The sequence below is a fragment of the Ochotona curzoniae genome, unplaced genomic scaffold (genome assembly GCF_017591425.1).
Source record: "Ochotona curzoniae isolate NIBS_2020 unplaced genomic scaffold, NIBS_Ocur_1.0 contig_3819, whole genome shotgun sequence".
In the NCBI taxonomy this organism is placed as follows: Eukaryota; Metazoa; Chordata; class Mammalia; order Lagomorpha; family Ochotonidae; genus Ochotona; species Ochotona curzoniae.
The window spans coordinates 20,196,958-20,341,136 of record NW_024466004.1 but is presented as its reverse complement, the minus strand read 5'-3'; the positions used below and the strand labels follow the sequence as shown (position 1 = coordinate 20,341,136).

The window sequence follows — 144,179 nt, the reverse complement described above, 5'->3', positions numbered from 1 at the left end:
AAAAATTAAGTGATGTGGAGTAAGTTAATGCTTCTAAATTTAAGGTAAAACCAGTAATTTCATATATCTAACTATACCCATTGCACTTTAAGTATATTTTAAAATACCAATAATTCAATTATCTCTGACAAAAATAACTGCTTGCACTAGCATCTTCCTCTTCATTCTCATTCCTCCTGCCTTAAATTTGATTTCATCTAGCACTTAGTTTTGTTTGTGACTGCATTCCAAATATTTGTGTACATTAAGCAACAACAAGAATCCAAAAACCTCAACTCCTCCACTAAAGTTATCTCTGAGAATTAAAATTGCCATCCTAACATTGATGGTTTTAATTTGTTTGGATACAGCCTTACATAGAGTTTTTCCTAAATTTATTTTCTCTTTATTGAAATTGGGATGTCAGGGAAGAATGCTTGACAGAAAATTCACAAAGATCAAGATGGTGGAATAGGGAAGATACACGTTTATACACATGTAGAAACATTAGCGAGGGTAAAGCAGAGAGCGCAGATTCCAGGAAACAGGACAGGACAGACCAATAACAGAGAGGTACCTGGAGACTAATGGACATAAGAAAGCAGCAGACACCACAGTGTGGTGCTGCAGTGACCAGGACTGGATACTCCAGTTGCAGTCAGTGAGTGGAGACCTAAAATCCACCAGTGGCCAGAACTCTACCAGCAACCAGGTGGGGAGTTGACCAGGAACTCAGGAGGTGAACACAAAGATAGTTTCTTTTGGTTCAAAGGTGAACCCATCCCGCTGGTTTCTTTGATTTGACCAGGAACAGAGACAGAGCAGCAGATCCTGAACAGGCGGTATTGGAACAGGGAGGATTTCACAGCCTAAAACCCCAATAGAGCAGAATCCGGTGTCATGTTGTATAGGAAGGCAATGGCTATGGGACAGGACCGCACATACACTAAACTGGGAGTGAACTCATTTCAAGCTCAGGGAATTGCAACAGCATGACATCACTCAGGTTCCACCCTGAATAGGTCCAGGTAGCCTCAGATCTAATGGCCAGCAGATCAAGAATTCTAGTAGTGGCACATCAGTTGCCATTTTGTACAGTGTGGTAAAGGATTTGAGACTGCAGGGACAAAAGTGAGCTGCACATATGTTGAGCTGTGAGTAAACTCACTGAACTCAGTGCATTGCACTGATCCCACATCAAAAATACTGAGTTTGGTATCTTAAGACTCGAAATAGGTCTGTGAGGCCCTCAGACCTAAAGGTCAGCAGGTTCCAGCAAGATCAGCACTGCCAGCAATTTAGCTATTTACGACACCTGGTGTCTCCCTTATCCTGGGAACTGCACAAACAGGAAGTGGAAGAAATGTTGTATAGACAATGGTGCAACAACACTGGATCATAGGATGTAAAAGTGCTGAGCCAGGAGCTGGGGCTACAGAAACCATGATGGAAGTCTAACATGAGAGTCCAGATATGAAATTTGCTAGAGTGAGAGGCACAAGTGACTGCAAATAAAGAACCATGTACCAACCACAATAAGTAAAATAGAATTGTAGACCTGTGTGTTGACACAGCTTAGAAACCTGCCTCAAGAAGAAGACTCTGCTAATCAGAAGTACAATGACCAACAGCAAAAGAAGAGACAAAGGCACAATGAATATTACTGAAGACTCCCATGCAAAGGAGCAGAAGTCTTTGCCAAACTCAGAGTTCACTGAGGAAGACATCGAAAAAATGGGGGACACAGAATTCAAAACATGTGTTATAAAGCTTTGTATCAACAATGAGAAGCACTTGAAGGAATTTAAGGAATATGCCATACAGCAAATATTAACACTGAATCAAAATCAAGATGAATTATTGGAAATTAAGGACGCAATAGAGCAATGAAAAATTCAATGGTGAAGTCTCAATAATAGAACAAAGGCAGCAGAAGAAAGGATCTCAGAATTGGAAGATATTTCTTGTCACAAGGGGAAACAGTCAAAAAGCTGGAAACAGAGCTGGGTCAAGCCAAAAAAAAAATGTATTTGAGAACTGAAAGACATTATTAATGGGTTAAATATAAGAGTTATAGAAATTCCAAAAGGTGCAGAAACAGAAACAGGGGTTAAAAATGTATTTAATGAAATAAAAGAAAATTTCCCTAATCTGGAGAAAGAATTGGGAAACAGAATACAGGAGGGGCACAGAACTCCCAACATGGCTGACTAAAAGCAGTCTTCACTATGACACATGATAATCAAGCTCTCTTCAGCCAAACATAAAGAAAAGATCCTTATATGTGATTGTGAAAATAATCAATTGACATATAGTGGAATGTCAATTAAATTCACAGCCAATCTCACAGGAAACTTGACAGGCCAGAAGAGAATGGAGCAACATATTCCAGATTCTAAAAGCAAAAAATTGTCGTCCAGGAAAACATACCCATCAAAGCTTTCATTTGTGTTTAAAAATAAAACTCTTCCACAGTGAAGAAAAGTTTAAACAATATGCCTCTTCCAAACCTGCCTTACAAATGATACTTAAAGATGTTCTCATAACAGTAGAGGAATAGCCCCCACCAAAACCAAAGGCAAATGTGAAAAACATCCCAGAAAGAATAACAGAAGACTAAATCAATGAACAACCTATTTCTAAATGACAGAAACAAATTACCACCTATTAATATTAACTCTGAATTGACAGCTTAAACTCAATCAAATGTTAGATTAGTAGCCTGGATTAACACACAAAACCCACCTATTTTTCACCTACAGGAGATATACCTTACCAACAAAGATCAACAGAAACTATCTCATGGATTTTGATGTTTGTGCTTTTAGTTTTATTTCTTCGAAACCGATTTTTTTCATTACATCATTCAATGACTCAGATCATACAGTAGCATCATTATCTTCAAGAAGGTTCTTGATTTCTTCCCTTTTCATTTCTTCAGCAATGCGTTAGGTCATTCAGTAACATGTTATTTAACTTCCTAGTGTTGTTAATTTGCTTTTTTTTCTTCCTGTTGATTTTGTTTTCTGGCTTTTCATTTAAGGGTTGTATAGTACATGTCTAATGGAAGCTATCATATCCAGTGGCATGTTGTTCAACTTTATGGCATTGTAAAATTGTTTTTTTTTTCTTTCTGTTGCTGGTTTTGTTTTGTGGCTTTTCACTTGTGGGGATTTATACTGACTGCAGTGGAGACTGACATGTCCATATGTGAGGATATGGCGCAGTATGCATCTCTGCTTCCGGATCCAGAATGGATTCCCAGTGAAACTGCTGGATATGTCTTGACAATGAGAAGCTGGACTTTGCCAGCAATGATGGATTTATGACTGTTTGAGGAACTATGCTGTTCTAATGATATGGGAGAAGTTAGTATGGGGGAGGAGGGACTGGGGAAAGAGAGGAGAAATCCTAGGGCCTATGAAATTGCATCACAAAATGGTAATATGGTAATAAAAAAGGAAAGAAAAAAGAAAATTCAGGAAGCTGGGTTATTCTAGGCCATGGACTGCCTGACTGAGAGGACTTCGCCAGACTTTTGATTCCTTTAGGTCTTTGTTGGATCAGTAACAAAGCCTTTCTGCAGAGATATTAGAATTAAACAATTGGGGTCAGACACAATGGCCTGGTGGCTAAAGTCCTAGCCTTCAACATGCCGGGAGCCCAGATGGGTGCCAGCACTAATCTCGGCAGCCCTGCTTCCCATTCAGCTCCCTGGTTGTGCCCTTGGAAAGCAGTCCAGACAGCCAAAGCCTTGGGACCCTGTATCCGTGTAGGAGACCCAGAAGACCTCCGGGCTCCTGGCTGTGATTTGGCTCAGCTCCGGCCATTATGGTCACTTGGGGAGTGAATCATCAGATGGAATATCTTCCTTTCTGTCTCTCCTCTTTTACATATATGTCTGACTTTGCAATAAATAATACTTTTTAAAAAGTAAATGAATATAAGGTAGTAGCTGACACGCTACATGATCACTATATGTGAGCAGGTTGTTCATATTTGGTCATAGCCAATCGCATGGATCTATCTTGACAAATAAAATTAACTGAATCACCTATTCAACTACAAGTGGAAAGATCAATTTATAAAAGTGGTTCAGAAAAAAAATAAATATTTATACCTAGTCTTCCATCCTACAAACATTTTGTTACAACATTCTTTCTGTAGAGTGATAACCTTTCATTTTTCCAGCTATTTACACCCCCCAATAATCTCTTCCTCAACCCCAAATTCATAATCATTGGGCTCAAGCATAACTACCACATAGTCCCCTTTAAAATAGAGAAGAAGAATCTTAAATACCTAGGAATAAAGCTAACTAAATATGTGGAAAATCTTTATGACAAAAACTATAAAACACTAAAAAATGAAATAGAATAAGACCTTGAAAAATGGAGAAACTTACCATTTTCCTGGATTGGCAGGATCATCATCATCAAAACTACCATATTACCAAAAATACGCAGATTCAACACAACCCCAATCAAAACCCCAACAACGTTCTTCTCAGAAATAGAAAAGATGATACAAAAGTTCATCTGGAATCACAAAAGACCACAAATAGATAAAGCTACTCTGAAAAACAGAAATCAAGCTGGAGGAATTACAGTTCTAGTCCTCAAGACATACTACAGAGCAGTGGTTATCAAAACAGCCTGGTATTGGTACAGAAACAGAGAAGAAGATCAATGAAACAGAACAGAAACACCAGAACGGAGCCCACACATATATATTCAACTAATATTTGACCAAAAAACCTGAGAACAATCCATGCAAATCTCCTGGTTTATTCAACAAATGCTGTTGGAACAACTGGATAGCAGCTTACAGAATTAAGAAGCAAGACCCACTCCTGTCACATTATATGAAAATCAGCTCTAAGGTGATCAAGTACTTAAAAATCTACACCCAGAAACCATCAAACTACTAAAGGCAAACACAGGAAACACACTCCAAGATATAGGATCAGGGAAAGATTTCTTAGAAAAGATACCAAAAGCAAAGGCAACAAAAGCCAAAATGAACACATAGGACTATATCAAACAAAAGCTTCTGTGCAGCAAAGAAAACAAAAGTAAAGAAGTAACAGACAGAATGGGAGAAAATTTTGCATACTAAACAAGTGATAGGGGACTTATTATATCCAGGATTTACAAAGAGCTTCAGAAACCCAGGGAGAGAAAAAAAAAAAAAAAAATTATACTATTTTCAACTAGGTGGTCCCAACTTGAGACCATTATGCTCAGTGAAATGAGTCAATCACGAAAGAACAAATACCATTTGTTCTCTTATATGAGAAAGCCAGCATGGAAAGAATAACCTCAATAATCCAATCAATGCTGTTTGGTTTTCTTTTTTTTTTTTGGCTGCATTCCATGTGTTTCAATGTGTTTTATCTCAGTTTTATTTATTCCAAAGACTTTCTTTTCTCTTGTCGAATTCCTTGCTGGCTCATGGATTACACGATAACATCTTTTTTCCCAAGAGACTTTTGTGTTTCCTTTTTGTCACCCATGTGTTGGTTACTCAGTGGCATGAATTTTCATGGTGCTATAATTTGATTTTGTCATTGTTGTTGTTGCGGTTGTTCTCATACCAGTTGTTGACCTTGTTTCATGGCTTCTCAATTATGAGAATGTATAATAATTGAGCACTGGGATCCACCATATCCAGATGTGGGGGTACATTGTAACATTCATCCCTGCTTCCAGATGAAAAATGGATTCCCAATGAAACTGTTGGACATGTGCAGACAATGTGATGCTAGACTGTCGGACATTGTATGTACTAACAATGTCGGGGTACATTTAAATAAAAGAATGACAGAATTGTGATACCCTATGAAGGACTACACCATTGTTGTAAAATGAGGAACATCTGTCGGGTGGTAGGAGTTTGAGGGGGAATCCCAGCCTATGCGGAATTGTACCCCATAATTCAAAAATTCAAAATAAGAACATATAAAATAACAAAAAAGAGTAACTACCACAATAAAGTTGCCAGTTACATGTCTCAATCTTTCAGATGCATTCAAAAATGGGAGGCTCTCATGTTTTCAAATAAACACTAAGCTTGGACTCTTGTGGAACATTCACAATGAAATGTTAATCAATACTCATATGATGTCCTTCTAAAAGTATCAGAACCACCTTTAGAAGGAGACTGCAGCAGCCTCTGTCACTAGCGATAGAGCCTGCGTGAGGATCTTATGGTCCACAAGATTTTGAATCTAGCATGAAGTTGATGAAAGCAAAGTACCCAGCATAAATCTGGGAACCAAGATCACATCACTGACTCCTCACTACCACTGAAAAAGTCCCAGGCAAATAACAGGGAAAACACGTGCCATCTTTCAGCAAGTACAGGCTGCCATGGGTCTCTCAACTGTGATCATCAACGAAACCATATGACACTGGAATAGGCAGAGGCTTCTTTCAATAGACTCTAGAAACATTAAGAACCAAGGCAATGAGAGAGTAAAAGAAAGACAAATGGGATTAAGAAATACTATGCTGCAAAGGAAATGCTATACAAAGTGAAGAGGCAAGCGATAGAAGGCTGAACATATTTGCAAACCACACAACTGATAAAGGATTAAAATCACAAGTCTACAAAAAACTCAAGAAACTCAACAATCAAACAACCCCATTAAATAATGGGCATCCCATGTGGTTGCCAGTTTGTGTCACAAGTTTTTTTTTACTTCTGATCCAGTTCCTTGCTGAAGGCCTGAATAAAGCAGCAGAAGATGGCCCAAGTATTTGGCTTCCAGCAAGTCATATAGGAGACCTGGCTGAAGACCCAGGTTCCTAACTTTGTCCTGGCCCAGCAATCAGTGCTGCGGCCAACTGGGGGAGCAAACAAGGTCTGTCTCTCACAGACCTTGAAGTGAAGATCTGTCTCTCACTCTAACTCTGCTTTTCCAACAATATATTTTTTTTAAAGATTTATTTTTATTATTTTTTTTATTGGAAAGGCGGGTACACAGAGAGGAGAGACAGAGAGGAAGATCTTCCGTCCCATGATTCACTCCCCAAGTGAGCACAACGGGCCGATACTAAGCCGATCCGAAGCCAGGAGCCTCTTCCGGGTCTCCCACGCGGGTGCAGGGTCCCAAAGCTTTGGGCTGTCCTCGACTGCTTTCCCAGGCCACAGGCAGGGAGCTGGAAGGGAAGCGGGGCTGCTGGGATTAGAACCGGCATCCATATGGGATCCCGGGCGTGCAAGGCGAGGACCTTTAACCACTTGCGCCACCACGCCGGGCCCACAACAATATATTTTTTAAAAAGTTTGGGACCCAATTTAATAAATTGCTACAGTTAGGTCAATTTTGAAGTATTCCGATGTTTCAGAGATATTTCATGAGCATAATACCATATACTGAAGTGCACAAACTACATGGCATCAATATATTTTTGAGTCCAAAAGCCAAGATGTTTTATTATAATTTAATGAGTTGAACAGGATCTGAACTTTTTTTATTTAAGTTGCCTCATGTGTAGCTGAATTTTCAACAATTATGTGGATACACTGTTTGGCACAGTGCCTTAATGTAATGCTCAAAAAATTAACAGGAAATATTCTCTCTCATATAAACCACTCTTGAAGCATCTGAAGCCACTGCTTTATTTTCCCTTCCACAACAATGCTAAAGGTAGATGCAATTTTGCATATTTTACATTTGAGTAAACTATGGCATACAAACCGTAAATCAATGTCACACAGAGAACAATCCTGAGTTGATAGTGAAATAATTCAGAAGCCAATGTTTATTCTACCCAATTACGTTCTTCTCCGCTCCACACACACGCAAAAAAAAAAAAATCTGCCATAAACCTTATGCTCTTCTTCAAACTCAGTCTGGTAACAAGAGTTTTTATTTGATGTTTCTACAGTCAATGATAAAAATAAAAACTAATACACAATTTTGAGTCTCTAGGAAAAGTATCCTCATTACAGTAAAAAGAATAAGAGTTTGTGTATATAGTAAGGATTTGTCAAGCATTTTTTCTATAGCAAATCTTGAAAAATAACAGAAAATAATTTTTTGGCATATGACCATGAAGGGATACGTACTGATATATTCATGAGTATAATATAGATTAATACATACAGTAATATCGCCAGATACTTGATCTTATTTCATTAGTTTTCTTCTTTGTAATTGAAGTTATAATTTTCTTCTTAAACATTACAAAATTGTAATTAAAATTAGAGCCAAATAATTATATAAACAATTTAACAAATCCCTATATTATTGGTTAGAAAAAAATATACACAGAGTGCTAACATACTGTACTACTGCTACTTACAGTCTTATTTATTTGAAAGGCATAGATGAAGACAAAGAGACAGAGAAAGATCCAGAGAAAACTTCCATCCACTGCATCATTCCCAAAATCAAAGCATGTGCCAGTTATACCAGGCCAAAGCTAAAAGCCTAGAACTCTATCCTGGTCTGTTCTAAGACATGGATGACAGGGATCAACTACTTGAGCCATGAACTGGTTCCTCTGGAATGCTTAATAGCTGGAATCTTGGAATGGTGGTGAGCCAGGATCCATAAACACAAGTTCTAATAAGGGATGCAGCCATTCAAAGCAGTATCTTCACCTCTATATCAAATGCCTGCCTGAGGTTGCTGCATTTGATAAAAATTTACAGTACCGGATTTACTAGCAAAAAATGAAGGTCGCAAAGGAGAAATAATGTACAATGAAATCTTCCATTCTAAATACTTCTCAGACATAGTTATCCTACACATTTTTGCTTAGGAACATGGTCTTATCTCTGTGAGGGCACTTCTTTAGCCATTTCTTTGTAACTAATGCCACCTGTGCCTCCTTCCACAACACTATGATGTTTTCTTCAAAAAGCATGTGGCAACATTTGTCACTATATTTAGTACATCAACATAGCCATTAGTTCCAGCAAGCACTAAGCCATCAATAAGAGGTTAATAAATAAATGAATGGAACAATGGGACTGAATGGAAATTGAAAGATACAGTAGCACATATTTTATCACTAAAGACTTGATTTCAAATACTGTACATTTTGATGATTGCTTCAATCTGTACTCACTATACTTTGAAATAGGTATTGCATTTAAATATTTTAAATATTTTCATAAAGGATACAAAATGCAGTTTCCAAATAGATATTGATAGACATTCACATTTAATTTTTTTCTATCAGTGAACTGTGAAGCCATTCTTCAATCTAAAGACTAATTAGTCAACTTTTTCAGAGACATCTTTAAGAAATTAATAGTTATTCTTAAGATAAGAATGACTAATTTTGTGGTGAGTTTTCAAAAATGCCTACAGAGTCCAGCACAATGGCTCAATTGGCTACTCCTCTCCTTGCCAGTGTCAGGAGCCACAATTTAAAAAGCATATATACAGGAGTGAATAATATCTCAGTGCTTGTTTATCCACAAAGAAGCAGAAAAAAAGGCTACATTCTAAAGTTAGTGGCCCTGGGAACTAGGAAGTAGTGAAGGAATCCTTGTGACACACAGAGACCTGGGACATTAGTACAAAGAGTGAAGTGAAATGTAATGTGCAGCCATTATGAAAGATAGAATGTGGGTTAATCTAAAACCTAAAAACCATGGTCTTATGGCTGGGTATAGCAGGTTAAACCACCACTTACAAAATTAGCTACTGATACTTTATTGTGAGTAGGAGTCCTGGCTAAACTGCTTCAGACCCAGTTTCTTGCTAATGTGCCTAGGAAAGCAGTGAACACCGTGAAAATAACTGTTCAGTTATTTGCACCCCGGGCACACATGTGGTAGATGAGCATAGAGTTCCTGGCTCCTGGTTTTCACCTGGCCCAGTCATGGCCAGTATGGCTGTTTGAAAACAAAACAGAAGACAGAATATTTCTGTTCCACCTTTACTTCCTCTCAGTCTCCTTCATTTTCTGCCGCTGCACCTTACTCTGTATTTTCAATAAATAAATTTCTTTTAAACAAAGCAAAACATGGCTTTAAAAACATACCAAACATTTACCTAACTACTCTTCCCAGTTTTGGGTATATTCACAAAGAAAGTGATATGAGCAAATCGAAAAGGCATCTGCACTCCTGTGTTCATTGCACTATTCAGAGTAGTCACGGAGTAGGACAAGTCTGTGTTCAGCAATGGAAAGGTCTATCAAGAACATGTAATATATATTGGTATACACATGGTATACTTCTCAACTAAAAAGAATAAAACCCAGTCAATAGTAACAAATGAACGGAACTGGAAGATACTCTGATAGGACGCTGCCAAGTAATAGTGAGCACCCAATAGCATTGGGCAGGTTTGCTGGCTTAATGGAAGGTTTTGCATGGAAATGGGCTCTGCATGTGTCCTGCCCCACCTGCCTCTGGTGTGCTACTCCAGTTAACTGACAGCATGGATACTTTGGGCTCTGGTCATTCCCTTCTTGCCTCCTGCCACTGAAGTTAATGCTTTGTACTTTCCAAGAAAACTTTATACTGTGTGTCTCTCAAGCTGAGTGGAGGACTAGAGTTTAAAAATCCCTCACTTTGGCCTCCAAGGACAGAGGCTCCTGGATTGTAGCCAGAGTTGCTGTCACAGCATACCATAAGGACTCCTTAAAACCCTACATTTGTGTTCACCATGATCTCTCTCACTCTCCAAAATACAACTGAAATAAGTGAGGCACAGAATGAAAAATCCCTCTTGTCTCCCTGATACAGAGGCTTGCAAAAGTGAATCCAAATGTGCAATAGTGATTACTGGAGACTGAGAAGGGTGCGGAGAGAATAAAATAAGGTAAAATAATGGTGATTAAAACAAGAAGCAAAAAGCACCAGAATAATGCAGTAACTTTATACTTTACAATAACCAACTATACATTTAATTAAGAGCCACAAGTCCGAACATATTGAAAGGATACTAAAAAGCTAATTACTCTAGTGTGATCACTACATGTTGTTTAATGTCTTGAAATAACACTGTAGGCTGAAAATATATTCAAATATTTTGTGTTAATTAAAGCTTTAAAATGCACATATGAAATTTAAAAAACAAAATTGTAAAAATGTAAATAAACATACTAGTTTCCAATCACTGCTAGAGCCGAATGCTTTTAGAGTCACCAGTTTTCTATTGGATTTTAAGGGCTATTGATAGTTTGGGATATTGTAGGTGGAGACCTAACTAAAAGCCAATTCATTCATTAACTTTTTCCTGGTTCAAATGACCAAGCACCCAGGCTTACTTCAAACCAGTGACAAGCCAATTTTGACATATACGTGAATATCACAAAATTTAAAAATGGTATCTTTGAAGGCCATTGTGTATAGTTTGATTCAGGACTTTGGAATAGAAGGTTACAATTTGACAATGTGAAAGCTGTATATATTGCAAACAACCGTGAAAAAAAAGAATTCATGAACAATGTAAATAGTTGCATGAAAGTGGCAGGTAGATGAAATTATACATTATGGTGGTTTACTTCAAAATACCCTTAATATTTCTATAAGAACTTATACCTTAAAATTATGGTTTAAGAAGAAACTATAGAGTTTAACCTGTTGCAAAAAAATTCCGGCATCATACATCTTAAACGCTACTACTACATTAATAATTACAATGACACTGAATCATTACTTAAGAAATTATCAAATTAATCAGAAGTAACCATAGTTTAATTCTCATTTTACTCTGTTTATATTTTATATTTAAAGAAATATCACTATTTCAGTAATATCTGAAGCCTAACCATGTACAGTTCAGATATTTTTGCATTAATAAATATGTCTCAATCTATATGGACTGACAAATTTATTTATACTCTTTGCTGTTAAAATCAGCATAGAATAGCTTGTACACATGTACAAATATTTTAGAATTTTTTTCACAAATGTTAATTCTACAAAGTGATTATACATCTTAAATATAACTCCAGTTCTTATATTGTCATTCAAAGCCTCATAAATACTTCATATCCTTTCTAATATCTATTGAAATTATCTTTCAGATTTATCCATATGACTGACAAATTTATTTTAAATTGCTTTTCCACTCTCTATGATTATTTACAAATTACATTGTTGGTTACGTGAGTCAGCTATGAATTCTTTACAGAATTCAGATATTATAGAACCACTTAATCTATAATATGTAAATGTTACATTTATTGCACATGTCACATATGATTGTATTTTGCATATTTTATACAAAATATATAATATGAATATTTATATAAAAAATACAAATATACACTTACAAGTGTAGACATGAGTATTATTTTATAATAGAGATATATATAAAGTAAAATAAATATAAGTATATATATTTATATAATCTTAAATATTGATATTTCAGTCATAATTTATGTTCTGAAAACAAGCAGAAGGATGCTAAAATATAAATGATTATATACTTATATATAAAGTACCGGGGGAAAATGACATAGGAAATGGAATTAGGAAGAATGTATTATTTTATTTTCTTGCCTTTGAAAGGCAGAGATACAGAAAGAAACACACACACACAGAGATCTCCAGCGACAAGTTCAAGCCCCCACTGCCCGCAATAGCAAGGACTAGGTCAGGCTGAAGCCAGGGACTTGCAGCTCCACCCATACCCTCATGGGTAGCAGGGATGAAACTGCTAAAGCAATTACCTGCTATCTGCCACAATGTGGGACAACAGCAAACCAGAATCAAATGTTCATTAGGAATTTAAACTCGGACACTTCAAAATGACAGAACTACCCTAAATGACATCCTTAACCATTGCACCAGATGCTGAGCATTTTAATGGACAATGCTCTGGTAATTTGATACTTTTTGAAATGTGATACATTTTTATTTATAAAATATCATCATTCTCAATTCAGTCATTTTTAAATCAAATTTATACTGTTCATTTACAGAATATTTGTATGAGGTTAGTGTTGTCCTATTACCGACTATAATTTCCAAGAAGGCTTTTCTCAACACAAAATCATTCTGAAACAGATATTCTGATATTTCTAAGTGTTTTTGGTTTTTTAGAAGTTTGATTTAGTTCTTTCATCTATCTTAAGTTTACCGAGAGACTATGGATGTCCTATTTTGTTGTTCCATCATTTACTGACTACCATGTCATTTTTACTCTAAATTGAATATATATGTTTTAGGAGACAAAACGAAGCAGGAAAAATAGGTAAATATCATATATATACTGGTTTGCTTCTCCCATTGCCTGCATCACCAATGGACAAGCCAGACCAAAGCCAGGAGCCTGCAACTCAATACAAGAATCCCAGAGAGTGGCAGGGATGTAACTACCTGAACAATGACTTGTTTCCTCCAAGGGTATATATCAGAAAGATGCTTGAATTGCAAACACAGCCTGGACTCAAAACCAGAAACTATAATATCAGAGGTAGACACCCAAATGACATCTTAAAATCTCACGCCTAATATAAATAACTTTAGACAAAAATGTTCATGTATCACAATTTCCTGAATTTTCTCTTCATTAGTAGCTCTAGATATCTAGGTTATTAATGTAAACTTGCTTCAATTACTACAGCTACGTTCTATTGCAGAGATCAAAGCTGACTGAATTGGGGATAACCTCACTAGCTTGGGCTACTCTCGGATATGACGACAATGAAGTACTACATTTCTAGATGTCTTGCTGGCAGAAATCTTAGAAGAAATAAAGCAAAACAGTGGAACGATGGCTCTTGACAAGACAGACATCATGTTAGGATCAGATAGCAGGCCTGAAGACAGAGGTGGGGACAGGTATTGTGGGGTCTGATTCTGCATACACACTGGAGCCAGGGTAAAAGAAGGGTCCTGGTTGATTCTTGTTGAGGGAAGAACACACCTCTTTCTACCATTCACCTGCAGAGCACCCAGGCTGATGGGGAGAAGCTACCATTTTGAAGGTGGCTCAGACCTGGCAGCAATGATTTTTAGAGTGAGATAAATAAAGATTTCAAGAGCTGCGACCTTTGTTAGACACTGGGTTTCTTTTGAGTGTGAGATTAGGTGGCTTCATCAAAAGAATGATGTTGCATTTCCACTGGGTTTGAGTCAAATCTGGCATTCTCTAGCAGTAGGCAATGCGTGCATCTGGAACAATGAGGTGTAGACACACACCCTTCCTACCACAAGCCTTACCACACCCCCAGCCTGCAAATGATAATTAAGGATGTGCTATATACAGGAATAGAGACTGATAATCTCCATAATGAAGAAAGCAGAGATAGAAAATTTCCTTAGTAAATACATGAAGGAAATTGGAAGCAAATAATATTATCCGACCAAATCATTAGAGGAAGGGCCTAGCGCAGTAGCCTAGTGGCTCCTTGCCTAGCATGCACTGGGATCCCATATGTGTGCCAGTTCTAATCCCAGCAGCCGCGCATTCCATACAGCTCGCTGCTTGTGGCCTGGGAAAGCAGAAGCAGATGGCCTAAAGCCTTGGGATCCTGCACCTGTGTATGAGACCCAGAAAAAGTTCCTGGCTCCTGGCTTCAGACTGACTCACTCTCCCAAGCAGCTGCAATGGCCAGAACTGAATCATCACACATAAAATCTTCCTGTCTCTTCTCCTCTCTGTATATCTGGCTTTCCAATAAAAATAAATAAATCTTTATTATAGAAAATTCCTAGAGGAAAACATCAAGAAAACCCTCAAGTCATAGGCATAGGCAAACTTCTTGGAAAAAATACCAGAAGCACAGGTGCAAAAATAAACAAATGGGATTTCTTCAAGTTCAAAAGCTATATAGGAAATCAACAAAATGAAGAGGCAGCCAACAGAATGGGAAAACATGAAAATTATGCAACTGATGGTAGATTCATACCCAGGATCTATAAAAAGTTCAAGTTCAACAATAGAAAGCAAAAAGTCTAATTAACAAGTGGGCGAAGGATACGAAAAAGCATCTTTCAAAGGATAACATTTAAATGATGGGCAGACATTGAAGTACTCAGGACCACTGGCCATCAGGAAAATGCAAATAAAAACTATACTAAATTTTCACCCCACTCCAGTTACATAATTATTTCCCCAAAATCAAATTATAAATGCTTATCAAATTGGGGGAATAGGTATCCTAACCCACTGTTGTGGGAATGTAAATTAATATAATCAATATGGAAGGCAACAAGTAGATTCCTCAAAAACATTAAAATTTAACTACTGCATACACAACAAATCACTGCTGGAAATTTGCACAAATCAAAGAAAATGCATATAAGAAAGTTATTTGTATCATTTGTTTCAGCTAAACATGTAGTATGATATGGATTCAACTCAAATGTCCATTAGCTGATGCCTTGGTGAAGAAAATTTGTATACATGCTATGTAATACTTCCAATAAAGCTCTGCCTAGAAAGAAAATATAAATGATTTTTTTTTTACATTTTAAAACATTTTATTTTGTTTTATGATGTTGTTCCATAGGCTCTTGGGTTGCCCGTGCCCTTCTCCAAGGTCCCTCCCCACTCCCCCTCTGCTCCCTCTCCCCATTGATTTCCCCTCTAGTTTCACAATGGATGTCCTTCATTCTGTTTTTGAACTGTTTCCTGATAATGTAAGCATGGACATTATCAGAGAGTCCATCTTACTGTGAGGATGTATTCATTCTTACACTGGGATTCCATCTTTGGTCTGTATGCATACAGACATACAGCACATTTTCTCCATATCTGAATTTGCCAGTCCCTGCTACACTTCCATTAGATATCCTCTAAAATATAGAACCAGTGAGCACAGTCCACAACAGGATAAAAATAATAAATTTCCATCAACACAAAGTTAACAAACATGCTACAAAAATAAAAATGCCTCACAAGAGTGCTGAAAATGGGAAACAAATACCTTTTTGTAGGAATAGATGCTAGTGTATGAAAGTTCTAATATCTATGGTATAAATTTTCCTTCATAATACAAAGAAGGTATTCTTGCTTGAAACACCACCTCTACATGACAGAATACAGTTGTTATACCCAAGTGGTAATATCAAGACATTTTCACTTGTCTGGTAATGCTTGAATTTTATTTTTCAAATGTTTCTAAAACATATACTCAATACAAAGAAAACCTACTGTATCATAGTATTTAATAGTCACTATCCTTTTTCATCACCAAAACATACTTCTCAAGATTCCATTTCCTCAGGATAAATAATAAAAGGATAGCTAATCTAGGAATATTAAAAATGGGCTTCCTCAGACAATATTTGTTTTTTATGGCTATGATTTTGTTTATCAGCAGACGTATTTGGATACATTATACCTTGACCACACTCAGCATGAAAAACTCATCATTCTACAATAGTGTCTCAAATACTTGAATGCATGGCAATTTGAAAGTGTATGTTAAGGTTGTCTCTTCCCTCGCACTGTGGTTGGCACTGACGGTAATACTCATAGGCTATGTGGGATGAAATATTTCTAATTTTTTGTGGGTAAAGAACTCCAGGCACGATGCAATTTATAAGAATATTTTCCAACATCTATAAACGTTAACATTTGGCAAACCTGATCCATTATCAAATATCAGATGCAAAGAAGGCAATGACCAAGCAATGACCAAAATATCATCCATTTCTAGGGTTAGGCATCTTTGTTCTCCTGTATCCCATTGCTCATTTTAAAATTCTATCTAAATCTTAAAAAAAAATTCTAATTGTAAAAAATCTATAGTTAAAGGTTGCATTTTTAAATACATTTGAGTGATATAGCTAGTTAATAGTGTTTTCAGACACAGTATCCTGAGAAATGCGTGCATCAAGAAAAATTACAGATAAAATTGTACAGAGCTTAGCTGGTAAACTATATACTGTGAACTATTCAACTTTACAAAGATATTCAGGTATTTTACAATGACTTTTGCTGTCTTTTAGAATACTGATTTAATGCTAGAATTATGTGAATCAGCTAGTTGAAACATGACATTATAAACACAAAAAACCACGAATAGCTAGAACCATCCTAAAGAACAAGAAGTTAGCAGGGGAAATCACAATCCCAGACCTCTGGACATACTATAGAGCTGTAGTTATCAAAACAGCCTGATACTGGCACAAAGATAGAGAGGAAGATCAATGGAACAGAATAGAAACACCAAAAGGGAACCCACACAAATACAGCCAATTAATCTTTGACAAAAAGACCAAGGACAGTCAAAACAAATGGGAAGGCCTCTTCAGTAAATGTTGTTGGGACAACTGGTTGATTGCCTGCAGAAACAAATGGATAGACCCGCACCTATCACCATACACTAAGATCCAATCTACATGGATAAAAGACCTAAACCTACATCCAGAAACCTTCAAACTCTTGCAAGAAAATGTTGGAAATACCCTGCAAGACCTAGGAGTAGGTCCTGACTTTCTAAGAAGGACACCAAAAGCAATAGCAGTTGAGAACAGAATAAACAAATGGGATCTCATCAAACTAAGAAGCTTCTGTACAGCAAGGGAAACAATCAACGAAGTAAAAAAGCAACCCATAGAATGGGAGAAGATCTTCGTGCACTATGTAGGAGATAGAGGGCTAATCTCCAGGATATACAAAAAACTCCAAACAACCAAAAAACCAAAACAAGCCACTCAAGAAATGGGCACAGGAAATGGGCAAACATTTCACAAAGGAACAAGCCCAAATGGCAAACAAACATATGAAAAAATGCTCCAGTTCCCTGGCAATAAGGGAAATCCAAATTAAGACATCAATGAAGTACCACCTAACACCAGTAAGATTGGCCCACATAAACAAGAACACCAATGACACTTGTTGGCGAGGATGCGGGGAAAAGGGAACCCTACTCCACTGCTGGTGGAGCTGCAAATTGGTACAGCCTTTATGGAAATCAGTCTGGAGAACACTTAAACAACTCAAAATCTGCATACCATATGACCCAGCAATAGCACTCCTAGGAATATATCCAAAACACCTGTTTTACGACAAACCAACATGCATCCCTATGTTCATAGCAGCACAATCAGTAATTGCAAAAACATGGAAGCAACCGAAATGTCCATCAGCAGAAGATTGGATAAGAAAGCTTTGGTTCATCTACTCGATGGAATACTACTCAGCTATTAAAAAAAAACAAAATGCAGTTCTTTGTGGCTAAATGGGCCCAACTGGAAACTATAATGCTAAGGGAAATGAGCGAATCCCAAAAAGTTAGATACCACGTTTGCCTTGATTTAACCTGTAATTTTTGTTTGTTTGTTTGTTTTTGAACCTGTCATTGATACTGTCTCAACCGATCTGATTTGAAGAATTGAACTTGCATTATTTTTAACATATTGTTTACCCAATACTATGTCAATTAATTCCATAACGTTGTATATTGATGCTGATGTTTTGTTGGGGCTTTTACCTGTCTGGAACTTTACCCTATTAGCTCTATCTTCAGACCAGAGAAGGTCTCCCCAAGAGGCCACTGAACTTATCTGGATAATAAGATGCTGGACTTTATGCTAGGTATATGCTTGCAATGAAGGAATCTCAACTGAACTTGAACTGTGGTTATGCAGCAAGGTGGAGGAATCCACCATGGGGGGAGGGTTGTGATAGGGGTGGGGGGAATCCCAGTGCCTATAAACCTGTTTCACATAATAAAAAAAGAGATAAAATAAATAAATAAACAGATATATGTAAAATCTCAATCTACATTTTAAAATACTCCATATGTGTATCAGTGTGGGTTTTCTCAATTTGAAACACTGTGATCCAGATATTACATCTTAAGGCAACTCAATAATAATCACAGTCGCCATAGTGGTTGTTAAAGAAATTTAAATTTTTTCTAAATTTATACAACTCCTAAAGAAAATGATGGTATAAAATGTGAGAGAATACCAGATACACAGCAGAAGCTGTGACAAATGTTTCCGATATTGTTGCTTCTAGCGTTACTGACACAATCGCATATTAGCATATTGATTTTAATTTACAGCACATGCAAAACAGTAATTATAAGAATCATAATTGAGATGATGTATTAGATCTCTAGAAAATGAAAATTTTAATGAGCAGAAATTGAACCAAGTAGCCTCCAACTCATCTTCCGCAGTTTACTTGATAACAGAGTACAGAGCTCTTTTTACCCATTGCGTCCAGTTCAGAATATGTACTTCACAAACATCTGTAGATCAAAGGAACTACAAGTTGATAACAAAAGATTAAGCAGTCTATTGTCTGCAATAGAACTTATTAAGTAGAGATCTGAATACACAAATGAGAAATATTTCGGAGCAAGTGTCAGAGCGCAGAAGGTTAAATTTCTGCCTGAAGCACCAGCACCCATATGGGCACTAGTCCATGATAGTGCTGCTTTACTTCCAATCCACCTACCTGCTTCTGGCCTGGGAAAATTGTGGATTATGGCCCACGTATTTGGGTTTTTTGTATTCATATGGGAGACACAGAAGGTGGTCTTGGCTCCTGGCTTCAGATCCACTCAACTCTGACCATCTGAGGGAGTGAACTAACAGATGGGATAATTATACTCTTCCTCTCAAACTCTGCCTTTCAAATGAAAAAGAAATAATTTCTTAAAAAGTGAGAAAGATTTCCATACTAGCTTTTCCAAACACTTATAACTAGACAGTAGCAGCAATCTCTACAAGCAAGAGGTTAGTTATACAAAATGATGTGTTCCTTTGAGACAAAGGGCAGTTGTGTCAAAGCTAAAAGTCAGATAAAATACAGGGAAAGTACAGTATAAAGATATGTAGTATAACCAATGGCACTTTGAGAATTAACCAATGCATTATTCTGATACCATAACCTACTAGTAGTCATTGTGCCTCAATAGTCATTAATTATTAGCACTGTATTAGAATGGAAATAGTCAAAGAAGGTGAAGGCATCCATGTCAATTTTAGTCATTTTGAAACTACATAAAAATGAAAATGAAAGGGAATAAAATGAATTTATGAAATTTTTCAAATACAAGAAAAATAAGGCTCAATATAGGACCAGCCAATATGCATGGAAAATAATCCCTTGGATGGGTGCTCCTGTTGGTCTGAGGATATGCACTCATAGCTGGCTCTGTCACCAGAATATTAGCTGCAGAAAACAGAAAAAGTCCCGTTTCTTCATTGTCTTCCCAGCACCAGCAAACTGTCATTGAGCATACAGTCAGTAATACGATGGTGGAATTACACTTAGTCCTTTCACAGCCCAGCATTCTGATTTGGCAGCTCCATGAGCAGTATTTACTAAGTCTAGCTAATGGAAGGCCTGATGTGTGCTTCAAAAAGCCAGCTGTGGCTCTTCCTTATTAGGAGGCTTGCTGTCAAGAGAGTCGTAAGCAACACAGAATGTGCAAGGGTGAGGGGGGGGGTGCTATCAGTTTCCCCAACACCATGAAACCATCAAATGCTGAGAAAACAGAATAAAAACAGCAAGGAGAAAGTGAGGTGAGCAGGTGTGCAGCTAAATTAGGCAGGAGGCATCTGCATGCACACAGAAACTTGAACAGGTTTTTTTTAAATGTATTATTAGTGAAGACTTAAGAAGTGCAAACGCCCTACTCATACAATATTAACCTCATATGGGAATTTGACAGAACAGAAAAAAGGAAGCAGCTAGCTTCAGACACGTCAGGAAACTTGGTCTTCAATGCTGTCTTCATGACCTCCTCTTCCCTCATTCCTGTTTTTATTCTGGATTAGATGTATCATTTCCTATAATATGTGCATTTCCTCCAAATGACCAAAACATGCCCTTTGGGACACCCCAACTCACATTGTTCTAGCCTAGAACCTCAAGCTGGTGAAATAGCTTAGTGTCAGACTGACATCCAGAAAAATTACGATTCCTCTACATGGCCACCAGTTCATCCTTGCATTCAGTCTTCCAAAGATGTTTAAGTCGGCCGAGTGGTTAAGGCGATGGACTGCCAAAGATGATTAAGTCTCTGATACAGCCAAGGTAACACAAGTCTGGAAAATGGTCAGTGCAAACACCACTGGATCCGAGTTGTGAGCTCTCTTAAGGAACACAACAGCTGGTTTCAGAATGGAAGTACAAAGCATGGAAAATATCCCAAATGAAATAGATCTGTTTCATGAAGAAAAGAGATGAAAAAGTATAGAAAAAAATAGAAATCAGCAAAAAAAGGGGGGAGGGGAGTTGGAATAGTCTCAATATTAGGATGAATGCATCAAATGATCCCACTTGTCTAGATGTGTCTGTAATCAAAGCATTTCCCTCAATATCAGTAGGATGTTTGCTTATAAGTAGCATATATGTAAAGAAAATTCAATTGGAAACTAAAATTAGAAAAATACAAAGATTTTACCATCTTCTAGCAAGATTTGGATTGCAAGACCAAACAAAATGATATGACTTTGTGCTTCTTTTTCAGCTCTTCCTCAATGTTTACCCCTTCATTAGCAATGTTCCACTTTATGATCCAAGGATGGCTGCCAACAGCTCCCATGATACATATTCTGTAAGTCATAATAACCATAGTAATATTTTTAAAAGATTTATTTTTGATTGGCAAGGCAATTTTACAGAAAGGAGATCTAGAAAAAAAGCTCTTTTGTTCACTGTGTCATCCCCCTCCAAGTGGTCACAATGACTAGAGCCGAGCTGATCCAAAGCCAGGAACCAAGAGCCAGACAGGTGTCCCTATGGGAGCTCAGTCCAAGCACAGCAAGGATGTAGCCTCAAGGCCTCATGCTAGACCCAACACAGTAATAGTTTGGTGTGGTTTCTAGATAAGATGTCTAGGGTTGAATGTGAATCCATTAGATTTTTCTATTTCCAAAGAACCATGGGAATAAAAAAAAATTTATACTGAATATTTAAATCTTAAACACGTCTAACTCTGAAACAGTGGACTTTGTAGGAAAAAAAAAATGAATATCCATTCAATTATTTCAGAACTAGTCCCAGAAGAAGGAAAAGATGCTAGATGGGAAAAAGTAGCAAATATTTTCAACATAGATTTGCAACATAATTGTTTTCATGATTCAAAGATATTACAGGACTCGATAATGCTTCAGGGTCATCACGCTATTTACTACACAGTGTGGTGATACAGAAAAGGTCTGGAAAAGATGTTGCAAACTATATTTTCTAAGCCTCTTATCTTTCAGAAAAGAGGTCCAGAAAGGTGAAATAACTTCTCCAGAGCTGTAAGAGTGTGCCATAATTTCAGTGTAAGTTTCTTTCCATCGCTTCCTATTGTCATGAAGGTAGCCAATAATAATGAATTATCACAAGTTTTGCAATAATGTTTTCATCACTTGATAAAAGCTTATAAATGATAATCATTTTTCTCTGCTGTTTGATTCCTAATGGACTTAAACCATAGTTCTGGTGGCTTCTACGGCTTAAACGGACCTTTAATTTTTTTTTTTTGTATTACATTGTTATGCGCTGTATTATAGTTGGTCCCAGGAAAAACTCAATGGTTTTAAAGTAAGAATGGTTATTTGTAGAACAATATTGTATCAGAGTTGTTTGCTACAATTCTTTTGTATGCTCCATTAACATCACATGAATTATAATTCCCATATTATAAAAAATTTTTCCATGTAAAGTATACAGAAATAGTTAATGGAGATTTATAATTTTTGTATAAATTTACATAGCAGGAAAGATCCTGAATATAAATGTAAATATAGAAAGAATATTTTTAATAGTATTATATAAAATCTGTCTTAAAGGTCTGACAAAAAGGAACCAAAATCCAGAGGTAGTTTATACATCATCTCTGGTACCACAGAATACTCCCAATCTCCATTTAAATGATGTTCCTGTGAGTCTTCAAATAAGCTTTGATGGACTATGCTCTTACCTCAGCTGGCAAAACAAACTCTAAATTCATATTGTTATCAGTTCTAAAGACATGAATGTATTTTTGTTAGCATATTTGTTAAGTCAATAACTTACGTATTCCAGCAAAAATCTAACAAAATGTTAGAAATCAAAGTCATCAGGAACCAGTGGTGTGGTACAACCAGCCAAGCCACTTCCTGAAGTACTAGCTTCCCAAATGGGCAATAAATTCTAGTTCTGGTTATTCTACTTCTGATCCAGCTCCCTGTAAATGCACAAAGAAAGCAGTAGATGCTAAACCAAGTGCTTCGGTATTTGCCATCCCCATGGAGACACAGAAGTTGTTCCTGGCTTTAGCCTGGCCCAGCCCTAACCATCACATCTTTTGAGGAGTGAACCACCAGTGGGAGATCTTTATCAGGCTCACTCACTGTAACTACCTTTTAAGTCTTAAGAAAAAAAAAATCAAAGTCAGCAATGCACAGAAAATGGTGAACCTTTTAACTATTTAGGTTTATCTCACAAATCTAAAACTAGTAAGTAAATTTAACAATCATATGGTATACAGTCTATATTAAGTAATTTTTCTAATGGAAAATTTAAAGATGAAATAAAAATACCACCTGTAATAGTTAAAACATAAAATAACTATACATAAAAGTGTAAGATGTTTCTGAGCTCAAGTAAAAGGACCGTAACTTGATGAGTTCTACACAGGGTTGATGACTTGAAAGACTCCACAGTGTGAAGATATTTATTCTCCACAAACTGATCTATATGTTCAAGACAATCTCAAGCAACATCAGGATTCTTTTCAGAAACTCAAAAAGCTGATTTTAGAGTTTATCTTGAAACAATCTAGAAGAGCAAATTTGAAAGACATACTAGGCTTAACTCTAGACTTAACTATGTATCTATGAGGAGTGTAACAAAAGGACGGTTTACTTTGGCAAGGAAAGTTTCTGAAATCAAGCAGCACTACTGACAAAAAATGGTTTCACAATGCCCCATCCCACCGCAGGCACAGGTTTTATCTATACCCAGAGAAAAGGAGGTGACATACAGAAACAACCTGATTTGTCAAAACACGCATTTGCCCTGTTTTGTCATGTGTTGGTATCCCTCTGTGGCTCGGCAATCAGAGGCCATGATTGGCCAACTCTTAGTTGTTTGGTTACAAGAAAGAATCTTTACAATTTGTTTATGTGTCAAGCCCGAATATATTATCAATAAGTTATTTAGACCAAATTTGCCATGAAATTATGGAGACCGTTGTAGGTCAAATGCATTTCAGTCCAAAAGAGTAAAGAAGAAAAAAAAAAACAGACATATGGCTAAATGATTCTCAATTACGTTAAAGTATGTCAATGGAAGAAATAAAGTTCTCCTGATGCTAAAATAACTAACAATAACTTAATTGACATACATAAAATAAGTGACATTCTGCTGAGCAAAAGATTCTAGAACCAAACAAGAACATAGCATTTTATCAACATAAGTCCAGAATATGTAAAATTAAGTCATTGCTATAAAAATATGGCATAAAGGAATTGTTATGTAATAATGGACTTTTTAAATGAAATTACTGATTCCTAATAAGCAACCTATCTTCATGTTAGTGAAATCTGGAGAAAATGAGTTTCAATATTAACAGGTCACTCTTAATATCATAAGAAATTTCTAATATTCTTATAACTTCTCTGTGGGCCTGAAACTGATTTTAAGTATAAGAAGTTAAAATAACTAATCAAAATCATTCAATCCTTATTCTCAAAGTAATTAAAATCAATTCTAGTAGAGACACATACAAAATTATAATTGTTCAGGCAGAATACATAAAAAAATTACAATTTAAATTTCAAGATGAAATCTAAAGAGAAACAAGATCAAGGAAAAAATCATTTTTAAAATATCTTACCCAATAGGCATTTATGCTTTAAATTTATCTCTGTATTTTTTTCTTATTGTGTACCCCTGTTTCTGTTTTTTTTTTCTTTTGACAATCTTTACATAGTTAATTAGGGTGAAAAGGTTCAAGGGCTACAGGAAAGTGGGTAAGACTATTTCCATATTGTTTCCTTCATGTTTAAAGGTGGGTATTAAGGGAGAAGGCCCACCCAATTTCTCACCCTCCCCAGGTCCCGGATGTAGGGTATGCTCTGAGGTTCTTGCTCAAGTGGTTTTGATATTTCAACAGTTATGAATCGCTGCCAATCTTGCCACTCCATGCACTATGAGGTCCTTGAAGAATTTACTGAATGACATAGTCCATTATAGCTGAGATGGTTGGTTGACTTGTCTTCCCTCTTTCTTGGTTAGGGTTCTGAGTCCAGCATTTTCGATTGGGGAGATTTCCAAAGAAACTTTGTCTGAGGTGTTCTCAGACCAGATTCTTGTATGTGCTAGCAAGTACAGGGCCTGGCACAGTTCATCGCCCTGATCAGCTGGTGGTTGCAATTGCTGGGTTGGTTCTGTTTTCACTCCTGACTTCCACTGGAAACAATGGGTGTTGCAGTCCAGCCTAGTTCTGCCCAGCACATACTTGGCCCTCACCTAAACCAGTGGGAGCTGCAGCCTAGTTTGAGCAACCCGCAACAACCCCCACCAAGCCCACCCCTACCCTGGTTTGCCAGTATGTCTAGCAGTAATCCAGTCTGTCGCACATCCCATTCCACCCCAGCCTCTGTCCTGCTTTATGCCCTCCTGTGGAAGTGGTAACCCAAGAGGGAGAAGCTCACTATTTCCCTCCCAGGCCTCTCCCACTCCCGGATTATGCACTCTCCAGATAGTTCTGTGGTTTGACTTGACAAAACTAGCCCCCAGTGCCAGCTTCTGCCAGCTGATGCTGTGGCTAAGTCCAAACAACCCTCACCCACTCTAATTTTATTTGCACCAGTAGGAATAATCAGCCCAGCCCGGGTTTTCCCTGATCTAGACCACATGAGGCACACAGGTGTTGTAGCCCTGCCTAGTCTGATCTGCCCCCATCCTAGCCCACACTCTCCTGCAGGAGTAGCTGTCCAGCAAAGGAACCTTCCCTTATTCCCTTGCTGGCTCTGCCCCCTCCCTTCCTTGTTCTCACACTTGCTGCTTGGGCGCTGCGGTCCCTTCCAGTACAGGCAACCTCAACTTGGCATTCCGTAATGTGCACTAGTCTTTGTTGTGACTGAACCCAGCTCAACTCCCACTGTTCTGGTGCCTGGATTTGCCAGTGGATGACGTGGACAGATTCAGCCTGGTCTTCCCCCGACCCTTGCCAATTGTATGCCAGTAGGTAACTTTCCATGTCCTGTTCTGGGCTGTTTCCTATCATGTTTCTTGCGCTTACGTGCCAGGTCTGTGTCCTGCCAGAGGAGGTGCCCAGGTTCCTCCGTCAGAACCTCTCCCAATGCCAGGTTTCACGCTTACCAGTGGGTCCATGAGCCAACCCTACTCAGTCCACCTCCTGTCAGAGCAGGAACAGTGGCTTTTCCTGACTGGCCTTCAAACCAATCTGGTCCTTGCTTTTGGATGTTTCAGCCCAGCCATGGTTTGTCCTTACCCACATACGGCTCGCACATGGCTTAGTAGGGGTTTGAGACCTTGCCTAGTCCATCCCACATCTATCCTGGTCCTCCAGGAACCCAGAGAGTGTTTGGGTCTGGCCCGGTTTGGTGCATCCAATCCCAGTCCACACTTGTGCCAAGGGAGACTACAATCATTCCAGATCAGAATGCAGCCCCCATTCCATGTCACACGCCCCTTGGTGGGAACCTCAACCCAGCTAGGGTGTCCCCTTAGTTCCCCAACCGGGCCTGTTTCCAGCCATAGATCACTTGCATGCCAGTGGTTGCTCTGACTCAGCTTGGCACAGCCCCTCACCTGTCCTGACCTCTGCCTAGCTCGGCATGACCTGTGCTCTGTCCTAGTCTCTAGTTTTGCTTGTGCACCAAGGTTTGCCCAGTCCTGCCTGATCTACCCTGTTCCATTACCAATTGACACATTAGCCAGCTATTGGAGCCACTTTTCCCGGCTTGTCCGACGCCCAGGTCTGGATCACATGTTCACCAGCGGGAGCCAAGACTCGCCAGGGGAGTTTCACAAGTTCCTCCACTTAATCACTCCCAGACCCAGTTCTCATACATGCCAATGAGTTTTAGGCCAGTTGCCAGCACAGTCTGGCCTTCCATTTGGCTTTTATGAGCTAGTGAACGTTGCAGCCCGGCCCACCCCACTCGCTATTCAGCATGCACATTTGGGTGCTGCTGCCCTGACCAGTCCAGACTATTAGGGGTTCCTTTACCTGTGACTGATGGCAGGCTCCTTGGTCACACCTAGCTTAGTCCATCACCACCTCAACTCTTGAGATAACCAGTGAGACTAGAATTTTTATAGGATGTGGCCCACTCATCCCTCACAGAATTTACCCCCGGTTATGGTTCTTGAGTACTAGTTAATGTAATGGCCTTGACCAAAGTGACTATTTTCATGACCCATCATCATGTCAGGTAACATGACATGATTCTGCAGGACAAGCCCTGAGCCATAGCTTCTGCATGGACTGGTATTTGGTGGTCAGCATTATTCAGTGATTACAAGTTTTTTAAAGGAAGAGTTACTGACATTGGGAATCTTTACGACTGCTTCACATCCTAGAAGAACAATGGGTTTAACCTGGAGCTAACTAAGCAGTGACTCAAAGAACCAAAACCCCAGAGCTCCCGGGCTGGGCGGCCAGCAGGCAAGCCTGGCACCAAATGGCACACTGGCCCAGGGACAGCTCACCACATGCACATGGTGGCTGTCATCTGGGATCCAGGCATGAGACGCCCTGTCCTGAGACCCACCCTATCTTTGTATTTCTAAGGCTTAAAAATTATTATATCATTATCAAAAGGAATATGAAGAATTTATCCTTGTCAGATTGTTATTTAACCCTTATAAAATTATGGGAAGCTCTCCTTTCCTTGTAAAAGTTCTTTAAAATTTTTTTATAGTATAAAATATTGTTTGGGCCCGGCGCGGTGGCGCAAGTGGTTAAAGGTCCTCGCTTTGCACGCCCGGGATCCCATATGGGCGCCGGTTCTAATCCCGGCAGCCCCGCTTCCCTTCCAGCTCCCTGCCTGTGGCCTGGGAAAGCAGTCGAGGACGGCCCAAAGCTTTGGGAACCTGCACCCGCGTGGGAGACCCGGAAGAGGCTCCTGGCTTCGGATCGGCATAGTATCGGCCCGTTGCGCTCACTTGGGGAGTGAATCATCGGATGGAAGATCTTCCTCTCTGTCTCTCCTCTCTGTATATCCGCCTTTCCAATGAAAAAATAATAAAAAAAATAAATCTTTAAAAAAAATATATTGTTTAACATTTGAAGGAATTCGCCTTTTAAATCCACATCTTCAGTGAATTGTTCTGCAAGTGGTGATTTCACCACTAAATTACTTAAATGCAGGCTACTTGTGCAATGTACTGTATTCTGAGTAAATCTGGATAATTGTTATTTTCTCTGAATTGTGTAATCTTATGTATAACATCTGTTGTATGTTTTAATTTCACTGTTTTTAATTTTTTTACCTGTATTTACCTCATCTTTTTTTCCATGCATTAATTCATAAAACAAAAGCAAAAAAAAAAAATAGGGGCTATTATTGTGGCATAGTGAGTTGTCATGGAATATGTCACCAGCATCCTACACTTGTGCACAGGCTTAAGTCTGACTGCTCAGCTTCTGCTCTAGATTCCTGCCAAAATTCCTGGGAAGGCAGAAGGCCCACTTACTTGGGCTTGTGCCACCTGTGTAGGAGGCTGGTGTGCACTTTCTGGCCCACATCCGCTTGTGGTCATTTAGAGAGTGTGAAGCAGATACAAGACCTGTCTTCCTTTGCCTCACTCTGTTGCTCTGTTTCAAGTCAAAAGTAAATCTTTAAAAACACAAAAATCATGCCCGGTGTTGTAACTTATCGGCTAAAGTTCTAACCCTACACACTGGGATCCCGTATAGGAGCTGGTTCTAATATTGGTAGCTCCACTTCCCATCCAGCTCCCTGCTTGTGGCCTGGGAAAGCAGTCAAGGAGGGCCCAAATCCTTGGGTTCCTGCACCTGCATAGGAGACTCCGAAGAGGCTTCTGGCTCCTGGCTTCGGATCGACTCAGCTCTGGGCACTGTGGCCGCCTGAAAAATGAATCAGCAGACAGAAGATCTTCCTTTCTCTCTCTCCTCCTTTCTGTTTATCTGTCTTTCAATAAAAATAAATCTTAAACCCCCAAAATCAAAACAAAATTATTTAATCATTATGCTAAATCATTTTCTGCTTTTGAAGCTGTTTCCTCCTATGTACTATTATGTTTACTTTGAGGTTTGTATATAATTTAAGCTCAATATCTATATTAATTGTCCTCTCTTTTAAAGTCCGAAAGCTTTCAAGAGTATGCATTTCCTGATTCAACAAGCATTTTACTTTATGAAAATTTAAATAATTATAAATTATAGTATTGAGCTGCTTCTCTTTTTTAAAGCTTTATTTATTTTTATTGCAAAGTCTGATATACAAAGAGGAGGAGAGACAGAGAGGAAGATCTTCCATCCAATGATTCACTCCCCAAGGACCACAACAGCCAATGCTGAGCCAATATGGAGTCTGGAGCCAGGAACCAGGAGCCAGGAGCCTCTTCTGAATTTCCCATGCAGGTGCAGGAACATCAGGCTTGGGCCTTTCATGACTGCTTTCCCAGGCCACAAGCAGGGAGCTGGGTGGGAAGAAGAGCTGCCAGGATTAGAACCGGCACCCATATGGGATCCCGGTGCATTCGAAGCAAGGACTTCAGCCGCTAGGCCACTGTGCTGGGCCCAGAGCTCCTTCTCTTAAATAAATTTCTTTAAAAAACAATTTTATTTTCAGGGTCTTTTTTTTCCCCCTATATCTTTGTCATTTTATCTAGATTTGGAATTATAATACTGTGTGTTATAATCTCATTTTTCTTTTATTCTGAAATTTTTTTACTGTATCTTTAAAAATATTTTTGCATTTGAATGTCAAAGTTACTGAGAAAAGGAAGAGCCATGCTTGATTCATTTCCAGATGGTTGCCATGGTCTGAATCCAGTAACTTCATCTGGGTTTTCCCTGGGAATGGTAAGGAATCAAGCCCTTGACCTATCTTTCACTGCCTTCTTGAGCACACTAGCTGGAGGCTGTAATGCAAGTGGAGCACTTATAATTCAAACCAGAACCTGTATGAGATGGCAAAAGGTGTCTTAACACCCTGTGCCTCAACACTAGCCACAGTTCAGGATAAATTTTAGAAAATCTAAAACCATTTGAAAACAGTATTTGTTCTTTTTGAATTTGCCTATAAAGATTTCCATGTATCTCTGTATGCAGTTTTTCTAATGTTATTCAGCTTCTTTATTTTAATACATCTAACTTTGGTTTAGTTATGCTGTCATAAAGACAGTATCTTCAGATTTTCCAAAATTAAATGTTTCTGTGAATTTTATGATTCCTTTATATAGTTTATTTTATTTAACACATGTTTCATGAGTTTTTTGTTTCTACTACTCGTCTTGAACACGTTTGCATTTTTAAAATTTTTACTGATCTGGGAAGATTTACTTGTATGTATTTGGCTGCATATACTACTTACTAATGTTAGTTTATTCTTTTAAAAATAGATCGCCCCGGATCCTCACCAAGGACTACCAGTACAGGCACCAAGGACTATATCCCAACTGCCAAGGAGACCACAAGGAATTGGACTGCCCTTGTAGGCTAAGAACTCTGAGGTCATCCACTCCCTATCAGATCTCCCACATGGGATGGAAGAAGCCCAGACCCTTCCTCACAGGATCTAATGTCATTGGAACAACAGCTAGGAGCCCTGAGCAGTTCTCAGAAACAGGACAACAGTAAGCTTCCTTTGAGAATCAGGAAGGGAGCTTTCTCTGGTCCTTAGTTCCAATTTTGGATCCCCACCATCTCTTGCAATGACCATCAGGGTCGCTCCACGCCCCCCCCCCCGCCACCAAAAAAAAAATTAGATCAGACAGAGATCAATTAGGAAAACTTAGAACCAGACAGGAAACAGACAGCTTGGACTCACATAATACCTTACTAGGTAGGACACAATGATTAATTACTCCTCACTAAGGTATTGAAGATTTCTCTGCACACCCCTGCTAGAACTGTTCTGCGCCTAATTGTCAACAAACGCCTTGTGAGAGTTATAAGCTGGTTTTGGACTATCCTAAAATTTGTGAAGTAAAAATTACGATTCAATACTATAAATTGCTAAATAAAAAAAGGAAAATAGACAGGAGACAGGTGAATAGTAATCTACATCAATTATAAGGAGTAGAGCAGCTGGTTGTATATAAACTGAAATTGAATTTTCAGTGAACTAGTCACAGGATGTGGTTAAGAACTGGCATTTTCTAACACTGGTCAGTCAATACCATGTCAATTAACTCCATAGTGTTGTAAATTGTTGTTATGTTGTGGCTTTTCATTGGACAGGATGATATTCTGCAAGCTCTACTTTCAGAGATGGTCTCCCAAGGAAACTGTTGAATTTATCTGGACAATTAGAGGCTGGACTCTATGCATGGTGCATGCTTGCAATGAAGGAATCATGACTGGATTTGAACTGTACTACTGCAACAAGGTGGAGGAATCCAACATAGGGGGAGGACATGGGGAGGGGTTGGGGGAATCCCAGAGACTATGAAACTGTCATAAAATGAAATTAACTTAAAATAGATTGAATCCTGTATGTCAAAAGAGAAAATTTGGCTCAATGATATTCAGGTTTCTCATGGAATAATCAGACCAAACAGAAAGTAGGAGAACGTAAACATTTCATCCTGAGTGCACAATATGTAAATGATAGATAAATGAGAATTATGACAAGTTCATACTCAATAAGATTCGAGCAATTTATGCTCAACACTTTGACTAGAACAGAGTTTATGTTGAAGATGAATGGAAAAGAGAACTAAGTGATCCATCTTTAACTCTCAGATTCTCTGGGATTTGTATTTCCGACCTTATGGAGCCACTCATTAGACATTTCCTGGAATTCTCGACTATTTATACACTTCAGTATTCACATGTTTACCCATTATCTTCATCTAATGTTAATAGTTGTTAGAAAAAAAATACCAACATTTCCACATATGGAAATCCAGTGGTTATTTCTTTCATTACCATATACCAATTGAGCTAACTTAGTTTGAAAAAAATTTATCTCAGCATGAAATTAACAGCCTTTACAGGAAGTTCAGTAAATAGTAAGAAACTAAAAGACAAAGGTTTTCATCAATATTTAAAACCATTCTCTTTAGGGCCCAGCAGCGTGGCCTAGTGGCTAAAGTCCTCGCCTTGTATGAGAAAGGATCCCATGTGGGCGCTGGTTCTAATCCCGGCAGCTCCATTTCCCATCCAGCTCCCTGCTTGTGGCCTGGGAAAGCAGTCGAAGAGGGCCCAAAGCCTTGGGACCCTGCACCTGTGTGGGATACCCGGAAGAAGTTCCTGGATCCTGGTTTTGAATCAGCATAGCATCGGCTGTTGCTCTCACTTGGGGAGTGAATCATCGGACGGATGATCTTCCTCTCTGTCCCTCCTCCTCTCTGTATATCTGACTTTCCAATAAATAAATAAATCTTAAAAAAAAAACACAAACATTCTCTTTAGTCATTACCGTTAGTACTGATCTGTGCTTGTACTTTCCATATCCCTACTCACTTCATCCTGATTCTGCATTTAAACTTATCACCGTCCCTCCCAGCACCTCTGTCTCTGCTGCAGGGACTGGTTGAAACTAGCTCATTGGGACAAGCTGTCATCTTCTATGCTTAAGAAAAGATGCAACTACTATCTTCCTTCATCTGGACCAGCAAGAGAGAAAAGTCCCATGGCAGTACCAGGTATTAAAGACAAACAGAAGGGGTTAGGCAAATGTTGAAGAGGGTGGTAAAATGGGAAAAATAAAATCTTATTCTCATTGCCTTGAATAAAATAGAATTTCCATTTTTCAGTTAGTGAGAATTATTTCATTATCCAACCATTTGACTATATAATCACATTAATATAAACAAATATTTCAGACTTTTTTATTATCTTAAAATATCTGATCTTTAGACTATGACACTGAGACCAGCATGGTGTCTAGTCCTTTGCCTGCCAGCACCTACATTCCATAATGGGTACCAGTTGTTTCCCAGCTACTGTATTTCCAGTCAAGCTCTCTGATTATAGCGTGTGAGGGCAGCAGAGACAGTCCAAGTTCATGGACCCCTTGCACCCATGAGTGAGACTGGGAAGAGGCTCCTGGCTCTGGGCTTTAGATCTGATCAGCTCAAGTGTGGTTGGGAGGTGAATCAGCGCATCATAGACCTTTCTATCTCGACTCTTCAGCAACAACAAACCAGCCAGTTAAGAAAGCAAAATACATACACAGACAATTTTCAAAGGATGAAATAAAAATGACCAACATACGTGGAAAAAAAATGATCAGGATCACTTCCCAAAGAGGAAATGCATAAAAATCATAATGAGGTTTCACCTCACCCCAGTCATCCAAACATCTGATAATAAATGTTGCCATGGATGTGGGGGGAAAAGTATTCTAATATAATCTTAATGGGAATGTAAAGTAGTTCAACCATTATCAAGTGCAGTACAAAAACTCCTCAGAGACTTGAAAATAGATCTAACATATTGCCCAGATATCTCAAGCCTGAAAACATATACAAATTAAAACCAGCACCAGAGTTCTTTGTACACTCATGGTTACTGAAGCTCAATCCACAACAGCTAAGATATGGAATCAACACAGATGCCCATCTATGCATGACTGGATAAAGAAAATGTGGTTATGTTCATTATTGAAAATTACTCAGCCAATAAAAAACAGTAAAATCCTGTCTTTTGCAGTACAGTGGATATAACTAGATACAATTATGCTTAGTAAAATAAGCCAGTCTTAAAAAAAATACAATTATTTTTCTTGATCTATAATGACTAATGCAGATTACAAAAAACTCACAATCTACAGAAGCAAAATTAACATTTTGAAATTATATATAGTGTTCTCTATACACTTGAGAAAAGTGAATTTTTAATACTTTGTTTTTTAAAATTCTATACCTAATGGATTTGCCCTGTGATTGTGAACTGAAAGAAGCTTATGGCAAAAATATTTTTAAAGAAATAAGGAGGTAGCTGAGTGATGACCACGAGCAGGAAGCAGGGTAGGGTAGGAAGTGTCACTGTGCTCCCAAACCTGTCCTGTGGAACATGTGGCATTAGTTCACCTTGCATGAATAAAATAATGTAAGAACTCAGTGACAGAACTATTAAAGAAATGTTATTGGATTAATTACAGAGCTACTAGAGTCATGTGAGGCAGATAATGTTAAGAGATCTAGTGCAATATCTTAAATTTTATTCCAAAATAAACTCTACAGAAGCAAACCTAAAAAGTACTAGAAGAAAATATGATGGATAAAGAAGAATCATATTTGGAGGTCTTTTTAAAAGCAATGATATCACAGAAAATATTGTTCAACCTAGATATACAGAATCCCACCCAGGGCAGGGAAAGAGGAATTAAATTTATCCACTATTGAAAAATTAGACACAAGGTATGAAATTATAGCTTAAGATCCACACAACAATCGCTGTGATTCCTGAAGAATGGAAAACAAATCAGGCAAAACTAAGTTATTTTCAGTGCATGGATGGAAATAAAAATATAATGAGCTTTGTGTAAGGGTGCAAAAGAAGTCTTTCAAGAGACAGCAAAGAGAGTTCCCCTTCCGGGCGCTTTTCAATGACATTTGCAGTGCCACTGCACCAGACCCCTGAGCTCTGAGGTGGGGGCGATGTCTAGGGTTGCTTGCCTGAGTCCATGCAGCCAAGGCACACTGATGCCAGTGAAGCCCACAGACCACCCAGCAGCACCCTCTAAGTGCTTTAGATTGTACTTGCAGGTGGTTTGGGTTATGGCACAGGAAGTAGCATGCAGGGATTTGGGGGCTCCCCTCTAGGCAAGGAATGACTTTCAAGGACTTTCATGAACAGGTCCCTGTGCATGCAAATCAGAGCCTCTTTGGTGGTTTAGATGGAGCAAAGGATGGCATATCCAGATGCAAAGTTATGGACCAGGTGCCAACAGGCACTGATGGGTCACTAGGCCGCATTAACTGTGCCGGACAGGGTCTATATCCCTCCCACCACCCTACCAGCAGCACTTAATGGTGCCTGTGGGGAGGGAAGGCAGCCTAGGCCTGCAACTCGGGACTTTAGCTCTGCCAGACGCTGAGATGCACTGGTGGGTCCTGTGATCAGGTTAGCTCTGGGCACTTGAAGGTATGGACCTATGAAGGTAAGGTATGCCTGGCAAACAAACTGGACAACAGCCCCAGCCAAAAAATGACAGCAAATATCTGGGCAAATGGAGACTTTGACGCCAACTGTCAGCCAGTGGACATCAAAACGGGTTCCTCATCCTGTGATTGGCAAGATCTACAACATTTCAGAACTATTGAAACCACCTGGGCAGAACCCTCGGAATATGCACTGCATTGGAACCTTGGCTTGATTTCAGGTGGACATTCTCAATCCCTGGGTACTGGAGCAGTGGAGAGGCTGGGTATGGCTTCTCCATTTATCACCCCTCAACCCCACCCCACACACAGGAAGGAGCAACAGAAAATTTGGAAACAATGCTCACACCAACTTTTCCCTAACCACTGATCCACCCCACTCTGAACAACTGTGTTAATAGCTAAAATTAATTAGGGCCTGGCACAGCAGCCTAGCAGCTTAAGTCCTCACCTTGCATATGCTGGGATCCCATATGGGTGCCAATTCTATTCCCAGTGTCACCACATCCCATCCAGCACCCTGCTTGTCGCCTGGAAAAGCAGTGGAGGATGACCCAAAAAGCTTTGGGACCCTGCACCATATGGGAAACCCAGAAGGGGCTCTGGGCTCCTGGTTTCAGATTTGCTCAGCTGTTGCTGTTGCGGCCACTTGGGGGAGTGATTCATTAGATGGGAGATCTATCTCTCTGGCTCCCCTCTCTGTATATCTGACTTTTGCAATAAAAATAAATCTTTAAACATTAAAAAGAGAAAATCAGTGTCAACTTTCTGATGTCTGTGAAATAAGTATACTGCCCCAGTATATTTGAAGCTGCCCTCCCTTCAGCCTGGCAACCCTGAACTCATCAGGGCTTGAATACTGTCATTTTCTATAGATAAGACTTCAACAATACATTGAGTAGGATTGGCACTGGTCAAGCAACATCCATTGGCATGTTGATGGGAGGGGAATGGGCACAGAAGTGATGAACTGCTTTTGGAGGCTGCCCTTCATGAGGCTGTCATAGCACAGAAGTTTATGGAAACTTTTAAAAGCTGAATCACTCATTCAAACACCTCACTATTCAGAGTACTATTCACAAGACTGACAAAGGTACATTTAAAGCTAGACTTTTGGGCAGTGGTATCAAATCTGATGTATGATATCAATGAAATAGGAATTGAGAGGTGGTCCCTCAAAGCATGCTTTGAAAAGGAAAGGGAGACATGTAATTCTATTTTCTTTTAATGTTCCTGCATTATTCCTTGAGTAGTTTAAATAGAATGCTAGGCAGTGGTCCTATTTATAGAATTAAAATGTGCATTTGATCTTAGTATTCGTTATTTAGTACAGAACAAAGCTGGGTTAAGTTGACAAATAATGAAGCACTGGCTTTATCTTTACACTTTCCAACTCGTAAAGATAAAGCCAGTGCTTCATTATTTGTGAACTTAACCCAGCTTTGTTATCCTTTTGTAAGTACTGATCTGAAAATTAGTTGTGCAATTTAACTTTCATGTGGAGCACAGTAAGCACATAAGAGGTATATCAGTTCAGCAATGAGTAAATATTTGATGATTCACATGTAGTTTGTCAGCAGCACTCCTGTCAGCATGAACAGAATAAACACACTCAGAAAAACAACTGACCCAATGGGAGTCAGCACCAGTCACAGTATAAATGTGTATGCCTCATGTCAGCTGTAATTACATCACCCACTCATTCTTAGCTGCATGCCTTCCACATTTTATTAAGGCAGTTCCTTGGGAGCAAGAGACATGTATAATTTTATTACCAGCGTATGTGTGCTCTCAACTCCCTTCAGCACAACTGCTGTACAGCAATCCACTCAAGGGAAAGGATATTCATCCTCTCTGTGATGGCAAGTTTTATTATGCTTCATTTTCCCTTTGAAAGTTAAGATTACAACTTGTATTCTTATGTCTAAGTATTACGCCTTTCCCCATCACTGTTGACTCATTTAAACTCTCCATAATAAATGGAGCAAGACAGAGGTTATAAAGGGTAGGGGACATGGTCAGTTGTAACTGGATTTCTACTATTGACAAAAAAATTTCTTCTACTACTGTGTTTGTGGGTACAGGTTATATATGTGGAGACAGAATTCATCCATTACTGTAAAATACTGCACATCATCTGCATAGAGAAGTACATGGGAAGATTTTTATATTCAGGCCAGAACTGAGTTAGTGTAACCAAAAAAAAAGTCTCATCAGAACCTTGTCTTAACAAACTAAACATTTTAGGCCCCATGCAATGGTGGTTCAGAGGCTAAACCTTCACCTTGCAAATTCCAGAATACATGTGGACACCAGCTCACGTCCCAGCTGTTTCAATTTCCATCCAGCTCCCTGCTTGTGGCCTGGGAAGCAGTAGAGGATGGCCCAAAGCCTTGGGACTCTGCCTCCATGTAGGAAACCCAGAGGAAGCTTCTGCTCCTGGCTTTGTATCTGCTTAGTTCCAGCCATTGTGGTCACTTGGAGCGAGAACCAGTGTATGGAAAATCTTTCTCTGTCTCTGCTCTCTATAAATCTTCCTTTCTAATAAAATAAATATTTTTAAAAGCCTGAAAATTTTGGAAGGAGAAAATTACACACAAACGTTTGAAAAGGTAACTACCCAAGATGATAGCATTCATAATCAGCTGTATTAGCTACTGCAACATGACCTAGTCCAGAAGTCAAACACTCAACATGTAAAGGAGTTGAGAAAAGATGAGCTGAAGTCAGTGAGAGGTCCAAGAAGTATAGTAACACCTAATATTGAAGTACACCATATATCAGAAAGTAGCCTGTGAGACAGAATTAAGTATAGCATAGTCAATCCTCAGGTTGAAAATATCCTGACCCAAAAAGGCAAAAACCCAAAAATGGAAGAAAACCAATTATAAAGGTGTTTACAGCAGATGCAATTGTTGAAATTTCAAAGGAACTTTTATGCTTTTCATGCAAAAGTAAACAAATTCCCAAGGATCATTAACCTTGGAGGTTCGGGTAGACACCTGTAAAGAAGCATCATTAAAACAAAACAAGCTAAGCTAATAAAAAGAAGCCCTTTACCAAATGCTTTATATTGTCCATTATATTTCTGACTGCTTACACTGTAGGTCTGCTGAACAAATTCAGTTCCTGAGGTTTATTCAGATTGTAACTTTATTTCTAATTCCCTCTTTCAATGAAATGTACTCAGTAGGGGAATTCTCTTTCCTTTCCTCTTAAAACAAGCTTGGGAGTTCTTGATTACTTGTTAGAAAAGCTTGCCAACATCTTACATTATTAATACAATCTCAGTACTAAAAAACATCACTTACCATTCAATAATTAGATTTCGATATTTGATAGGGGGAAAATGGTGTTGAAAGGTAGTAAGAGCAGGGAAACACTTATACGGATACAGGTTTCATCGAATGATGTTCTTTTCTCTGTGCCTGGCTGTTGGTAACACAACAACCCCTTCTCATAATGCTACTGGTTCATTCCTTTAACATTCCCAGGCAGCATGGACTCAGCTCCTGAACATCCTATGATCCATAATCACTCCTCCTGTGTTGAGACCTGTTAATACTCTAAAGAGCCCCTTTAGACACATCCTTTAGCCCACATCTAGTTCACACTGGGTACACAGAAAACAAGTCACACATTTTCTTCTAGAACAGGAATTGACAGTGTAAGAATGCAATGTCAGTAAGTTCAGTTTGACTTTTCCACCACCGTACTTTACCCAATTTTTAGGGTATGAGTAGGATTGCCAGTCTACTTCTTTCCTGCATAAAGAGGACATACATCAAGCTCTATCTTAGCCTGGTCATACAGGACAGGCAAGGGGTAATAGCTATTCTAATCTGATCTATCTATAACTACACTGTTCACAATAACTGTGGAAGACAGAATTCTGAATGGGAAAGCTCACCAATGTAACACTGCAACCAACTCTAATCTTGTGAAAAAGTTCTGAGAATTCAGGGCAAAGGCCCTGAAGCAGGAAAATACGGGTGTAGGAATTCCCTTGCAGGAAGACAATTGATTAGGAGAGGACAATAGGAAACCTTGCTGGTGTAAAACCATAACCAGCTGTAATCCTGTGAGAAAGCTCTAGGAGTTCAAGTCAAAGTCCTGAAGCAGTTGATATGGAAATGCATGGGCACAGGACCTCCTTAATCCTTGGGTTTAGACATCAGATCAAAAAGAGGTGCTTCTTCTCCTATACGCTGTTTAATTATTTGTAACCTGTTAGAACAAATTATCTATGGACTCCCCCTCATATGCTAGCACATAAACCACATCCTCTTGCAAATCCTCCATCCTTGCCCTCACGACCCTTGGTCTTCAAAAACCCTTTGCTGACAATAAACTTTGTTGACCATCAGTCAGTAGTCCATGTGTATGATTTACTGTTTCCATGCCCCAAGCCCCTCATTACTAGACAGTGAAAAAAAAAAACTATTTTGGAATCCCTACATAATATCCTATTTTCAAACTGCCTTCGCATCTCCTTTGTTCCTTGGCACTTCATTAAGATTTCCAATGTGTTGGACATTGTTCTAAAATATTAAAGTCATGCCCTCGAACATGCACCTGGATTTAAATGAACTCAAACAATAAAATGAATTCGAGTTCAAGTATATGGTGCACACTTCTGCCATATTTTGTACAAACATTGCTGTGACATCAAGTTGAAGTCACATTCAGATCTTAAAAGTATAATACATTACACAGAGCATTTAAGAAGCCTGACATATTTCTATAACATTGTTTTTATAAATGATGTCATCAAAATAAAACACTACCTTATACCCTCTATTGGTGTCAATATTATAGAATCAATTAATTTAACTTAAGTAAAATTATTGCATGTATAATTTTAAATATGTCACAAAATATCTCATATCTCAAGAATAAATTTAGTTATGTTTAGTGTTAGGAAAAGCACTTCATTACAGTCTAAGTGGTTATTGTTAACTATGATCAACATAATACTTTTCACCCAAATGACCATTATCAGAGTCTAATTTTTTAAAGTGATACATTAATGTGCTATGTACCCTAAAGCTTGGTTTCATAAATTTTTGGCAAAGACAGATACTGTAATGGACAGGGGACAGGCAGGGACAAAAGAAAGGGAAAGAAGAAAAAGGCGAAAAATATAATAAGCAAGGGTAAAAAATACTAAGTGCATTTCACACACTCTGTGACTGAAGATAGCCTTGATGTTCTCCTCAGCTTGACTAAACTCCACTCAGGTGTAAGCCCTTCACCTCCCTTTTCTTGCAGCATTTACTGTAGATATCTTTCAGCTGTAGATTCTTTCTCCACTAAGTTTCTCAAAAACCTGGGATCTGTCCCTTACAAAAATGTAATCACTGCAGAAGGCAGAGTTCATTTCTTTGTCTCTATGGGAAGGTAGGGGCCCAATTTCAATAGAGGCTAACAGAAGGCACAACTGCATTCACTAATTTTTCCAGTTAAAGCCTCCAGTGCTGCTTCATTAACTCGTAGTATTATTTAAACATTTTCTTGCATTTTGTTGTAGATGAGTTGAAACATTTTCACTGCTGCCATAATCTTGACTAAAGTCTTTCTTGCATCTGTTAAGGTAATGAAAAATCATTTACCAGAACTTTTTTTTTAATATAGACAACAGTAAGTCGGTGTCAGGACCCATTTATTCCCCTCCCTTCTGAAGCTCCGTGACCCTTGATAATTTTTCAGAGACAGTTGTATTGGCTCAAAGAATATAACACTATTTCGACTACCTGTAATCCATGAGAGGCAAGCCCATCCTGGAAAGCACAGTTGGTAAGACTTATTTAAAAGCACCACTCTCAACTCGCCATGTTCATTTCCATCTCCACAGTCTTCACCTTCATTAGTGCAAACGACGACGCGAGCATTACATTACAAAGAGTCTACACTTGACGAAACTTCAGTTGGGCTCCTAAATTTCTGTGAGATTTGAGGCCCTTTAGGCACATTCTACTAAAATCCACATCTAACAAAGAATATTGTGAAGTCACATGAACAAGAATCCCCTACCTTTAATATCTCATCGTCTGCCGCGATTCTGCGGGGTGATGTCTGGTCACCTGGAGCTGTCTTTCAGCACAATCTCGTAAAGCTGGTTTTGCTCCACGACTGTGAAGGTCATCTCAGTTCTTGTCTCACACCAGACAATTTCCAGGCAGATAGGAAGAGTGATCAAACAAAAATTCATTGAAGTGAGAAACCCCTTGCTGCAGCAATCAGGAGGGGACTCTGGGAAGCCTGCAGGTACTGGCGCCTTTATGCAGAAGGCGCTCTTATTGGCTGTAGATTTAACCAATCAGATGAGAAGAATATTCACTAACAACCAGTCAGATGACTAGAATAACAACCAATCAAGAGGCAGGTTAAAATCCATCATGGGATTGGAATTAGTAAACCTGACTAGTTTGTTCTCCTCACAAAATTAAGCACCGCTAAATGCAGCTTCTGGGAAGAAACAAGCATTTTGTCCACCTTTACATGGGCTCCTCCTCCAATTCTGACTTGGTTGACCTAACTGCCTATTAGGCCATCCAACTCTCCTCAGCCTCATCTAATCATCTCCTAACGAGGCTTCTGATGACTATTGGTAGCTTTTTATCCTGCTACTCCCTGGCTATCTAAAAACTCCCACCTGCTCCTGCTGTTATTCAGAGTTGAACCCAAACTTTCCCCCACTGCAGGTTGCACCACTCTAGTCCCAGCATGCACTGAGAAGGTGCCTGATCAAAGTCTTCCTTTCTGTACTTTAACAAGTATTACTGATTTTTTTTTACTTGTTTCTGTCTTGAACTTTCCTTCCCTGTATATCACTAATGTCAGATTTATGGTTTGTAAAACCCTAGGTCACCTGCATCTTAGGTAAAGGGAGGTACACACCAGAGAGCTATAAAATGCTACAGACAAGCAATCATTTGCGACCACAGAAGAAACGAAAGGACAGCTGTGATGTTAAAGTAAACCATTTAAAGCTGGTACCCATCTAGAGGCAATAATGTCAATCAGCACTACAGGTATACCAGGAGAAACTGGAAAACTAGTTCTTTAGTTCTGCCCAGTTTATTTCAATTAAGTTTGAGTGATGAGCACTTAATTTTTTTTGAAGGCCTAAGTCACAGAACGAGGAGAGATATCAATCTTGCATCTGCTGGTTCCTCCACAAATGGCTGCAATGGCCAGGACTAGGACAGGCTAAAGTCAGAGACCAGGAGTTCTTCTAGCTCTCCCACCAGAGTGCAGGTGCCCAAGCAGTGAGCCATCTTCCACTTCTTTACCAAGCGCATTAGCTGGGACCTGGGTCAGAAATGGGGCAGCTGGGACAGCACTGCAAAATGCTGCCCCTTAATGAGCATTTTTAAGGACAGGAATTGTGTCTTCTACTTCCTCTATAGTATTCTGCCACTTCACAAAAGCACGTGACAAATGTCTAAAATGGACTCATTAATACGAAAGTAAGTGTGCTGTTATGCTGACTAAAACTACAGACAGAAAGAGGAGAGCAGTGCTTTTAAAGAAAGATTTGTTTGGTGCTTAGCCGGAGCTTCAAAGTAGACAACTACTTCTTTTCTCCAAGCCAAGGATTTCATGGTAGTAATAAAATACATACAGAAAAGTCTTCTCCTTAACCTGGATTTAATGACCATCACATGGGAGATGAAACAGACTACTGGCCCTAACAAATTGTCCAAGGGCAAAAGCAAATTCCCCTTCCACGATAGCTGCATGATTTTAAAACTTTAACAGTCTGTTTTGAAGATGAAAATTCTTCATTTATGTGCAAATAATCTACACTATACCTTTTCACACACTACAGTAATCTCTTTTCCTTTAAGTTAACTACTCCATTCCGCCTTAGGCTCTAATAGTCTCTATGTAAATGTATTTTCCATGATTAGACCTCAATAATAATAGTTTTTGAATCTATTTGAATAGATACTTTTCTATAAATATGTTATCTGAAAAGTACAACAGCATGTCCATTTAGAAGGACACCTTTTTGGAGATAAAAAAGGGCCATGGTAGAAATTACCCCTAGTTCCTATAAATCCATATCTTTTTTTTAAGATTCATTATTTTTATTGGAAAGTCAGATATACAGAGAGGAGGAGAGAGAGAGGAAGATCTTCTGTCTGATGATTCACTCCCCAATGGCCGCAATATCTGGAGCTAAGCCAATCTGAAGCCAAGAGCCAGGAGCTTCATCCAGGTCTCCCACGTGGGTGTAGGGTCCCAAGGCTTTGGGCCATCCTGGACTGCTTTCCCAGGCCACAAGCAGGGAGCAGGATGGGAAACAGGGCTGCCAGGATTAGAACAGGCACCCATATGGGATCCTGGCGCATTCAAGGCAAGGACTTTAGCCACTAGGCCACCACGTTGGGCCCATAAATTCATGTCCTATTGACTATTATTCTGCCTTGCAATACTTGCAGTTTCAATTTGTTAAAAAGTTAAATTAATCCTACTAATATTAGTATAAATAAAGGTTAGCAATCCTTAGTGAAAATTCTATTCAAGAGTAGCAATTAACATTTATTCCCGAAAACTGAAATATCTGTAAGGTAATAGAGAACCTGATCATTGTTAGATCAGGCAGAGAGGATGCTGGCCTGAGGCGGAGTGAGAGTGAGTCCAGGATGGATCCTCAAGGCCTTAGCTCCTCAGGAATGTCGGGAATGCCCTATGGAGGAGTACTCTGCTCTCCAGGCCACTGCTACTGCCTCCCACCCTCCGCATCTAAGATGCATAAAAGCCCACTGCTCTTTGCTGGCCAGCCACATCTCTCATGCAGTCACTCTGCCATATGGAAGTGTTCCCGACTTGTCTCCTGCCAGGGAGTGAAGCCTTAGACTCTATCCTAATAAATCCTTCGCCTGAACTAAAAGCCCTTCTTTTCTTGCAAGCATCTCTGAACCTAACACAGATACCTTCTTACTTAGGAATGTAGAAAACGTGGGGCTTCAGAGAAGCTATTGACAAAACACACTGCTAAGTAAAGCAGGATCTTGGTGCTAGCACACCACATGAGTGCTGGTTCAAGACCCACCAGCTTCATTTCTGATCCTACACCCTGTTCATGCGTTTGGACCCCTACAGTCTCATGCGAAATCAGAAGCTCCTGGCTCACCTCCTCTCAAAAAGGAACTTCCCTTTTTATCATTCCTAAGGGACCTGAGCTAAGGATCCATTAGTTTATCTACCTCCTTGCAATGAAATGCAGTTAGAAAATGGTATCTTCTCAAGGTGTATTTTGAGAAATTTCAGATAGCACCACAAACACGAATTTTTCTTTTTATCTTTTTTTTTTTTTAGTTTAATGCAAAATGTGACCATACTTAGTTGGTGTAAGAGACAGATTGCCATGGAATCCTTAATACAGAAAAAAACTTAAAAACATTTTTTTTCTTTCAGGCTTGACTATGTTTTGTAATTGTTTAAATTGTCTACCTTTTTTGTTTTGCTTTTATGACATCATTTTGAATTTACATTGTAATAAAAGGGCTTACTACTACACTGAGTAAGTTTAACACGTCAAAACCAAAAACAGTTTAGTGGGTGTAAAAACAATGGCTATACACAAACAGCAGATGTCCCAAGTCCTCAGGCCCCTGCAAACATGTGAGAAGCTCAGATGGGCTTCCAGGCTTCTGTCTTCAGTCTAGCCCAGCCTGACCATTGTGGACATCTGAGAAGTGAACCAGTTCATGAATGACCTTTCTCTCTCCTCTCGTTCCTTGTCTCCTCTCTCTCCTCTCTCTCCTCTCTCTCTCACTCTCTCCTCTCTCACTTTCTGTAACTTGTCTTTCAAATAAATATACTCTTTAAAAAAATGTGACAGAGGAAGAGTACCCATAATTATAATGCACACTGCAAAGAACTGCATAAGACTACAAGGATTTAGAAGAAATGAGGCTTGAAATCTCATTGTTGCTATCACTCTATCTACAGTCATTTTATGTTTAATGTCAGGATATTATTATGTGTTCCCAGGTATGTGTGTGCTGTCTATATTTTACATTTGTAGTTAGGAAATTTAAATTAAAGTTTTACTGGATTGCAAAGCAAAATCTTCATAAAAATAGTAAAACAGAAAAAAAAAGGTTCATTATTGAATAGGTTTTAAACCAGAATGCCAAGTGCATCACAAGTAATCTAGGAGAAAATTACAAAGCAGACAAATAGCCCTACCCTTTGTGTAGTCAGTTAGGAGTCTGTTTATATAGTCAAGCTTTGTCACCTAAATTCACTTCATTCTTAGTATGTAACTGCGACAATATGTGTTAGAAGATTGTCTTTTTTACACAATCAAGCTTCTTATGCCCTTTTGACAGGAGACAATTTTGCAAATTGGAAGCAAAAGTCCATCTGTTAGTACTGTGTATTCCAACAAAAGCTGGGAGATGGGATGCTAGCTCCCATAATGTCTACCTCAACATGCCCCAAATGACTTGAGAAAGTCATTGTAAATCATAACATTAATGAAAGGTCGAGCTAGTTTCCTAAGGGAGGGGAAAAATACCTTCTCTTATTTAAGGGAATAGTAAAGCCACTTGTTTTCAATTGGCATTTATTCTTGCATAAGCAGCATGTCCATGAGCCCCAGAAAACACAGAAGAACTGTAAAGACTACAACAGAGTCTCTGATTCAGACACTCTTGTCTGTTTGATTCACTAACATACAAATGAAACAAAATTGAGTTATCCATCTTTGTTTCTCCAGCTATGATAGTCACTCGTCTTGCTTGCTTTTTTTTTAAGTCAGGATAAATGTGAACCATCTTCTAATTTTACCAGTTGATTTGAGGAAAATATTCAAAGCTTGAATATTTTACCCTAATACACTTTGTAAGAAAAATTAACAAGATAGCAAGTTAGATAATGCAAAATGGTTAAAATGAGGTCATTTGTGCCTGATGATGTGCCTCAGCAGGTTAAGCCACTACTTGTGACATCTGCATCTCATACCTAAAAGTCGTTCAAGCACCAGCTGCTCCACTTCCTGCCAAGCTCCCTGCTAATGCACATGGGAAAACCATGGAAGATGATCTAAGTCTGGATAACTACCACTCATGTAGGAGACCAGAATGGAATTCCTGGCGCCTGACTGAGGCCTGGTCCATCCCGTGCCATTGGAACCATTTGGTAAATGAACCAGTGGATGGAAGAGACATCTCTCTGTTTTTCCCTCTCTTTCTCTCTCTACATTTCAAATAAAATAACTTTAAAAAATGATCACTTAACATTTTGATCTATAGTGATTACATCTGAAATGACATCATATCAAGCAGCCATGAAACAATTGAAGTATTGTTTTTACTAAAGAAGTGACTAGAAAGTAAGTACCTTAGTGACTAAAAATTTGGGGATTCACAATGATTACAAATTCATATTGATATGTATTCAGCAAAGAAAAAGTCTCTGGTGCAAATCAAAATCATAATTCCCACCAAATGAACTCATAGCTTCAGTAAAACAATCAGCATCATAATTCAGAGCCCCACTGCACTGCACTGCAGATCACATAAGAGTGGGTTTATTCTAACTGTTAATACACTTTGTTAAAACTTCTGATAACTTTAAATATAAGGAAATCCACACACAATACATAATTGAATAATGCACATCCACACAAAAGAATTAACTGCACATGATTGTGTTAAGTAAGATAATCCAAGCAAATACAGAGAAGCATCAAACCATCTCCTCTGTAAGAGGAATCAAAACAGCAAAAACAAAAAGGTCAACTCATGGACGCTAAAAATATAATGATGGATATCACAGGCTAGAGGGAAACAATGAGATAAAATTTCAGAAAGATTGATTGATACTATACTATAGCTAAAGAAAAATGCTCTTGTGTTCTTATCACACAGTAAAGTGACTATAGATAATTTTATGTATTCTTTTTTAAATTGAAAATACAGAAGTTAGAGGATTGCATTTTGGATGCTATCACTATAAAAATGTTAAATATTGGAGTAGATAAAGATTCTCATCCTAATTGGATAATACACAATGTATGCATATAGAAAAAACACTTTGAGCACTAGTAAAAAAACACCATGTAAAATATGTGCAAGGGCACACATTCCTTTGTGAAAGTGAATCTTGTGTGCAGGGTATATAATATTGCATATTTATTTTTCACTGTGCAATTCTGAGAAGTGATGCTCAATTCCTATTTGCCAATTTGAAAGTTCTACAAAATATCAACACTTGGAACAACACTTACCAAATAAACCATTGCCTTTGCGAAGTGATTAAAAGCTTCCCAGATTCAGCCACATATGATCAGATACCTTAGGGGGACTTGTTTTAACTTGTATAAATTCAGTAACATATTTTATATATATTCTTCTTCTTCTGTAATATACAATTTCCCATCAAACCCTTGAACTATATTATAATAAATTATGTTGACCTTTCTAGCCCAGAGGCTAGGGAAGATTCACAGAATTCAGAAACATTGTATTTTAACACTTTACTAATTTAATAGCACATAAAAGTCAATCTGCAAAAGCAACAAAGAAAAACTATGTGCCAATTCTGACTGATCGTTCCACAGAGCAAAGAATTCACACATAAATATTTTCCAGGAGACAAAAATCTAGTTAGAACTGAAGTGATAAATTAGACATTCAAGGAGAACAAAAATTCTGTGTTTTATAGAAAATGGATTATGAAAATTCATAGAAACATCTCTATTTGAAGAAAGACAACTTCAACTAAGTAAGCAAAAGATCTGAGGACAAACTGAGAAAATAAGATGGCTGAGATACTGTAATTAATATCTGGGAACATAGCATATTATATGAGAGCTGTGTTTATACAGAAACTATTTATCAATTACAAGCAAGATCTGTGAGTGGGAGCAGGCCTGGTTGGGGAGCAAAAAGCCCTGGTTTGGTTGTGATCCCCATTGGTGAACGCAAGGGCCAGGATGGGTGCTGTGATCTGGTCTGGATATGGCTGCAGGATCCCTGGGCATGTGTGTGGGCTGGGTATGGGATGTGCCAGACTGAGCTAAAATCCAGCACCCACTGGTGCTCGTGAGAACCAGGTTAGGTGTAGCATGGGCTAGACTCAGTTTCTGCTTCTGCTGAGCCATATGTGAGGTGTGTCTGGGTGCAGACCAGGCTTGGCCGGGCTCACTCAACAATAAGAACTGGAATATCAGAAAAGGCCACTATTCCTGCAGTAAGTAGAACTCATTAGGGATTACCCCAAACCACTGCTCACAACAGCAGGAACAGACTCACCCGGGGATCTTGTTAAAATGCAGATTTTGGTTGAGTCTAGAATGAGGCCTGAGATTCTACATTTCTAACAAGCTTCCAGAGAATATAGAAGTTGTGGTCCAGGAGCTACAGGTTGCATAACAATAAAAGCATACATTCCCCTTTAAAACCTCAGATAAAATCATTCAGAAAGCAAATTTAAAATTTAAAGTATATTAAACATATTGCACTTCTGCTATAGAGAACATTGGATGCCTTTCACAATACACTGATGGTTTGAGAGACTGATTACTACATAGAGATTAAGAAATAAACCAACCTTAAATTGTGGCATCGGTGTTATCACCACAGGGAAGTCCTGGATGAGAATAGGAAACATGAAAGACAAAACAATCACTGGCCATGAATCCTGACACAGGAACTGGGCACACTGCAACGATGTCCAAATAGCAGCTTAACGGCATTAGCAAATGCTTTGAATCAGGACCTTTTCATTTTTCCCAGGGTGAGTTTACCAACATATCATGGTATGTTCGTGCCTTCCAGCTACTACATGATAATAAAAACAAGAAATACGAGCAGCTGAGACACAGTGAGGAATGCTTTCTGGAGTGTAGATTTAAAAAGCAGAGGGAACTTAGGGAGACCATACTTCTATCTAAACTATGAGCGTTGAGAATAGGGTGGAAAAAGTATGGGACATAAGAAACAACAAACTATTAACAGAAAGATCAGATTTGTTAAATAACCATCCCCACTCCCACTCCATTCCACCATCTAGCATCTCATTATCTCCTATTTTCCTTTGTAAGTAGGTACATTTTCTTCAGCGATTTTATAAATTGACTACAATGAATGTGTGCAACTAACATGGAATTACAGGTATATCCTTAATAGTTTTACTTAATTTCCTTTGTATATGCTCCAAAATGAGATATCTGGATTGCATGCTAAGCCTTTTATCTATTTGCTTTTTCAGGAAGTTCCTATTATTTTTAAAAATTATTGCATTAACTTATTTTCCCACCAGTGATATAGAAGAGTTCGTTTATTCCACAATCTTGTATTTGTTACTCTTTGACTTTATACTAGTCATTCAAACCATAGGAGATGCCATCTCATTTTCGCTTTAACATTTCCCGGATGGCTAAAGACATTCAGCATATTTTCATGTGGTTTTCAACATTTATGCTTATTTTTGCATTTTTTAATGGGACTAATTTTTGCTCTTTTTTGAGTATCTTTTCTGGGTATCAATCAGGTTTTGATAGTTTTCAGCATTTCTCCCATTCTGTAAGCAGCCTTTTCACCCTGCTGATTGTTTCCTGTGAAGAATCCTCTGCATTGGACCTTTGCTTTTTTCAGTGACACATTTAGGTTCTTATCCATAAAATTATTGCCTACAATAATGTTTTGAAATGTTTCCACTATGTTTTCTTATGACAGTTTCACATCTTATATGTATATTTCTGAGTTATTTATATAAAAGGTGAGCGTGGTAGGGAAGGAATAGAACTCCAATGTTCTTCATAGAAATATCCAGTTTGCCTAACATTGTTTATTAACAGTTCTGTTATTTCCCCATTTTATGTTGATGGCTCCTTTATCAGAGATTTGTTGATTAAGACTTCTGTTCCATAGGTGCATGGGTCTGTTTTTCTGTCAGTGACGTGCTGTTTTGACATTCATAGCTCAGTGAAGTCAGATACTATGATGCCTCCAGTGTGCCCCTTTCCCTCATCACCTTTTTAGCTATTGTGAATTTGAATATGTTGGTGGGAATGCATAATGGGAAAAAATTAGGCAGATTCTTCAAAAAATTATAGATACGTCCACCATATATTTTAGTTTTCCCACTCAGGAATCTACACAGAGAAAATGAAATCAGCATATGAAAGAATGATGTGTACTCTTACGTTTACAGAAGCTCAATTTCTGATATATCTAGCAGTTACTTTGTGGCATAAGCTTAACTTTTCCATCAAAAATTCTGACCTTCCTTTGTTTGAATAACTTAGTCATCTTCAAACTTTTGTACTGCTGAGAATTTTATTGCAAGATCCTTTCTTGTCCTTCAAAGTCCTGTTATTAGTTATCATTACATACTTTAAAAATCATTTGTGAAAATGTTGATTTCCCCCAGTTTGTATATTTCTCAAGTAAGCTTCCACCATACATTTCTTCCACAAGAATCACTTGAATATCATCCTTAGGCTCCTTAGATACCTAATAAAACTCATTATTATTTCCTTGTATTAGTGTTAATGCATATTTAAGAAATATGTCTAGAAAATGTCCAATAAACCTTTAGTATATTTTACTAGAAAAAAGAAGAAAATCAAAGATAAAAAATATTGCTGGCAAATTCACATATTTTTCATGATCAGCATTTTTGAATTCTAGTTTAGGATGTCAACTTGATGGATCATAATAATCGCTTTATAAAAACCAAGCAAAATGGGATGAAAAAAATCAGTATATACTATCTAGTAAGGATTTATCATATATTCATTTTAGAAATCTTTGTGGAGGTGGATCTTGGGACAGGGTGTCTCATGCCTGGATCCCACAACCCAGACACCATGTGCACGTGGTGAGCTGGGCCTGGGTGGCCAGTGCACCATTTGGCACCAGGCTTTGTCTGCTGGCCACCCAGCAGGGGAGCTCAGGAATTTTGGTGGTTTGAATTGCTGCTTATGTCACTCCACACCGATCCCAATGTGTTTCTGTGAGGTGAATATATTCTAAAGATTCCCAATGAGTTACTCTTCCTTTGAAGAATGTATTGTCACTTAGCAATGCTGACCACCAAATACCAGTCCATGCAAAAGCTACGGCTTGGGGCTTGTCCAACAGAATCATATTCTTTTACCTGACGTGATGATGGATCAGGAGAATGGTACTTTGGTCAGGGCCATTACATTAACTAGCACTTGAGAGCCATATCCATGGGTAGATTCTGTGGGGGCTGTGTGGGCCAAGCCCTGTGGAAATTCTAGCCCCACTGGTTATCTCAAGAGTTGCGGAAGTGACGGAATAAGCTCAGGTGAACAAGGAGCTTGCCATCAATCACAGGTAAAGGAACCCACAGCAGTCCGGCCTGGTCAAGGTAGCAGCATCTGAATGTGCATCCTGAATAGGGTGTGGGGTGGGCCGGCTGCAATGTTCACCAGCTCATACAAGGCTAAATGGAAGGCTAGACTGTGCTGGGCACTGGCCTAAAACCCATTGGCATGTATGAGAACTGGGTCTGGGAGTGGATTAAGTGGAGTAACTTGAGAAACTTCCATGGCGGGTGATAGCTCCCGCTGGTGAACATGTGGTCTAGACCTGGGGGTCGGATAAGCTGGACAAGGGAGCTCCAATGGCTGGCTAGTGTATGAATTCGTAATGGAATGGGGTGTACCGGGCAGGACTGAACAAGCCTTAGCCCACAAGCAAAACTGGAAACCAGGACAGAGCACAGGTCATACCGAGCCAGGCTCTTACACTTACTGGTCTGCGTAAGTCAGGAATGCTAAGCCACAGTGTCCAAGGCAGAGGCTTATACAAGTGAGGGGCTGAGTCAGAGCAAACACTGGCATGCATGTGATCCATGGTTGGGAACAGGCCCAGTTGGGGAGCTAAGGGGACACACTAACTGGATTAAGGCTACCGCCACCAAGGCACACATGGGCTGGAATGGGGGCTACGTTCTAATCAGGAAAAAGTTGAAATCTCCCTTGGCACAAGTGTGTACTGGGACTGGATGCACCAAACTGGGCTAGACCCCAACACTGTCTGGTATTCCTGGAGTACCAGGGTAGATGTGGGATGGACTAGGCTGTCTCAACCCCTACTGAACCATGTGTGAGCCGTATGTGGGTATGGACGAGCCGTGGCTGGGCTGAAACATCCAACAAGAACCAGCTTGGGTTGAAGGCCAGTCAGGAAAAGCCACTGTTCCTGATATGACAGGAGGTGGACTGAGTAGGGCTGGCTCATGGACACACTGGTATGTATGAAACCTGGCCTTGGGAGAGGTTCTGATGGAGGATCCTGGGGAACTCCTCTGGCAGGACACAGACCCAGCAGGTAAGAGCAGGAAACATGAATGGAAACAGCCCAGAGTAGAGAACGAGAAGTTTCCCACTGGCATACATTAGGTATGGATCGGAGGAAGACCAGGCTGAATCAGTTCACATCATCACTGGCAAATCTGAGCACCAGAACAGCCCACAATACAGAATTTTAGGATGAGGTTGTCTGTATTGGATGTGACTGCAGTGCCCATCCAGCACACGTGAGAACCAGGAAAGGAGGGGCAGAGCTGGCAGGGGAATAAGGGGTGGTTCCTTTGCTGGACAGCTACTCCCACTGGAGAGCATGAGCTGGGATGGGGACAGACCAGGCTAAGCAGGGCTATAACACCTGTATGCCTCATGTGGACTAGATCAGGGAAAAGCCAGGCTGGGCTGATTATTCCTACTGGTGCAAACAAAACTGGAGTGGGCGAGGGTTGTTTGGACTTAGCCGCAGCATCAGCTAGCAGAAACTGGCACTGGGGGTTAATTCTGTCAAGTTAAACTGCAGAACCACCTGGAAAGTGCACAATCCAGGAGTGAGATACCTGGGAGGGAAATAGTGGGTTCCCCCCTCTTGGGTTAAAACTCCCACAGGAGGGCACGAAAACTAGGACAGGGGCTGGGGTGACTAGACAGAGAGGCACTCAACAACACCCGTGAGGGCTTGATGTTGAGCTGGTTAGAAGGATCTAAGCTTCAATGCCCATTGACATGTACGAGAGCCAAGGGGGATGTGTGACAGACTGGACTGGTCTGCCACACATACTGGCAAACCAGGGTAGGGGGCAGTCCTGGTGGGGGTTATTGTGGATCACTCTTACCAAGCTGCAGCTCCCACTGGTTTAGGTGAGGGCCAAGTATGTGCTGCGCAGAACCAGTCTGGACTGCAATACCCATTGATTTCAGTGGAACGTGGAGCTGAAAACAACCAACCCAGCAATTGCAACCACCAGCTGACCAGGGTGATGGACTCTGCTGGGTCCTGTACTTGCTGGTACATACAAGATTCTGGCCTGGGAACACCTCAGACGAAGTTTCTTTAGGGATCTCCCCAATTGAAATGCCAGACTCAGAACCCTAACAATGAAAGGACAGAAGATAGAACAAGTTAATCAACCACCTCAGCTATAGGTTGGCAACAAAATACCAGGCAAATAGACGCTATGACGGACAATGTCAATCAGTGGATTCTTCAACGACCTCATCATGTTTGGAGAGGCGAGATTGGCAGCGATTCATAACTGGTGAACTATCAAAACCACTTGAGCAAGGATCTCAGAGCATGCCCCACATGTGGGACTTGGCGTGGGTGGGAAACCAGGTGGGGCTTCTCCCTCAACATCCCCCTTTATCTCAGATACATGAAGGAAACAATATGGAAATAATAATCTTACCCACTTTCCTATAGCCCTTGAACCTTTTTACCCTAATTAACTATGTAAAGATTGTCAAAATAAAAAAAAAGGAAAAAAAGAAAAGAAATAAACTTCAAAAAAACAAACGAAAAAACAACAAAAAAAGAAATCTTTGTGGGCAAAAGCTATGTTTCTTGTACTGTCTTCTATATGTATTTTAATTGTAGTTACAGTCTTATTTATTTCAACTATAAGAATTCCTCTTAATTAAGCAGACTTATGGGAGAATTATATTTCCTGCCCTTGCGACATTGGGTTTGGCTATATAATCTCATCTGACAAATTAACTATGGTGGGAGGTGACGGGTACTCCTAAGCAGAATATTTACAAGCTATGTTATGGTTACGCTTTTGTTCCATTTCCTCTGTCATACATCTAATAATAGCCTATCTAAAACCTGGATATAACAGCATAGGTCATGTAGTGAAAATGGCACAGATCAGAACTCTATTCAATTGCAAGCAAATAAAACCCAGGTGGAAAGATGTAAAAACAAATACAAATGAGCATAAGGATATGACAAATGCATGTCTTTGTGGAACTAATAATTGAAAAGGAATATTATCATCACCAGGGTTAAGTATAGATATTTGCAAACTAAAGCAGTAAAAATCCCCAAATTAGCATCTTTCAGGTACATAACAGTTTAAAATAAAGCAATTTTTGTGTTTCTTGAAATTTTATTTTCAGCAGTTATTTATTAAATATGTCATCAGAAAAAAATAATTCCTGTTTTATTTCATTAGGAAAATAAACTGTAAACATGCACAACAAATTTTCATACTTCCTGGCCTATATTGCCTATTCCTGTTGCCACAATGTAATAAACAAAAATATAAGGAAAATTGTAAGGCCTTCAAACTTTCTTTCAATATATAAATGTGTGAACTCCTTCTCCTTTGAAATTAGCCATATATATCTGCTTAAAATATTTACTGGGACATTTTTCTGCCTGACAATTCTCCAAATTTGGACTGACATAAAAATTCAGTTAACCAAATTTAAAGCAGCCTCATTTTCATCCTTTTTTTTAAACACAACTATGTATTAGAAATCTGGCAGAGGCTTCTATCAAATTGAACTATTGAACTCAGGGCAGTAAAAGTCCCTCCCCAGGCAAAAGATTTAAATCATTTTCAAAGTTAATTTCCTGCTCCCAGATGGAGAACAAATCTAATCGGGTTTACTTCATTCTTTGAACAGTAAAATGTCACTTGCATACTCAACAAGGAAAAGAGAAAATCCCTTGGAAGCAGTTTTCAATCCACAGCAGACAAATAAGGTGATTTAGAAATTGAATGTGTGAGGTCGTTTTTAATCTGAAAGCACATCTAAATTTAATCTAGACAATTCTTAAAGTTTACTTCCAACCTAGTTGTGTTCAGAGATGCTGTCTGTTTACACCTGAAACACACACATAAATCTTTAACACTTGCTCACCCGTAGAGATGAAAAAATGGTTTTGAGTCATAAGAGGGAATATGTGAAAACATCCTGAACCTCATATTCCATTGTTTAAAAAAGAACAGAACCCTCCAAATCCATATAGATTTTGCTCATTATGTGATCCAGCTTCTTGTTAACATGCCTGGGAAAGCTGTTCAAGCTAGCTTCTGTACTTGAACCCTTCCCCTTCTGTGGGAGACCAGGATGAAGCTCCTTAGGTCCTGGCTTGTGTCATGGCCAGTCCCGGCCTTTGTGGCCAATGGGAATTAAAAAAAAAAAAAAAAAACAATAGGTGGAATCAATTTCTTTCTCTCTTTCTCTCGCCTTTCAAATAAACAAAGAAAAAAAGAGAGGATGAGTTCACTGTTCAATCACAGTAGAGAAGGTGCATACAAAGTTTTTGAAGTATCTTTCTTCATTTAACAGTGGCTATTTCCTAGCCACCTGTCAGAAAACCCTCACTTCTGTTATGCAGACATTGAAACTCGGTATCTAAATTCATCAGTTGCATTCTTTCATGTTAACAAAAATGCTCTCAGGTCAACACCTATTGTGCTTCTCTCAGCCTACCACGTAACACTTTACACAACTTCCAATGAAAAGGAAAACAGTACATAACAAACTATAATGGGAATGTTTTCCTTAGAAGCTTAGTTAACTTTATTCTGCTTCAAGGACAAATTACTCTGAAGTCAACAATACAAAGAAATCTTTTCTGAAGGATTGCACTGGACTTGATAATATTAAAGTTCATCTTTTCCTATGAATATAAAGCAGAGAGACAGTAATACCTCAAACTGATGCTAAAGAAAAGACCTTCATATTTTAAAGTACGATTTTTTTTCCACCTTTTGCTCTAAATGTCAGTTCAGGTTGCAAGATTCCAACTTATTGTTTAAACTAAATCTATTTGTGTTATTCCAATGCATTAGCCAAAGCATGCCCAGACAATTAAAAGTAAACTATGTTTAATGTGAATACTCAAAATCAATAATATAAAACTTGACAGATTATGGAGGCAAATAGAGAGCTATCTCCTTTTTCAACACACAGATGCTCCTGAGTCAAAAACAGGCCAGTTTTAAAGCATGACTTTGAGTTATGAATCACAACAAGCACATCTGTTGGATCAAGAAAACCAAAACATAGCGAAAGAAGTAACTGAGTATTATACAGGGCCACACCTTAAGGGTTATAGGATGAAGACATTAATGATCTCACAGACAAGGAATCAAAAAAAAATTCTGATAAAACTCTTCAGAGACAGTGAGAAACAAAGGGATGAGCTCAATGATTGTATCACAATGAAGATATACATGCTGTAAAACAAAATCATATTGAAATACAAGAAAAATACAATAGAGCAAGTAGAAAATACAACGGTAGCCTCACCAATAGAATGAGTGAGGTGGAAGAAAGAATTTCAGAAGTAGAAGACAACTCACTCAGGAACACACAATCAGAAATGTTGGAGGGGAACTGAGTACTGCTAAGGAAACTGTCAAAGAATTAAATGACATCATCACAAGATTAAATTTAAGGGTGACAGGAATTCCTGAAGACATGGAAAGAGAAACGGACGAAAAGAGAATTCGATGAAATTATAGAAAAAAAAACTTTAAACTTTTTCAACATTGGGCATGTAAGAGGAAGCCAAATACAGGAAGGGCAAAGAACCTGACTTGATCAGAATTAATCCTCACCTTGACACATAATTATCAAACTCCGTATGGCTGATCATAAAGGAAGATTGAATCAGGCATATGGGAAGGATCAGATAACTTATAGAGGAATACCAATGATACTCTCTGCTGAATTCTTAAGAGACCATTCAGGCCAGAAGAGAGTGGAGTAACACATTCCAGATCTTAAAAAACCACAAAAACAAAAACAAACAAAAACTGTCATACCAGAAAACATATCCTGCAATGCCGTCACTCATATTTGAATGTGAAATAAAACACTTCCTAAGCAAACAGAAGCTGACAAGGTTTGCCGCTAGTAGACCAGAAATGCCTCAGAAACATCATTAACCTGGACAATGTGGGATTTATCCTTGGCAAGCAGGGTGGGATTCAACATACCCAAGTCAATAAATGTGATACATCACATTAACAAATTAAAGAATAAAAATCATGTGATTAACTCAATAGATGCAGAGAAAGCGTGCGATAAAATTCAGCATCATTGTGGGAATTAACCCCTGGATCTCTGCCTGCCTAGCCCATACGGGAGGCTGCAGGCACATGCAACACTGTGTCCTTGGCTAACTGAGGCCTGTTTGCTGAGCATGAGACAAGAGTGATGGACTGCATCCCAGTCTCTCTTCTGTGCTCCTTGAACAAGCTGTTCTAGGAGCTGTAAACAACTCTGGGAAGTCAAATGTTAGATTCACCCTGCTTTTCAGTAGGTAATGAGTTTGCCTTAAGACACATTTTCCTGTTTCCGGTGCTTCCTGACCTTTCATTTCATTGGAGGGTCCAGAGAGATAGACATACCTGTTAGCCAGTCACAACGTCATCGTTCACTGAAAGTACTGTCAGGACCGCCCTTCTGCCTGCTCCTTTCTCCTGTGTAAGTTTGTGACTTCTCTCAAACAAACATGTATTCTTCACCACTGGTTTGTCTCCAGTGCTTATGCTGCAGAAGAGCACTGCTGCCTCACCCTTCAGTGGTCTCAGGGCCTGCCAGACAGAGGACCACTGAGACATCCTTTCATGATAAAAGCTAAGTTAACGTGATAAATGAGCATTCTTTAGCACAACCAAGGCAATATATTACAAACCCATAACGAACAACACATTGGATGGGTAAGAACTGAAACATTTCTACTAAGATTCAGAATGAGACAAGGATACAACTTTCACCACTGCTATTCAATATAGTTCTGCAATTTTAGTCAGAGCCATCAGGAAAGAAAAAGAAATCAAAGATATAAAACTAAAAAGAAATCAAATTATCCCGATTTGCAGATGACATGATCCTATGAACTGGGAAACCAAAAGGCTACACTAAGAGGCAATCAGAACTCATAAGAGAATTTGGCAAGCTCACAGGACATAAAATCACTACAGAGACAATGCCGTGACTGAGAAATAATTTGTAGGATCAGTTCCATTCACAATAGCTCCAAAAAATTTAAGTAAAAACATGTAAAAGACATTTACAATAAAAATTACAAAAACTGGGCCCGGCGCGGTGGCGCAAATGGTTAAAGGTCCTCACCTTGCATGCCTGGGATCCCATATGGGTGCCGGTTCTAATCCCGGCAGCCCCGCTTCCCTTCCAGCTCCCTGCCTGTGGCCTGGGAAAGCAGTCGAGGACAGCCCAAAGCTTTGGGACCCTGCACCCGCGTGGGAGACCCGGAAGAGGCTCCTGGCTTCAGCCCGGCATAGTATCGGCTATTGCACTCACTTGGGGAGTGAATCATCGGACGGAAGATCTTCCTCTCTGTCTCTCCTCTCTGTATATCCGCCTTTCCAATCAAAAAATAATAAAAATAAATCTTTAAAAAAAATTACAAAAATTGAAGAAATAAGACCCAAAAATAATAGACAAATCTTCTATTTTTGTGAGTTAGAAAAAGCAGTATTATCAAAATGTGCATACTACCCCAAAAATTCACAGATAAAATACAATCCCAATTAATACCAAGATAGAGAAAAACTGATACTAAAATTAGTATGGAAACATAAAAAAACCTGAATAGCTAAAGCAAAAGCAAAATGATAGGTTTAAAAACACGAGATTTTAAGGTATGTTACAGGACTGTTATAATCAATGCAGCCCTTTTTTGGCACAAAAATAGATGTTTATATCATCTATTTAGACAAATGCAACAAAACAGAAACTCCAGAAATTAGTCCATGTATCTACAACAAACTAATCTTTGCAAAATGGTCTAAAATCATTCTCTTAGGAAAACACAATTTGTTCAATAAATGGATCCAGAAAAATCAGATCTATGAATGCAGCATCCAGAAGTATGAAATAAGGTTCCTGCCATACACCTTACATATAAATCAACTCAAAATGGATTAAAGATCTAAATCTATGACATGATACTACCATATGATTAGATGGTAACATTGTGGAAACTCTGTAAGACATTGGCTTATGCAGGGATTTCTTGGGGAAAAAAACCACAAAGAAACAGAAGCACAGGCAATGAAAAGTAGACAATTAGGGTTACATAAAGTTAGGAAGTTACTTCAATGCAAAGAAAACACAACATGAAAATGCCATCAATATAGCTGGAGAACGTATTTTCTTTTTTTTTTTAAAGATTTATTTTTATTATTTTTTCATTGGAAAGGCAGATATACAGAGAGGAGAGACAGAGAGGAAGATCTTCCGTCCGATCATTCACTCCCCAAGTGAGTGCAATAGCCGATACTATGCCGGGCTGAAGCCAGGAGCCTCTTCCGGGTCTCCCACGCGGGTGCAGGGTCCCAAAGCTTTGGGCTGTCCTCGACTGCTTTCCCAGGCCACAGGCAGGGAGCTGGAAGGGAAGCGGGGCTGCTGGGATTAGAACCGGCGCCCATATGGGATCCTGGGCGTGCAAGGTGAGGACCTTTAACCACTTGCGCCACCGTGCCGGGCCCGAGAACGTATTTTCAAACAATTCAACTAGGAATGGTTAATATTTAGAATCTATAAAAAGTTTAAACTCAACAACAACAAAACAAACAACTCTATTAAGAAATGCACAAAATACATGAGCAGGCAATTTTCAAAGGAAGAAATTCAAATGAACAGACATATGGAAAAACGCTCAGATATTTTAGTGATCAGTGAAATGTAAATAAAAACTACGATAAGCTTCCTTCACCCCAGTTACAATGGTCAATATACAGAAATCACAAAAGATAAATTCTGGCAATGATATGAAAAAAAAGGACCTTAATCCGCTGCTATTAGGAATGTAAACTAGTGCAATCATTGCAGAAGATAGGATGAAGATTCCTCAGATATCTTAAACTAATAAACTAACTTTGCCATATGATGTAGTCATCCCACTCTTGGGAAATTTACCCAAATAAGAAATGAGATTTACATTGACAGAGTTATTCATATCTTCATGTTTATTACATTTCAATTCACAATAGCTAAGTAACCACTCAAGCCAAATGTCCACCAGCAGAAGACGACAAAGAAATGTGTTATACATATACAATAGAATATTACTCAGCTGCAAAACAGGATATCATTCTGTCGAAAGTGTGCGCAACAGGGAGGGAAGCACATAAAGTATAACTATATTATATACAATGTATATAATATATATATAGTATATGAAATCTTTGTCTCCTTACATAAATTTAAAAATGATCTGATTTATAGGGATTGAGCTAGTAAGTTAAAAATCTGTAAGGAAAACCAGAAGCTTGAAAAATAAAAATTGATTACTGTTAACATGAGGCCTATATGAACAAAGGAAGCTAACCTGCCGTATGGAGGATCAAAAGGCTCAAGAATGTTAACCAGAACTACAAGACATCTTCACAGCATCACTTATGCTTATACTGAAATTATTGCCTAGTCAAGTAGATGTGTGAAATTAACAATTGCACCAAGTTAAGACAAATTGTTTTATGGTTCATGATAATAATATATCAGCACTAGACTGGGACAGACAGCTATGGGAACAAAGACAGAATCAAAGAGCTCCACTGTACCTGGTTCTTCTTTAAATGATAAAGACAGCTATTGTTAATTTTTGTCATAGTCTGGAATTTAGAAAATGCACAAAAATGCGGAATACTGTTTTCAATTTAAAATTTCTTAAACATATGAATCCCCAGAGCTTCTGCCAAGATGCTATGTCATTTAGAACGGCTTCTCCAATGATTTGGACTATAAAACATGAAATATAAAAAGAAGACTGTTTACTATGAATGCAAAAGGGAGCAGACCTGCAGACAGAAGCAGTGATGACACTACATGGCTGGGAAAACTCACAGAGAGGCATATTCAAGAAAAGGGCAGAATTGAGAGCTATTAAGAACTCATCCTCATCTTCCTCACACATGTATTCCTTCCATCTCACACATTCATTCCATCAGTTCATATACTCTAAGTTTTCTCAACTTTGCCTCAGCTCATCTGCCACTCACAAAGTAACTTACCTAAAACAAAAGGTACTCAACTCACTGCCATCTTTACAAACCACTAATGACAGCCCACAACTTTCTTCCAAGTTTGAAAACATTTGTAACTCATGACTGTTAGACCCTTGCTAACACTTACGGTTTCATTTCCAGCCATTTTTTTACATTCTGTATTCCACCATTAATATATACTAAAATTGTTTCCATTTCTGCATGTTAGCCAACTCTCTTGCTTCTAATTCTTTGAACATCTATGTTATTTCTTTGCAGTGTTCCACTGAAACACTATTAAATGGCAGAGACCATTTCTGTTTTCTCTGCTGCTTAGCACAAAAGATACATGTAAATGAATGATACCTGTCTTCTTTAGATGCCCTTTTTCCCCAAAGGTTTACTTTATTTATCAGAATGTGAGAGATATTTTCTATCCACTTGAATAATTCTCAAATGGCTGCCAACAGCTATGTTTTGCCCAGGTTGAAGCGAGCCCAGGAGCTTGTTTCAGCTCTTCTATATGGATGCAGGGGATCAGGCATTTGGTTGTATTCCACTGCTTTCCCAAGCACATTATCAGTGAGGTGGATTGGAATGGAGCAGCTAGGACTTGAACCAGCACCCATTTGGGATGTCAGTGCATAGTGTACTTTATAATTCATTACAATATAAATTCTTGCTGAATTCAACAGGAGCAGTGACAAATCAATAAGCCCCCATAATCATTTGAAATAGGAAAATTATATTTCAAGTGCTTTAAAATGGGCATAAATGAACCTTATATGTTGATTACATATGGAGACCGAGTATGCTATAAAATGCACATGTGGTAGCAAGAACACAGCTGTAATGTACTATAAATGTAAGTCATGCAAAACTAATATGGTAGCAATAAATGTTGATTAAACATTCAATTAACAATTTGCTTGCCCCTATGGAACTTGGAAATTTTTGAAGGGAATTACTAGGCCTCTTAAAAGCAGTTTGCTGGCAAATTTAAACAGGTACTTTTTCTCTCAATTTCTGCTGAAGTGTAGAAAGGCCAGTAAAATTATGCTATTGACCTCAATGTTTGGCTGTTTTACTTCAGGAACAGAATTCACAAAGTATTTTGAGGGGAGTGCGTGGAAGATTTCACAATTGCTACTTCTTACTTTTGGAATATTTTGAGCCTCTGCCCTTCCAGTAAGAACTCTGGATGAATTCTGTTCTCTCATATCGGTATACATGCACACAACTCCAAAGCTGTCACAACGCTGATGCACAGCTTAGTTAAGTTACTCCAGTACATGTTTCCTCCTGGGATTGTGCTGCTGATACCAGGCATACACTCTGACCCTTGAGTGCTCTGGATCACCTCATGGTTCCTCAACATTCTATGGAAGCTTTTTTAAAGCAAATCTGAGTGCTCAGCAGCTAAGGAATTGCATCTATTTTATTTGTTTTTTCCCTCTAGTGTATGTGCATACACATAACTGCATGCAGTAGATGTTCAATAAATATTATTTATTTGCGTATGGCTTCTCCCTTTGTCTCCCCACCCACTTCTCCTAGATGCAGAAAGAAAATAAGAGAATGTGGAAACAATCATCTTACCCAGTTTCCTGTGGCCCTTGATCCTTTGCACCCTAATCAACAATGTAAAGATCATCAAAATAATGAGTTTTTTTTTCCTTTGGCAAAAGGGAGAATGGATTTATAGGAGTAGGGATGTACATAATCTCTAGTAAGGTTAGTAGTCCTTAAGAACACATTGAAGGAAAAAGGTAAGGTACAAAGATACTTTGTGCTAACTCACCCTGCCAAAGCAAGAGATTCTGTAGGGAGTAGTTGAAGGCCACATGGCAACAGAATCCTGGCACAACCATAGTGCCTGACTTCAACTGGGGTGAAAAGAAATAGAAAAAGAAGGTCCCATAATGACAAAGTATAGCATCAGTTGTTAGATATATATTTTCCCATAGTTTAATCTTTCAAATAAAAATTACTTCAAAATTGATGACATTTGCTAAAGTCCATGACACTATCTAAGGAAACGAAAGGTTGTTTCCTATTAGCTGAGTACAGCAAGGAGGGAGCCCTACTTCTGAAAAGTCATTATGTAAGGAAGTAATTTTGTGGATTGTGGGGAAAGAGGGTAGATGGCGAGTAGACAGAGTTCTTCTAACAACAGACTACATAATTTTGAGAAGGGCAAGCAAAATTTTTAAGCACGCTTAGCATGATGTCTTCACCAAACAAATGTTTCCAAGAAATCCAAAAACTATCCAGCAGTTTTGTTTGAAAAACAGCAAAACTGGTTATTTCTCAACAAATTAGCTTTTACTCTAGGACAGATGAAATTTCCCAGTTGCAAAGAATAAGATCTAAGGAAAATGTTTTAAGAAAAAAAAATGATGGGCCTGATTCAATAGCCTAGTGACTAAATCCTCACCTTGCTGTGCCAGGATCTCATATGAGAACTGATTCATGTCCTGGCTGCTCCACTTCCCATCCAATTACCCACTTGTGGCCTGAAAAGCAGTAGAGGATGGGCCAAAGCCTTGGGACCCTGCACCCATGCAGGAGACTCAGAGGCAGCTCCTAGCTCCTGGCTTCAGATCACCTCAGCTCCAGCCTTTGCGACTACTTGGGGAGTGATTCAGCAGATGGAAGATCTTTCTCTCTCTATATATATATGCCTTTCCAATAAAAACATGAAATAACTCCTTTATATAAAAATTTCAAAATGATACAAAACATAATATTTCACATCTCCCTGTTATCCTCAACCAAGTAGCAACTATGACACACATGCCATTGTCTGCACAGAGGCAACTTTGATCATATCTGATATTGTCATTTTAATTGACTTACATTTGTATTGTAAATATCACATAATCATAATTTTAAATGTTTTCACAAAGTAGGTGGTCAGGGTAGGCCTCAGCCCAGTGGTTAAGAGACCAGCTGAGACATCAGCTCCCACATCACAGTGCCTGAGTTTCAGTCCCAAATCCATTCCCAATCCCAGCTTTGTACTGATGTGCACTCTTGGATGCAGCACCTGATGGTTCAAATGATTGGGTCCCTGCTACCTCTGTGGGAGACCCGGACTGGCTATCCTTCACCTCACTTCTCAGCGATTATAGGCATTTGGGAATAAGCCAGAGGAATGGACATACATCTCTTTTCCTCTTCATCTGGCTCTAAAATAAATACACTATTGTTTTGTATGAAAGGGAAAAGAAGGGCAGAAGGGCACAGAAACCATGGAGTGTTACATAAAAATATCAAGTGGTCAGAAATGAATATCCATAAGATGATTTATACGTTCAGGAAGCACCCATAAGGTAACTCTCTGGAGTTCAGGAAGATGCCAAAGGAAGACCAGGATGTGTGCTATTTTGCATTCATGAACAGCAGTACCTGTGTCTGCAGCCATTTTACAGAAAGTGTGCCAGCAGTTTGTGAGAAAAGTCCTAGAGACCACGCTGGAACATTATTTAAAGAAATACCACATCAAAGAGGTTTCTGCTGGCACAGAGGATCACATTTTTTGAACACAAAATACATAACTCTCACTAGCACCGGAATTTGAAAGTGATACATAAAATTTCACACTCTAAATGTGAAACGGTTCAGAAATATATTAAGCAACTTCTTTTACTAATTTAAAATATACAGGAATATGAGTAGTAAACAAAAATCTTTAGCAACTGTTTCAATAAGCCTAAGAATTCAGAATACATTTCCACAGCTTTATACGCAGTACCTTTTACCTTCTCTGTGAGTCACAATTGTGCATTATAGTAAATATCCTTTTGACTTCATTTTATATTAACGTTTTGGTATTTGGGTTGGTAGAAGCAGTGCTTCAGAAATCTGATAAAAGTTCATCAGGTCACAAATCAGAAAGGCAGATAAGTTAAAAAAATTAAAATTTACCAAAAGCAGAAATCTCACATGACCTGAAAACTGACAACTACCACTAAGGTTAAATAATATAGTTCTCACAGTACTTTTAAACTTGGACTCCTCCAGGAGTTCAGTCCTGGAGGTGACTACATATGACTGAAACACAACCTGATTTAGAAAGTCCATTCCCTTCAGTGCAGCTTTGTAGAAAACCCATGAGGTTAAGTGGCAAGACTAAGTAAACATCTAGGGAATAGACGATCTAAATCAGTTCTGTGGCTACTTAGCATGGCAGAATTGTAGCCATATTATGATTCTCTTCACTGTCAGTGGCATTTATTGCTACTGTATGCTGCAACTATTGGAGTCTTAAAAATCAGTTTTCCAGCTAATGACTTGTTGCTTTCCCAGGACTATGAATTAGCTAGCAGGTTTTTGTGTTAGAAGTGAGTGAGTGTCAATGTGCAGGAATGGCTGAAAAGTTGGCATGTGTTTGCCTTAGATATTAGAAGTTACACTTAGAATGTCCCTGGGTCACCATGGACTTGGCTAATGATGTAAGACTTCAGATCAATGTCAACAGACTCACAAACTAGAATAGAAAAACCATACTTTGTTTGGTGTATGAATTTATTATTCAGTGGTAACAAAACACGTAATCACTAACAAAGTTGTGTTTGTGATAAATATGAGACACATGTGCTGCTCGTGCTTCTTGTGCCTTCAATCCTTGAGCCTCCGTTTTATAATCTTATCTCTGTGTTCTAGCATTCCTTTAGTGCCCATCTCTCAGCCCTAGTTGTTGCAACCTGGTTGTTGCAGGGAAAGGATTGGATGCATCTAAGTGTGGACTTCATCTGATGTTTGCAATGGTTCAGGGTTAGAAGAACCATTCAATTTAGAATATTCCTGTTACAGTCATCCCAGATCCACTCTAATACCTCAAACAGCATTTCCCTGTGCTAGAAATTAACTTTGACTTCCATGACTCCACATTTCTCACTTCCTCCTTGGCTCCTGCTCCCTCTGGGAATGAGTCTAGCTCTAAATGACTTAGGCAATGAAGCTTCTGCTTCTTCCCCTGGGAAACGAATGTACAGTTTAATAGACTGTTAGGAAATTGTTTCTGATATTCAGCCTACATTTTATTTTCCTTAATTGTATCCCATTATTACATTCTAAACAATCTTTCTTTTTCCATTATAACCTACAGATTCTTGTCTACTGCCATTTCAATTTGAACACACTTAATAAATTGACTTGTTTTTGTTCTTTGTTTGCAGAAAGAAAGTCAAACTTTCTAATTTCTAGTTTACTGACTCGATATTCTGCAGATTCCACTGCTGTTGGCTATTACTAAGATAGTCAACAGATTGCCATTTACTAAGCATGATCTGACTAGGCAAGCATAAGAAACAGTAAGTGTCTTCCATTTCAAGTCCAAAATATCTGTTTATAACATCCTGGCTAAGAACTGCCATTCAGATGCATTTTTAACCAGATGATCAAATATAAATTACCCTTTCTACATACAAATATTAATTTTTGATATTAGTATTTGTTAATAATTGATAAACTCAAGTTGTTTATCTTCCCCTAAACTATATCTTGACTGATCTTATACATATATCTTCTGATTATTGTTTTGTGTCTCTGCATACTTTTTATAGATCAGAGATTATTAATAAGCTTTATATTGAAATCTTACCCCAATTTTAAAATGATGTAAAGAACAAAAACACACCCTAGGGCCCAGCACGGTAGCCTAGTGGATAAAATCTTCACTTTGCACGTGCCAGAATCCCATACGGGCACCAGTTCATGTCCCAGAGGTTGTGCTTCCCATCCAGCTCCGACCATTGTGGCCACTTGGGGAGTGTATCAGAAAATATAAGGTCTTCCTCTCTGTCTCTCCTCCTCTTATCGCCAATAAGAAAAAACGCACCCTAAAATAAATATCATTCATATCAAATCTCCATATTGTAAAATGCTCTTCTGTGACATTTACAAATAATTGTTAATATTCTCCATAATTTAAATATATTAGATTAAGTCAACAAATCCTGATGTATAAGTAATTTGTGTCCTTGATTTGCACCCCAAGAGTCTGTAAATAAACATGCTGCATTGCACACACACATATACAGAGCAAATAAAGTGGTATTTTCCTTGTACTTTATTCTCTTGTGATACATTAAATATCATTTGTGAGAGTGTAATTTTAAATTATTTGTCATCCTTACCATGGAAATAGGAAAAGAAAACAATGAAAGAGTTTTTTCCATTACAGAAAACAACATTACCCCAAGGGAAGTTCATTCATACGTTATTGCTAGAATAACAGATTCTCTAGAATTTTAAGATAGTTGAAATATTTTCCAGCTATTAAAGAATAATTGTAAAAGGCCAAAAATAAATGTGGACTAGTCAGTCATACAATCACAATTCCAACAACAACAAAAACAAAAGTCAAGTCTGCATATTCTAAGTGTTATGCTGACTTTGCTTTCAGAATATAGATACTAACTACATTATAAAATACTCAACTCTTTTTTTATGAAGTTGGCTTTTTTAAAAATGATTGTGCTTGCAAGCTTTTGACTAACATAAGTGTTCTGAACACATGTAAGGAAAACTAGGTAAAAATATTCTGTTGATGGACCTGGCGCGGCACGGTGGCGCAGTGGTTAAGGTCCTCACCTTGCACACCCAGGATTCCATATGGGCGCCAGTTCTATCCCAACTGCCCAGCTTCCCTTCCAGCTCCCTGCCTGTGGCCCGGGAGAGCAGTTGAGGATGGCCCAAAGCTTTGGGACCCTGCACCCGCGTGGGAGACCCGGAAGAGGCTCCTGGCTTCAGCCCGGCATAGCATTGGCCATTGAGCTCACTTGGGGAGTGAATCATTGGACGGAAGATCTTCCTCTCTGTCTCTCCTCTCTGTATATCCACCTTTCCAATAAAAAAAATAATAAAATAAAAATATTCTGTTGAGTTAGGTGTATAAAGGCAGCTTACACAAGTTCACTGTGATATAACTCCATAAGTAGAGGAGCTTTTGTTTCGACCTGGTACTTTAAAACTGCTCAAAGATAATCTATTCTATTAGTTTTTGGTAGATTCTTCAGATTTTTACAGCAATGATGCTTTCAATTTTTTAACAGATTTATTTATTTTTATTGGAAAGTCAGATATATGGAGAGGAGGAGAGACAGAGAGGAAGATCTCCGGTCCAATGATTCACTCCCCAAGTGACCGCAATGGCTTGTGCTGTGCCAATCCAAAGCCAGGAGCCTGGAATTTCTTCCAAGTCTCCCACAAGGTGCAGGGTCCCAAGGCTTTGGGCCATCCTCGACTGCTTTCCCAGGCCACAAGCAGGAAGCCGGATGGGAAGTGGGGCTGCTGGGAGTATGTGGGATCCTGGGTGTGCAACGCAAGGACTTCAGCAGCTAGGCTATGGCACCAGTTCGACCCTTTCAATTTTAACTGAGGGCTGTTTCACTTACTCCTTTCCAAATTGCATACTTAAAAAAAAAATGGTTTTCTTGTTTTATTACACTAACTAGAAGTTCCGGATTTATGTTTAGTAGAATTTTTGAAAGTGGAAAACATTGTGCCTGGCGCGGTGGCGCAAGTGGTTAAGGTCCTCACCTTGCACGCCCAGGATCCCATATGGGCGCCGGTTCTAATCCCAGCAGCCCCACTTCCCATCCAGCTCCCTGCCTGTGGCCCAGGAAAGCAGTTGAGGATGGCCCAAAGCTTTGGGACCCTGCACCTGCGCGGGAGACCTGGAAGAAGCTCCTGGCTTCGGATCGGCATAGCATCGGCCATTGAGCTCACTTGGGGAGTGAATCATTGGACGGATTCTCTCTGTCTCTCCTCTCTGTATATCCGCCTTTCCAATAAAAAAAATAATAATAAAAATAAATCTTTAAAAAAAAAGTGGAAAACATTAACTTGTAGTTCATGTGGGAAAGCAGCATTTCACCATTAAATATATTGTTTCCTATAGATTTTTTTTGTTGTTGTTCTTTTTCAGGATGTGGAATTTCCTTTCTGTAGTGGTTTGACTGGTGGTCCCCCAAAATACATGTTAACATTCACATCCCTGGAATCTAAGAAAACTTGTTCAGAGAGAGAACCGTTGTAAAGGTGTTATGGAGATCAAGATTCCTTTCAAAATAATACCTTCTAAGAATAGCGGTTTTCCCAAGTTCTACCTGTTAAACTTTTTCAGAGGGATATAATACATTATTAGACAGTAATTAAACTTTAAAATGTAGTAAGTATTTGTTCTCTCACATTAGAGAGAGGAAAAAAGATCAATGTGTGTGCTGGATATTTCTTCACTCATTTCACTCATTTTTTTCCTGTGTCTTTTTTGGAAAAGTAAATACATTAATTAAACAAATGTATCCTTCATTTGAAAGATCATTAAGTTATTAAATAAAAATCCAAAACTTGTTAGGCGGATAATATTTTTCCACAAAAGGGGAAGCCTGCATTTTCTCTGTTTTCAACTATTAAAATAGCTATCCTTAGTTATAATTTAGAATAATTAGGAGATCTTTTAAACAACCTAATGGGTTTTCACTGTCAGTTGAATTAAAAAAATTTAGAATATTATACAGTTTGTCAGTATGATTCCAATGAGCATCCAAGATTGACAGCTACTGTATTAATAGAAACAAGAGGAGGGAGGAATGTCGTATTTTATGTAGGTGATTAGTTGGGTTAGCTGTTTTTAAAAATCAGTGTCAGTGCTTGGCTTCCTTCTCAATAAACACAATTCCTCCTCAAACCAAAATAAACCATATTTGTGAGGTAGGTAACTTGGTTTAGGAATAATACAATCTGCAGTTATGCAAGAGATTAGAGGTCATTGGTCTGATCTTGGACATTAATAAGCAAACAAGCACCATGGGCTTTTTAAGAAAGAATACTAAAGATCAGCTTTAAAACACATTGTTAATCAGGCATGGGCATGATTTTTACACTAGACTATTGATTTCATTCTAAATTATGGGCATAGAACACTTCCCAACACGCAAAATGTGTTCTCTAATTCTTAAGAAAACCAGATAATGAGTAGGAACAAACATCTGCAAAAACTTCTACTGAATGCCTGCTCAGTTACCAGTCAAGATCATAATCTTCACCTATGAGGAACAATGGCATCCCGAGGGCTTCTAATCATTTAATGTGGAGTCAATTCCAAAGAGAGTCAATCAGAAAATGAAGCCAGTATCACAAGTCTCTAAGACAGCCCAGGCACAATTACTTTGTCCTCCCTATACAGTGCATCATGAACTGATCAGCAGCATAGGCTCTGGTGCACTGGTTAAAAAATGAAAAATCTCAGATGCCATTACAGATGCAATGACTGGGACTCTGAATTCAGCAAGAATTCCTTGTGATTTGTATGAATACTAAATATTAACTATACTGAGAGAGACCCCGAGATTTACAGTCTCAACTTTTATATTTATCACTGGTAAGTAGAACTATAATATGCCTGTTAACAAGAGAAAATAAATTCCCTCTCTCTACATTGAAATCAAATACTTTCTTAAAAATATCTGTTGTTTTTCTCCTATGACACGATTCTTTTAAATATAGAAATGGACCATAGAGTCATTCTACTAATAACTATATTTTACCTAATATTTATATTCGGTGAGTCACATGTGTATTGAATGTACATCAATGTATTTTGCACTCATTTGTTCAAAGCTTTGCAGAATACTCCTTTTATTGACCCAAAGCAACAAAAAGCGAACAACAAAATGAAATCTAACCGTGTGAAATGGTCTAGGCATGCTCTTCAGGAGATATTTCAGAGGAAGTTAATATTTCTGTGTATGATATTTCGTCTGAAATACTTAGAATAAATATCACAATGGGATCATTGTGATGGTACAAGATAGTGATAACAATGATATTGATCATGTGTAGCCCTGCATTAATACATGTTCTTCTTGGCTTATATTTAAAAACTTTAAGGGCCCAGCACTTCGGCTCAGTGGCTAAATCCTTGCCTTGCATGCAATGGGATCCCATGTGGACACCAGTTGTGTCCCAGCTACTCCGTTTCCATAAAACTCCCTGCTGCGGCCTGGGAAAGCAATGCAGGTGACCTAAGGCTTGGGACCTTACACCCATAGAGAAGACCTGGAAGAAGCTCCTGGCTCCTGGCTTCTGGCTTCAGATCAGCTCATCTCTGGCCATTGCAGTTACTTGGAGAGTGAACCAGTGGACAGAAAATCTTTTTGTATTTCCTTTTCTCTGTAAATCTGCCTTTCTAATCAAAATCAAATTAAAAAAAATTAAAAGGTAGAAATGAATAAATTACAATCAGAAATATACAAATTCTTACAAATGCATTGTAAGAACAGTAATGTACTATACAAGTATCCAAGGAACACAGCCTATACTACACTGCATGGGTGTATATTAGGAAACATCATTTAGGTTCGTGTACGCACACACAATGAAGTCATCTACAAACCCCTTTCTTACAACATATCCTAATGTTAAACAATGCATGAATATGGTCATTTTGTTACTAAATTGTTTTACAATGGCAAGTGTTTTATTTCCTAATTTATAAGATCACATATTTTTTCAAAAAATATTTCAAAAATCAAAACAAGGATATCATCAGCTTATTTTCTTGAGATAATGATGTCATGATTTCTGAAAATTGATTCTCATTTGTCATCTAATTAGGTGATATTGTAAACAGCAAATCTGTTTTAATACTCTTCAGTGTGTTAGGCCACATTAAGATATAGTGAGCTCTTAAAACACATCGTCTTCTCCCACATCATTTTTCTTTGAAGAAAGAAAAGTTTTATTATAATAATTAATCACAAGGAGACAATATCCAATCTGCTCCAAGTCACCCTCCCACTTGAGAAGCCATGTCTCACCCCCTACCACAGTGTTACCTGTCAATGCTATTGAATAGCCTAGACTTCTAATGAGAGCTCCCCTATTTCACTGGTACAGTATTTTTCACATTTTTACATAAAAATATATATTGTCTTTTCTCTGTTTTTCACTCAAATTTTGTTTTTGTTTTGCATTAAACATTTTTGTACTACAGGGCTTAATCTATGGCAGTTGTCAACTGCACTAAAGGAGCCTTATGGCAAAGAAACTGCCAATGATCTTATTGTAAGACATTTTGATTCTATAGTGCTACAAGTTCTTACCTTAATCTATTCAACAACATTTAGAACATCACATGATACCTCTTCCTGAAACGTCTTCCTCTCAGTTTATTTTCTAATTTTACTTCTTTTTATTATTATCATTTTAGGATACAGTTCCATAGGCCCTGGGGTTCCCCTTATCCCTTCCCCAATTCCCTCCCCTTTCACTGAGTTCCTCTATATCATTACAATAGTATAGTTTTTCATACACAGTCCTATGTCCATCATTGCAGGCATGGACAATGGCAGAGAGACCAGCATCCTATTGCCAAGATATAGTAAATACTTTCATTGGGAGTCCATCTTTGTCTACATTGTATCCTCACATCTGGATATGATAGTCTCCATTAGAGAGTTACTATATAGCCCCTTAAATGAAAAGCCACAATACAAAATGAACAGGAAGAAAAATAGAAATTTACAATGCCATGAAATTAAATAACACGCTGCTAGATATGATAGTATCCATTACACAGTTACTATACATCCCTCTTAAATAAAATCCACAAAACAAAATCAACAACAGGAAGAAAAAAAAGAAATTAACAACATCATGAAGTTAAATATCATGTTACTGAATGACTAATGTGTTGTTGAAGAAATGAAAAAGAAAATCAACAAACTTCTTGAAGAAAATAATGCTACTGTATGATCTATGAGTCACTGAAGAATTTAAAAACAAAACCCATCTATTTGTTGCCTACAGGAGACACATTTCACCAACAAAGATCAGAAGAAACTGTATCTCGTGGAATTTTTTCTTGTTAGTTTCAGCTCTTCAAAACACTGTCTTGGTTTTTATGACATTGCCTTGAAACTCGTGTTTTTCTTACTGGCTACTTTTCGTATAACCATAACAAAATCCTTTTTATCCACTTAAATATTCACATTTTGGAGTATCCTAACAATTTAGTTCTCTAGTTTATTCCTTCCTCTATCCACATTATTTTTCAGGGGTATGTTTAAATGTTATTTACATGTAGAAGGTTTCCCTTATTATATTGTAGTTCAAGCTTCACTGTTCCTCATACTGTACACTATATAAACAATTGCTAATTCACCCATTCTCCTTTGTATTTTAGAGCTATCTCAAAACTAAAGCCATTCAGAACTGATCTTTTTCCTTTGTTCCTAAATACACACACATAGCTGTTTCTCCCCCATTGTTCCCACTTTTCATCATTGACTCTTCCAGCTTTAGCACACATGCAATCATTAACAAATTCTGAGACTGAACTTCAAACTGCTATCAAGAAATATCATCACTCCTCTCACTTAGTGACCACTGTGTGGTCTCATGCTACCATCATTCTTAATTAGGTCTATTACAAGAGCTTTCTAAATGTTCTTCCATCTTCTAATCTTAAAACAGTTTTCCTGTTACAGCAAAAGGTAGATATTATTATCCTTTTTTTCTTTTCCCATTCAAAACAAAATCTGAAGTCCTACAATCATCTAAAGATCCTTCTCAATATTCACCCTAGTACTTCTACGACTTCATCCCTCACCATTGTCTTCCTCCCTCAGACCCAACTAGTCCTGTTCACTCTCTGCTGCTACTCAGATAAGCTGGTCATATTCCAGCCTCTCGTGCCTACACACCTGCTATTCTATGTCCACATGCTCTTGTCTTACTCCTTCAATCCTTCAGGTCTCTGCTTAACAACAGCTTTGTAGAGGGGACCACATTGGCCAGCCACTTTCCTGTACAATCCCTCTGTATCCTTGTACCTCGATTTGCTTTCCTTCTTAGCTCTTACACATTATATATTACATCTGTGCTTATTTTCCATCTTCCCAAGAGAATGGAATGAGAGAGGTCAAATTAGTCCTATTTTTTCTAGATATCCAGTGCAAAGAACATTCCCAGAATTTTAGATATTCAATAAATGTATGCCTGGAAGAGAAAGTGAATAGAAAATGCAGATAGTGCAAGCTAAGACTTCCTCTGGCTATTTTTAGTGTGTGAGCTTTTCACATTATGTACAAAGCTTGCCACATATAAACATATATATGGTCATGAGCATATTCAAACCCTATCCAATGATGCTGAAAATATATATTTTTAAAAATTTATACAGTGGCAATCAAATATAGGTTAGAACAATTTTAGAAACCACCAATTACATCAATGCCTATTAAGGTTCTACTTTGCACCAAGAACTTATATTAATCTTTGTCACCATAAATAGGAAACCTGACATCATTTGACAACAAATTTGGGGTGCCAGAAATTGAAGGCTAACAGGGAAAGGTAATGAATCTATATTTGGCATCACTGAATGCTTTTTCTCACCTTGTTAAACCCTACTGTAGAAATGAGAGATGAGCAACATGCAACTCTCGTACAATAAAAAAGCTCAAAGCTAGGAGCAAGGCTGAAGCTTTCAGCAAGGTGGTACTGCTTATCACATAACAATCAAATATCTACAACATTTTTACAACAAAAGAGAATCCTCTGATGTTTTGCAGAACTTGATATCCTTGTTATTTTTTAAACAACACAACAGAGATTATATCATTGTTTTCTTTCTATGTATCTGGTCACATCTTATTATACTGTTAACTCTTTCAATGCAAAGGTCAACCATAGTATTATATACCCTAACATTCAACACATACTTGCTGCTAGATTGACTCAATGAGTTGACAGAGTAAAACAATATGCTAATTGAGTGATGACAGGCTAGATTAATCGTTAGCACTAGATATAAAACTTCATCCTATCTTTAGAATCTTTCTTGATCCTCTTTACCGCACGGGAATAAAACATTTTTATAGAGTTGAAAATCCATGAGAAGATAAAACTAGAGTTCTCACTTTTTTTTTTACAATTTAAGTATTAAAATAAGCCAAGAACATGCATCTGTCAAAATGACAGGTTTGCTATGGACTTCAAATAATTCTGTGTTCTCATATTTTTTTTTCCAACATCATACTCCCACTTCAGACATTCAGTGAGCCAAAGTCAGAGATGCAAAGTAGCTCATTCATATTTTAATTCAGGCAAAGAGAATATGAACTTAATCTAAAACTTCCCATATAGTTGTGTTATGAATCTATAACAGCAGCTCCATAATTTATAGGTTGATGGGACATATTTCCAAAACAACCTGGTATGACTAATGAAACAGTGTGTCACAGTTCAGCAACTGAATAGGTAATGTAGCAACTGGGCTTGATTTCTAAATCACTGAACTCATCATGAGCAGCCTGGAGAGCCTGCATTGCTCTGCAGTAAAATAAAGATGAAGGGACATGTGACATGAGGGGCCATGGCATTGCAGTTGAATAGCATGTACCAAATAGCCATTTAAGTTTAAATAAGGATATAAGGAAATCACTTCTGAATCTTCACATTTAGTAAATAAGATCTGTGCTGACTTCCTCAATCCAACTATAAATGATGATGATGATGTCTGTCCTTGTTTGAGCTTAACAGCACTAATACAAATATACCATGATATTCAAAAGTAACAGCAAGATATTACTGGCTTCTAGATCAATTTAGACATAAAGAAATTTCCTGATTTATATTTAGCAGACATCCTGGGTTCAAAGTTTCTTTTTCACTTATAAATAATATATTCTTTTATCTTTGGAACTACTTGTTTAATAACATTTGACTTAGGTTTACAATTTTTTTTAAGTTTCTCATTTCTTAAAGTTTATTTATGTGAAAGGCAGAATGATGAGGTAGAAGGAAAGTGAGAGAGAGGATGGGGTGGATATTATTTTGCCATCCATTCATTTACTACCCAAATGCCCACAAGGTTAAGGCTAAGCCAAAGTGTAGCCAGGAGCCTGGAACTCCATCCAAGTCTTACACTTGAGTGGCAGGAACCCAGCTATTTGGGTCCTGGATGCTAGTTCCAAGGCACATTAGAGGAAGTTGCATTGGAAGCATGGGGGAGGGGAATCAACACTAAGGCACTCCAATGTAGGATGTGGATCTCTCATGCAGTACCTTAGCATGCTACACCACAAAGCTTACTTCAAAATGTTCTGATTTCTGTCTGGGATTCACAATCTTGCTCTTTTTTCCCTGGCTATGTTAATTTGCTCTCCAATGCCTACTAGATCATTACTATATAAAGAGGCTTAAATCAGTTCATGGAAAATGAAATTACAAGATGAAGTAAATTTCTGGGAGTTATTTATATTACCTTTGCACACCTTCCACCACCTTGACCTTACAATTGAGAATTGACAAACTAAATTCAATTTGAAAGTGGATAATTTAGATGGTTACAATTAGGAAGGTTAGAAATTTTGCCTAGCAGTTAAAAACACGCACAACTCGTATTGGAGAACCTGTGTGTGGTCACTGGCTCCCTCACGTTCTACTTTCTACTTTCTTTTAAAGCAGCCACAGTGACTCAAGTGACTTGGTTCCTGCCACTGACTTGGGAGATATGGACTGAGTTCCCGACTCTGGTTTTTTGAGTATTTGGAGAATTAACTTACAGATAGAAGCTCACTCTCTCAAAAAAAAAAAAAAAGAAGAAGAAACTAATTAAGGAGCCCTTCTCATTGAAGTGTCATTTAACAACACATGAAATATTATATTTGTTCTCCATTCTCAAGTCTAACTCTGACCTTAAGCTCCAGATCAAACAAATACATAGGTTTATTAAAGAAACACTGAAGAGCACAGTGAAGATAAGACATAGTTTTTGCTTGTGGTTGGTACTGTTGTTAAATTAAATTGTATATGGGAAATATCACTTAATAAATAAGAATAAAATCTTTAATTACGTATTTCAAAGAGCAATTCCAACCCACAGAAGTTCTAGAATTCCTACAAAGAATAGCTTTCTACTAACACTTCAGGCTCTTTGCATTTACAATGGTCCGCATCTGAGAGAACTTGCTCGCCAAGTTCACCGAAAATGTCCTTGAAAATCCTGTGCTATGCCTTGGTAAATATGCTGCCTATTTAATCAATGACAGTTTATTTCTGGAGTTGGCATCATGGTACAGTAGGTTAAGACCTCACCAGTAGTGCCAGCATGCCATATGGACACCAGTTTGAATCCTGGCAGCTCTATGCCCATCCAGGCTCCCTAATGGTCTGTGAAAGCAGAATATGCACCAAGTGCTTGGGTTTCTACATCCAAAGGGAAGTCCCAGAGGAAGCTCCTGGTTTCTGGCTTCACACATGCCCAGCAGCCACCTGTGTAAACCATTTGGGGAGTAAACCAGCAAAAGGAAGTGCTCTCTCATTCTCCCCACATTCTCATTCTCTCTCCATCTATCTCCATATCTCTTCCAAATAAAAAATAAATCTGAAAAAAGGCAGTGAATTTCTTACAGATAAAGTGTGTGATCCTAAAGTTCATTCTAATGTGTTCACTCTAAAAATCTTAAAAAAAAAAAACCAACATATTTCCAGTATGTTAGTCCTGAAGTACAAAAAGGTGCATATTTTTATACAAAGTAACAGTGTTAAAATAGTTCTTTTTATTTAATAAAGATTTCATCAGAATTCTTTTGCTCTATTCTTCCACATGCAAGGTCATCAGGATCAAGTCATCAGAAACAGAAGCTGGAAAAGCAGGCAAAATATTTAGAGAAGTAAAACTAAAGATACTTAATTCACAAGATTTTCTTAACTAAGAAATAAGTAAAATGAGAATTAAGCTAAAAAAAGAGACAGCTAATTCTATTTTCATAACCAATTAACAATTTAATAAGCCAGTAAAAAGGTTAAAAACTAAAAGTATAATGTTGCTTTTTCATAAATTCAGCTTTAATGTAGAAAGGGGAAAAGGATAATTGAGTTTTCTATCTCTCAAACTTTATCACATGTTTCAAAAATACTTTCTTATGGTGAGATCAAAATAAAGGAAGCTAGATGTGCAGGAATACAAAGGGTTCTTTCATGTAAAATAAAGGTAAATTAGCATGTGTCAGGCAACACATGGCTTGTTTTATTCATCATATGCTAACGATGGACATATAAGGCAAGGGAGCATTTTATTCTCTTTTAGAGATGAGGAATTAAAAACCTACTATATCCAAATAATTTGGCTCTAGTCACAGACCTGGTAAACATCTGAATCTGTCTAGATGTATTCTTAGATTTGGCTAATATATTTACAGTTATTCTACTTCAAGATAATCAATAAATAGTTAACAGCAAAATACAGATATTTTTGAAAAAGCATTTAGAATAACTATCTATAGTGTTCATACTGGGCATTTCTGGTATTATAACAAATTATAACAAATTTGGTACTTGTTCAAATATGCAGTGTTTTATTACGAAAATCAGAGATAAGTCAATATTTATTAAGTACATGCTATGTGCCTAGTACTCTAAGTCTTTAGCAGAGAGGAGTCATGTAAGTTTCACACAACACCTATATGTGGTCGGTGTTATTATTAATTTTTATGGATAAAGAGGGATGTGGAGGCACACAGAGGTTAACCAAAATTTATCCCTGGATTATACAACTAGTGAAAGAATTTAAGCACAACAGGATCACTTCGACATCTGTATTCTTATTATCCCAGTAATGACGGTTGTAATGCTTATCTAGCTGTATTTGAAGTCCCAGATAAAGCAAAATTGTTTATTTCATCATCATAATATGGCATGTACCTTATTACTTCATTTGAAGAGAAAAACACAGATTTAATTAAAAAACAGTTGCATTCAATATTCTTTCTATATACTCTAATTTTTGCAAGGATTGGCTAGTATTTACATGTACCACTCAGTTCAAATTTCACCAATTTGTTACTTTGGGTTTAAAAGAAACTATTTCAAAAATTACTTCAGTGATTTTGACCAGTTTGATCATTGGATTTGGTTCAGTAATCTTCAGTTGGTTAATCATTAATCTTTACAGATGCAGACACACACAGGAAAATGTTAACCACACAGTATTTTTATCTCCCTTTGTAAGTGTCCTCTGAGTTTGAATGTAGTCATATTTGTCTTGGTTTCTGTAGCCAACTCCCATGATTCATATGAGTGCTATTTATCACAAACACAAGGCAAGGCACGTGGCTAAATTAAAATCTCTGGGAGCCACATACCCAAAGGAAAACAGAAACAGCTAAACATAATTTGGAAAATATTTTTATTAACATAATACCACTTCAATGTGAAATAGTATAGCAATTATTTCTGAAATGAATTATTCTTTTTATACAATGTCCTTAAAACTCAAAGTGCATTTTATATAAGCCATCCTTGAAAGCTTCATGAAAATTCAAAGTATGAGAAAAGCACACATGGAATTCAAATGTTTGTTTCAAAATTCATTCATTCAATTTTGCATGAACTTGGGAAGTACCTTCATATTTACTGCACATCTTGCTTCAAGTAACACATTTTAATGATGAAAGTGAAATGTCATTACACGGCAATATTTACTTTTAACAAAGAATATTTTATAATGTTCCATTTAATATATGTTTAAATTAAAATAAAACAAACAAAACTCTGTCCCTCAGCCATGTCAGACACATTTCAAAAACTCAGCAGTTTATGTGGCTACAGGGTGTCACAAGGGATACCACAGCTTTGGATCATATCTTACATTTTGGCCGGAACTCTCCTTCACCTAAGTTGTTGGCTATCGTTAAAATAATTATCCTCAGCAGCATTTTTACCTAATTTCCAGTGACACTCCTAATCAAAGTATTCTATCAAATTTGAATCTATTTATTCAACATTCCTTAATAGAGTGAATAGTTGGGAATTTCTTGAACAGCCTCCATTCTTCTCTGCTTCCTTACAGCCCTGAATCTTCCACACTACTATACCATATTATCTCTTTTGCCTGATCTCTCCCTACTGACACCCTCTATCTTCTCTTCAATGCATGTTAGTAAAAACACATCGAAGTTTATCCTAACAGTGAGTATTCAATGATGACTCCTTTACTCAAAGACCCTTTGCTTTCAATTTGCATTACACTGTACTATAAATCTATTTAGACTTATTTCCAATACAAAGACATTTTATGCTTGCATTATACAAGACTTTGTTATATGTATGTGTGTGTGCATGTGTGTGTATATGTATATATGTATATATATATATATATATATACACATATATACACAAAACCATGGGCCATAACTTGAGTTATCTTTAATGTGAAAATACTTTATGCTTATATCAGATCAGCCTTTCACACATTTTTTATTATGGCCCATAGCCTATATTAAGATTTACACATGTATATGAAGATAAAATGCACATTTAGTCTCAAACGTTTTGAAGATCTTTTGCTTATATGTTGCCACAGTTTGAAAAAATAGTTTGGACTATATCATCACCTAAGGGCATTACTAGGTTACAGGAGAAAATCAAGAGATGGAACCAGATAAGTTAAGGCACAATGAGAAAGCTTGAATTCTAGTCTAGATGGTGATTCTGCCAATACACAGAAAAGAAATTCACAGGCAGCACAATGGGAGTCTTCAGAAAACTTGATAAGAAAGAAGAGAGCCACATTCACATAGATGACAGTGGATAATGCAAGCCAAACATTTAAAGGGAATTTACTTAGGCAGTATATATCTTTAATTGTAAAGACTGCAGTTGAAAGAAAACTGGGATGCCAACTTTCAAGGCACATTGAAAATCACAGGTTTCAATTATTCTTAGTGAAATAAGCCAAATATCATGTTTTCCATCATCTGTGATAAGTAATACAATAGAGTACAAAAAAATGTGGTCCACATGAGTGAGATTGGCATTTCAAGATCGGATTGTTGTTTCTAGCCTTTGTCTATGCTTTAAAGAATAGTTTTGCTTTTCCCTTCTAGCTATGTGTTGGAATCTGTGCCTAATGGAGTGCTAAGCCTGTGATTGCAAAGTGAAATGAAAGTATGTCATTGTATTTTTTTTTTTAAGAAACGAAATGGTAGGGTGGGTGGGTAATACAGACGGGGGGAGGGTAGAGTGGGAAGTCTCACCATGATCCTAAATCTGTACTGTTTTGTAGGTGAAGTCAGATGGAACAATAGAGCATGCCTGTGAACAGAGAGCATGCATATATGCAATATATCTGTCCATGATGACTCATTTTCAAGTGTAATTCTGGCAAATGCAAAGGAAAGACATTTCAGTGAGACTCAAAGTACAAGCTAAGTGAGTCAGATCCACAGTTGAATAAGCAGGAACACAAATAATCCTAAGGGACCAAGTATTCCATTTTAAGTTGCTTCATTTGCAAAAGCAAAGCAATAAAACTTTAAGAAACACAAATAATCAAAGGACACAGTTGTATTGTATAGTACTCATGCTATTTACCTGTATTAGCTAACTGATTAAGCTAAAAGTGACATAGGGAAAGAAAAGGGAAAGGCACAAAATAATCCATAGTTCCCTTTCCTTTCAGTCCTTCCATTTTCATCAGTAGACCTAAAGTAGGATGTTGAAGTCAAATGTATGTGTGAAAATGTGAAATCAAAACAACAAGGTTATCTCTCTTGCTCTTCCTTGACTAAGCATCATCAACCACACGAGGGGAGATAATAAGTGAAAAATTAGGAAGTCAGAAATCATTTCCTTATAAACACTGAAGCAAGTTAAGCAAGTTGATTAGCATTTCTAATCGAGTTTATATGGGCAGACTGAGGATATAACTGAATCCTGCAGCTCTCTGACATGGGAGTAGCATAGGCCTGAGCACTTGGATCATCTTCAGTTGTCCCAGGAGCATCAGCAGAGAGCTAGGTTTAAATTGGAGCAATTGGGACTTGGACCAGCATTCATACTGGATGTTAGTTTGTAGGCAATGCTTTAATCTGTGTCGGCCTCTACAGCCTTGTATTTCTACTTATGACTACTTGATTTTTCCTGTTGGTTTTTACTCTGAAGATATTCCATAAATTAAGGAAGAAAAAATTTCTACTTTTAAATTAAAGGTTTAAACTTTGAAGGTGATCGTGATCTAACTAGTTAGCAGAACTAGATGCACATTCAATCCATCAATTAACCAAGGCAAGCCTATAACTCTAAGGGAGTTAATGACATTAGCTAGGAATGCAATTCTAGAGAAAGTTCAAAAACTATTAGAAAGAGCCAGAATCATGAATTCAAAGTAAGGTGGCCACAGATTAAACAATTGCTGTAGAAGATTCTAATTTCAAAAAGCACAATTTTCTTTTCGCTTTTCTTGGGATGGCCAAGCAAATTATATAGTTTTAAGTTACATTTTGAGGTTCTGAAATATATAGAGAGATTTTACACACACACACAATTAGGCTTCCACTTTTAAGAAGTGTAGTAAGCATACTTTTCCCTTTCCTACTGAGAAATACTCTGAAGAATAAGTACTAATCAACTGCAAGAAGACACTAAAAAGTGGAAAAAACACAGACAAGCTAGAAACCTAGGGCCTGAGGTATAACACGATAGAGAAGAAAAAAATTCTAGAAATCCATAAAGACCAATGAATGCAGACAGAAAAAAAAAAAAAAAAAACCCTTGTCTTTTTAGCCAGGAATAAGGCAAACTATAAAGATAGTAAGCTGTTTTTATAATAACTGCTAAAACACAATCAACTGACAATTTTGAAAAATGTATTTTAATTTCAAGCCATGCCAGGAAAGTGCTGGTGGGAGCCTGGACTTCTCTTGCCAGAGGAAACCAGGAGAGAGCTGAGACTGCCAGGCAGTAACAAAGCCTGGAAACCACATGCATTCCAGACTTCCATCTTCACCAGGCAATAAAGAGATACCCTTCTCCAATTCCATTGTGTTGGTATCAGGCAATCACCATACAGTGATATCAAGGCCACCCTGCATTATTTCCTTCAAATGTTAATCAATGCCATTAGATATCTTAGGAATTTGTATGTGATGTCCTTCTAGGTGGATTTTCCAAAAAGTGACAAATTATTTCTACTTTTGAGCTTCAAATGTCTGTGGACATAAAAACAGACCAATATTTCTTAAGTTCTCAAAGTTACACATTGGCTCAAGACATGGGGCAGTGTCAATGATCTCTAACACATGAAGATCTTTTTTGTGGGTTTCCAAGAGCTTCTGGTAGAAGACCTCACTTCCACCCCATATTTACCATTTTCATAATAATTGCAACTAGCATCCCAGGTAAGTAGAAATGTACAGTAATATTTCCTCTAGTTCTCTGCATGAACAAAGTAACTTACCTGCATTTGCATCATTCAGTAGTATCTTAATCGTATATGTGATACAGAGCTACTGTTGCTACTATGTCCAGCAAATGACCGAGGCAGTGACACCCCCACCCCAAATAAAATAAGTAATACAAATGCTTCAATAGTCTCATAAGAAAATAAATATCTATTAAAGTGAAACTGCCATGTTGCACTAAAATTCAGGAAGATCTAAACATACATCAAGCAAATGAAAAATAAGATGAAAATAAGATGGCAGATAGGCTAGATTTATCAGATAGACTTAAAAATTGAACAATTCCTGAAAAACATATCTTATCTAACTCTTTAAAAAAAGAAGAAAGGATGGGGTAGAAAATTAGGTAGAAAAAAATGAATAATAATAGATAAGACCCCTAAAATTTGAATAAGGAACCCCATATATTTTAAAAAAAAAACAATAAAAGATATGATAAACTCAAACTCACATCAAGATTTATCATAGAGAAACTTACAAAAAGAGAGAGAAAAACTTTGGAAAGCAATGATAGAACACCTTAGTTATAGTAGCAAACAATTTGAATGACAACTGATTTTTCATAAAAAATGGAGCTCAAGAAAGTGGAGCAATTTAACATTAAAGGAAACAAAATAGACCTGTGAACTTTAAATCTGATATCAGCAGGATATTCTTCAGGAAGGAAGGAAAGTGCAGATAATAAAAGATATGCACTCAAGTGATGTGCAATGGGGCAACTGCCAGGTACCCTCGCTGCTAAGACATCCATATCCCTCATCAGGGTGTCTAGGTTCAACTCCCATGCAGCTTCCCATAAAGGCAGGCTTGGAGAGCATCAGTGAGGACTGAAGTACCTGAATCCTGTCACCTATTTTGGAGACCTGGATTGAGGTCCTGGCTCCCAATCAACTGCTTGCTGCAGCCAATTCAGGCATTTGGGGAACAATTCAGTTGGTAGGTGAGCTCTCTATGCCTCCCTCAAAAGATACGCTTAAACAAAGGCACCCTAATGGACTTGATTGTAGACTTGCTCGAAAATAATGGCTAAAAGGAAAGAGCTCTAAAAACAAAAGGAAAGAAATATACCAAGGAAAAAGAAATAGTGAAATCTGGGTAGGTTAAATAGAATTTCTTTCACTTCTAGAGAACTTTTTCCTCCTTTTAACTGTTCAAAAGTTAAAGCAAAAAATTATAACACTATCTGATGAGATTCTATATGTAAGTACAGAAAATGTTCAAGACAACCACATTGTAAGTGAAGAAAGGCAACAGGACATCAAAGGAGATTTCTGTACTTCAATTGAACTGGTGAGATTAGAATACCAGGTCATTAAGATAAAGGACAGTCTGAGAAACCACCGTAGTCAAGAGCAGCCTGAAGTGATACAGTAACTAAATCTGATTCTAGTTGGGATTCAGACACAGTAAAAGTCATCAGGTGTAAACTATCAACTTTTGGTGATAAAAATGTACCATACTGGTTAATAAATGTTGAAAAGAATATATCAGGTCTGGGGGTGGGCTGAGACAGGCCACAGCACCTGTTAGCACAGTCTGAGAGCACAGTCTGGGGGCAGGCCTGGAAGGGGTCCTCAGAGATTTCCCAAATAGATTGCTGCAACTACTAGTACAAATAAAGATTCAGGGGGGCAGGCAAGGCTGGGCCCAGCCACAGCACTCACTGGTATGTGTAGGGGCCAGGTCTGGACACGAGCCCTGTTGGGCTTCTTAGGAGTCATCCAGACCACACAGCACCTACCAGTGTTTGCAAGGCCGGGACTGGGGCAGGCCAGACTGGGTTGAGATACAGCCCCTACTGGTGCATGTTAGAGCCAGATCTTGGGACCAATTCAGTAGAGGCTCTTAGGAACCACATGATGGGTCCACACCACCCAATAGCCAACCTCAGAGAATGCCACATGGAATCTGATCTGGCTTCAGAGCACACATTGTGGTACTGGACCACTGCTATTGTGGACCCTGTGTAAGGAGAGACAACATAGTAGTATGCACAGACAGCTGGTCTCTCTGATCCAACAGAAGAAATTGAATGCCTAACCAAAAATGGAAAGAACAGGTTGAACAATGCTACAGGCCAGAATCTCCACCTAGTATTTAAAGTTGTGGATATATTGAAACACAGATAATCAAATTTGGAAAGTGGTATCTCATGCCTGGTATAATGAAACCAATACCATCTCAGAACAATCGAGAATATTCAAGTAACACCCTCAGGACATTCTTCACTCCTTCAGGATCCCTGGGAAGAAACCAGGGAACCATCCCCAGCCCCTGGCACTGATGCGAACTGGTAGCAAGGAGCAATTTAACACCTCCTTCTCATCCCTTCCTCCCATGGTCACAACAGGGAGAGCAGGGTCATTTACCCCACCTATGTGCCCATGCCATCCTTTCCCATCCCATACAAAGACTTGCATGGGTCTGCTATTCCCTCACCTGGACCTATGCAGCAGATCTAGAAGAAACTTCTGTTTCCCAGCTTCAGCTTGGAATAGGCCCAACTGTTGTGGCTGGTTAATAATAAATTTAAATGAAAAAGTGTAACATTATAATGTAAAATGTTAAAAACAAGTAAACTATGTGTGGAAATACATTATGACTTTGTACCATCTGTTACTTTTTTTATGTAAATCTAAAACTATTCTCAAAGGTATAGCAATAGTGATAACATCAATTACTCTTGGAGATAAATTGGGTAATTCATGCATTGCTATTAAGCAATGCTAGAAAACAATATGCCAGTTTCTTAAGAAATCAAAGAAGCAGGGCTATTGCTATGACACAGTATATTAAGTCAATGCCTGCAACAATGTGTCTTGAGTGGGCACTTGTTTGAATATCAGCTGTTCCAATTTTGATGCAGCTCAGTCATAATGTGCCTGGGAAAGCAGTACAGGATGACCCAAGTACTTGGGCACCTGCATCTTTGTAGCAAACTCAGAAGAAACTTCTGGCTCTTGGCTTTCAGACTCGCCCAGACCTGGCCATTTTGGCTATTTGGGGAATTAATCAATAGATGGTAGACCTCTGCCTCTCCCCCTCTCTCATACTTAACTATCAAATAAATAAACAAATCTTAAAATATAAATTGAAACAAGAAAGTACCTTAAATCATCAATTTCCTTTTGGGATATTTGTTCCAGAAAAATTAAAGATAATGCTCACGTAAAAACATATGCAGAAAGATGAACAGCAGTTTTATTCATAAAAGATAAAATTTGGTAGCAACCACAGGTCTTTCAATGGGTGCTTTCTTAAACTGGCCGTGAAACATCAATACCATGTATTGTTATACAGCAATGGAAAGAACTGAATTATCTATATCCACAACAACCTGGTAAATCTCTAGAAAATTATGCTGCATAATAAAATTAAATCCCTCAAAAGTTAAAGATAATATGACTTAATTGACCCCACACTATTGAAATGAAAACTCAGAGAAGAGCAAAACAGATTAGTGGATGCTGGTAGTTGTGGTAAAGGTGGGTAGAAGGAAAATGTGCACAGGAAAGCAGAGGATCCTTAGGTGCTGGCAATGTCCCTTACCTCAAACACAGCAATGTCAAAATCTTCGTTGTCATATTGCACTATTTTTTACAGGACCTGTCTTTATTATGTCTTACAACTGAAATATGAATCTACAATTATAAGTAAACTAAAAGCATAATTTGAAAAAGTATATTTGCTTCTCCTCTCCTTTCACTTAAACCTACAATAATGTAAAAATCTCAGGAAAATTTTCATAAAACTGTTCATTTTAAGATAAACAAGACTGTGAATTTTTTAAAATTGCTTATGCTCCTGTTGAAAGAGCTTGAAATTATCAGGAGAGAGCTGGCACAGCTGGGTTCATATTGGCATCATCTATGTGGAATATGGAAATGAGCATTCAAAATTCTAATATTGATTTTAATATTTTAGCCTAATAATTAAGATGCTGGTTAAAGATCTGTATAACTTATTTCACAGCATTAGCCTTCTTAACTGACTCTGGCTCTACTCTTAACTTCCTGTCTTAACTTGCTGTCTACACGCAAGATCCAGACCGAGTTTTCAATTGCTGGCTTCAGTCAGGTCCAGTACATTCCGTGAGGGTATTTGAGAAGTGAGCCAGTGGATAGAAATGCTCCTGTGCACTGATTTGCTTTCTCTTTTTCTCTTCCTTCCTCCCTCACTTATCTCTTCCTAATTTTCACATTCTTCCTTGAAATTGATTTCTTTTTTTTTTTTTACCACCACATCTTCCTCTCCATAATCTATTCCATTTTCAATGCTCACCTTCTTTGCATAGTTTTCTGGTCTTACAAGACAATTCACAAGGGTACATTCTGGAATTCTGACAAGGCATTTATTTCTTATTTTTGGAAAAGACCATTTTCTACCTTATAATTTAAGAAAATTCAAAAATCAAATCAATAATTTGTTGAATGAAATAAAACCACTAAAACACACTGTACTACACATGTGAATTGCCTTTCTTTTCGGCTTACTGCATGTCCTTCAACTGGAAGCCAGGTAATTATTTAAGTATTTACATCAGTCAAATCTTGTGTACGGGCATTGAGAGCATAGAGAAAGCAAATTCATATCTTGCTCTGGTAGTCAAGAGAAAGGTCTCACTGACCCAATCAACATTAGGATGTGAGTTATAAAACGTTTTTTTTTTGTTGTTGTTGTTGTTCTTAATTTGCACATACATTTTCTTAATATACTGTTTGGTAGCACCTACATACTTGAAAGAGCATTATATTAAGACACGCATACCTCCCACCACACCTGGTCACAACATAACCTCAGGGTAAAGACTGATTCAGTTCACGGTGACGTGATTTGGAACACAGCAAAGCATCATAAAGGCACTTTAAAATGTCTATATCATCTCTACAGATTTAAAAGGTAAATGTGTATTGTGCTATCAAATTTGAGATCCATGCATATTTTCTATAACATATATTAAGAATTTTTAATACCACTCAAATTTTTTGTGGAATAAATCAAATAAACAGCTACCAAACTCATGTGAAGTATTCTGCAATTTAGCAGAGCATGTCAGCTAGAGGAAACCTTACTTATGGTTAATAGTGAATCCTAGTGGATTTTATGGTTTCTTCAGATATATATTCTTGCCAATCTCTTCTCATTATAATTTCCCTCCTTGGATGAAAGTAGCTAGGGAACCCTGGCATATTCCTCATTTTGCTGATTACTGGGAGAAATAATTAGAGCACTGGAAAGCATTGGAGACCAGTCAGCACAGCTGTGGCTCATTAACAGAAGTGGCAAGTAAAGGGGTACGATGTGGTCAAGTGACGAGCATAAAGAAGCAGCTGAGTGGGATAAATGCGCAAAATCAAAATTATCATATTGACAGAAATGTGGGCTTGCTAATGCTCTTAGTTGTTTTATGTAAATGGGATCCTAGGTATATTTACATCACACTTTTCGAATCACCAATTTCAACTCAAGTAATATGAATACAATCAATTCACAAGGACACAGACTATCTTAAATTTCTAATCATTTTGACATAGTAGCACAATTATATAAACAAGAAAGATGTACAAAACATTTCTACTTAGACTCATTTACAGATGATCTAAGAAATATTTAAAAGATTAGTAAGGTAAAAATACGAACGTAACAGCAATGATCATGGTTTAAGATGGTTTAAGAACCAAGTGACTGGGTGTGCAGACAGGTCTACCTCAAATTAGTCATGTGACACTGAACATACCTTTAAATTCTCTTGAATCTATTATTGTGCGACTCAGGAGCAAAGAAGTCACAAGTCAACAAGATGGGTGACCTACAGTCAAGGTCACTGGGTTACATGTGGCGAGCAAGATGGTAGCCAAGGACAGAGCCCTAGGCATGAACCAGGGCAGGGGTCAAGTTGTTTCAAGGAAAGACTGATTGGCCAGGGTCATTTCACTCACCTATCCTTGGCCTATGGGGGGTGGCTTCCATAGTTGTGCTCCTATTAACTGGCTACTAGTTTCTCTCCTCCTGGAATTCCTGGGATTCCTGGCCTGAGGCTATTCGCTACTGAATTTCCCAAATAAACCAGAACTGCTTAGACAGAAACCCTATCCATCTGTCTCTCCCACGCCAAGAGGCTGGAAGGCGGGCATCAGGCTTACCCCCTCCAGCAACGGGGTGCTAGAGGAATCTGTGCAGGAGACTGCATATTATATCTATATATATAGATATATATAGATATATATACACTATATATAATGTGAGAAATTTTGTTTAGATCATTGGTTAAATCTCTTCCAATTCTAAATCTTTATGTGTGTTTAAAGGATGATGACTTGTAAAATCAGAAGTCAAAGGAAATAAAACAATATCTGTAGTGAGATATGGCGCTTATAATTTCCTGTGATTTTGCTTGTGGTTCTTTTGTTTGCTTTGTCCTTTGTCCTCAGGATTGGCAGGTTTTTTTCTTCAGGTAGGCTCTAACTTTACGTTTTGTCATCTGTAGCTTTGGGGAAAGACTGTACTAACCCTGTTCTATACCCAGCTTCCTATTCATTCTCACTCTGAGATGATGTCTGGGCAATGGGGTGGTCACTCCAGGGAGCTTCAGCCCCAGACTCCTTTGTCCTAATCCTACCATGGCCTCAGCACTTGGTACTACCCTGGCTGTCTGTCTCAGCCCTGAGTGCTCCATATCTATGCTTGTGTCTGCCTAGCCTCTCTTTCACTTGTAGTTTCAGCAGCACCCATGCCCACGGCAGCTATTGCTGCAACCTTAAACTGTGTCATTGCTGTTCCTTCTTTCCTGCTTTGCCCTACTTGATAACTGGGTAACTGTTATTCTTGGAGACAAATACATCATGACTGGTTTACTTGTAGTCCTCTTCAGATGAGCAGAGACTTCTTAAAAATAGTTGCAAGGGAATGTCCCCCTTTTCTTTTTGGGGGGTGTGAGGTGAAAGTGGGGTGGTAGGGTGGATTCCCTGGATTTCAAAGCAGACTTCCCTTCATTTATTGCTTTCTAGTGGCAAAGAACCCTGCTATACATCTGGGACATCTACTAAGGCTCTGGGCACACTCTGAGGCTACTGGTCTACTGGTGCTATGGACGTTGGGACAGGTGCCAGAGTGGTTGTGAAGCCACAGAGCTGCACACCTGATTATGTTGCTTCACTCTACCTCACCCTACTTAAGTGGTCCATAGCGCTGCAAAAGCCACATGCAGATCTACATCTTTACTCCTTCCTGCCTGTTCTGTGCCTGCTTCTGCAACATGCCCACACTTGCTGCTCTGAATCCCTCCCATGGTGTCTGGACTGCTTGCGCACATGTCCAGATTGCTCCTGCAGGTGTTGTGCTCACTGGGACTGCCTGTCTTTACCTAGTCAGCCTTCACTCTTCCCTCCCATCTTTCTCATGATCTTGAAATTGGAATCTGCACAACAGGGTACTAATGACCACCTATGTGAAAGCATTTGGTCTTTAGTTCTAGTTTACTCGCCAGGATCCACATAACTAATCCAGATCCAACCACTGCCCATTTAGGTTTTCATCTCCCCCTCTTGGGTGACCTAGATATCTCTCTGGGAAAAAGGGTGTGGGCCTCCTGGATGTGTAGTGGATTCCATTTTCAATTCAAAAGTCCTTCTCTCAGCTGTTTTTCTCCTCAATGGTGTTGCTGCACCTATCTGTGAGCATTCTGGAGCCCATGGAATTTCACTGTGATGGCTCCCTTCACAGTTTCTAGGAATAGCTTTTTGATTCTGTGGCTTCTAGCCACAAACTCCCTTCATGAGAAACCCACAGGAGTCTACCTGCTCAGTCTCTCTTTGAGTCAGCTCCAAATCTACAAGACTGTTGTCTGCGGGCTGGGATGGCTTCCTATAGCTCACTTTTGCTGTTGCTCACTGCCCTTTTGGGCTGCAGACCATAATCTCGGTGTTTTCAGCCATTTTTCCTCGTCCACACTGCTCCACCTTCCTTCAGGTCTCCTGTGAGCTCCACTCATCAAATGCACCAATTTTCCTTCTAATTCCATTTCATCCCACTGCTGCCTCCTCACTCAGTGTTACAGCTTTCTACCCTGATTGGCCATCTTTGAGATTTCTTCCTAACAAATGTTTCTTAAATTTCTGGGAGATAATATGGCATATGACCAGAGGCAAAATGTAATTTTGACATAATGCATTCAAATGAACTCAGCAGTGTCATTATTGTTATATACTTTTATAAGTTTGTGCAAAATTGAGAGAAGTCCATTATTATGCAAAAATTAAAACTGTTAGTTTTTTTTCTCACAAAATACATAACCCATGATCATTCTGAAAATGCATTATAGGCATGAATTTTAATATCCTTTCCAATAAACTTGTCTTAATTTTAGAACTTGTATTTACTATCAAGGAAGACAGACAGAGGCAGATACAGGACAGAAACAGACAGGGTGGGAAAACTCTCCTAACCAAGCATTTACTTCCAAAATGGCCTCAAGCACCAGTTCAGAGGTAAGCCAAGTGTCAGAACAGAGAGGCCATCCAGGTGTTCCCTAGGATGTCAGCAACCCAGCTACTTGGGTTGTCATCTGCTGGCTCACCAGGTGCATAGTACGGCACTGTAATCAGGAAGGTGGGGTTCAAATTCTGGTGCCTGACAGGGTCTGTGGGCATCCCACAGCCATTGTCTTAACCACCACACCAAAGGTCCTTATTAACTTAGCCTTTAGTTCTATTCATGCATAAAGTTGTTGAAGTGTTTTTCCACATATTTCAAATGTCATAGTATTGTTTATTTTTTCTTCCTTCCAAAAAGTATTGAATTTTATCTCCATCTTATTTGTGTGTACTTATCACTTTCCTTTATGTCAGGAAAAAGCTTTCAACCTAAGTTGCTTTTCTTCTTGTCCTTCATAAGTCATAAAGTGAATTTTCTAATTTGAGGCCCATCTTCTTCTCTATTTGATTCACTTACAAGGCAGAAAGACAGAGACTAAAAGAGATCTTTCATTTGTTGTTCATCCCCCAAATGACTGCAACAGCCAGGACTGGGCCACGCCCTCTAGACTCACACAGGTGACAGGACACAACTGCCTGAGCAATCGTCTGCTTTTTCCCAGGGGGTGCATTAGCACGAAGCTGGAAACACAAGCAGAAATTGAACTCAAACCTGGACATTCTGATATGGGATGCAGGTGTTTGAAACAGTATCTTAACCATCACACCAAATGCCCTTCCTCTTTCTACCTTTTAAGGGAAGCATTACAAATGTAGTTGCCAGCTTGTCTCTCCTTTTTTTAAAGATTTATTTTATTTTTATTGGAAAGGTGGATATACAGAGAGGAGAGACAGAGGAAGATCTTCCGTCCGATGATCCACTCCCCAAGTGAGTGCCACAACGGCAGATGCTATGCCGATCTGAAGCCAGGAGCCTCATCCGGGTCTCCCACACGGGCGCAGGGTCCCAAAGCCTTGGGCTGTCCTTGACTGTTTTCCCAGGCCACAGGCAGGGAGCTGGATGGGAAGTGGGGCTGCCGGGATTAGAACCAGTGCCCAAATGGGATCCCGGGCATTCAAGGCGAGGACCTTAACCACTGCACCATCACGCCGGGTCCACCAGATTGTCTCTTAATGTATGAAGCTGCACCTCACATATTAAATCCTGTTTTTGTTTTGATTTCAAACAAGGGACTTTTTGAATTCATTTTGCTTTTTAAATTCATTGTTTATTTAAAACCATAATGTTTAATTTTCCCCATTATTTGTTTAGTGTTAGTTTCATTTTTCAGGTTTGGTCACTATGACAAATACCTGAAATTGGTCATTTATAAAGGAAAGAGGCATAGTTTCTCTCATAATCTTAGAGAAACTTTGTTCCTTTCATAAGATGGCAATGACAGAGTGTATGTAGAGAAACCATCAGTTCGTAAGCCAGTAGGCAGGGACAGCAACTGGATCTGACTCAGGTTATATTAAACAACGCTTTTATGAGAATTATTTTCAGAAGGCATACCCCAAATGATCAAAGGACTTCCTACTAGGCCCATCTCCTGAATACCATAATGACTTAAGTTTCCACTCTTTTCCTACAGCACTCTTCTAGGAACCGAGCCTTTATCACATAAGTTTTTGAGTGGACACCCAAATAATACAAAACCATAGCATCAGTTTTCCTTGAGACTGATTTCTCCTTTCACCATATTGTGATTTTAAAAAATGTTGGTATGATTTCAAACTTTTAAAATCATAAGTTCTCTTTCTCTTTGTACCTCTCCATCAATCAGCTTTTCAAATAAGTAAAAATCAGTCTTAATTTTTAAAAGGTGAAGAGGTTGGGCCGAATTACAACACTGTGATTTATGCCACTGTCTGCAGTGCTGGCATCCATATCCAAGTGCCAGTTTACATCCTGGCTGCTCCATTTCTGATCCAGATCCCTGCTCATGCATCTGAGAAAGCAGCATCAGGTGGCCTAAGTAACTGGACCCCTTCCACTCACATGGGGGGACCAGATGGAGTTCCGTGCTCCTGACTTCAGTGGGACCCATCTCCAAACATGACAAAATAATGGAATATTTATTTCTCTCCACATCTCTTCTACCCCCTCTATCATTCCATCTTTCAAATAAATAAATGTTAAAAAATAAAAACTATAAGGATTTGGTTTTTGGCCTAACATTTGCCCTTTAAATAAAGATATTTTTTGCTGTTGTTGAGCAACATGATACCTACATGTCTGTTATATCCAAATAGTGTTGTTCATGTTCTCTTTTTCCTTAATGTTATACCTGGGTGTTCTTTTGTTATTTAAAGTAAAATTTAAAATTTCTTATCTGTAGTTTAGAGCTGTCTTTTCCCTTCATCTGTGAATTTTTGCTTCATATCATTAAGCAAGTATTAAGATTATGTGTACGTTCGTGCATACACACGTAGGTGTACATGGAAAAGGAAGTTTATTTATGCCTTTAAACATGTGAATCAGGACTATAAAATTTATTCACACGTACAGTGGCCATAAAATTATCTCACTGAAATTCCACTCCACTCGAGCCTGCTATAACAAACACAGTTGACCACATGGCCGCAGTTACAAAGCCTTTGGACTCAATAGAATTCAGTAAGAGAACTCACTTCCTTTTGGTTATTATCAAAAAGTAATTGAACTTCAGAGTTCTAGAGTTTACCTGTTCCTGTCCAACAAGAGATCCCTCCGGTGGGTGACCTTGCTTAGGGAATCTCAGTGTCTTATACAATCATTTCTCAGAACTGCAAAATTTTACAGTCATTTCTGTCAGTTCCTTTTTTTTTTTTTTTCCTCCTGGCACTATTGGAAGGTTTTCTTTACAAGCTCTTACTTTTTCCCACTTCATTCTTTATAGGTGCTGTACTCAATGTCCTTAATTTAAATCCTATTTTGTAGTCTTCTCAGAGGAATTGAACTGTATAGCAGCTCACTCCTAAGTGGGAAGAAATAATAGCTTTTCTAGAACTGATATAATCTTCCTGACGAGTCTTGGACATTCAGTTTCTACCATAATGGAAGGAAATACAGATGAAGCAGCTCATTTCATTTTGAAAATCCATTCTACTTACAGTCCTCAATTAGTACTGCATAAAAAATGTCACAGAAGCATCAGTCTCGAGATAACAATCCTATATCATCTCTTTGTCCAATCCATGTTGTCTGTATGTGTTTGAATTCTAGTTTCTCCTTAGATTTCGAGGACACAAGCATAATTAATATTTGTAATAGCATTATTAGTTAACATTTACTCAGGCTTTCTTTAGGCAAGATGCTACTATGATTCATCTCCTCTCCAAGATTTCCTCAGAGATGCGTACAGAATACAGACTATGAATGCCCTCACTACCTATTTTGCAAATCAGAAAAACATAGTCTTTCATCAAAAAAAGTTTTCACCTGGAAATCATTACTTTAATCTTAAAGAAAGACACATTTTACGTCATTTGTTGAAATAAATACATAAACTACATTGTCTATCAAATGAATGGAGGCTTGTTAGATGCAGCAGCACACAACCTGTAACACAATCTAGAATTTTATCGGACTCTGCTGCAGAGACTATTTCCTCATGAAATGGCATTCTTTCCCTTCCTTCCATCCTTCCTCCCCACTCACCATTCCTACCATTGCTGTAGCTACAATGATGATAACTAGCTGAGGAGTACAATTTAGAAAAAAACAAGAATGAATACCGCATAATTACATGGTTTCAAAATATTATGCCAATTATACATGCCTAATTAGCTTATTAGCTATATCATACTCTGTGCATGGCTAAATAAAACATCTTATTTATTAGCTATTTCTGCATGTAGAAAGGTTTTACTTTAAATGAAAGTTTGCCTTGAAGGACATTCAAATGTGTTATAAGTTTGAAAACTAAAAATATGATGAGTTCTATTTTACTCAGGATAAACAGTGACAGAAATGTGTGGCCAATGTGTGCCAAGTATCAATTATTATCATATGGCCTATTTAGGAATTACCAATTAAAAAAAATCAATTCAACCCAATATACTGGACAAAATTTAATTCATTATTTATGTTTCACAAAGTATTTCAATATTTTATATTACCTAAAATCATCTTTATATAAATAATAATTGGTCAAAACTATATATTACATGGGAGACCCAGAAAAAGCTCCTGGCTCCTGGTTTCAAATTCGCTTAGCTCCAGCCATTGCAACTACTTGGGGAATGAATTATCGGAGAGAAGATATTCATCTCTGTCTCTCCTCTTCTCTGTATATCTGCCTTTCCAATAAAAATAAATAAACCTTATTTTAAAAGGCAAAAACAAAAGCACCTTGAAAATGGAGTATAGAAGGAACACACCACAACACAAAGGTTAAAAAAAATGTGACAATCCCACAGGCAGCATCATATTCAATGGTGAAAATCCTGAAGTATGCTCATAGAATCTGTAACCAAACAAAGATTACCACCATCAGCACTATTGTTCAGCATAGCACCAGGAGGGGCATTACATAGGGAAACCAAAGTAATCCACCAAGAGGCTAGAGCTCATGAGAAAATTTGGCAAATTTCCTGGTTAGAAAAATCAAGACAAAAAGACCAATAGCACTTTTATACACCAAATATGCTCTGGATATGTAAGAATCTTGAAAGATCAGTCCCATTTACAATAGCTACAAATGTAATACTTTGGGATAAATTTAACCAAGGATATGAAATATATTTATAATCAAAATTATAAAACCTCAACAAAATGTAAGACAGCACTAAAATTTGCAAAAAAAAAAACATATTTGCTGCTTGTGCTTTATAATTAAAATAATCAAGATTCCCGGGCCAGGCACAATGGCATAGTGATTCAAGTCCTTGTCTCGAACATTCCAGGATCCTATATGGGCATCGGTTCTAATCCCGGCAGCTCTTCTTCCCATCTAGCTCCCTGCTTGTGGCCTGGGAAAGCAGTAGAGGACGGCCCAAAGCTTTGGGACCTTGCACCTGCGTGGGAGACTCAGAAGAGCTCCTGTCTCCTGGCTTTGGATTGGCTCAGCTCCAGCTGTTGCAGCTACTTGGGGAGTGAACCATCGGATGGAAGATCTTCCTCTCTGTCTCTCCTCCTCTCTGTATATCTGACTTTCCAATAAAAATAAATAATAAAATCTTTTTTAAAAAAAGATTCCCATACTTCACAAAGCAATGTTCAGATTTAATGAAATTCCAATCAAAATTCTAAGGATGTTCTTCACAAAACAAGAAAAACACCTGAAAGTTCACATGGAAATACTAATGACCGAAAATAGCCAAAGTGATTTTAAACAATAAAAGCAAAGTCAGAGACACCAAAATTCCTGATTTCAAAACATACCACAAGGCTGTTAAAATCAACATACCCTGAATTCAGCACAAAAACAAACATGTAGTCCAACAGAACAAAAGTAAAACCCTAGAAATTAACCCACATGTATGCAGTCAGCTAATCTTAGAAACTGAGATAAAAGGGCCCAGCACAATAGCCTAGTAGCTAAAATCCCCACCTTGCACATGCCAGGATGCCATCTGAATGCCAGTTTGCCTCTCGGCTGCTCCTCTTTCCATCCAGCTTCCTGCTTGTGACCGGAGAAAGCAGCAGAGAATGGCTAAAAGCCTTTGGACCCTGAACTCATGGAGACACAGAAGAAGTTCCTGGCTTCTGGCTTCGGATCAGCTCAGCTCCAGCCACTGTGGCCACATGGAGATTGAGCCAGCAGATGGAAGATCATCTCTCTGTCTCTCATTCTCTCTGTATATCCGACTTTCCAATAAAAATAAACATGAAATAAAATTATTTCCTAAAAAAACTGATATTGGAAAAATTGGATATCCGCAAGCAGATGTTGAAAACTAGATTACTATCTTGAAAATACCAACTTGCATTAAATCAAAGATCTCAAGTTAACACTGAAAATTCTGAAATTACTAGAAGAAAGCAGGTGTTCAATGCTACAAGGCATTGATTGAGACAATTAATTCTTGGATAAGATCCCAGAAGCAAAAAACAGGCAAATGGGATTATATCAAATCTAGCTAAGAATCTGATATGTAGCGAGGAATACAATTTACAAAGGGAAGAGACAAGCAGAGGAATGGGAGAAAATATTTGCAAACTATGCATATGATAAAGGATTAATATTCAGAATATATAAGTATTTAAAGTAACTCCATAACATCAAAACAAAGAATCCAGCTCATCAATAACCAAAGGAAATGAACATATCTTCCCCAAACAATGAAATACAAATGGCCAACAAACATTTGAAAAAACGTTCAGGATCACCATCCATCACGGAATAGGAATAAAAATACTGAGTTATCCCCTCATCTCAGCAACAATGACTATCACGTAAAAATCAAAATATAGGGCCTGGTATGATGGCCTAGTGGCTAAATCCTAACCTTGCATGTACTAGGATCTCATTTGGTTCATATCCCAACTGCTCCATTTCTCATCCAGCTCCCTGATTGTGTTCTGGGAAAGCAGCAGAGAATGGCCCAAAGCCTTGGGACCCTGCACCCCTGTGGGAGACCTGGAGGAAGCTTCTGGTTCCTGGCTTCAGATCGGCTTAGCTACGGCCATTGCAGTCAGTTGGGGAGTGAACCAGTGGATGGAACATCTTTCTCTATATATCTCCTGCTCTCTGTATATCTGCCTTTCCAATCAAATAAACAAATAAATCTTTCAAAAAATTTTCCCTCTTTCTTCCAAGAATGTCCTTCAGCTCTACAGTAAGATATGGATACAATATGCACATCTTTATAGGATGTATTGCAAGGGGTTGCAGTCCTGCATAGAGCCTGAGACTGCACTAGCTAGCATTTGGTTCATATCCCAACTGCTCCATTTCTTATGTTTCTTGTGACCTCCTATGCTGAAGCATTTAATTCATTATTCATCGTTCTCTTGCCCAACACAAGGCTCCTAGCAATGCTGCTTGTTCATTTATTTCACCCTGGTTTTGCCTTTCCAGTTAGATCTCATTCACTCCCAACACACCAAACTGCAGATATCATTTGAGCTGTTTCCTAACAAGCCCTTTGTCTATCTGGAGGCTTGGTTTAGCACTTAGAAGCCCTAGGTAGCTCTGGAAAACTCTATTTTAGAGCCTCTATCTTTCCAATCTTTTTAAAATGTCAACTTTATTTGATGTTGCTGTAGTCTACTGGTTTGTTTGCAAGGTGGCTGCTTCCGTTCTTAAAGAGAAATCAGAAACGTAAAAATTGTCTTCCTCTGAGGAAAAAAGCAAGAACATGTAAAACAGCAAACCAAAATGCTGCACACCAGCTCATTTGACAGACTTAATTATTTTCCCCTGCTCACAATCAGAAAAACTTTCCTCCTTACATATGCCTATTTTATATAAAACTCAAAGAAATTGCTTGCAAGTCTGTTCCTTGATAACTTTAATTCCCTTAAATGAGCATTAAAGAAATTTTTACAATCCTTCAACAAAATGAGAGTTCTCTATATAATTTATTGTTTTAATGAGTTCTATTTCTGAATGTCAGAATCTGAATGTTCATTTTAATGCTTGGACTCTTTCAACTTGGGCCCAGCTCTGGTTGTTGCTGGAATTGGGGAAAAAAACAGTTGTCATATCTTTTTTATCTCTCCTTTACTACTACTTTGACTTTCAAATAAAACAAAAAACTAAATAATAATGATAGTAAATTCTTAAAAGGTAATGTATCTTCTAAAACACAGCCAATTTTTAAGAGTCTACCTAACTTCTAATTTGGGTAATTCCACCTATTACACTACTTAATTTCATTCAATTTAATAAATAATGAGTATTATCTAAATCAATTTCAGATTTATAATAAGGGCACATGTTTATTCCAATGCTTGATATACCTCATTCCACAGTGGAATGCCTGACTCCAATTCCTGACTTTATCTTTCTGATTTAACAACATTGTTATGTTATTTACTTGACAGAGTGACAGAGACAGGGAGAGACAGAGAGGAGGATATTTACCACTCATTGGTTAACTCCCAAACATCCCTGCCAAACAAGGCTCACTCATGCTTAAGCCAGTAGCTTGGCATTCTATCCATCTCCATGAGAGTGGCAGGGGACCAGGCCCTTGAGCCAGCTTCTACAGCTTTCCCAAGCACAGTAGCAGGGAGCTGTGTTGGAAACAGAGAATCTGGGACTCTTACCAGTGCTGTGATATGATCTGTTCACATAACTGACAGTGGTTTAACCCATGGAGAGACAATACTGGCTCTTACAGCTGATTCCTGAAGCCACTGGTGATAGCTTGAGTAATTGGGTTCTTGCCACCACCCACACAGGAGAGCTAAATTGCATATTCTCAGCTCCTGACTTCATTCCCTTCATTTCCATCCAGTCTGGGTTGCTGTGGGCATTTGAAAAGTGAGCAAGTAAATTAGAGTGTTCTCTCTCTTTATAATTCTGTATCCATATCAAATAATCAGTATTTTAACTTTCATAATAGAGATAGTCTTATTCCATGTGTTTTGGAGGAAGTTTCAAAGTTTCTATAATTCCAAAATTCATGATTTTAAAGCTAAATGATTCAAAACAAGATGTAAATGCTTGGTAAGAATCTTGACTTTAAATGCCATAATTCCTCCTATTCCTTAATTAATTAAAAATGAACAGCCATCTCAGAGAACACCAGACACTTTTCTGTCATTGTCAAATTCACCTAACGTTGCACTCAAAATAAAATATTGCATGGGCCAGGTACTTGGCATGGAGAATAAGAAATTGCTTGGGATGGCTATATGCTTGATTTTGAGAGACAGTTCTGTTTCCAATTCCAGCTTCCTGCTGATGAACCCAGGAGGCAGCAGGTGATGCCCCCAGTGTTTTGTTGTTTTGGTTGTTCTACCCACAGACCTCCACTGAGTTAGCAGCTCCAAGGTATGCACATGACCCAGTCCAACAAGTTTTGAGCATTTGAGGAGTGACCTAGTGAATGACACATTTCTTTTCCTCTGTCCCTCTTTATGTGGAAAAAAGGTTAAATTTAAAATTTATATTCAATTTTTTTTAATTCAGCCTTTGAATTGTACTGAATATTTCATGGAAACCACAATCCACAATAACTGATAAGGAATGAACATTCTACTGTACAATCTCAGACCAAAGTCTATGACACTGTCAATCTATGTCCAGGCATTACTGAACAAATATGCATGTCAACAGAACCAGCAATACCAATATTGACTAGCCCCATGTTACCACCGAGAGAAAATCACCCTTTAGATGAAAACCTACAAAGACACAGGAACTGTAAGAACTAGTCATAATTCGTGAGTTTCTTTATATACCTAGAAACCCAATGTATCTCCCTTGAATGACTTTTATCATTCCTTGTCACTATAACTTGTTTTTAAAACCAGAAAAGTAATCTTCAGATTGTAAAAGAAGAAACTAAAACACATGTATTTCTGCACACAATGAATTTTTACAGGTCTCATTGGAATTAATTACTGGAAAGTTATATAAAGTAATTGCTATTATGCAATTCAGCACCATCTGCAGAGGCATTATTTCCATTCAAAGTATTATTTTGTATAACATTGAAATTGCAAGGAATTTTGAGAAAGGTTAACTTTTTTGTATGTTTGTTTACACCACCAAAGAAACTGCATCTTACAGAAATTCTTTCCAAAGGTCTTAACTGAATTACTTTCAAGGTAGATGTCAAAAAAATGTAAAATGACAGATTCTAAATGTTGACCTTTATTTCAGAGATTATTCAGTCTAACTGAAATTTCTAGGCCATAATGATACACCCCTGCTGCAAAAATAATATAGTTTTCAAAACTCCACAGCCTGATAGTTTTTATATAGCTTGCAAATTGGTATTATTCCCATGTACATTTAGCAATCTCCAACTTACAGCTCCCTCAATGCTGGTTTACAGAGGACAAATGCCCTCCCCTAGCACATACACTCTAGAGTTCACTCCCCAAAATTTGATAAAAAAAAAAAAAACAAACTAATCAAAACGTGTATGAAGGAAAAAGTAAGGTATATTTCCCTTTATAGTAGGTTCTTTGCCTAGCATTCATTACTTTTTTGTCTAATCCTTTCGTGGACCTGCCCTAATTTACTTTAGACATATGGATAAATATTTTAGCTTTTCAAGATGAGTTTTTAACATGAAGATAATCCTTTGTAGAAAAGAGCTTACAATCAAAATCTATTAGTATGAACTAGTAGATCCTCCGATCTAAACTCTACAACTACTAAAAAGAGTTGCATTGCTCTTGAGAAAAACCTTTTGGAAAGATTAGGAGTCATCAGTAATAAACTGAAAAATCTCTTCAAGACATCATAAAAAAACATTTGTGCTTCATGCACAGTCTAAAGATGCTGCACAGCAGAAAATCTGTAGGGCAAAATACAGGATCCAATTATATATACTCTTTCCATTTTTGTGTGTGATAAGCTCAAAGAGTGGGACAATATTCTAGGCACCAAACACAGAGTGTATTTTACTTGTATTAAATTAGCAAAATTGGCGTCCAGTAAAGGGTAAAACGGGCTAATTTTTCTCCTGCAGTACTGTATCCCATATGTGTACCAGTTCATGTCCCAGCTGTTCCACTTTTTTATTCAGCTCCCTGTTATTGCCTGGGAAGGCAGCAGAGGATGGTCTAAGTCCTTGGGTCCCTGCTCCCACATGGGAGACCAGAAAGAAGCTCCTGTCTCTGGGCTTTGGATCAGCTCAGCTCTGGCGGTTGCAACCAATTGGGGTGTAAACCAACACATTGGAGATCTCTCTTTGTCTCTCCTTCTCTCTCAGTAAAATCTGTTTTTCAAATAAAACGAATTTGTCCCAAAAAATAAGAAACAGTTTCTTGACTTACTATTATTAAATATATTAGCAGTGAAACAGACTTCCTTTTTTCCAGGAACAAAATATATATCCTGGGAATTAATCTTTTTGGAGGGAGGGAATTCATCTTTAAAAGCATTACTGACTCATTTAAAAAATCTTTTTCTCACTCTGTTTTCTCTCTTTTATGTATATTTCTTATCTGTTAAGACACAACTGTCTTTATATGCTATGAAATAACTCATCAGAGAAGCAACACTATATGACTATTACCTCCTTTTAATGTTGTTTTAAAACTTGTTATAGAAAATTATGTAAGTCATTTTTTCATGGCAGGGAGAGAAACCTGTGAAAAAATTAGATCATAGATGCTGGAAATAAAATTTTTGTTACAGAAACTATTCATAACTTCTCTATTTATATGGCTACTGCCTCCATAAACTTATTCCAATCATTTTAATTAAATAAATCTCACTCCAAGAAGAATAAAGGCATGAGCAGGACAAATTCTGGGTCTCTGTCTATAATTTAATCCCACAGGCAAAGTAAGTCACTGCAACTCTAATGTCATTCATGGTAAAAGAAAAACGTGTTGTTCTAGATATTTATTTAACTGACATTTATTGGCTGGAAAACTTCACCTAGAAACCTTCAGAGTGAAAACATGATAAGTCATCCATTTTTTTCCTTCCACAGGTAATTTGATTGTTATCTCATACTTTTCCACTTCAGCCCTGAAATGAAGTCTTTGTACTACCTGGACTAAGTGATAAGAATGAAAGAAACAAAGTCTGAGGCTCAGGAGGCCAATTCGCACTGAGAGTTAGATAAAATCATTCAAGACCAAGTGCTGTTATCCAACTGACGTGGCACAACTTAACACCGATTTTGGCATCAGAAGACTAAGAAGTTCGTGCAATACTTTAAAGAAGAATTTATAAACTTTGCTGAAAAACAGTTTATATTTTTAAAAGCAATGATATAGTGACCCGATTATTCACTACAGTGAATCAGTTGTAGTCACTGGTCACAAATTTTCTTTAATATGTTTTGACCCACAGCCTTTTTTAACACCTCAAAATAAATCAACAAGACATTTTACAGTAAAAATGCTCATAGACACATTGCCTAAATTATTGCTGAACTAGGAAAGCAGCTTAAAATGTAATTTTCAAATCACACACATACATTTGAAGAGATTATGTATGTCTCTCCCCGTGCCCTAAATATAATACTGCATTTTTATATATGTAAAGTTAAAAATTATTAAGGAATATAGGAAACGTATGCCTTTTTCTAGCCCCCAGAAAACTACAAAGGAGAAAAAGGAGAAGGAGAAAAAGAAGAAAGTAAAGAACTAAAACCAAAGTAAAGCTGAAGGATGAGCAAACAGGAAAAACTATGAAATAATCTATAGAAATACTGGGAGATAGAAAACTCAGAACTTCAGGAGAAAGAAGACATGCGGAAATCCACATGTGTGAGGTAAAAGGAGTCCCAGGACCAGCTCAGAAACTCCAAGAGGCAAGCTGATGGCAATGTCAGAATTCAGAGAGTCAGTGAGCTCATGAACTTTCTAGTCTTTTTCCTGACTCCATTAGGTCCTAACTGCTTTTACAACACAGGGTCTCTTCTTTGGATGAACTACATAAGGGCATGGATATAGAGGTATCAAGCGCAGTGGAGAAGAATGGGAGACCCTGGCCTGAAAATGTGGAATCTGACAACAAAACTCTGAACTAAATGCTGGGACGAGTCCCTACCATCCTTAGGAGATACGTACACAATGTGACACAAAAACAGCAGGTTGGTGGAGCACTTTCAGAAAGAATTGAGAAAAAAAAATCCCAAAGAGATACATAAAGATTCTGGAATTAAGAATTTTCTATAGAATATAATCTAGCAACTTTTGCCAATATTTCCTTGAAATGTCTGGTACAGAACCCTCCCCAGGTACACAGCCTCCAACCAACTTCACAGTGATCCGTGTGCAAACATCGAAAGACACCAACAGCTAAGTCCCAAAATTCAGGAGGCAGAGCAGAATTAGCGGAGAAAAACTGTGTAAATATGAGGTAAAACAAGTAAGACAATGAGTAGCAGCAATGTTAAAAAATAAGAATTAACTTCCCAGAACATAAAATTCTTCATTTACATGGTAAAAATGAGAGGCTATTCCAAAGGAAATCTTCTAAAACATGCTTGAAATTAGTTTAAAGTTCAATATAAGAATTAGAACACAGCGGCTTAGAAGAATTTGAGAAACATCTCACAATAAAAAACAAAAATAAAAAGGAACCATAAAATAAAAGGACAAAAAATATTAAGATTCAAAATTTGCCTAAGAAGAGTTCCTGCAGTAGACTCCGCGAAGGTGGGATGGGTGGGAGAAATGATCCAAAATGCATTCAAGATTACTACCCCAGGCTGAAACACATCTCTCTGAACTGAACCAGTCTATTGATGGTACACATGAATATAAAAAGATTAACATTAAGCACAAAGACAAAATAAAAATATGTTGATAGCATGACTTACATAATTTTAAAGATGCTTATTTTCACCAAATGAAAAAGCAGAGTCACACATATACGCACACAAATCTTCTATACGGTGGTTCATTTTTGCAAAATTGTTTATAACAGCAAGGGCTGGGACAGGTTGAAGACAGGGGCCATGAATTCCATAGAGATCTCCTACATGGGTAGCAGGAAAGGACCTACTTTGGCCATCATCTTCTAAATTCAAGGGCACATTATCAAGAAGCTGCATCAGAAGCAAACTACCTTGCACTCAAATCAATACTCAAATAGGAAACATACATCCCAAGAGCTGGATCAACTCCACTGCATCACAAGCCCATACCCAACAGAAAACTAGCTTTAGACATGACATTTTAGTCTTCTTGGCAGTGGGAGCTAGTGTAGAATGTCCAGTATAAACTGTAGAGCTCCAAGGCCCACTGTGGTAGCCTAGTGGCTAAAGTCCTCACCTTGCATGTGCTGGGATCCCATCTGGGTACTGGTGTGTATCCATTCCCTTCCAGCTTCTTACTTGTGTCCTGGGAAAGCAGTGGGAGGCCTAAAGTCTTGGGACTCTGCATCTGCATGGGAGACTTGGAAGAAGCTCCTGGCTTTGCATCACCATTGCAGCCAATTGGGGAGTGAACCAGCAGATGAAAGGTCTTTTTCTGTCTCTTCTTCTCTCTGTAAATCTGACTTTCCAATAAGAATAAATAACTCTTAGGGAAAGAAAAAACACTATAGATATTGAAATCGAGAAAGAAATCATGGGATCTAGAAAATGAAGTTTTCATTCAAAAGGAAAAGTGAACAGAATTCTCAAAACACAAAAGAAAAGCAAATTTGTAAAACAAATTTGGATTGCTCCCTATGGAGAGTAGCAAAAGAATACGGAGGAATTCAGGAGACTGCTCCCTTGAAAAACTAGCAAATCTAATTGGCAGATTATTCTATGATTTCAATCCTATAGACAACTATATTAAACTGATGCTGAAAAGTGCGAAAATTAATACTGAGTACACGCCAAAAAAAAAAAAAAGACAGTGTCTAAAAAAAAAGGAAAACAAATAGCTAAAAAAAATATTCAAGAGAGAGCATTTAACAGGAAAATTCTACTTGGCTCAGAAGGTAGCAAAATTTATATAGTCCCATGAAGATTACAAAAGAATCAATTAAACTAATGTTGAGATATTAGGAGGAGAAGCAAAAGTATTACAGTACAAGGAAAGAAAACCTTCAAGTATCACCTTGGAATGCAATCAACAATATTTTAAAAAATGGAGAGTTACATTACAATTAAAGCATATTACTTAGAAACATAAATAGCAATAATGTCCAACCCAAGACAGAGCTAATCCACTCCTCAATATCTTAAAAATAAGGGAGTCAGAGAAAAATGGTTTTGATTACACACATTTTAAAATATTGTTATTATTTTCTATCATACAGTTTTATATGTATAGGAATTCCTCCATTTCCCTCCCTTTAATTCTTCCCCATTTGACCCTTCTTTCACTTCCCACTATACAGGAGTGTAATACTTTAGTAACAGTTACAGTATACATTTTAAGTCTATTTAATTTTGAAAAGTTTGCAAATAATTTATTATTGAAAAAGAAATAGTAGTTAGAAATAAGAATAATTCCAACAATGTCTCTGGGTTTCAGAAACATATAACTCAATGTATAAGTGGCTAATCCTAACAAAATTATAACAATTATTTCTAAAAAGTAAACCAATTTTTTTCAAAAACATGCTGTTTAGAAGCAGGAACTTTTGAGGTCAAACTATTGTAAAAATATGATAATTAGATCCAAACATGTTTTCTTGAGGATTGAACCAATACCTGTGATTCACGCTGAGTGCAGTTAGTCCTATTCCATTCATACCTATAAACAACATCACTAGTGTGGCCAGCTACCTCAGGAACATACATGACTGATTACCAAATCGCAATGTGTGTATCTAACATTAGCTTTCTGAAGAAAATAGCCTATCCTTTAATACTACACATTCTCTTCAAACAGACTGGATAGCATTCACACATATTTGTAGACAGTATCAATATTAAATACAGTTTTCTTAAAATGACTACATCACCAATATTTTTAAGGTTATTTTATCAGCCAAATCCAACGAGAAAAACAAGAACAATTATTAGCATTTAAAACAGAAAATTCAGTTAACAGGATTGGTATACAGATGATAAACTTGCTAAGAAGCCAGCCAACAACAGTGAAGTACCTCAGATATAAATAATTGCAAGAGTATATGTCATAATCTAACTGCGAGAAACAAAGCAACTAGTGGTGCTACCACAGCCCAGGGGTGAGGGTCATTGGTAGAACCTTGGGACCACAATGTGATTGGTCTTCAACATTGGATCCAAATAGAAAATGTGAGTAGTAGAGATGGTGTCAGTTGAGACAAGGAGCACACGAGGGTCTTTCTTCCTTCTGTGAATCTTCAAGAACCCCAATTGTTCAAATACAGTACTAACAGTGAAATAAAAAAATCTAGAAAATAATCATCTACAGGGATTCTCTCCTTAATCTAGAGAGTAAAAAAGGGCAAGAAATCAGTCTACAGGCAAAAATGATCAAGGATAACACCAGATGTACATATCTACTGTAAAATGTTGGATTGGCATAGTATCTTCTGTCGAACGAAGTGTTTTTTTCTGAAACCATCTCCATTTTCAAAGGAGTAATTAATTTTAAATGATGTTAAATAATTCTATTTTATGTGTTAGGAATTAGAACTCTAGCATAAATCTTAGAGTTTTGTGTAGAAATAAAAACTATCATCTATTATATTCTATGCAGAAAGAATTAAATTTTCGTCTCGAGGATCTGATATAAACAAACATGCATAACCCATCAATGTGTGCCTATTGTGACTGAGCCATTAATCTGTTTGCCCAGCAGATTTTTGAAGACTTTCTGTGACTTAAAAAAACACACACAGAGAGAAAGTATATTACTTACGAAGTAAGGGAAATAAAAATGTTGCTAAGAATAGAGAAGTGGTAAGATAAAATAATAACCATGAGTTTATATCAGATCTCGCATACATGTTGACTGGAATTGTAGCTCACTGCTTACACACTTTGAAATGCTGCACATGGTTCTGAATTCTTGGGGCCTTCCTTTTCCCCATTAAAAACAGAAATCTTTTCCTCACAAGATCATTATAAGCACTGAGTTTGTTCGCTTCCATCTTTCCTTTAAAAGAGAAGATAATGTAATCCTCCTTTAGTTGTATTTTCTAATAGGACTCACTTTTAAATAACAGAAAATGAATCCTAAATAAATGTTAACTAGTAATATTACTATTTCAATAATAAATAAGATATTTCCCAAAACTTTTAAAACAGAAAACAGTCGGACCCGGTGGCAGGGCCTAGAAAAATAAAAATTAAAAATTAAAAATTAAAATAGGAAAACCAAGTTGATTTGTATTGTAAAGGAAACATAAGTCAAATACATTGTGAAAATTAGTATATTAACATTTAGTAATCTAGTCAGTCTCTTAATTAGATTGTAATCTGAAAATTAGGAGCTATATCATATCCTTCATTTTTTCTTTGCTATCTTATTAACTTCTGACACAAAATGGAATTTCAACAGTGTTAGATTAATAAGTGAAATATTAATTCTACATCTTTGTTTTATGGACTTTAATAAAGATTTAGTTCACTCAGTTATGTTTTATAAAGTAAGAAATGATTCAAACTCTTTTAGGAAGGAGATGGAATATGAAATATTACACCGATTACAAATAAATGCTGATTATCAAAATGTTTCATATATGACAAGAACTTAAAAATGTCCCTTAAGCACCAAAGTTAATTTTTTATCTTGACTATCAGTGATAGTATTTTCTAGGACTTTCCAGAAAGGATAACTCAGTTCCCTCAAAAGAGAAAAGTTTTTCTACTGAAGCTATTCTTCTGTATTTTGATATTATCTATAGAACTGCATAGAAAACCAGTAGCTAAACAAAAGATTCATCCTTTATGACATTTCAGATGAATGTAATAAAGTTCTGAATATCTTATTTCCCAAGAAGATTGTTCATTAAATATTAGGAGATAATAGTTACAACAGCTCAATGTTAGAATGAAATATTAGGGCAACAAAAAGGAAATACCCATCTGCAAAATCTAAAATATAATGGAAATACAATAAAGACAAAGTGTTGTGGTACATCAGAAGAAGCTTCTGCCTGAATTACTGGCATCCCATATCAGAGTGATGTTTCTGACCCCACTCCGTATTACTGCAGCTCGAAAGGCAGTAGAAGATAGCCCAAGTGCTTGGGCCCCGGCACTCATCTGGGAGATCAGAATGGAGTTCCTGACTCCTGCTTTTGGCTTACCATATATGCATAAATATAAAGTGTAAACATCATACTAAAACACTCCTGAGATTTTATACAGTTACTTATGCAGTTTTATCCTGTATCTGATTAAAGGTTAATTAATATTAACACTGAATTTTGTGAAAGCAGGGATTAGACAAGTGACAGAAAAAAATGACAACTCAGACACAACAGGAATATCCATATATGCAAAAGTTTTAAAAATAAAGGTAATGAGAGGGTCTTCCTTCATGACAATTTGAGTCATTGTAGAGGAACAAATTTAAGAAATCACTGTCATTAAGAACATATTATGCTGACAGAATAAACAGAAGCAGAATAGACAACAAGGACACAGGTGTAATAGTTTATGAAAACTTAAAACATTCTATACAAGGAATTTCAAAACAATGGCGAAGAGGTAGATCAACCAGTGAGTCAGTGAGTGATATTAGCCATTTATATGAGGAAATACACATCATCAAAATGTATTATTGATATATTAAGATATATATAAACTCCATACAAATTATAATTCATTAAATACTAAGTCAATCAAAATAGCACAGAGCTGAGGTACATTTATCAAAAAAAAAAAAAAAACACACCTAGGGCCCAACAGCCAGTACACAAGATGGCGTACTAGCCGAGCAGCTAAAGTCCTTGCCTTGAGCTCACAGGGATCCCAGATGGATGCTGGTTCTAATCCCAGCAGCCCTGCTTCCCATGGGACACTGCACCCATATGGAAGACCCGGAAAAGCTCCTCGCTTCTGGCTTCAGATTGGCTCACCTCCGGTCATGGCGGGCACTTGGGGAGTGAATCATCGAACAGAAGATCTTCCTCTCTGCCTCTCCTCCTCTATCTGACTTTGCAGTAAAAATAAATTTTTTTATGCTAACAACGCTAACAATTTGAAACAAAATGAGTGCAACTGGAGATCATTATGCTAAATGAAATAAGCCAGATTCAAAAAGACAAACATCATGTTTTCTATTATTTGTGGAGGTTAATTATTTGTGATAGTTAACGTCCAAATTGTTAAATTCTGAAACTAATGGAACAAGTTTACAGTAAAAAGAGCTCAAGATACCTTTGAACTTTTGACAACACATGTCCACATACAGATTTGAATTACTAAAATGGAAACTGACATGGAAAGTGTAACTTCAATAATCCAACCCATACTGTTTTTTGTTTGTTTGCTTTTTTTAGCTGTATCCCATGTGTTTTGATGTTTTTTTTTTCAGTTCAGTTTATTCCAAATAATTTCCTTTCTCTTGTCAAATTCATCCTGGCCTCATGGATTATACGATAGCAACATTTTCCCCAAGAGACTTTTGTGTTTCCTTTTTGTCACCCATGTATTGGCTACTCAGTCGTGCATTTTTTGTTGGTGCTGTAATTTGTTGTTGTGGCTATTCTAATTCATACCAGTTGTTGACCTTGTTTCATGGCTTCCCACTTATGGAAATGTATAGTGATGGAGTACTGAGGTCTATTATATACTGACATAGGGATATAATGGAACATCCCTGCTTCCAGACAAAAGATGGATTCCCAATGAAACTGTTGGAGATGTGTAGACAATGGGATGCTGGACTGTCTGACATTGCCTGTACCAACAATGTTGGGGTACACTTAAATAAAAGACTGACAGAATTATGATTCCTTATGAAGGACTACACTATTGTAACAAAATGGGGGAAAAAAATCTGTGGGGGTGAGAGTTTGCGGGGGGGAATCCCAGCCTACACAAAATTGTACCACATAATTCAAAATTCAAAATAAAAATATATTTAAAAAAAAACTCACGCCAAAAAAAAAACAGACTGCCCTCAAGATACAAACTGAGAGAAAATGTTTGAAATTTAAAGCAACACCTAAATATTTTAAAAGCTTCTATTTATATATAGGAAAATAATAACAAAGCAATAGAACAGATGAATCATGTTGAACAACAGGTAATTAACTGAAGACAAATAGTAATAAACAGGAGAGCTTAAAAATGTTATTCAGCTTTACATTTAATTAAAACAAAATCAACATATGAATTTCAATGTACAGGAATAAAAGTCTCAAAATTATATTATTATTTGAAAATTTAAAGTGGAGTATACTCTTCAAAAGATAACTTAGTAATAGCTATTAATATTTATAAAGTATGACATTCAGTAAACGCATCATTAAGATATAGAGTAGGAGGTAAAAGAGCCAGGTACAGAAGTACAGGTGTACAAGGATATTCAACGTGTATAAATCCCAACATTAAAAACTGGAAAAGAATGGAAACAAAGTTATAAAGAAATAATTAATTGAATATATTGATACCATCTATGTTTCATGAGCAAATAATCCATTAACAATGACAAAATTGGCAGCAAAAAAGAGCTCATATATATAAATCAATACTCTTTTTCAAATGAATGAATCAAAGTCTAACAATTCAATTGTTGTCTTATGTGTATGTATCTATGTGTAAGAATGAGAGTGATTAATGTACTATTAAAGTATTTGATTTATGGTGATACATTTTCCTTTTTGCTAACTGCCACATTCTGGAAACAAATTATAAATTTCTAGCAGTGAATTCATCTTCTTCAAAACTCACTTATTTGAAACAAATCTATGCCTTCCGATTATGAACATAACTGTCTCTTTCAAGAAAGCTTACTAATTTACTAGAAAATTGTCCTGTAATTTTAATAAAATTCCAGAAAAAATATAAAGGCTGATAAACCTATTGATTATTTTGCCTGGAACTTTAGAAACTAACCCATTAGAATTTTACACCAGCAAATGCCATCTAGTGGTATATTCAGGACCATATTGCTACAGTTGGAAAAGGGGGAAAAAAAAACATAAAATTGCTTTTTCTGACCAGTAGATTTCAATATTAAAAACATGAAACACTTTTCTAATTTCAAAACTCAGAATTTAAGTCCTTATAGTGCTGTTGCTGCTGCTACTACTACTTTAGCAATAATATATAGCAATATGATAAAATTACAAATAATGAACCAATATAAGCAGGGCTGTATTTTGCTCCATATTTGTAAAACTTTAACTGTTATGGAATATATTTGCTAAAACATTTCTTTTATATATCTGCAATCAGCATCTTTGACAACAGTGTTCTATTGCAGGTTTTGAACTTCAACATGTGATAGAAGAACCCAGAAGCTATCACAACACTTCCTATTAGTCATATCCAAGAGTTTTTGGCTCAATAGGAATGGCATGGGCAAATTTTTTTTTCCTTACAAATTTTCAGGTGCTACATATGTCACTGCTCTAAAGAACATAATCTAAGCACCAATGCTTTACTTTGCTGCAGACTGGAAAGCGAAGCTACAATTTTCATATTTTTTTCTATCAGCTAGGAATCTGGACGTGAATGAAGTTCAATCAAAATAAATGCTTTTTCATGTGACTTAGAAAATAAAAGAAAGGTAGCAACTACTGTCTTCCCTTTTTTATTGACTTTTCTATGGCAGGTAGACTATAAACCATGGGAAGTTTGGTTAGTTGGTTGGTTTGGTTTTATTTGCTGTGACATTTCTACATCCAGTTTCTGGCAAAGATGGCCACTGGACTATATCTTATCGAGGGAATGACTGATGGAGACCAAGAAGCTGCAATGGCAGGGGCAGCAGCGATGGCACAGGAGCCTAACTTTAAATCCAGTTCCCTGGAGAACAGTTTCAGCAATGAGATTCTCACAGTGGTTTCCTGGGTCATTTTACTATAGCAGGGGTAGTAGCTTTCCTGGTGGGTCATATTTTGAAGTCTACAACAATCCTGTTTCTTTTAGAAGAATCTATCTCTATGCTTAAAAGACCTGAAAGAACATGCAACATCATTAAAAGAAAATTCAAATGAATGAATTTCACTTTTGATTCATTTCTGTGTATCCATGAGCAAATTGTACATTTAGTTTCAACCAGATGTATCTTTGACTGAAATTAATCAGCATATTTCTCAACAAAGACATCAAGATATTTAAAATAACAGGAAATTTCTCTGAAAGCTAGCTACAATTATGGAATGTGTGCTATTCCTCAAATGAAATGTTAAAATAAAAGCGAATTTAGTGGTCATCTACTCTAACTGATCTTCCTGACACCCATACCATAATATGGCAGAAAAGATAACTGAAATTCAGAAAACGTAAGTCTACGTTCAAGTTCAGATAGTCAATTTAAATATGATAAGTTGCATACAAACAATCAGAACAGTTTATGCCTGAAATAACCTAATGTCGGCATAATCTATTCAGGAATGAGTACCATTCCTTAGAACTTTTTTTCTATGAGGCAAAGAGTATTGTATTGACTTTTAAGAATAAACTGTAAGGGTAACAGTAATTACACACATTTGGTAATTTATGGTATCTTTACATAGATGTCACAAAGTGAAATGATTCTTTCCACAATCCTATGGACAGCAGTTACAATTAGGGACACTAGATCTCATGTACATTGTGATTGAGATCCCATGAATTCAACTCACACCAAAAAGTTGACAGAGCTTCTTGGATGAAAGGTATTCCATGAGATAGCCATAACAATGCAAACTTACGTTTCCATTCTTCCATATATTTCTGAAGAATATAAATAGCTTTCACAAAATTTCTGGAATCTGGCCAGGAAAAGGAAATCAGGAAATATAAAAATGTCTAAGTCCATTGAATCAGTATAGTTAGTCTCTAAGACACCCATGGGCTCAGAAATTATGTGCTCAGGAGAGAAAGCATACTTCTAGAAATCAAGGCTTTGTTCTCCAGGAAACAGTAAAGCTAGTAATCAAAATGAAATAAAGGCACTCAAAGAAGATTCCCATAGGTAAAAATACTTCCCAAGTGGATGTTTGATTGCTCTCAGCTTCTCCTTTTATGTTCATCTTTCCACCACAAAAGCTCATTCTCTGTGACATTTCATAAGGTTGCTAATGATTTAGTGTTGGTAGATGCTGGAGTCTAGAGCGGAAATACACAGAAACACTGCGACTTTTTTTTAAATGTAAGACACAAATAGATTTTGAAATTCATGTCCCAATACTTTTACTTGGAAAAAGTAATACAATTTATCTGGTTATGTTAAATCTTTATGTTTACCTTAACGTTTAAGTATGAAAAAGACACTTTATCTTGAATTTATCTTATTTCATATATTTCACTTAAGTCTTCTTCATTGCCCTAATCATCCAGTCATTATCAGGATCTGCTGTCTTTGAATCTTATTCCACATTAATTCCCCGCTATTGTGGATACATTAACACTCTCAATTACTCAGTGTAGATAGCAGAAAGATTATCTAATAAACAATCCCTACTGAACAGAGAACAACTAACTACTCCCAAATACTTCCATTTTAAAAGAAATAACTCATTAACCATGTAAATTTTTAAATCTGATAGCAATCTGAGTGAGAGAGACTAAAATGCAAATAACTTCCTAATCTGATGGGTAGGGGGAGGACAACTCAACCATAATCAGTGTGGTGACTTGTGTTTTTCAAGTTATTTATTTATTTATTTATTTACTCTAAAGACATAAGCAAAATATATCAACTATAAATATCATCAAACATTTTGACCAATAGTATTAGCAGCCTTCTGGATCCATTGGCAGTCATGTGACACCGGATTAACAGAGATCAGCTTTCAATCACCACACCCAACCATTTCTTACATTCCCTAGCCTAAGAAATACTAGGCCCAATGCAATGGCTCAGTGGCTAAATCTGTGCTTTGCTGGGATCCAGTCTGGGTGCTAGTTAGTGTCCTGCTGCTCCACTTCCCATCCAGTTCCGGGCCTGTAGCTTGAGAAAGTAATAGGGGATGGTCCAAAACCTTGGAACCCTGCATCCAGGTGGAAACCCTTGAAGAAGCTCCTGGCTTCAGATCAGCTCACCTCCAGCCCTTGTGGCACTTGGGCAGTAAACCAGAGGATGGAAGAAGATCTTTCTGTCTCTCCTTCTGTCTGTAAATCTGCCTTTCCAATAAAAATAAACAAATCTTAAAAAAAAAAAAGAAATACTAAAATTTTAAGTCATCTTAAATATCTCTCTTAAATAGAAAAATCAATTGAAGCCCAACTCTGTCCACATGGAAAGGTTATAAACAAAAACACTCTCTTCCTCCCACATTTCTGTTGCGTAGGTTGTATCACCTTAGAGAAATATAGTTCTGCAATCTGACATTATAAACATATATTTATGACATGTCTTGAGGTTTTTAACTAGGTGGAAGCTTTTTTTGTATTACAAATAAAATTTACTTCTTTGGGGGGATAGTATTGATGAATCCTTAGGTCTTAGGGAACATGGTAATACAATTAGGGATCTAAGTCTAGCATCATGTATACAAGGAATTAATCACATTATATATGTAATCTGTATAGAGCTAAGTTACTGGTAACTTCAGCGTTGAAATTTAACAGTGAGGAAAATCTATATCCCATGGTGTCTGAAATTTGCTAGCTCTAAATTCCTGATCTGCTAAACTAGATTACCCCATGAAGTTTCTCTCCTAAGATATTTGGATCTTCCGAATCCTGAAAGGCACTCTTCATATTCATTCTCCAAGAGCTGTGCCTCTGCTCAGATTCAAGTGTGACAATAGCAGCGTGGGGCTGTGAGGCATGGAACCATAAATGACAAATAATTGATTATGAGATATCAGACACTATTGCTTATAACCTACTAGTCAGCCATTCTCATTTGCCATCACACAATGCAGCACTCTGGCTTTCATGAAACCATTGGCATTCTTTCAATTTTGTCCTTTAAGAGATTCTTCTTTCATTTTGCCCTTTTCAATCTATTGTCAGGAAATTTCATGTCTTATTTGATTATGAAGAAAAAATTATATCAGTTTCTCTCTATTCAATCCTCAAGGCTATGGTATGTTTAACTCCCATCCTGCACAAGGATATGCTGCATCAATGCATTTTGATAAACAAAAAAAAAGGAAGCTTGAGAAAAATTATTTTGTTCCTCTAATTTGCTGAAGTAGACACACTTTTGGAGTTTTGCAAATAGGCAGTTATATGTTCTCATCAATATGTGTGTATAAGTCTTTGTATATTGGACTTAGGTTAAATGTGGGAAATGACTTCGCATGCAACAAATGTCTAATAAAACTTACAATATTACATACAGTTTTGACTGCCTCCCTGCAGTAGTCTATTCATTTTGTGTAAATAAAAATTATAAGGATTTATGTTCAAATAGTTATTCCCAGAAACGAATATTTCTAAAGTAGAAACTATAGACTGACATTAAAGGAAACTTAATAATCTTGAGATATTAGTTTTTGCTCAAATGTCATGTGAGTCACATGAGTTGTATTTGAGGCAACAAAGGAAGATTCTGATAGATTTCTATAGATGAATCATTGACTTTCCTTCTGTAATAAATAAATTTTCAAAAAGCCTAGTTATGCATAAAATTTCAGAAAATAGATTATACCTCAGTGAATTTTATAATATAGAATTTTAGATCCAAAATTGCATTTGATAACCTCAAAATTTTATATTTTTTCACTCACTGATGATTACATATCCATGCAAATAGCAAAAGAAAATTATTTTAATTAGTGTGCATATTAAAGATAAGAAGAAACTTTGTCTTTGTGGCTGGTATTCTCTATAAGAATAACTGCCTCATTAACCTTGCAATATTCACCTCCACTTCATTACAAAGGTCAAATAAATTGATTTATATTATTCTGAGTAAAAAAAAATTTCACACAACATATTGCAAATGCTACTATTTTGTCAGTGTAAAATCTTTTTAAATAGACTTAAAATAATAAAACATATGTTGATTCCTTTTTACATTATTTGTTCATGAACAGAATGACTCATAATAGCATAAACTCTATAGATTCTTGGAATCATAACATGATCAAAGCACGATTATTTTGTAAGACTTTAAAAACACAGTGCCATAATTCTTGATTTTTAGTCTATTTTATTTATGCTTTTCATTTATTTTGCAAACACAGTAATTGATAAAAGAGTTCCATGATCTCCAACAAATATTGTAGAATCTTCTCTCTCCCTTAAATTGTGTCAATCACTGCTGCATGTATTTTAATGATCTTACTGTGTATTAAACAAAGCTCAACACCCTTCAGTGTTTTAAACGCACACACAAGCACGCATGCACACCAAACTTAGAAATAAAGAAAACACTTTAAAGTAATTAAATTAAAAATTTAAAAACCAATCACCAGAATCAATTATTAAAGACTGAAATATACCTAAGATCAAGAAAAAGCAACATATTATTAGAAGTACTAGCTAGAATTATTAGGCAAAAAATTCAAGCTATAAAGAAAGATGCTGTATCATCTCTGGTAATAAATGGCATAACCTTAGGCATAGAAACCATAAACATTTAACAAGAAAAACTTTATAATTAATACACAGATTCACAGTGTACAAAGAAACTTGCACAATTTGAATTGCAATACGAGTGACTAAAAATGTAATTAAGAAGGCAATTGTTTATAAAAGCATTGCATTAGTCAAGATTTTCCAGAGAAACAAGCAGGAGAAGATAGGTAGGTAGGTAGATGAGTGGGGATTTACCAGTACTATGGAAGTTGAGACAACCAACATGTCTCATAATATTCCACCTGTAAAGAGCAAGGGAAATCACTAACATCACAAAATAAACTCAAATTTGAAATCTGTTTTCAAATGAAAACTGAAGTCCTCTTGTATTAGATGCTTTTTAAAAGCATATTAGCTGTGTGGAGAACCTTCTGTCATTCTGTAATTATTCCTTCCTACTGCCAATCACTTCAGGAGAACTTTCAGCATTCTGAGACCAGCAAAGTCCAACAGCATGAGTCCACTGCCACAGCTCTGCAGCTATACTGAATCATCTGGTCAAAGACAATACAACAAAGAATACCATGATAGTGGATAAGACATTCTGCAAATTCACAAGTTATGCTTTGATAGAACCAATGTGTCCAGCAGCCAAATTGGATTCTTATGATGTATTGTGAATAAAGAGAGACTGATAAATATCCATAGGATAAGCCTATCCACATGATTATTAAAAGTATTCGCCTGCTGAGATCATTTAATGAACAATAATGTAAGATGTATCTTTCAATCCACTAAAGGAGTACTCTTTCATGTCTTTTTCCAAGTTCTTTGTCATGGATTTTTGCTTTCATTACTTCCAGGTTTCTAGTCATCTAAACAAAGCATGAATTGGACATAAAAGTACACATATGACCATTTATTCTATCATGAAAGCACACACAAGATGCTGTGGTGTCTAAAGTACTGCCCACTATGAATATTTCCCTTCACCACAGCCCTTCTTGGATACCTTAGAAAAGGGGCTATATTTTGGTTTGTGGCTTTTTATTTAAGGGAATGTACGCTGTGTGGTAGGGGCTAGCATAATCAGATGTGAAGATACAATGCAGTATGCACTTCTACTTCCAAATCAAAGATGGACTCCAAAAATGAAATTGTTAAGCATATCCTGACAAGTGGATGTTGGACTCTGTCATTGTCCAAGCCTACAATGTCAGGATACACTTAAACAGCAGAATGGCAGACTTAGGGTTGTTTTAAAAGGACTTTACTTCTATAATAATATGGGAGAAATTAGTGAGGACAATGCAATTTTGGAAGGGGTTAAGAGAAATCCCAGAGCCTATGGAAAGAACTGCATCATAAAATACATAAAAAATTTTGTTAAGAGGGGGGTTATTTTGTTTTGTTGCTCCATTTCAAAAGGTATCTGCATATTAAACAAAACTTACAAAGCAACTCCTTTCCTGTTAAATGATCATAGTTTCGCTAAGGGAAGAGTTTTGAAACGTGTCTTTAAATAAATGTATAGAATTATTTTAATAGGCTCTAAGTTTTTTCTCTATTCACATCTATCTATTCAAAGATAAATATGAATTGATTGGCAGTATAACTGATTATACTTAGAATGCTTAAAAACTGAGTTTAATTATATTTACCAGAACACCTTTAGTTTTTACTTATCACTCTTTATTTTTTAAATTTTCTTTAAGATTTATTTTATTTTTATTTGAAAGTCAATGTTACACAGAGAAAGAGAGAGAGAGAGATACTCCATCCACTTGCTCAACCCTCCCAACCCCCACCAAATGGTGGCAATGGCCAGAGGGGGACCAATTCTAAGCCAGGAGACAGGAGCTCCCTCCAGGTCTCCCACATGAGTACAGGTCCTAAGGCTTTGCATCATCCTCTGCTGCCTCACCAGGCCATTATCAAGGAACTGGATCAGAAGTGGAGCAATTGGTACTTAACTGGCACCCACAAGGGATACTGGAGCCACAGGTGGAGGCTTAGCGTGTTATACCATGGCACCAGTGCCACTGATCATTTTTTAAAGATTTATTTTTTATTATGTTTTTTATTGGAAAGGCAGATATACAGAGAGGAGAGACAGAGAGGAAGATCTTCCATCCGATGATTCACTCCCCAAGTGAGCCACAACCGCTGATACTATGCCAGTCCGAAGCCAGGAGCCTCTTCCGGGTCTCCCACGCAGGTGCAGAGACCCAAAGCTTCAGGCTGTCCTCGACTGCTTTCCTGGGCCACAGGCAGGGAGCTGGAAGGGAAGCAGGGCCACCGGGATAGAACCGGCGGCCATATGGGATCCCGGGCGTTCAAGGGGAGGACCTTAACCACTGCGCCATCGTGCCGGGCCCCCACTGATCATTTTCTAATAGTGAAATGTATATAAGAGAGGAAAAGAATCACAACAATGAACTTTATACTCCAAAGAGAGAAAAGATTGCCAGAACTATGTGAATTATATTATAAATTCATTTGTAGCCTTATGGAGCTAGATATTATCACTTTCTGTTTTCACAAATGTTAGAATGGAAAAAATGGCAGAACTGACACTAAATTACACACACACACACACACACACACACACACACACAGAGCCATCTATAACAAAAATATTTCAACTCTAAGTTGAACCTGGCAATTCTCAGGCTTCCAGGGATTAATCACTCAGCTTGCATTTCTGGTCCCCTACCACCACTTGTCAAATGAGAAATGGATGGAATTCATGCCATTCAATCTTTTTCTCCATAGCGTTGCTCATTTTGCACAGCAAGAGCAATAGTGAGGCAAATGGGGACAGGGTATTATTGTGGTCCTATCGAGAGAAGTACAGTTTATCAGCATATACGGAATAATGTTACAACTCCCTAGATAATTGTTGACTAGATGAAAGGTGTAAGTGTGATGTTTTAGGTGGGCCTGAAAAAAGGTGTAATTTCATTTGTTTATATTTATTCTTTTCTCTGAAACAAAAAACTAATTTAAATGTCGGTTTGAAATAATTTGTTGATATCTATTCTTTTCTCTGAAACAAAAAACTGATTTAAATGTCGGTTTTGTTTCAAAATGATCTAGGGATTATCAGAACGTAGTTTCTAAAATGACCCATGGGAATTCAAACAGACATCACTTTACTACAACATTCCCACATTTCGATAATAGGGTTGTTGTTAAAGTTTGAGCTCCAAAATGTTATATACATTCATATGCTGTGTCAAAGTGCAACAGTTTTCAGAGTTCTTTACATTAAATGAAAAAGAAAAACTCTCTATATTACCTTGAGTGATACACTTACATTTAAAGGAGGATAATCATTTTCTATTGTTTCTCTATCAAAGTAATTAACATTAATTTTAGTTGCTTAGAAAATAAAGAAAAAATATAAAGTGATAAATATGGAAAAACTAAAATTTCTAAATATAATAATTTCTTATGATTTTCTGCATTTACTCTGTGTTTACCCTGTGCATATTTCTATTTCTATGCATATTTGAACCACACTATATTCTGTGAAACCCATGAGATATTAATACTCACTTATATCCATAAACATAAATTTTATTTACATATAATGCTATTTTTATAATTTTCCCCCTTTATAACATAAATATAAATAATAGAAATAATGGATATTAATCTCATTTTATACTTTTAGAAGCTTTACTGCACAATAATTAAATAACATATTCTAAGAGAAATTATTAAAGATGTGGAAATTAATGGGAGGGCCTGGGTCTTATTATTTAAGGGAAAAGGTATTTTCCGTTCCAGTTGCTCACCTTTCAAAACTGTCTGTCGAAGTGGAATGTAACAAGCAGGGATTCCATTCTCCTTATTGCTAAACAGCCTCCCATCTGTTTGTCCTTATTAAAAATTCATCTTCTTTCCCATTTTTTCTATTTCATCTACTTCCAAAAAAGTTCTTAAACTCTTCTCATAATGAACATCTAAAAACTAGTCCTTGTATTGTAGAATCACCATCCTACACACTGGAGCAATGTCATTAACGATATTATCAAGATTATATCTCTACTTATTTCATATACTTCTTATTCTTACCTGAAATATTTTAAAGCAAATTTCAGATATCATGTGATTTCATCATTTTAATAAAAAACTTCCCACATGATTTTTCTCTCACAGTGTCCTGGCACAAAATCAGATTAATAAAATCACTTAAAAAAAAACACTCTAGTCAGATTCAAATTTCCTTGTATAAAATGAACGTCCACATTTGCTTTTGTGATATCCAATTCACATCAGGTCTTCCACACATTGCCACTGGAGGTGAATGAGTTAAGCCTCCAGAAAGCATTACACTTGCATTAAGGGGGCAAGAGAATTAGAGGGAGTAAAGCTTGAAAGTAGCACTGGGCTGCTGAAGTCATAGCACCATAATGCACTTACAATGAAATCTCTTCCAACTCAACAGGAGGCTCTGAAGACCATTCAGAAACCCTATCTGTGACAAAAATAACTAGGTTCATGTGCTACATTATTGTTCACTCATCAGAGCAGAGGAACAAAGCTGATGAACTACATTCCTAAGACAGGCAACAAGCACTTTCTTAAAGGGGATCCCTGGGGTGTACTGTTGTGCTGTGGTCCAGATGTTACATATCTTTTAAGTATTCTCATTCTTTTCCCTCTATTTCTTATCTCTTTCTCCATTTCTTCAGGCCATTGGCTTGTTGAAGCAATGGATCAAATATCCTGCATCATATTCTACATTATGGATTTGCCTGTGTTCCCTCCTTTAAATACCTTAAATTAGCTTTTTATCCTTATGTTTCTGATACACTAGAATTTACTCATGAAGTCTTGGTAATTCTAAGATTCAGCTTTTTTTTTCTTGTCAAAAATGCTTGTAGACACTGCTTGAAATTCACATTGTATCTATGTATTAGGAGATTAATCCTCCTGTTGTAGAATTACTTGAAATATTTTTAATTATCATTTCAACTAAGATGATTATTATATATAAAATAATTCAATGACCATGTTTTGTATAATTTTACCATTTTTGTCTGCATTGTTATCATGCAACCTCTGTAAAAAATTCATTTTCTCTTATCAATATGAACTATTTACCCTACAACGAAGTGGGAAATACGAAAAACAAGAGTAAGGAAATAAAAATAAGTCTTATTTCGTTCATATTATTAATTTTCACCATAGAAAATCTGTGTTAGTTATTTTCTAAGGCAAATGAATTGTTGAGTTTTATTTTACCCTTTTATTTGTATTGCTTTTGGTTTTTTTCAGTTGTGTATAATATTTATTATGGGTTTTGTTTTGACCCATCTGAGGATAGATTGAATTAAAAAAAGGAAATTTAATTATAAATTAAATTTTTATACTTTTATGTTCTATTATTCTAAAATTTTGATGAGAATAATTAAGGTTTTGTCCCTGAAAACTACTGATTTTTTAAAGTAAACAGAATTATATATATATATATAAACAATCCTTATTATTTTATAGATAAGCAATTTATTGACTATTTCAGCTGTCAAATTAAAAAGGTATACATTCTTCTAATTAAGAGCCCTCCCTCTTATTCTTCAAATTTTTAATTTAAATATTCATAATGAAACAAATTCAAGTTTCTGAAACATTGTTGAAAAAGAAAATACAGATAATTTCTGAATACCCTACATCCAGTTTCCTTGGGACAAAGACTTTGGGTATCTGGGGCCATCTGGCCACCTTGAGGTTGGATGCCACAAAGGATAGTAGATTGAAAGGTTGAAGAAATCGAAGTCTTAAATGATGACAGAGCTGCCAGCAAGCCAAGGACTTTCTGAGATTCCCATGTGTGGGAGAAGAATGCATCACTTAGTGTCAGCCGCTACCTTTGGCTTCTTGTTATGTGTAGGCTAATCTGAACACATCCCCAAACCTTCTCAGACACCATCCAGATGACTACCACTGCCAGTGCATATTCATCCTTTCCATGTTGTATTATTTTATAATACATTTGGAAGGAATTACGTTGTAAAATGAGGACACTGAATAGGCATATGAGGCAGCTACAGAAGTTTTTTTTATACACAGGTAGTTTACACACATCTTCAACTCAATATATAAGTATTGATAAGTTGAACTTTATAATAATCAACCCCTATTTCAAGGCATCTTCGATTTAGAAAACCTAACTCTTGCCTTAAAATCAGAGGCATTTTAATGATGTGACGATTCTGTAATAAGAATGCATTAAGGGGCCCGGCGCGATGGTGCAGTGGTTAACGGTCCTTGCCTTGCACGCCCGGGATCCCATATGGCCGCTGGTTCTAATCCCGGGCGGCCCTGATTCCCATCCAGCTCCCTGCCTGTGGCCTGGGAAAGCAGTCGAGGACGGCCCAAAGCCTTGGGACCCTGCACCCGTGTGGGAGACCCTGAGGAGTCTCCTGACTTTGGATCGGCATAGCATCTGCCATTGTGGCTCACTTGGGGAGTGAATCATTGGATGGAAGAGCTTCCTCTCTGTCTCGCCTCTCTGTATATCCGCCTTTCTAATAAAAATAAAATAAAATCTTTAAAAAAAAATAAGAATGCGTTATAAATTCTTGACACCAAATAGCATCATTTGGTCATTACTGCATGGTTATAAGGTGGACCGAAAGGAAATTATTGAGACTTAATAAGGAAATAAACTGTGACAAGAAATAGCAAAATGATTTTGTCATGGTCTTGCACTGGTAATTTAAATTAATTATTAAAAAACCGAGTTTCTGGCTCCTGATATCCATGTCTACTACTTACTATATAGAAAACAAAGGCACTTACTTCTCTTAAAGATTCATGCAGAATATGTTTTTAAAATCTTACATTTTAGCACAGAATGATTTCAACATTCTTAAGTTGCACTATTTTCAGTGTCTTTAATTGTTTTCATTTTATCAGGTTTATGTCAAAATAAATCATGAAAATTTTTAGTATGTACTGTGAATCATCATCTCTGCTAACAGCCAAGAAATCACATACCCTAACTAATCTATATTCTAAATGGAAACTAAGAATGTAGTCACACCATTTCTTATAATTATATTTAAGCCAACTTTGTGATTTCCTCATTTCTGTAAGTTAATTGACATCAATATCACATTACTCATTCCACAGTATATTTTTACATCATGTATAAAACATAATTTTAACTACAAGGATTATTGTGGCTAATGTTTACTTTTATGTTTGCTTCATATTATAATTCATAGATCACACACAATGTTTAAAATAAATTCTATTTGGTTGATCTGCAAAAGCTGTTTAACCAACATCCTACGTAAGCTATAATAACCACATGGCAATGTTCTCTGTAACATAAAAATATAGGTATGTCATTTTTATTATAATAATATGCACATATAATCAGAATATTCTGTAACTAAACCAGAATTTATATGTTTACTGGGAGATGAGATAATTACATTCAAATTACCATGGAAACCAGGGTATTTTAAGGCAGTCATCATTGAATCTTTATGATCATTTATGTTACTATATTCCTGTGTTTCAAATTTGGTTATACAGAAATGTTGCTAGACTGCAAAAATAATTCACAAAATATTACAATTATTGCCTTGCATTTGGTTCCTGGAAATGCAAAATTCATGCCTGCTAATATTTGCAAACATTTCTTCTCATTTACCATATGTATGGTAAAACAAAGACATTATAAGCATTTATAAATATGAGTGTATAATGTAGAATACATATGATTTTATTCATATATTGGATTTTCCTTGTCTGGCCATAATGAGATACATGTCCCAAAATAATTTTAGAAATTAACTGTCCTTACTTTATTGAGCTCAATATGAAAAAAAAAAACGTGAAAAATCTTCCCAGTCTTGAATTGAGAAGCCAAAGCTTCCAGATTTCAAGCTTTAGATTTCCACCATCCAAAAATAGATTTTATTTTGACAAATATAGGATTCAGAACTATAGTGTTTTAAAGTTACAGATATTCTGTGTTAAATGAGTGGAGAAAATTCACCCCAGAGAACATATTAATTGTTAAAGTCATTAGCATTTTGTCTTTCATGAAAAACCTCAGAAGTGAGACTTAGACACAATGTGTGTATGTATGTATGTCTGAAGAAAAACATGACATTCTAGAATCACAAAGAAAATTGTAAATGGAAATCTGGGCATTTTCAGCAGAAAGTTCCACTCTCAAATCGATCACTGAACAAGGAAAGAAAACAGATTGAGCCCAGGAAAACTGCGCTGGCCATCATGTTAATAGCTACACACATGTGGCTACTTAAATAGCAATACAGATCAGATTGATTAAAGTGCATGCTTTTATTCATACTAGCCAATTTCAAGTGCCCATTGGCCAAATGCGATTGATAGCTACCTTACTAATCATCATGAAATAGATAATTCTCATCATCACATAAAGTTCTGTTGGACATATTTTTAATATTTATTGAGGAGTTATTTAATTGTCTAAGATTTTATTTAATGATGTATAAGTTGAAAAACTAATGAATATGACACTTCTTTTACATACACGTGAGAAAAAAATTATTATCCCCCTATATTTTCTTTTGTTCCCTTTTGCTCTTTCCCATCTTCCTACCCTCCTTCACTTTCTCCCTACCTCTCTTCTTCCTTTCTTCCTTTCCTTGCTTCTTCCCTTCCTTCATCTGTCCTCTTTTTCCAAAAGCCCAGTTTACTTCTCTTTAGATGACCTGCAGTTGTATGTTTTCTATATAAAAGTACTTTCAAATTCAATCATCACAATGATTTTGCTTCATTCTAGAATTATTTTTAGTTTTACCATTTGTGCTTAGGTTGAGGATTTAAACTGAGTTGACATAAATAAAATGTTTTCCCACCATATTATATTTAAAAATACATATTTTATATTACCAGTGATTTTCTGCAATTTGATTTTAATGTCCATTGCTGCAGTTTCCCTCAAAGTGACAAATCCTACCAACACATGAATAACATGCAATTAATAAATCTCCAATCTAGTTACCTGTGAAACAAACACTAAATTTCTGGGAAAATATAAGATGTGAAGACTCATATTGTCTCTATGTTTTCTCACCTACACAGTTTAGAGTTTATTTAAAATGGGCAATATTACAGTAAGGCTGACAATATGCACAACATTTTAGCAACATAATATCATCTTTCTTGCAGAAAATTCAATAGCGAAGATATGAGAAAGAAATTCATAAAAAACTGATTAACATATTCCAATATTAGAAGGCAAACTCAATGATTGCAAAAGCAACATGGACATTATTTTAATAAATACACATTTTAAAAGTGAGAAATGAAAGAAACAAAATTAAAAATTCTATAAATTGGCCAAAGTTAGGGAGATAAATAGATATATTGTGACAAAAGCACACAAAATGTAAAATATGAAAATAAAAAAGAAGAGAGGGGCATACGGAAATAATGAGACAACATTAAAAGGTAGAAGCAATAGTTGAAGATAATTGGTTGAGACTGTCCCAAAATTAACAAATAATATTAAGCAGAACCAATAATCTCTGTGAAATCTGACCAGGAAAAACTACAACAATAACATGAAAAATCTACTTAAAAATATGACAAAACATTCGAAAATAAAAATGAAAAAATGCATATTTTCATAAATCTTTCCTAAACTGTGTTAGCTTTGTAAATCATCGGGTTTACAACTACACTAGTAGTACAAGGCACAAGACCAGCTGACACTGGAAGAAAATAGTGGGTTAGGAGCTTTCTAAAATCACCCTCTCAGAGAGCTGTCACTTGCTAACCTTTCTGACCACTCAGTCCAAAGCTACACCTTTTGAGCTTATATTTATTCAACCAAATTCTGAACCGAGTGTCCCAACAACATGGCTGATTCAGTCACATTATGATTAAAAACTGAAAGAATAGCTGAAAATGGATATAAGTACAGAGGAGTTCAAGGAACTACAACATACACGTGGAACCCTAGCGTGTCAAGTACGTATAGGGGCTGGTGCAAGTTCAGAGTTAGGGGTTATCTCAGCAAAGATTTGTAAAGAGCTCTAATTACTGCCCTATGATCTCAAAGCTCCATATGATTTGGAACTAAAGACAACTAAGAATTGCAAACTTTATGTTAGAGCACTGGAAACATACCCCAACACAGAGTCGGCCCTTTGACAAAAGCTAATAGACACAGACATTGAAGGTGCTTAAGTCTCTATCTAAATGTGACATGAACAATTGGTAAACCAAGCTTGGGATTCAGAGGCCAAACAAAGCAAAACACAAAAAACCTAGAGATTTGTCTGGGAAAGATACTTGATAAACAGTAAGAATACCTACAAAGAAAAACATAGATTTGGAGAACGGGGTATATTCTGATTTCCAGAGGTAACAGTCTATAGAACATAATATGTTCACTTTTGACACAGGAAAAGGAAATTATGACCCATTCACAATTAAAAAAAAAGGAAGCAACAAGATCCATCCCTTTTGGAGTCAAGACCGTAATTACCAGACAGTTAGTAACACTTAAGCTACTTATCTCAGATGAGCTCATGATGAGATTATTAGCCAGACAGAAGACTGTCAAGCCAAGAAATAGGGAAAAAAGATGAAGAAACACACACACACACAACTTCAGAGACCTGTGAGTCACTAACAAATGTAGCAACATGTGCAAAACAACATGAACAGAAGAGGAGGGAAGAGATATAAAAGAGTAACTGAAGAAAGCATTATCAAGAATTGCTGAATCTATAAAAACATTTACATACATATGGAAAACTCAAACAACAATCAAAATAAACTAAAAATACTTACATCTATAAACCTCACATTCTAGTTGTGAAAAGCAAAATACAGAATCTTGAAATCAAGAAAAAATGTGTGTATCAATTTAGGATCCTTTTCTATAATTAACTGCAGGATTCTAAATTAAAAAACAATGAAGGGACTCCATTAGGACAACACAGTCAAAATGCTAAGAAATTAACAGTCACATGCAAAAAAAAATCCTTCAATAACTAAGGAGAAGTACTAGTTTTGCACACAAACATTCACTATATGTTAGCTATGGAGAGTCAAGCAGTAGTGATGGCATTTCTCAGAGTAAAAAGAACATTTTGTCTCAATGTTGGCTTTCAATATTGGTTTTCTCCTGAAATTACATCACATTCGCAAAACATGTCTTTCAGCTCTATCAGATTTATCTTAGTGAAATATATGGGCAACTGAATGCCACCTGCATTCCTGCATTGAAACTAATACCACTACAGCTGTGTCAATTGTGAAAACCAAAAAAAAAAAAAAAAAAAAAAAAAGAAGAAGAAAAAAAAACAACTTTAAATTTAGTACTTTGTTAAAGTGTGAAATAAGAACATCAATGTTAGTTAATAAATTGCCAGGAAAATAAATTGCCCCCAAATCCCAAGATACCAAAAAAAATTATCACCAGATGTATTTTTTTTAAGTAGACAAGCTGATAAGAGAGGGACAGAAGAAAATTTTATAGATTACTCAGGGAAATATTTTCTAATATTTAATCCTTAAAACAATTTGACTTTTTTGCCTTTAAATGTTTAGTGGAGAAACAAATATTACATATGATTAGATCTTTATTTCTTACTAAAAACTTAATTGTAAAGGTGATTACTACTTTGAATTAACATCGTAATCCTTTACTTGAATGCAATACTAGTTGCAAAGAATTGCAACTAAAATTTCAGTAAAATTTCGGTAAAATTTCAGTAAGAAAATCTGGATAGGCAAAGTTAAATTTTTTTTTTCAAATTGGAATTAAACTGATTTTAAGTCAAATCTGATTATCTTAAATCATAATTGCTATCCAAGAGAATTGTTAAGAAATTAGCTCTAGAAGATGAAACAAAAGAATTTAAATGATAGAGTAGAAAATACATACTCAATACAAGGAACATGGTAACAGATATGAAGAAACAGGCAAGAGAGAAACCATTCAAGCCTGCTAAAATCTTGTTTGAGGTCCAGGGGCAAACCTGGTTAGGCCATTCTCCCTCGGGTATCATCTCACTGCCCCTTGTTTGGATGCACAACTTATTATTTTTCAGTCACCCAAAAACGCCTTCAAGTAGGCAACACAAGAATTACTCAGCCATCTCCTAGTTAGACACCACAAATGGGGAAGGTCTTATGCAGGTTCCCACCCAAAGAGAAGCCAGGGGATCCTTTAAAACTCAAGGTACACAGCCTGGTGTAGTAGCCTAGTGGCAAAAGCATGCACCTTTGCAGCCACTAGGGGAGCCTTGAAACAAAAATTGAAACACAAGAATCTAAAGCCTATGGGATACAGTTAAAGTAGTTCTGACAGAAGTTTATAGCAAATATGTATTTTCAAACAGATTATCATAGAATTCACTGACTCCTTTCTTTGATCTATGCTGCTACTGATAACCTATAATGTGTTTTTAATTTTAATTGATGTATTTTCAACTGACATATTTTTGTTCAATTACAAAGCCATGGTAATCAAAATAGTGTGGGGCTGACATAAATATACAATCATAGATCAATGGAATACAATTGTGAATTGATAAATGAGCTAATATAGTTTTATTAAATTCTTCTAATGTTGTTACAACAATTCTACCAGAAAAGTCTTTTTAGCAAGTTGTGCTGTAAGCATTAAATTTCCAAACTCCAAAGAGTGAAATTAGACCACTACTTAAATACAAAAAAAATTAAACTCAAGATGAAGAGTTAAAAACTTGGTATAAAGCTAAATTAACAGGCAAGTTTATTTTGGTGCAAAATTTTTTTGATTATCATGCATCTTTCATAGCACACATTTTCATAAAACTTTTCAAGATGCATCAGCCTTTAAAAATTGTGTGAAGATAATTTATCTTTCAATTACATCTTAAATAGATACTTTCAAGTACCTTCATATTAAATCTTCATAGGTTGGAAAACTATATGTTGCATGTAAATATCTTGTCCTCAACTATTCCTTTAGATTCAAGTAATTTCAATAATTTATAAATTTGTTTCTAAATACACATACACACACGCACAAGATCAAGAAGAAAACATTACAGGATAAGAAAATGTGTACTCATATTTTACTACATATTAAAATTATTATAAAATCACATCAAGTACGACATTGTGATACTAACACAAGGTTAGACAAATGAATCTTCATGCATTTCAGAGCTGTCCTTTTATAGGACCCAGTATTGCATCTAAAAACACCAGGACAATAATAGAGAAGAAACTGCAATCATAGGATGTCAAATGAGAGATGAAGAGGAAGCTTAAGGATTATGCAGCAAGCCCTCCAATGCCCAGCCAGGTACCTACACAGTTTACAGCTAAAAATATACTTTCTTCACAGCATAACCACATATTTCACAGTTTGAAAAACTCTTGAACTCTACTTATTAGGGATTTTTTTTTCCCAGGGATTCCTTAGAGAGATCTAAGAATGATATAATTATGAGGTGCTGAATAATGCCCAACTTCTGGGAATACTGCATGTATTAGCATACTTTGTTTGGTGTAAGCATCACCCAAAAGGCCTAGCCTTCTAACCTACTTTAATCAGGAATGAGTTGTACCTCTGGGGGATGCTTCATTCCCTGCAACTTTTCATTTCCACATTGCTCAAAATGCTTGCAGTTCCAATACAAATGAGAAAAAATACTGAATCCTTGTCCCAGATCATCCCTTATCTCTTCGCTCTCCTCTCTAACTGGATTTTTACAAATTGTGAACTCATTGCCCTCACACTTTCATTCAACCTCTTCCCTGTCTACATTGCTGTCATTTAATTTTTAAGTCCTCCCTTCTCCCCGGAGGTTAGTGCTGTTAGAGTCCAAAATCGTCCCACCATTGTATAGCAAAGAACCAGACGTGGAGGCAATCAGCAAGTAGAGTTTATTGAGCTGGCTAGCCAGGGTCAAACTCCTCACACAGACATGCGGGACAGGTGGATGAAGCAAGACCCCGAGCTAGGGACAAGCCAGATTCTTAGAGGCCAGTTTGGCTGTTACAGCAAAGCCCACACCCGAGAAAAACACTCCAATCATTTTAAAGCAAATATGAAACACTCCAAGCAACTAAAAGCCAGCGAAATGCCTCAAGTCCCTATTCATCAAGACAAAACTATTCTAAGCTAAGGGGTTACAGATGCAAAGCAATAGGTAACATATCTGTGAATTACAGACCATGGGGCTATTTTATTTTTACCCTTATCAGGGCCACTGACCCTCACATCCTGAGCCTGGGTGCGGTGGACAATGGGCTCTTGCTCTTACTCTTATCGGTGCCTGCAAAAAACCCACTGACCCTCACAGCCCAAGCCCAGGAATGTGGCCCAAGTTATTTGTAGAATCTTCTTTTTACTTTAAACTCAAGTTGCTTTTGACTTACTCAAACCACTTCTAATATATAGACCTTTTAACATCTTGGTTGCCTCTAACAGTGCTGAGAGTGCGGAGTGTGTGCTCCAGCTTCGGAACACACATTTATTATTTAAAAAAAAAATCCAACAACAATCTCAAAAAATCTTTGAAAAAAACCCCCAAATTTTTTTTTCTTTTTTTTCAACAACAACAAAAAAATCCACGTCTCCTTCCCTGCCAGAGACTTTTTTTTTTCTTTTTAAAAATAACCCGGTGAAGCAGCCAAGACTGACCCGCCCGCCCGCGGCCCCACAAGTAGCTCCAAGAAGGAACCCAGAGCCCGAGGCCTTCCTTTCCCCCTTTCCTCTCCGCCTGCAGCCCGGAACCGAGACCACCAACCCTCGCACCCAACCGGCTAGCCCCGCACGCCAGCCGGCAGCGGATCAGCCCGGTTCAGTGGGCGTTGAGTAGTTTTTTCAATTCCAGTTGAATCTTGTCCCTCTGCTCTCTCCCCCTCCCTCCCCCAGCGGCCCCCCAAAAGCCCTCGCTCTTCTGACTGGAAAGGTCACGGCCTGTGGGCCCTGGGGGCAGCGGTGCTGACATGAACCCCAGCGCACCCAGCTACCCAATGGGCTCGCTCCACGTCCATGGGGACCTCCACCCCGATGTGACCGAGGCGATGCTCTATGAGTTCAGCCCAGCCAGACCCATCCTGTCCATCCGGGTCTGCAGGGACATGATCACCCCTCGCTCGCTGTGCTACGCGTATGTCAACTTCCAGCAGCCAGTGGACACGGGGCAAGCTTTGGACACCATGAATTTTGATGTGATAAAGGGCGAGCCAGTACGTATCATGTGGTCTCAGCATGATCCATCTTTTCCCAAATGTGGAGTCGGCAACATATTTATCAAAAACTTGGACAAATCCATTGATAACAAAGCATTGTATGACACATTCTACGCTTTTGGTAACATCCTTTCCTGTACGGTGGTCTGTGATGAAAATGGTTCCAAGGGCTATGGATTTGTTCATTTCAAGACACAGGAGGCTGCTGAAAAGGCTATTGAGAAAATGAACAGAATGCTTCTGAATGACCACAAAGTATTTTTTGGGCAACTTAAATCTCGTAAAGAATGAGAAGCAGAGATCGGAGCCAGGGTGAAGGAGTTCACCAATGTTTACATCAAGAATTTTAGGGAAGACATGGATGATGAGCGCCTTAAGGATCTCTTCGGCAAGTTTGGACCTGCCTTAAGTGTGAAAGTAATGACCGCCAAAAGTGGAAAATCCAAGGGGTTTGGATTTGTGAACTTTGAAAGGCATGAAGATGCACAGAAGGCTGTTGTTGAGATGAATGGAAATGAGCTCAATGGAAAACAAATATATGTTGGCCAAGCTCAGAAAAAAGCGGAATGCCAGCCGGAACTTAAGTTTGAACAGATGAAGCAAGTTAGGATCACCAGATACCAGGGTGTTAACCTTTATGTGAAAAACCTTGATGATGGTATTGACAATGAATGGCTCAGAAAAGAGTTTTCTCCATTTGGTACAATCACCAGTGCTAAGGTTATGATGGAGGGTGGTCGCAGCAAAGGGTTTGGTTTTGTATGTTTCTCCTCCCCAGAAGAAGCCGCTAAAGCAGTTACAGAAATGAATGGTAGGGTTGTTGCCACCAAGCCTTTGTATGTAGCTTTAGCTCAGCGCAAAGAGGAGCGCCAGGCTCACCTTACTAACCAGTATATGCAGAGAATAGCAAGTGTGCGAGCCATTCCCAACCCAGTGATCAACCCTTACCAGCCAGCACCTCCTTCAGGTTACTTCATGGCAGCTATCCCACAGACTCAGAACCGTGCTGCATACTATCCTCCTAGCCAAATTGCTCAACTAAGACCAAGTCCTCGCTGGATTGCTCAGATGCCAGACGTCATCCATTCCAAAGTATGCCCAGTGCTATCCGCCCAGCCACTCCTAGACCACCATTTAGTACCATTGAGACCAGCTTCTTCACAGCTTCCATGAGTCATGTCCACACAGCGTGTTGCTAATACATCAACACAGACAATGGGTCCACGTCCTACAGCTGCTGCCACAACCACTCCTGCTGTCCGCACTGTTCCACAGTACAAATACACTGCAGGTGTTCGCGATCCTCAACAACACTTGAATGCACAGCCCCAGGTGACCATGCAGTAGCCTGCTGTTCATGTACAAGGTCAGGAACCTTTGACTGTTTCCATGTTGGCATCTGCTCCCCTTCAAGAGCAAAAGCAAATGTTGGGTGAACGGCTGTTCTCTCCTATTGAAGTCATGCACCCTACTCTTGCTGGTAAAATCACTGGCATGTTGTTGGAGATTGACAATTCAGAGCTTCTTCACATGCTGGAGTCTCCAGAGTCTCTCCGTTCTAAAGTTGATGAAGCTGTCGCTGTCCTACAAGCCCACTAAGCTAAAAAGGCTGCCCAGAAAGCCGTGAACAGTACCACTGGTGTTCCAACTATTTAGAATTGATCAAGGACCATGAAAAGAAACCCGTGCTTCACCGAAGAAAAATATCTAAACATTGAAAAGCTTTATTATGAAAAAAAAACATATAAAATAAATTTTAAAAAAAGGAAAGGAAACTTTGAACCTTATGTACCAAGCAAATGCCAGGTCTAGCAAGCACAATGCTAGTCCTAGATTACTTATAGATTTAAAAACTACAAAAACCACAAAAAAATAGTAAAATATAAAAACAAAGTAATGTTTTATAGACCCTGGAAAAAAAAGAATTTTCAGCAAAGTACAAAAATTTAAAGCATTCCTTTCTTTAATTTTGTAATTCTTTACTGTGGAATAGCTCAGAAGGTCAGCTCTGTTTTAAGGAACAGAACTGATAACTGAGCGAGGAAACGTAATTTGGATTATAAAATTCTTGCTTAAATAAAAATTCCTTAAACAGTGAAAAAAAATGTTTTTAAGTCCTATAAATCTGTCTGGAATCTGACCCAAAGTCCATGATAACATTTGATTCCTTTATGTGGAAATGAGCATAGAATATATTATACAAAATTCAGTTTGTCAATAGCTTCATGAGCTGCTTTCAGTGGTATGTTAAGATTTCTATGTTAGTGATGGGGCTGGATTACAAGTTAGAAACCTCAAGATTCCATTGACTCAAAGCTGTCATTTCACTTCTATTTCTCAGTTATTTCAGAGTGTTAACTCTGGATTCATTTGAAAGTAGGAAAAAGATGATTCTGCTGTCATACACAATTACTCAACTATGCACGTTGCTACAGTTTCTGTTGTCAGAGCAACTTTCCACCTCTTCTTACGTATTTCATTGAAAAATGCAAAGTGAACATTAAGGATCCCTGGGAAAGTTACTTGTGGACTCAGTCACATGGCCATTAGTTGAAAAGGAGACTGGGAAATGTAGTTTATCCCAATTGCAGAAAAGCAGCTAGTATGACAGCACACCAACAACATCATTTTTAAAGCCATTTCTCTGGAAATTCTATTCTATATATTGGCATTTACTCAGAAAATGAAACCAAGTGAATATGAATGAATTGTCTAAAATCCAAGAGATAACTGCCTGGCATACAATTGATTCAAAGTTGTTTCGTAACAGAAAACAATTTCCATATCATCAGTATTCATTCCTATAAGACTGAAAGAGTAGTTGCTATGGTTCAGGTATGGTTTCAGATTACTACCAAGTGTTCATGTGATGAAGGCTTGATTTTTTGGGGAGGCAGTGAAACCTTTAAGAGGTAAGAATTAGGGGGACATACTCAGGTCAACCAAGGACACACCTGCAGATTGAATCATAGGACCCTATCTTCTCCAGCTTCTTCTTTAGCAGTCTGCCCCCTTGCTATTGCATGCATTCTTGTTATCTACCATAAGGTTCTAGTTAAAGTTGAGGCAATGCCAAAACCTTAACCTTGAATCTTCAGAACTCAGTTAAACAAAACTCTTCTCATTATAATGATACTGCATCTAAGATTTTTCATAGTAGTAACAGAAAATGAGCTAATATAATAGTCTTTTTGTTAGTTTAACATAGTCAAACATTTGTTAGATAATGTAGTTAAATCAATTATTTATTACATGACTTAGTTTATTATTCAAATGAATATATATTATTTTAATTTGTCACTCATTTTGCTTCACACTTTCTTCTAGCTATCTTCATCTTTCAATCACTTTTTGAGCTTTAGTTTTTATTGTTTGTAAAATCATGTATGTCCTTGTGTCTGTCTCACTAGTGGTTGTTGAAACCAAACACAACAGTTTGTTTTGTCTTTCAGTTTGGTTTGTTTCTATCTACATGAAGTTCCAATGATCCTCTGTTTACAAGTCCCTTTGTCTACAAAAGTGCTCTCTGGCTCCTCTAAAGTGGCAATGGCTAGAAGAATGTGGTTGTGAACAAAAAAATATGGCTGTTAATTAGAAAGCCAAACTACATCTCTGCCAGGTTCAGAGATTTTAACTTATTGACTCATTTGAGAAAAGAACATTATCTTGTATAAATGAATTCTTCCTTTTAGGAGTTTTCGATGCATGTATGGTATGGAATTGAAATGATAACTGGAATCTGAGGAGCCAAAACAGCACTCTTATAATAGACTCATATTTCCTGCTGTATTTTGTTATACCCCTACTCATGCCAATAAAGGATTTCATGAAACCTGCAATGAGCTTAAATGTATAGGGCATTGAAAATTACAACAAAAGATTAAATCTATAGAATTTGTACTTATAACATTTATGGAACTATTTTCTAATACAGAGTAATAATTAGTACCTCATGTCTCCTTAGCTTTATCCTAAGATATCTGAATATTCCCACCAAATACATTCTGAAAACAAAAATTCCAACTAAAATCCAAGTCATTATTCAGGGTTAGCACAATTGATTGATTAGCAATGCATCAAAAGATAGCTATAGTTAGGAACCAAGCTATCCTGAAGAATGTAGGTATATCATCTGACATAGATTGAGAGAAAAAATGCAGAAACAACTTTGGAGAACTGACTTCAGGACCAACCCAACAGGTTCTCCCATCCAGAAAAAAGGAATATTTTACCCCTAGACACAAGGTTTAACATTTGCCTATACTGCCTTAAAAGCAAAAACAAAACAACAAAAAAAAAACCTGAATTTCTAGAACAGAAGCGCACTAGAACATGAATTTATCAGAACAGTAATGTCTTTTACTTATGTGTATTTTCATTTATTAATTTGGGTTTCATTCAACTGACTTTCGTTCACAGGATGAGGATCATTCTGAACTATTCTGATGCCATGCATAGAACTGGATAAAGAAAGGAAAGACTAAAGGATGCCACTCCTCTAAGGTTCCATAATTCTAGACCTCATCACCAGGGACCCAGTCTCTAGCACATCAACCTTGGGGGATGAACACATGATAGCAATAATGTTTGGCTGCAATTGTGCATGATCAGTACATAGCACATAATCTGTTACATTAATCAAACTCAACAAAAGGGTTATTGTGGTCATGAATTAAACATATTTACACAATTTGGTCATGTGCACTGTAATTTCTTAAGAAAAAAACGATTTGAATTATAACTTTCAGTCAATACCAGGACAAACACTGGCTTGAATCACGAAGAAATTTATTGATTGAATAAAAGTATCAAGGAAGCAACCCAGAACTGATTGAGCAGCTCAATCATGATGTCAAGGGCCCAAAGTTCCCTCTCTATTCTGATATCACCCATATTGAAGTTTTCTTATCTCCCACTTTGTGGCTTTAGCGTTACTAGGTCTGGAGCCTGTAGCTGCAGACAGTAATTCCTCCCTATAGCATTCATAATGTATAGAGTGAATAATGGGCTGCTTCTTAGTTTGGTCTTATCCTTTAACAAAAAATTGAAAGCTTTTCCAAAAATCCTCTCCTCCATAATAATCTATGATAATCCTTCAGCCTGAACTTGGGCCATATTTGTTAGATGTAAAAAGCATGACCGTTCCAATATATATTATTTAATAACAAGTTACCCTGTTTTTAAATAAAACTTCAAAATTTCTGAAAATTTGCTATTTTTTCACCAATGATTTTCTCCTAAAGTCTTTGTTTTTTTACTGATGTAAAAGAAGATAAACTGTGGAATAGCAGAGAAAATAGTTCCTTAATTATCCAATTATGCCAATATTATAGTGTATATATGTATATATACATATTTTAGTAAATGAACAGAAAATACAGTGGAATATGTAAAAATACAGAATAATATGTAAAAAGGAAGTTTCAGGGAGGTTAATGGGAATCCTTCTCATGACAACAAACATTCAGAATAGGAAATGCAAAGGAAGTGACAAAAGCAAAATTTCTAAATATTTCATAGAATCAAGTCATTGTCTAATTGAATCACCATAAAAATTTCAGCATGAGAAATAATAATCTGAGAAATAGTACCCTTACATATCTTAGTTTATCCATTATAGAAATAAAGTTAACTCTTTATGCAAACTAAGATGAAACAGAATGGGCCTTTAAATGTTGTTACCAGTGAAGGCAAAATACTGTAATTCTATACAGAAGACAATGGCTCAACTGGCTAATCTTTCACTTGTAGGCAGTTCCAGTTTCACCTGCCAGTTCCAGTTTTGGCTGTTCTACTTCCCACCCAGCTCCTTAATTATGATCTGGGAAATCAGTGGAGAATGCCTCAAGTCCTTAGGAACCTGCGCCCCTATGGGAAAGTCAGAGGAGGCTCCTCACTCCTGGCTCCTGGCTCCTCGTTCCTGGATCAGCTCAGATCTGTCCTTTTCAGGTATCTGGGGTGTAAACCACATGATGGAAATTCTTTCTCTGTCTTTCCTACTCTTTGTAAATCTGCCTTTATAATAAAAATGAACATTCTTTTAAAAAGAAATCTTTTTAAAGAGCAAAACTCAATGGTTTTAAATGTCTTTTAACAGAACAACATTTTAAAGAACTGGCCTAGTCCATACTGTTAATGCCTTTCCCTCAAGTGGTATTTTTCCCCCCTTGGTTCTGTTTTTTGGTTTTTTTTACTTTTATTGGTTAGACCAGAACTATAGATAATAAGTTTTACAGTTAGAGGCCTTGTTTAATTTATTATATGAGCTTCTTTAATAAGGCTGATAATAAGCAGAACATTCATTATAATTATGGACCTATAAGGTGTAAAAGCAATGATACAACAATTAACTATAAATTCATGTAAACTACTAAAGAATGATCTGATTAAGTGTGCACACATGCAAGACTAAGAGAAGTTCTGTCCAGCTATTACAAAGCTTTACAAAGCTTTGCTCAATGCTTTCAGTTTAAAAAATGGATCTCAATAATTTTTCTAAGAAAATTAACAGGATGGAACTTTACTCATCATATGCACTTGGGTACATTCTGGTACATAATGCCATCTACATTAATTCATAGCAGAAAACATTTTAAAGAAAAATGAATTCTATTTTATTAGAATTAGATGATTCGTTGCTCAAAGTAGTTGAACCTTAAATTATAAAATATTTATAAAACATGAAATGGTTAAAATTCATAATTCTCTCAGAGATAATAAATGATAAAGAGGTATGAATAATAAGTAAGTTACTAAGACAATCACTGTAAAAAATCACTGAGAAAATCGGAGTTTAATTAATTCACTTAGTTTAACCCAGATACTTATTGTAAACTCATTTTATGATACCCAAGGAGTTAGTCCATATGTTAGCCACTTGAAAATTTTTAAATGGGATTTCTTTGACATTACCACTCAACTGATTTCATATATATATAATTATATATGTATGTATGTGTGTATGCATATATATACAATTTTAACCATACCTGTGTGTTTGTGTGTGTGTGTATAAGTGAATATATATATATATTATTCCCAGGCTTCTCTCCCAAACTGTTATGTCCTCATTTTCATCTGTTGCTTTGAAGAACACATCCATCCTGTTCCCTTTGTTTTAAATTCTGTTTCTGCTTATCAAATTATCTTGCCACATTTTTTGGGTGCCAACTGATACATCCTGAAGAATTCTGACTTCGTCATGACTGATTAGCTGTGTATTCCATTTTCTCTCTTACTTCTGTATTAATACTTAACATACACTAGGCATCTACTTACTTGTCTCTTCCACCAGTCTATAAAATCAGGAAAGAGATTGTGCTGACCACATAGTAATTCTTCAATAAATATTGAAAGAATATTGTGAAGACAAAAATTGATTAGACCTATCCTGCTCATCATAAAGATGCAGAATTTCCTGACATACTAATCAGAAAAACATCTCTCAACATAAAATCTTTTAAAATAACTATAGGAAGATAAATTTAAAAGGTAAGGAAGATGATTTGTTAAAATAAGCATACAAATACCTGGCAGGTGGATTATGCCAATTCAGAATGGAAAAATCTGGAGCTGGTGCCATGACTCGGGTTAATCCTTGATCTGCAAGTGCCAGTATCCCAAATGGGCACTGATTCATGAATGGGCTTTTCCAATTCCCAACCAGCACTCTGCCTGTGGTGTGGGAAGGATGGCCCAAGTCTTTGCCAGCCTGCACCCACATACGGGAACTGGAAGAGGCTCCTGGCTTCAGATTGGCTCAGCTCTGGCCACTGTGGCCATTTGAAGAGTGAACCATCATCAGATGGGAGCTCTTTCTGTCTCTCCATCTCTCTTTATATCTACCTTTCCAATGAAATCATTTTTAACCAAAAGAATAGAAAATATTTGATTCTACATATTTATATATCTTTCTGTTAAATGATTTATATGGCAGAATAATTCTACCAGCTTGAAATTTATAGTCATACAACAGGAGGAGAAACAGAGATATTAGCTATAGCATACTAAGAGATCTAGGGTTGACAGAATAGTTCACATACCACTTTTGAAGTACCGTTTGGTAGATACATGATTACAAATAGGAACATAAGGTACTAGATAATCTAATATAGTACAACACAGTATATTTACAGAAAAATCAAACTTTATATCAGAATAACACAGAGGAAAACTTTATGAATATATTCATAATGTTACATATTTTTCTTTCATCTGATCGTATGTAGAAAAAAATCTGGGAGAGTTATATAATTGATAATTCCTTGTCTCAATTAGTACACCTGGCTCTTTTCTGTCTAGTGAATTTTTTCCCCCTTTTATTAAAGCATGTATTCATTTACTTGAAAGGTAGAGCTACAGAGGGAGGAGGGGAGAGACAGAGAGGCAGCATTTGTTCACTGGCTACTTCCTCCAATGGCCAAGGCCAGAACAGGGCCAGCCCAAAGCCAGCAGCCAGGAGCTCCTACTGGGTCTCCCACAGGGTTCAGGAACCCAAACACTTGGCCCTCTTCTGTGCTTTCACAGGCACATCAGCAGGAAGAATTTTTTGTCCCTGGGTTTTATACCATAAGCAAAGAGAGGAGAAAGAACAAAGAGTACACGATGTGATCAACACACTAACAAAAGACTCTCAAATCTTAATTGATATAAGCTAAGAATGATTCAAATAAATTCACATTGAAAGCCCACGAGTTCTGAGCTTTGGAAGTAGGAGCATGGATAAGCTTTCACTTTTCTAAAAAATTTTTAAGATGTGTATAATCTGAAAGTGAATAAAAAAATGACACTTTGTTCATATTTGTTTTGACTTAAAAGCAATTTAGAATGTGGCTTATGCACACAGATAACGTACAATCTTTGATGTAGATAGAGTGCTTCCTACTCCTTGTGGTTCCTTAAGATTTCTCAGAAGTTTTACAGCCATCAAATCAGGAAAGAGCAACATGTTCACATGTAACCTGAAATTGAGAGGTACAAAGTTCCATCTCATGTGTTTCCAACTTCATAATCAAAAAATGCTTCTAAGGTCTCAGTCCTGCATTCCTTTGAAATGTAAACATAAACCTCTGGAGCTAGGTACATTTTTCTGAAATTCTCACTATGTATATGTGCAGTTGTAAATCTCTCCCCATAGTTTAATCTTTCAGCACAGGCTTCATATGTTCACAAATTCGTTCAGCATGATCACAGTGTATATATGGATATGATAATTTATATATAACAAATTTTACATTTGCTAAAATGTTTCTTTTCCTTCTATCTGATGAACCCTTGAAAAGAAAAAAGAAATGCCTTTCTTTATGTCTCTAGAGCATAGCACGCCGTGTGGCTCTCCAAACATAATGATCTTAAATCCTGGTTTGCTTGACACATCCCAGGCTTACTTCTGTTATGTCAGTGTAATTGTTTATTCACTATCTCCATAATTTTGAAAAAAGGTTGTCCTCAAAGAAGTCCATAAGCATTATTTTCAACACGCATACATATCAGTATGTTACTGAGGTCACCAATGTAGTCAGAATTATTTTTCTCTCCATCTGTATATACACACAAACCTGTGCTTTTTTTACAGAACTACTTGAAACAAAGATATAGAAATCACAGCAATTTAACCTTGAATGCTTCAGTATGTATTACCTCAAGCACAGGAACATTTTCTATGCCCTCAGTTATATTACCGAAGGAATGTAACCTATATAGCTTGCACTAAAAATGTGCAGCCCTCCCAAGTGTTTTTCTTTGCCATGTTTTTATGTTTCATTTGAAATTCAGGATCCAACACAGCACACTGAAATTATGGGACATGTCTCTTATCTATTTTTACTTTTAATTGAACAGTTTTCTACTTTTGGGGGGCCTTCATAGTGCGATTCTGGCAAAAACTTTAATGCTAACCCCTTTTACTCTCAAAAATGTGTTATTTTAGACAATAAATTATAAATATTGTTTCCTACATGTGTCAGAAGACAATGATTCATAGATATTTTACGTTTCTATATGATCACAGCTTTCAAATCAAAGAGGTCTAGTGTTTGACTTAATGGATGAATAACAATCTTACAGATAGACTGGGGAACAGAAATTCCCCTCTTTATGATTTGCTTAAATGCAGTGTACAGATATGGTGACTTTCTTTTGCTATAGAGGATTTGTTTACATTCCAGATTAAAATTTTTCTTTCTTCTTCCAAGGACAGGACTGATGGCTAACTTTGTGTAAGTTCCAGGGATCATATATCAGATAGAACTGTGGTGCTAAATCTGGTTTTCACTGCACTGCCTCAAGTACTGGGATATGGGAACTGAGACCAGCAACTGGCCCAAGATGTTTTGAAAGTTCCCTCCTCGGATCAAGAGGTAGCCTGTCTCTGCAGCATGATTCTTTACTTTACAAATAGAGTAATATTCCAGATCTTGTGGGCAATTGCGCTGGGCCTCTGCTTGCCTACTGGTGGGTGTGGCTCACTGATAACCTGCCCATGATCTGAGGCACTGTTACCAACCCTGCATATGGAATGTGACCTATGACATGACTAGAAGGTCAAGGGGAATAAACATGCCTTATAGCCAATTACAGCATCTTTGGTTGGGGAGGGGAGAGATGGGAGGAAGACACCCTAGTGCCCTCCCCTTCCTTAAATTTAAAAACTTGTAACTTGTGCATAATAAAGCAGACAATCCTCACCAGCTTGTCTGCAGTGATTCTTCGTCTGAGGAACACTGTTAC

General features: G+C 37.2%; 1 pseudogene across 1 annotated transcript; it reads left to right on the top strand.

The window, feature by feature from the left end:
- Positions 1-133,205: 133,205 nt before the first annotated feature.
- Positions 133,206-135,556, top strand: LOC121158692 (annotated as a pseudogene). The gene has a single exon (XR_005884212.1). The product of XR_005884212.1 is annotated as a polyadenylate-binding protein 1-like (transcript).
- Positions 135,557-144,179: the final 8,623 nt, after the last annotated feature.